This window comes from Erythrolamprus reginae, chromosome 1 (genome assembly GCF_031021105.1).
Source record: "Erythrolamprus reginae isolate rEryReg1 chromosome 1, rEryReg1.hap1, whole genome shotgun sequence".
Lineage (NCBI taxonomy): Eukaryota > Metazoa > Chordata > Lepidosauria > Squamata > Dipsadidae > Erythrolamprus > Erythrolamprus reginae.
This window is the reverse complement of record NC_091950.1, coordinates 202,014,666-202,158,844: the sequence shown is the minus strand read 5'-3', so window position 1 is coordinate 202,158,844 and position 144,179 is coordinate 202,014,666. Positions and strand designations below refer to the sequence as shown.

At 40.4% G+C, this 144,179-nt stretch overlaps 2 protein-coding genes across 3 annotated transcripts; one reads left to right on the top strand and one right to left on the bottom strand.

The window, feature by feature from the left end:
- Window positions 1-45,850: 45,850 nt before the first annotated feature.
- On the bottom strand, window positions 45,851-111,820 carry NAB1 (NGFI-A binding protein 1). Of its 2 annotated transcripts, none has more exons than XM_070731947.1 (8): window positions 111,155-111,820; window positions 99,645-100,478; window positions 88,593-88,726; window positions 80,579-80,630; window positions 66,579-66,695; window positions 53,509-53,650; window positions 51,586-51,735; window positions 45,851-48,895 (listed from the first exon to the last, which is right to left on the bottom strand). In XM_070731947.1, the coding sequence occupies exons 2-8, from the start codon at window positions 100,461-100,463 to the stop codon at window positions 48,804-48,806; spliced, it is 1,506 nt and encodes a 501-aa protein (XP_070588048.1). In that variant the 5' UTR covers window positions 100,464-100,478; window positions 111,155-111,820; the 3' UTR covers window positions 45,851-48,803. The 2 variants fall into 2 exon arrangements, with proteins under 2 accessions (XP_070588048.1, XP_070588049.1); XM_070731948.1 differs by lacking the exon at window positions 111,155-111,820 and adding an exon at window positions 104,301-104,319.
- A 7,125-nt stretch (window positions 111,821-118,945) lies between these two features.
- On the top strand, window positions 118,946-121,124 carry LOC139157554 (ribosome biogenesis regulatory protein homolog). The gene is made up of 2 exons (XM_070734429.1): window positions 118,946-118,954; window positions 120,501-121,124. Exons 1-2 carry the CDS (start codon window positions 118,946-118,948, stop codon window positions 121,122-121,124), a joined length of 633 nt encoding a protein of 210 aa, XP_070590530.1.
- The last annotated feature ends 23,055 nt before the right edge of the window (window positions 121,125-144,179 follow it).

Sequence of the window (144,179 nt, the reverse complement as noted above, 5' to 3'; positions counted from 1 at the left end):
AGCATATTGGGATGACTCAAGGCTTAGAATCCATCCAATAAAATAATAGGATCTAAAGCTTTTAACAAAGATGGTGGAGATAGTCCCCTGCCACAGTCAAAATATTATTTTCACAAAGAGAATGCATCCCAGGCCAATCCAAGAAAAGTAACTCCTTCTATTCTAGGCTGAATATGCAGTGTGGGCTTGTATCCATCTAAGTGCACATACATAGATGGTGCAAAGATATTCCTTTCCCCCTAGGCCTATACAATTTATTCAGGGTATGCTTGTGTGTATGTTTGGTTTTTTAAATAAGGGTTTTAAAAATTATTTTAAATATTAGATTTGTTATGTGTTGTTTCATTATTGTTGTTAGCCGCCCCAAGTCTATGGAGAGGGGCGGCATACAAATCTAATAAATACATAAACAAACAAACAAACAAACAAGGAAAGAAGGAAAGAAGGAAATTAAAAAAGAAAGAAAGAAAGAAAGAAAGAAAGAAAGAAAGAAAGATGGTTCCCAAAGAAAGATGATGATTCAGTGTGACCAGGCAGTGGTGTTAGCTGTGAGAAGGACTTTCTGCACACAAGTGGAAGTAGGTGGTTATTATGGCTGAGTATCACCAGAGAACAGCAAATTAAATTTACATTCAGAGCAAAGCAGAGGAGGAAGAAATGGGATGTTATTCAGCAGCTGTGGATCGCTTTGAAACTAATGCTTGAATTACTTGAATAAATGCAATCTTTTTTCTGCTTAGAATAAAGTCTAGATCATTGCTGCTATCACTGTTATTATTATTATTTTCTGCTTCAATTATTACCTATTTTGAAAGGGTCTACATCTTTTCCAAGCACTGCTAAGTTTAAATATATTAAATGCTCACCTTGGGGAGGCCTTATGAAAAGCTTATTAGGACAATCAACTCCAACTCTTCAGAATTCGCCCTCAGTTTCTAGTCTCTGAATCTCAGGACAGGGAAAATGGGATATTAGTCACTTTTTGGTGACTAAGTTAAATCCCAATAGTTTCTACTACGTATGATTAAGTATCAAGCCCACATCTTCTCTCTCTAGTTACATGTGCTTATAAATATCTCTATGCAAAACTGAAACTGCTGTAAACATTCCCCTATAAATATAAATACACAGCCTAGTATTTTAAATAATGCAACAACAGAGGTTTATTTTAAGTAACATGTTGGCAAATCCCCCTTTTTGTTCATATATTAAGGCAGGCAACTTTTTGGATCCCTGCTGGTGCCATATTGAGGCCTCCCTTTCTGTGTGGTGTGACAGGGCATATCTCTCCATGTCAGTTAACATAAGCAGAGTTAACTATTTAATTACTGAATGTCTCTGAATGTCTCTGGGGATGGCAATACACAGCGTGACACTCCATGCATCGCAGCAACTCTGCTCAAGGGCAGGAGAAAAGAAAAACAGTGAAAACCCGCTCCTTTTTGTCCTCTTCCTAAAAAATGCTACTAGCCTGCGACCATTAGCTGTTACCCATTAACCATCAGCTTCATCAACCCATTAGCCACAGATAAGCAAACTGAAATTTGTAACCAATGAACAGAGGTCAGAAATTGATCAAAACGACATAAAATGGAAAAGAGAGAGAGAGAGATCCCTTTGGAAATAGATACAGTTCCAAGTTGTTAAGAGAGCTAAGACATGCCATAGAAGTGTCATCAGAGACCAAGAGAAGCTGGGTTAGAAGGCAAGGCAACCTCAATCACATTGGCAGCTACTGAATTTGCAAATCAACGATCAAGTCTTTTTAGCGATTAAAAAAGGGCCCTAGGGAACACTTACACATTACGACATGTAGAGTCCAGACTTGATGACATCCTTCTAGCTAGGACTTGGCAAACCTAGTTGAGTAGAATGTTGGATATGTGGGAACATGAATGAGAAAGGAATGAGTTAGTAGGCAATTATATACAGTACTTTAAATCAATAAAGCTACATTTTGGCTTTAGATTAGCAGGATCTTGGGTGACCTAAGGAACCTTAATTGCCCAGGTGTTCTTCCAGTTCTTTTCCCCAAGGTTAACCAGGGCTGTGTGTTCCACACGTAATTGTTTGGACTATACAGGTAGAAAACAAGGGGGCAGGAGTGACGGCTAGGCATCCATGTGCCTCAACAGGCTGGAATGAGTGAATACATGCTGAGCCTAGGTACTTTGCAATACTTGCAGCTAACTACTGATAGGATAGTTATTGGGGAAAGGCGGATAAGATACAGCAACTTTAGAAAGATGACCAGCGTTTCAGGGAGATTATGATTTAGCTATCTTCATTGTGTATCTTTGTTCCAAATAATAATGGACATCACAAAGGTCATAGCTGCTTTAAGATGAGATGTCAAGTGATATAGTTGATTTGCCTCATACATGGACATTTAACAGGGTTCTGGGCTCAGTTTAGCTCAGAGGTCTTCAAACTTGGCAACTTTAAGACTTGTGGATTTCAATTCCCACAATTCTCCAGCCAGGTGAGAGTTCAAGTCCACAAGTCTTAAAGTTGCCAATTTTTGGGACCCCTGATTTAGCTGAAAGTCTGGATTTCTAAGGCCTTCATGGCTACTTCTACCTAATGCTAATGTGTGGTGTATATTTAAGATGCTTGTTCCTTTACTACTGATGGTTGATCGTAAATGGTTTACTCCATACTGTTTACTCCAAGGTCCGCTTTGCAAGCAGGAAAAAGGAGACCGCTGATTGGTTGAGCCATCTGACATCTATCTTTTGATGTATCCTACTATTGTAAAATAAAGAGCTGTTGTTACTAATCCTGCTTCCAACCTTTTCAGTACCAGAACTTAAGAAGAATCATGAGATATTTTGTCATTCGTATTCCTTGAAACATTCCATAGTTTGAAATGATCCACACAATGGAAGGCCTTCCTATAATTGATGAAACAAATATTTGGCTTTCTCCATTATTCATCCTACCTCAGCAATAATTAGATAGCAGTAAAGAAACATAGCTTATAAAATGCTTCTATAGCAATATATATTTACAGTAGTTTAGCACTATAATTGTGGTTATAGCCTTTAACAATGTCTCGTGGGCTGCTATAAATCCAGTCATTCAACAGTGTGATTTGATTTAAATTATTAGTTATTAACAATATTTAGGTTGTGGAGGTTTTAAGAAAGAGAATGCAATAAAGTCACAATTTAAAGCATAGTTTTGAATGGCCAACAAAACTGTGCATGTCAAGCAAGGTAAAAGAACTAAACCATTACAAGCATGAGTGAACATTCAATTTCACAATATTCTGTTCTGTACTCACAAGATGCTTCACAACCCAGAGTGATCAGATGCTGGAAACACAGCTCCTGTCACATTTTAATAGCTCCGTTCCAGATTGAATGATCATTGTAATTAAAGAAAACTAAGTGTCACCTGAAAAGAAGCTTCTAAATTATAGGCATGGGAGGTGATGCAGAACCAGGTATCTAAACACTTGGCAGTCCAGAGAAAGACATGGAACTCAGAGCTTTCACTGTGGATAGCTTATTCAAATACAACTGTCTAACAGAAAGAAGAGTAGAAATGTTCTGATTAACCTGACATAGCTTTGTTCTTTGCATGATTTAAAGTAACCAGCGTTCACGGCTGTAATTCATTTACCAAAAAGACAACTTTACAATTTTGCATCTTTTCAAAAATCCAGTTAAGCTGAAAAATAATAAAAACTAGACAAAGCATGATCCATGGGCCATTCTTCTTTCCATGTACAGTGGTACATCTACCTAAGAACGCCCCTACTTATGAACTTTTCTAGATAAGAACTGGGTGTTCAATATTTTTTTGCCTCTTTCCACTTACAAACCCGAGCCTCCGAAACTGTAACTGGAAAAGGGAGGAAGAAGCCTCTGTGGGTCCTCTCTAGGAATCTCCTGGGAGGAAACAGGGCCGGAAAGGTGGGGAGAAGCCTCCATGGGGCCTCTCTAGGAATCTCGTGGGAGGAAACAGGGCCTCCACCCTCCCTGTGGTTTCCCCAATCGTACGCATTATTTGCTTTTACATTAAAAAATTGCTTTTTCTTAAAAGCTTTTCTACTTAAGAACCTGGTCATGAACGAATTAAGTTTGTAAGTAGAGGTACCACTGTATTGTATAATATAAGATGCTGCTGTTTCCTCTCTCCTTGCAACCCTTATTAGAGCTCCAGCGAAGCCCCCTTTTCCTCCTTCACTGCTTGTTTGGCAAGTTAATGGTCCTTTGGCTCAATGTTTTCTGTGGTGCAAAGAAACCCCACTTTCTGATCCCCAGTGACATACCTGACAACATCTCGTTGCCAGTTCACTGCACAGCTAGTCCAAGGTGTTCTGGCAGGAAGAGAGTATTTTCCTGTATATTAGAACAGAAGATTACTCATCTTGACATGATTACTCTTCTTGAGGAGTGGCTATTGTAGCCAGGGAGAGCCTTTGCCTGCGTAGACTCATTGCTCCGGAAATTGCGGGTTGCGAGTCTCTCTTGATGAAGTTGGACTTAGGGGTTCAGGTGGGCTTATTTCTCACGTACCTGCCTCCCAGCTGCGTGTCAAAAGCCCTGCCTGTGCTACTCGAGGAGGTAGCCGGGTTGGCGGTGGAGTTCCCCGGACTCATCGTCCTGGGGGACTTCAACCTGCCGTCACTCGGCGAAACCTCTGGGTTGGCACAGGAGTTCATGGCCACCATGACAGCCGTGGACCTGACTCAAGTAGTACAGGGTCCGACTCATGAGGGAGGGCACGCACCTGACATGGTATTCCTTTCCGAGCAATTGAGTAATGGTCTGAGACTAAGGGGCTTAGAAGCATTGCCTTTGTCATGGTCAGACCATTTTCTACTACGGCTTGACTTCCTGGCTCCAATCCTTCCCTGCAGGGAGGCGGAACCAATGAAGATGTTCCGCCCCAGACGCCTGATGGACCCAGAGGGCTTTCAGACGGCGCTTGGGGTTATTCCAGAGGCACTCGTCCACAGTTCGGCGGAGTCTCTCGCGGAGGCCTGGAACACGGCTGCAGTGGGGGCTCTTGACCGGATTGCGCCTTTGCGACCTCTCCGAGGCGTTAGACCCCGTAGAGCCCCATGGTTCAACCAGGAGCTCCGGGAGTTGAAACGCCAAAAGAGACGTCTAGAGAAGCGATGGAGGAAGAGTAGGTCTGAATCCGATCGAACACTTGTAAGAGCTTTTATTAAGACTTACAAAGTGGCGCTCAAGGCGGCAAGATGCGCGTACCATGCCGCCTTGATTGCATCAGCGGAATCCCGCCCGGCCGCTCTGTTTAGGGTGACCCGCTCCCTTCTTAATCAGGGGGGAGTTGGGGAGCCCTTGCAGAGTAGTGCCGAGGATTTTAACATGTTTTTCGCTGATAAAGCCGCTCGGATTCGGGCCGACCTCGACTCCAATTGTACAACAGAGTCGACTGACAACGAGTCAGTCGAGGTGACTGGGGCACGTACTTGTCCACCTGTCTGGGAAGAGTTTGATCTGGTGACACCTGATGAAGTGGACAAGGCCATTGGAGCTGTGAGTTCCGCCACCTGTTTACTGGATCCGTGTCCCTCCTGGTTGGTTTCGGCCAGCAGGGAGGTGACACGGAGCTGGGCCCAGGAGATTACCAACGCTTCCTTGGGGAGGGGAGTTTTTCCATCACTCTATAAAGAAGCGCTTGTGCGCCCCTTCCTCAAGAAGCCCTCCCTGGACCCAGCTGTCCTTAATAACTATCGTCCAGTCTCCAACCTTCCCTTTATGGGGAAGGTTGTTGAGAAGGTGGTGGCACTCCAGCTCCAGCGGTCCTTGGAAGAAGCCGATTATCTAGGTCCCCGGCAGTCGGGTTTCAGGCCCGGTTACAGCACGGAAACCGCTTTGGTCGCGTTGATGGATGATCTTTGGCGGGCCCGGGACAGGGGTTTATCCTCTGTCCTGGTGCTCCTTGACCTCTCAGCGGCTTTCGATACCATCGACCATGGTATCCTTCTGCACCGGCTGGAGGGGCTGTGGGTGGGAGGCACTGTTCTGCAGTGGTTCTCCTCCTACCTCTCTGGCCGGTCGCAGTCGGTGTTAGTGGGGGGTCAGAGGTCGACTCCTAGGTCTCTCCCTTGTGGGGTGCCTCAGGGGTCGGTCCTCTCCCCCCTGCTATTTAACATCTACATGAAACCGCTGGGCGAGATCATCCAAGGACATGGGGTGAGGTATCATCAATATGCGGATGATACCCAGCTTTACATCTCCACCCCATGCCCAGTCAACGAAGCGGTGGAAGTGATGTGCCGGTGCCTGGAGGCTGTTGGGGCCTGGATGGGTGTCAACAGACTCAAGCTTAACCCGGATAAGACGGAGTGGCTGTGGGTTTTGCCTCCCAAGGACAATTCCATCTGTCCGTCCATTACCCTGGGGGGGGAATCATTGACCCCCTCAGAGAGGGTCCGCAACTTGGGCGTCCTCCTCGATCCACAGCTCACATTAGAACAACATCTTTCAGCTGTGGCAAGGGGGGCGTTTGCCCAGGTTCGCCTGGTGCACCAGTTGCGGCCCTATCTGGACCGGGACTCATTGCTCACAGTCACTCATGCCCTCATCACCTCGAGGTTCGACTACTGTAATGCTCTCTACATGGGGCTACCTTTGAAAAGTGTTCGTGCAAAATGCAGCTGCGAGAGCAGTCATGGGCCTACCTAGATATGCCCATGTTTCACCATCACTCCGCAGTCTGCATTGGCTGCCGATCAATTTCCGGTCACAATTCAAAGTGTTGGTTATGACCTTTAAAGCCCTTCATGGCATCGGACCAGAATATCTCCGAGACCGCCTCCTGCCACACGAATCCCAGCGACCGATTAGGTCCCAAAGAGTGGGCCTTCTCCGGGTTCCGTCAACTAAACAATGTCAGTTGGCGGGCCCCAGGGGAAGAGCCTTCTCTGTGGCGACACCGGCCCTCTGGAACCAACTCCCCCCGGAGATTAGGACTGCCCCTGCTCTTCCTGCCTTCCGTAAACTCCTTAAAACCCACCTTTGCCGTCAGGCATGGGGGAACTGAAACATCTCCCCCTGGGCACGTTTAATTTATGCATGGTATGTCTGTGTGTTTGTCTGTTAGCATATGGGGTTTTTAATATTTAAACATTTTAAACTTGTCTGATTACCCATGATTTGTTTCTACATGTTGTGAGCCGCCCCGAGTCTTCGGAGAGGGGCGGCATACAAATCTAAGTAATAAATAAATAAATAAATAAAATGAAACTCTGAAGGCTGCTAACCTTCTGGAGTCTCTTCCATTTCCTTCCATTCCTTCCTTCCTTCCTTTCTTTCTCTCCCTCTCTCCCCCTTCCCTCCTTTCCTTCCCTTCTGACTTAACTAGCTTTGCAAAATGGCATCAGGCCAGACTACTTGTGGGACCGCCTTCTGCCGCAGGTCCCGTCAACTAGACAATGTTGCTTGGCAAGGCCTAGGGAAAGAGCCTTCTCTGGGGGGGGGGGGGCTGGCCCTCTGGAATCAGCTCCCCCCAGACATTCACACTACCTCCATCCTCCTTGCCTTCTGCAAGAGTCTTAAGACTCACTTATGCCTCCAGGCTTGGGGCAATTAGATCTCAGCCCCCTGGCCAACAAATGTTTGCATGATGGCTGTTTGAATGAGCATGGTTGATTTTTAACACAGCTGGGGTTTATAGATTGTTTAATTTTAAATTTAATTGGATTTAGCTATTGTAATTATTGTTTTATATGTTGTAAGCTGACCCGAGTCCTCGGAAGAGGTGGCATATAAATCATACAAAATAAAATAAAATAAAATAAAATAAAATAAAATAAAATAAAATAAAATAAATAAAATAAAATAAAATAAAATAAAATAATAAAATAATAAAATAATAAAATAATAAAATAATAAAATAATAAAATAATAAAATAAAATAAAATAAAATAAAATAAAATAAAACAAAACAAAACAAAACAAAACATAAAATAAAATAAAATAAAATAAAATAAAATAAAATAAAATAAAATAAATAAAATACATTGCCTTTCTATCCACCTTTCATGGGACTGAAGTTCTGTCCCAGGAAAGCAACAATTCATGGCTTATTACTGAGGGACAATAAATAATAAACTGGGAGCCAAGACCCAATATTGGCATCATTTCCTCTTAATGATGAGAGAAAAACACATGACTCCTGTCACATGAATGTTAATTACATTAAACATTAATTCAATTATGTTGCTTGCCTTATTTCTTTGTGTGTGTGTGGGAGGGGTTTGGGCACAGACCAGAGATGGAATAATTGAGGCAACATACAAATAAAATAAAATAACAGCGGAGTTAACATTACGCACAAACTGGCAAGAGGGTGCCGGCAGAAGTAAGGGTGTTGGGCGAGGCAGTGTTTTAAGCCAACCAATGTAGGAAGATTACTCACATATAAACAAGAGGAAAGGCTATTCCCTGTGCAATGCTTTGCCCAGCTGGAATTCAAATCCTTGCCGCTATGAAGCAGCTTGGAGAGGGAATTATTTATTTATTTATCTCCTTGGACTCCTTGGACTCCTTGGACTCAGGGCGGATCATGAAGTGTTAAACACTTCATAAAAATCACCATGTCAATCCTTCTAATAATTATGATTACACCAACCAATCAGATCACTGAAACATAATCACCCAATCTATTTGCTACATTCAAAACAAATCTCCACCCCCACACTATATACTAGGAAGAAATGACAGTTGCAAACATTCCATTTTACAACAGCACGAAGCTTGGAAACTTCAGCCTGATGATGGTGAATGTGATTTCACCGAAACATCGCATAAACATGCAAAATATTACACAGGGCAAAACCCGAACTCAGAACAATCTACATATATATATGTAAGGCAGAGAATTATCCTCTAGGCTACAGTATCCAATCCTATATATATATATATATATAGGATTGGATACTGTAGCCTATATATATATATAGGATTGGCTACAGTATCCATATATATATATATATATAGGATTGGATACTGTAGCCTAGAGGATAATTCGCTGATGAGGCCAAAATAAGGCCGAAATAGATCTATCCTAGTCTCCCTTAATTTTCAAATTCAGCAAAAAAAAAAACACATTTGACATATATATATATATGTGTGTGTGTGTGTGTGTGTGTGTGTGTTAAATGTTTTTAGCTATATATATATATGTATGTATGTTTGTTTGTTTGTTTGTTTGTTTGTTTATTTATTTAGTCCAATACACAATGAGGGTTTTAGTGGGTATGTATATACACATAGTAAAATACATGATGAAGGTTGTAGAGGAGATACTCATATCTAAGAAAGAATAGAAAAAAAGATATAGTAATAGAACCTATCAATGAAAGAATAGAAGAAGAGATATAGGAATAGAAGAAAGGTATAGGAGATATAGGAGAGCAATAGGATAGGGGACGGAAGGCACTCTAGTGCACTTGTTCTCACCCTTTACTGACCTCTTAGGAATCTGGATAGGTCAACCGTAGATAATCTAAGGGTAAAGTGTTGGGGGTTGGGGATGACACTATGGAGTCCGGTAATGAGTTCCACGCTTCAACAACTCGGTTACTGAAGTCATATTTTTTACAGTCAAGTTTGGCACGGTTAATATTAAGTTTAAATCTGTTGTGTGCTCTTGTGTTGTTGTGGTTGAAGCTGAAGTAGTCGCCGAAAGGCAGGACGTTGCAGCATATGATCTTGTGGGCAATACTTAGATCTTGTTTAAGGCATCTTAGTTCTAAACTTTCTAGGCCCAGGATTGAAAGTCTAGTCTTGTAGGGTATTCTATTTCGAGTGGAGGAGCGAAGGGCTCTTCTGGTGAAGTATCTTTAGACATTTTCAAGGGTGTTAATGTATGAGATGCGATATGGGTTTCAAACAGATGAGCTGTATTCGAGGATGGGTCTGGCAAAAGTTTTGTAAGCACTGGTAAGTAGTGTGAGATTGCCAGAGCAGAAGCTACGAAGGATTAGGTTTACAACTCTTGAAGCCTTCTTGGCTATATTGTTGCAGTGGGCTTTGGCACTTAAATCTTTTGTTATTAGTATACCAAGGTCTTTAACCGAGTGGGGATTATCTGTGATGATTTGATTATGCAGTTCGTATTTGGAGTTCAGATTCTTCTTCCCAATGTGTAGGACAGAGCATTTGCTAGTTGAGATTTGGAGTTGCCATGTGTTAGACCACTCAGAAACAGCGTCAAGGTCTTTTTGGAGGGTAGTTGTGTTATCGTTGGTGTTGAAGAGTTTTACATTGTCGGCGAAGAGGACACAGTTGCTTGTGATGTAATCGCAAAGGTCATTGATGTAGAGAATGAAGAGCGTTGGTCCCAGTACACTACCTTGGGGAACATGGCTTATAACTGGGACGGGGGTGGATATGGTGCTTCCTATTTTGACCACTTGTTGTCTGTTTGACAGGAATGTTGTAATCCAGCTATGGAGGGATCCTGAGATGCCATAGGATTTTCGATACAGTGCATTGAACTGGCTGGGAGAAGAGAGTAAAAATTGAAGAGCTGCGGAAGGATGGGGAGAACAAAGGAGGGATGACGTAGTCGGGAAGAGTAGTAGTTGGGTGGCTTAATATTGTAATATTCTAAGCCCGTGTGATTAGATCGGTACCCAATAAATTCAATAAACAAATAAAGAGCATGAGAGAAACCACTACATATGATTTTTATAGGTATTATAGTAGGCATGACAGAGAGACAATCGCATAACTTATACAAATGTACTCCGTCTTTGAGGAGCAAGCTTTGACTGTTGTGTATGAATTGTCAATGTCAAACAAACCTCTTTGCAGGACACACAGAAATAAATCATTGCTTAGTGTTATTTAAAATTTGGGTATCGGTGTGATCCACAGCGATACAGTCTGTCGATTGGTATGGTTGTTGCTTTTGTAATACAGGTAATAAAGTTGTTCTTATCTGTTCCAAATTAGAAGCTGACTATTTTGTTCTTATTGAATGCTCCAGGAAAGGTTGAAGATTCAACTTTACAAAGTGGAAAATGTATAGCCCACCTTCCCACTAGTTGAAGATTTGGCTACAGGCTTTGTTTAAAGTGAATTGGATAATAGCTGCAAGGCTCCTACTTAGAATATTGAAAGAGTCAGATCCAGGACAGCTTCTATTTGAGACATACGAGTATTTGTGTATGCATAGGGCCACATAAAAGCTGCAGGTCAGTAGTGTGTGTGTGTGTATGATATTGTCATTTCATCAAACTACAACAATAGAAACATGTGGAGGAGGAATAATGAAGCTAACTGAGTCAGAATGATAGCTGCAAGTTATGTCTATTGTTCAGAAAGCAATTCTACATAAATCATTCAAAGCCTGTGCTTTTAAAAATAGCGCCGGTGGTCCTTACCTACCGGCGCCTTTTGCTGGAGGCTCGGGGGAGACACAGGTCACATGGCGTAGCCGCCATCTTGGTTTTCAGCCGAGATTTCGCGAGATTTCACGAGATTTCGCGAGATTTCGCGAGATTTCGCGAGATCTCGGTCGAGGATCAGGCCAGAGTGGCCTGATCGATGACGTGTCCAGGCGGGGCCTGCCAGCCCTATAAAAGGGTGTGCAGGCCCGAGGCTCTTCCTTTTCGCCCGGACTCGCATCCAAAGCAGACGCTCGGCTGGGTGTCTGCTTTCGGCTGCCATTTTGGGTGGCCTCGTGGACGGCCATCATTTTAGGAGCCTCATCGGAGGCCTTCGGGGGCTTGCTGCTGCATTCGGAGCTGCTTGGGTCCGGCGGAAAGACCCCTCTTTGGTTACTTCTCTGCCTGGCAAGGCAGAGTTCGTTGGAGCACGTCCTCCTCGGGACCGAGGGGGACTGCTCCATGGGCCTTGAGGGGGGGGGTGGTCTTGCAGGGCACGAGGGCCCATTAGCCTTTGGTTGGCGAGGCTATCGTGGGGGTGACTGGCATTACATCTCCTCGGGACCGAGGAGGGCACCGCTGCTTTTGGTATAGCCCCTTTGTTAATAGCAGCTCCACTGCTACTTATCTGCCTTCCTAGGCAGAGTCCACCAGCTCCCCCTTTCGGGCTTGGGCCATTCGGCTCCAGCTTTCTTTGTCGAATAATACTGTTGAGTGGCTTGATGGCCCCAAAGAGGCAGAAGGCTCCAGCTCCACCGGCCCAGCCGGTAGTAAGACCTAGGAGGGTGCTGAGGCCCTCGGCCCGAGCTCGGGCGAGCCAGGAAGAGGCTTCGGGGGGAGCCCTGATGGAGGGGATGGGGTTCGTGCCCCCTGGGTCTAATCAAGATATGTCTTCTCTCTTTTGGGCCAGGGTCCTCAAGCGGCTGGATGACCTCGAGCGCTGGTGGTCTGGATCTGGCACAGGAGGGGCTTCCACATTGGCGCCTGCGGCCCTTGGAAGAGCTCCAGAGGAGGCAGCGGCCCAGTCCGGGCAGGGGGCCCAGCCCGGGCAGATGGCGGCGTTGCCGGGCCCTGGGGGACCGGGGCTCCCTTGGATGGCTTCTACCTCTTTCGGGGCAGGTGAGGTCGCACTACACTTGACATCCACTCCGCTCCTCCCTCTGCCCGGACAGGCCTTTGTCCCACCGGGTTTGGGGAGTGGGGTCAATTTCTTAGGGTCTCCTGCAGGCACCTGTAGCCAGGTTTGTGCCCCACCAGCTCCGGCTGCACTTGCTCAGGCCCCGGTGACAGCTTTTCCATCGGGGCCAGGGGTTTTAGGGGCGGGGGGTTGGACCCCGCCGGCTCCGACTGCGATGGCTCAGGCCCCTGTGACGGCTTTTCCGTCGGGGCCAGGGGTGTTGGGGGCCGGGGCCGCCATGGTTTGGGACCCTTTTGCCACTATCAGGGCGGGGGCCATCCAGTGTGGGCTGCCCGCTACGCCCCTGGGGTTTCATTTGCATCCCTCGGTTAAGGAGACTATCTGGCGAGGGGAGTACGTAGACCTTTTTTCCATTCTGAATAGGGAGGTCCCAAAGAAGGATAAGGAAGGGGAGGTACAGGGTGAGAAGCCCAAGAAGGCGAAGGTCAGTAAGTGTTTCAGCTTTTGGCTGTACGCTTATTTGACTTATGCCACCATAGTGCTCCAGAGGCAGCCGGCTAGGGCTGCCTCGATGCTTAAGTACATCGATCTCATAGCCCGTGCTCATTTCGAGTACAAGGGCTCAATTTGGAGGCACTACGATAAGGCATTTAGGATGCGGGAGGCATTCGATCCCACTCTCCCCGGGACATGGTAGTTCCCGACTTGTGGTTCCAAGCAACCTACATGTCTGGGAAAGAGGGCTGTGATAGAACAGACAGTGGGCACTTTATGGAGGAGGAGTCCCCGGCTTCCACCCCAGCTAAGGCTGCCACGGGGGGTGCGGCAAAGGCAACCCTTCCCCCATGTCTTGAATTCTCTGCAAAGGGGGCTTGTTTTCACCCCTTTTGCAAGTTCAGGCATGCTTACGGGAACTGTGGGGGTACCCACGCCGCTTCTGTGTGTCCCAGGCCTAAAAAGGGGAAGGATAAGAAGGGAGGGGGTCAGGCTAAGCAACCCCCGCCCGCTGGGGGAAAAGGGGCCCAGCCCAATTAATCTTCCAGTGCTTAAGGGTTGGTTAAAAAATTACCACCCTCGCTCGAGAGCGGATGCTCTCCTGCAAGGTTTTTCTGTGGGATTTAGGATCCCTTATGTGGGGGTTAGGAAAGCCTTCATGTCCGACAATCTTAGATCGGTTGTGGGACATGAGGACATAGTTAGGGCGAAGATAAAGAAGGAGGTGGCCGAGGGTAGGGTTCTGGGGCCTTTCCCAGAGCCGCCCTCTCCAACTCTAAGGGTGTCCCCGTTAGGGGTGGTCCCCAAAAAGGCGAGTGGTGAATTTAGGTTGATTCACCATTTGTCTTTTCCGAAAGGGGAGTCAGTGAATGATTTCATTCCTGACGAACTTTGTTCAGTCCGGTTATGCATCTTTTGATGCGGCCGTGGCCATGGTTAGGAAGTGTGGGGTTGGAGCCCTTATGGGAAAATGCGACATTAAGTCGGCATTCCAGCTCCTCCCCATACACCCAGACGACTTCGAGCTCTTGGGCTTCCACTTTGAAGGTGGTTTTTATGTGGACAGAGCTTTGCCTATGGGTTGCTCTGTCTCGTGCTCTCTTTTTGAGAGCTTTAGCACCTTCTTGGAGTGGGCGCTCAGGAGGCGCAGTGGTCTGGGTTCGGTCGTTCACTACCTTGACGATTTCTTGATGGCAGGGCCTGCGTGTTCAGAGCAATGTTTTGCTCTAATGCGGGACTTCGAAGCCCTTTGTGCTCAGTTGGGGGTGCCTTTAGCCCCTGAGAAGACCGAGGGCCCTGCTACCAAGATTACCTTTCTTGGTATTGAATTGGACTCAGAGGACCAATCTTCTAGATTGCCCCTAGACAAATTAGTAAAGATTCGGGGTAAACTCGATCTAGTGTTGGGCTGCAGGAAGGTCACCCTTCGGCAGCTGCAAGAATTAGCGGGGATTCTTAATTTTGCCTGCCGGGTCATTGTTCCTGGCCGGGCCTTTTCACGGAGGCTGTACAGTGCGATGAAGGGGCTCCGTTTGCCCCATCACCGTACCCGCTTATGCACAGGGATCAAGGGTGACCTACGTGTATGGCGGGCATTTTTGGACCAGTTTAATGGGTTGTCCTTTTGGAGGCATGAGTTTCTTTTGGAAGCTGAGTTGCAGTTGTGTTCAGATGCTGCAGGGACCTGTGGTTTTGGGGTTGTGTTGGGTGACCAGTGGTGCTGGTCTGCTTGGCCTCCAGAGTGGAGGGCCTCTCCCCTGGTTAAGGACTTGATGCTCTTCCCCTTAGTGGTGGCCTTAGAGCTTTGGGGAGAGCAGTTTAGGGACAAGACTGTGCACTTTTGGTGCAACAACCTGGCTGTTGTCCATGTTGTGAATGCCCTGTCCTCCAAGAGCGACAGGGTCATGTGGCTTGTCTGCCATTTTGTGCACAGGTCTTTGTCCCTAAACGCCTTATTTTTGGCTAGACATGTCCCTGGGTTAGACAACAGGATTGCTGACGCCTTGTCCCGTGGTCAGTTGTCCAGGTTTCGGACCCAGGCCCCGTGGGCCCGAGCATCACCAGAGGCTTTTCCCGACCACCTTTGGAGCCTGGGCGGGCTCCCGAGCAGTGGAGAACAGAGGCCTGCAGGGCTATGGCCCTCTCAGTGGCACCAGGGACCCTGAGGGCTTACCAGCATGCAGGTAAGGAGTTTGGGGATTTCAGGCAGGATAGGGGTTACCCCCATAGTTGGCCTGCCCCAGTAGAACACCTGATGGAATTTTGTGTCCAGCTTAGGCAGTGTGGCCTTTCAGTTAGGACAATTAGGTCCAAGTTAGCCGGTCTCGCCTTTCTGTCCAAGGCGGGTGGGTTTATGGACTTCTCTGGTGACTTCCGCATTCGGAAGATGCTGGAAGCGACAGGGGTGAGGGAGCGACAGGGGACCCCTGTAGATAGTCGCCAGGCTCTGACGGTGCAGCAGCTGTCGCTTATTAATCAAGCTTTGGACAGTCTGTGTGCCTCTCTGTACGAGGCCCGTCTTTTTAGGGCAGCGACTTGTGTCATGTTTTTTGGGGCCCTACGGGTCAGTGAGGCTATGGCCTCCTCGCAGGCTGACAGGTCGCTCCGTGCCTTCCAGTTTGCTGATTTAGAGTTCAGGGACGGGGGTGTCTCCCTTTTGGTGAGATATTCCAAGACGGATCAGTTGCATAGAGGGGTTAGGATAGAGCTTAGTGCGGCCACCGACCAGTCTGTGTGCCTGGTGGCTGCTCTGCAGCACTTTTGTAGCTTGAGAGGGTCGGGGCAGGGGTACCTTTTTAAACACCAGGACAGTACCCCTCTGACCCGATATCAATTCTGGGTTCTAGTGTCCAGGGCTATGGTCAAGATAGGCATTGATCCCACTGGCTATGGAACACATTCATTCCGTATCGGCGCCGCCACTAGCGTGGCACTTTCAGGTTTCCCGAGCCAGAGGATTCGGGAGATCGGCCGCTGGCGGTCAGCAGCATATTTGGGTTATGTAAGGCCTGCTGAGGGTCTAGGGCAGGGTCTTAGGCTAGGTAACCTCTCTGTGTCCTCTTCCAGGTAGCCATGCCAGTACGAGACCAACGGCGTTGCTTTGCAGCCACAGTATGATATTTTGGGCCGGCCGCTCAGCAGCAAGAAATGCCATGGGGATCCAGCTGTCTTTGGGCCGATGGGTCAACGTCGTCTGGATGGGGAGAAGAGGCATGTGGTGGGAAGGTCTTCTACCGCTGTTGCTGGGAGGGCGGCATCCCATTGCTGCGCCCAGATGGCTGGTCTTGCACCTCGGTGGCAATGACCTGTGTATGCTTGGAGGTCTGCCCTTGATCTGCCAGGCTCATGAGGACCTGCGGTGGCTTCGCACTGTGTGGCCCACCACGCAAGTGGTGTGGTCTGAGATCCTCCCGAGGATCACTTGGAGGGACACCATTTCCCTTAGGGCCATTCACCGGGTTAGGCGGAGAGTTAATAAGGCCCTGGGAAGGATAGTTAGAGAGTTAGGTGGGGTTGTAGTGGCCCATCCCCACATCACAATAGATCAGCCATGGCTTTACTGGGATGACGGTGTTCACCTGTCAGAACTAGGGAACACCATCTTCTTACAGGACCTGCAGCGGTCACTGCGTGAGCTGGTGCAGTTAGAGGGGGGAGTCGGGGGGCCAAGATAGAGATCTGACCCCCGCTCCATGGCAGGTTAGGGGCGGAAAACTGGGTGGTGGTTTAGCAACTGCGTGTTCTCCGTTGGGCATCTTTGGGGATGATTGACAGGTTCTCTCCAAAGGCTTGTGGTATTGGCGACCTGAGCAGTTGGAGGGAACCTGTCTTTGGGTCCCACCCATTTAATTCCCCTTTTAGGGGTTAGCCGGCGGGACCTCCCACATGCAAGTGCATGGCATGGTCTCAGGTGAGGGAGGGGTCCCTCACCTGGACTAGCATGGAGCTACGCCCAGAAGTTGCCCCGGAAGTTTATTCTACGTCATTTTCCACCCCGGAAGCAATTGTTTGACCCTGCGGGTCCTTGTTAGGGTCATAGTTAATTATGCTAATTATGCTGATTTATTTAAATAAATTATGCAAATTTATTTTAATAAAATGACCCAGTTTTAAATCCAGCTCTTGTGTCCGTGTCGTTACTCCGCCTCTCCTGCAAAAGCATCCTTTGCTGGAGTTATACAAAGTGTACAATTTTTATCAAATGGCCCCTTTACCTTTTCATACAAATGGTTGTGTAATAATTGGTTATAACAGTACATCTGAAATGTCTTATTCATTGCAGGAAAGGATCTTTGCATTTTTACCTTTGGCAAGAATGACCAGAACTATGCCACAATATGCTATGAAATTGGAACAAGAAACTAGACAAGATGACATCGTTATTGTCCATCCCTCAGATTTATAACGTAAAGATCATCCACATTTTATCCCATTAAAAGACAGATTTTTAGAACCCAAATAACTGAAAGTTTAAACTTACTTTAATGTCTCTTTCAGTTATTTGGGCTTCTAAAAATCTCTGCAAGTCATAGGCTTGCTTGCTTGCTTGCTTGCTTGTTTTCTTTCTATCTATCTGTCTGTCTATCTGTCTGTCTGTCTGTCTGTCTGTCTGTCTGTCTATCTATCATCTATCTATTTCAATTACGGTAATAATATTTGCAATATCACGTTTGAACAAAAACTCTTTTTAAAACTTTTTAAAATCCCGAATTCTGCTTAGTCAGTGTTTCAAAGTTTTGAGTACTTCAAAACAGCATTCTGACTTGATAGCGATGCCAAATTCAAGGAAATCCATATGAATGACACCGTCTGTGGGCCCCAAAAAGGGCAAGAGAGAGGTGAAGCCTTGAATTCCACCTCCCACCCCCACAAGTGAAGCTTTGTGATAATATTTTATGGATTGAATACAGTGAACCCATATTTTATCACTTGTCACAGGACTATGACGCAATTGCTCACCTTCATTCTAGTAGCATGACAAGAATTTCAACTCCTGAAGTTTTGTCCTCTGCCATCAGCATGTAAGGAACCCACTTTGCACAATTTTTTCAATATTGAAGAAGCTCAATAATGTGACCCACTTGTTACTGTGACATCCATTTGAATGATCCACCAATTGTTCTTAATTTCTTCATCAACCTTTCTCATGGGAGATGTTCCAGTCCCGGTCCACTTTGTTATTGATCACCTGAATTAGCTCTTCTCAGTTCATCATCTTAATAGTTTTGGTGGCCCAGGGATACACAGGAATCATATTTACACCATCACCACCATCAACAAAATGCATTGGGGAGTGAATTTCAATTGGAGGAACTCATTTGGCAGTCAAAAATTGACAAGAGTGCATTGCTGAAAATGCACAGGCAAATACAGGTAGTCCGTGACTTACGACCACAATTGAGCCCAACTTTCTGTTGCTAAGTAAGACATTTGTTAAGTGAGTTTTGCCCCATTCTACAACTTTCTTGTAACAGTTGTTAAATGAATTACTGTCACCATTTAGTTTGCTTGTCAGGAGGTCTCAAAAGGTGATCACATGATTCCCGGAACACTGCCCACAATCATAGATATGAGACAGTTGCCAAGATTTGACATGACCAAAAGTGGTCTTAAATGGGGGGGAAAGGGTTGTGAGTCATTTTTCTCAGTGCCGTTGTAATTTTGAACAGTCATTAAATGAACTGCTGTAATTCAAGAGCTACCTATATTTAACTGCAGGCTTCCATTTGACATAGAGGAGCATCAGCGCCTTTTCTGACAGAACTTCCTGCCAACTGAACCAAAGGAACAAAGCTTCCAGCACAGCAGTACTGCCATCTGTTGGTGACTTCGAGGCTTTACATTATTGTACATTCAACCCATACAGCAAGCCTCCATAAAGTGCACCGACTTTGTGAGCTGATAAACACTTGCAGAACATGAGTGTACATAAGTACACTGGTGTGCCTTTCATCCCCTGTCCAATTGTCTTTCCTTTCTCTCACTTATCATATATATTTTCTTTCTTTCATATATCCTCTCCTATAAGTTCACTTTACCCTTATATATATTACTACATGTCTATTTTTCTTCCTATGTATTTGTGTATTGGACAAATGAATAAATAAAATAAAATAAGAACGGTAAAGCTGAAAGTTTAATTATGAATGTAAGGGCTAATGTGATATGATTTAAGACCCATGGTAGCACAGTGGTTAGAATGCTGTATTGCAGGCTAATTTTGATGACTGCTCCAATCCTCCCCAGCTGAAGGTTGACTCAGGCTTCCATCCTTCCAAGATCTGTAATATAAGGACCCAGATCGTTGGGGGCAATAGACTGACTGATTATACTGTTTACAAAGAATTATAAAGCACTATAAAGCTATATATAAATCTAAGTGCTATTGCTATTATCACAAACTGTGAACAGGTGTTGCCAAAATTCTGACCGAAATAATGGAAAAAGGGATAAGTAACCCATGCACTGCGGCATTATGTTAGCTAGGGGCTCTATAGAACATATTATGTCTTCTTCAGCAGGTTGTTAAAAGATGAATGAACTCAAGAATGATGACTGAGTCTGAGAAAGTTTTGTATATGTTTATATAATGATAAAAACACTTTATGGATTTATTTTGTACAAATACGAAGATTTGGTTATTGAATGAAAAAAGGGTGGTATATGAGGGAATACAATCTCACCTTGATCATATTATTAATACTTTTTCAGATTTTTATTATTTTTTGTCAAGCAATTTGCTAAGCAATTCTTGCTTCCACCAGGTCTATACACCAATTCATACACCACTTTTGTTATTTAAACTTCTCAACTTTCTCCTTTTGAGGAGCGCATCCATTCCATTCACCTACCACTTTTCCTTCCTTTTCACAAGCCTTTATTGATTCTATCTATATAACCAAATCACTTCAACATACTTCTTCTGTCCATTTTTTCTATCCAAGCCGTATTTAATCTGAAATCTTGCAATTTTGAAAAGCATGTTTTGAGATAGGAAGCCCCAAAAAGTCAAAGTTGCATTTATGATGGGTGATTGAAACCCTACCCTTCTTGTATATATCATTTCACTTTTGGAAACACACACTCTCTGCAGTTGCCTCTTTCCTCCTCTCTATTGCTTCTTTACTTTACCACAATTTTTTTTAAAAAGAAGCTTAAGTAAGTAACCTTTTTGCATTACATTTTATGGAGAGACTAATGAATGATTCAGCAATGAGCACAGAATAATATAAGGATTTTGCATTTTACTGCAGATAAATGTTTTACAGATAAATACTTTAGAACATCATATTTTGGCTGTGGAGAGGGGGGCGTTTGCCCAGGTTCGTCTGGTGCACCAGTTGCGGCCGTACCTAGACAGGAAGTCTCTGCTCACAGTCGCTCATGTCCTTATTACCTTGAGGTTCGACTACTGCAATGCTCTCTACATGGGGCTACCTTTGAAAAGTGTTCGGAAACTACAAATTGTGCAAAATGTAGCCGTGCGAGAAGTCATGGGCTTGCCCAGACATGTGCATATCTCTCCAACACTCTGTGGTCTGCATTGGCTGCCAACTGGTTTCTGGACTCAATTCAAAGTGTTGGTTATGACCTATAAAGCCCTACATGGCATGGGACCATAATACCTCCAAGACCACCTTCTGCCGTATGAATCCCAGCGACCAGTCAGGTCCCACAGAGTCGGCCTTCTCCATATCACATCAACTAGACAATGTCATCTGGCAGGGCCTAGGGGGAGAGCCTATGGGGGCCCTGGCCCTCTGGAATCAATTCCCCCCAGATATCCGTACTGCCCCCACCCTCCTTGCCTTCCATAAGAGTCTGAAGACTCATTTATGCCGCCAGTCCTGGGGCCATTTGATCTTGCCCGCTGGTCAATGAATGTGTTGAGAGAATATGGAATGAATGGAATGATTGTTTTTTATAGGTTTTTAGGGGGGGTGTTAGATTTTTAATGTTAATTGGATTCAAGATATTGTATCCTGTGTATTTTATATGTTGCGAGCCGCCCCGAGTCCTCAGAGAGGGGCGGCATAGAAATCCAATTAATAAATAATAAATAAATAAGGAATGTTTGTGAATATATAACTATAATATTTGAAATCATAAGTAAAATAAAGAAGCATTGATTGGGGACATGAATGACAATATATTTATGATGCACAATGCCATGTTGTGAGGTGAGACCCCAAATTATTTGCAGCAAATATTACTTAAACTGTAATATACAACAAGGAATGTGTTCTGAATATTAGTAGAATGTGTTTGATAGGGAAAATTGAGTGACTGCAAATTATGCTTAAATGACATAAAATCTGAGCAAATAGTTAAATTTGCATAACTTGTAGGTTTGCGAAAGATGGGAACATGGATAGACAATTTTTAACACAAAGAACTGCTTGTGAAGAGATAATGAATAGTCTGTTGTGAAGTATAAACACTTGTCAAAGCAGCAAGAGTGTCTATGTATAAGACTTCTGTCCATTTTATTATATGAAAATAAGCTTGATTTCAAGGCTGAACACCATAAATCTATCAATTACACATTTACTGAGATGAAACCAACCAAAGGTTATTTGCATAGTGAATAATCTAGGTCAGGGCTGTCAAACTCACTGCCCACAGCCCAGATGCATCATGTCCTGGCCATGCCCATGGTCCTCACTTAACAATGAATTTCCATTGCTAAACGATCATAAAGTTTGATGTCATCTGATTGCATCGCTTAGCAATGGCAATCCCAGCATTCCCATTGCCATCACTAAGCACGAAACACGAGGCTTGACTACTGTAATGCTCTCTACATGGGGCTACCTTTGAAAAGTGTTCGGAAACTTCAGATCGTGCAGAATGCAGCTGGGAGAGCAATCATGGGCTTCCCCAAATATGCCCATGTTACACCAACACTCCGCAGTCTGCATTGGTTGCTGATCAGCTTCCAGTCACAATTCAAAGTGTTGGTTATGACCTATAAAGCCCTTCATGGCACCGGACCAGATTATCTCAGGGACCGCCTTCTGCTGCACGAATCCCAGCGACCAGTTAGGTCCCACAGAGTTGGCCTTCTCCAGGTCCCATCAACTAAATAATGTCGTTTGGCGGGACCCAGGGGAAGAGCCTTCTCTGTGGCGGCCCTGGCCCTCTGGAACCAACTCCCCCCAGAGATTAGAATTGCCCCCACCCTCCTTGCCTTTCGTAAGCTCCTTAAAACCCACCTCTGTCGTCAGGCATGGGGGAATTGAGATATTCCTTCCCCCTAGGCCTTTACAATTTATGCATGGTATGTTTGTATGTATGTTTGGTTTTATAATAAAGGTTTTTTAGTTGTTTCAGTATTGGATTGTTACATGCTGTTTTTTATCACTGTTGTTAGCCGCCCCGAGTCTACGGAGAGGGGCGGCATACAAATCAAACAAACAAACAAACAAACAAACAAACAAACACACACAGGTTGTTAAGCAAGGAACTCCTTCCAACATCCTGCTGGCTTTTAACAACTTTTAACTGGCTTTTAACTGGCTTTTAATCAGTGGGAAAGCCGGCAGGAAGTTGCAGGTTCCAGATAGCTCACAAGCAGGCAGGCAGGCAGCTAAGCAACTGCTGCTGGATAGTGTGTGTGTGCTTGTGTGATTGCAGTTGCATGTGTCCAAATGATTTCAATCTGACGGAGGGCTGCGTGCAGTAGTCTTATCCAAGCAATCTGTGACCTTCTCTCCCGGTTTTTGCATTGATTTTGCTTATGGAAAGCCAACAAAGCCACAAAATTGCAATTCTATGACAGCAAGGCACTGCAACTCTTGTAGGTGTGAACCATTTGCCAGATGCCCAGATCATGATCACGTGACTGTGGGATGGTATTATGGCTGGAACTTTGAAAACCCGTCATAAGTACAACTTGTTCAGTGTTGCTGCAACAGTCACTGAATGAGTGACTGATAATAATAATAATAATAATAATAATAATAATAATAATAATAATAATTTATTAGATTTGTATGCCCCACTCTGAGGACTCGGAGCAGCTCACAACAGCAAAACACAATGTACAAATCTAATGCTAAAAGCAATTTAAAACCCTTGTTATAAAAAACAATCACACAACCTAACGAACCATACATTAAAAAATAATCGTAGCTAAGGGGTGTATCAGTTTCCCCATGCCTGGAGACATAGGTGGGTTTTTAGGAGCTTTCGAAAGACAAGGAGGGTGGGGGCAGTCCTAATCTCTGGGGGGAGTTGATTCCAGAGGGCTGGGGCCCCAAACAGAGAAGGCTCTTCCCCTGGGTCCCACCAGATGGCATTGTTTAGTCGACGGGATCCAGAGAAGGCCAACTCTGTGGGACCTAATCTGTTTAGATTAGCTTTAGATTTCAGTTTTTTAAATTTTTCCTTTAATTCCTGTCTTTATTTTCTTTTGCTTATTATTTTCTCTTCTTTTTCTGCACTTTGCATAATGTTGCCTACTCCAGAAGAGTATAGTTTGATCAGTATGTATGTATATGTAGGTTAGCTTAAAATGATTTCTTAATATCAGTGTTGGGTTGCTGCTGGTTCGGATCATTTCTTTAGAATTGATAGCGGAAATTTACCATCGCTCGCCGAACCAGCAGTGATGACCGGCAGTCCATGCTACCGAAACTAGTCCTCTGGTTGCTGTGACTTGCAAAAACCCCCTCTGTGCATGCTCAAAGGCTTCTGCGCATGCGCAGAGGGTCATTTCCAGGTGTTTTGTGTGACTGTGATGCGAACCGGTAGGGAAAGTAAGTGGAACCCACCCCTGCTTAATATGTGTTCATTAAGCTTGTGAACTCTCTTTTTTCACCTTTAAAATTTACAATCTCTCCATATATTTCGGAGATCCCTTACCAGTGTCTGATTAAAACACTGGGAATATTTTGTACTCCCACAGAATATTGTATTCTGCATTGGGTGGGTTTGGCATATTTATTTTTCAAAAGGTATACAAATTTAATAATGCTTTGAAAAATGCAAAATATTTGCTTTATTAATTTCTTTGCTGTTTGTTTACCAGTAAGGCCATCTGTCATGCATTTGTTTATGATGATGGGAATGTATGTATATAATTAATGAAGCAAACAGATGTAACTATATTTAGTACTGTCAAGTAATTTTTTGCCTGACTTGTCATTTTCCCAGAAATATTTATTCCCCAACTTTCAAACCAATTTAAAAAAAAAGAATCCTTGAATACTTGTCCAGTTTTGCAAATCCACAAATCCAAAGCATACAACAATGATTTTGTTGTTGTTGTTTAGATATTTCAGGGAAAAACAGGCATCAATGTGGCATCACTTTGTAGGAACTGTTCTCCGTTCTTCTTCCCAATGTTCTTATGCAAAAGTGATCTGTTGTTCCCACTCAATCCACTGATTTAAGTGGATGAAGAGAACATAGCAATCTCTATAGGACAATATGAATGAGGAAAGCTCACAGAGCACCTTCTGCGAAAGGACTCAAAAATCTTGTTCTGTCTCAGTGTCAAACCCCCAAAATAAGATGCAGACTACTGGATTTAGTACTAAAAGTTTATTACGAATAAAAGATTTAGCAGTTTGAGTCTCTTCTAAGGAAAGTAAAATCTAATAAAGTCTTCACCACACTCCTAATAATGTCTTAGTAGCTGGCCAGAGTCCCAAGAATAGGTAAACACAACAGTAATTACTAAATTGTAACTGAGCTCCTTATCTTAGACTTACAGAGCTAATTAAAGCAGACAAGAATGTGGTTCTTTTAAAATCACAAACCAAATACAAGAGATGCAGCAAGAGTCTGTGACTCTGCCTTAAATAGCATGAGGGCATGGCACAGTAGCAAGCGGTGCTACTCATGAGGAAGCCTACTCCAGAGTAACCACTCTTGCCTTCTATAGGCCCTGCGAGTCCTAGCATCAAGAAGAGGCTCCTCCTCTTCTCCTGAGTCATTCATCTCAAGAGGTGCAGAAGGCCCTGGTTTCTCTTCAGCCTCTGACACCATGTCCTATTCGCTTTCAGGTTCAGATGCCAGGAACACAGGTTGCTTGTACCTCCACTGTCTCTGAGTCCTCTGGATCCATTGCTAATTATGAAGGACTGAATGGGCCACAACAAATATATTCCATGTGTTCTGTTGTCATGGAATAAAGATCTTCATTTCTTCTCAATTTAGCAGGTTAGAACCGGATATTAATAATTAAATGAAATATCCTGATTGATGAAGACATTTCTAAAAATAGGAAAGTACAGTTGGCTGAGGTATCTGTTCATTATAAGCTCTGCTCTAAACAACCATAACTTTCTAGAAAAAAAATTGATTTTGAAAAATCCTGTTATTCTTGCATTACTATTGACTGCTTTTAGCAATCTTATGTGTGGTGGTCCTTTATTGTTCAGACATCATGAGCTCTTGCTTTTTTTAATAAAAGAAGGGGTTTTTATGTTTCCTTGAGCATGAAGGAGAAGTGCATGACTGGATAAGACTATGATCCAACTAGAGATTTTTCAAGTGAAATATCTCTGCAAGGAGAGATTGTTTCATTGTCCTACCCACCCACTCAATCCCACATTCACAGGACTAAACCCAGGCAGAATTTTCTGGAAACCAGGGATAAAAAAACTCAAGATGTATCACCTTACCAAATCTACATACCTCTTTTCAAATTCCTTGTGTGTCTGATCACCCTTGGCCAAATAAACTCCTGTTCTGTTCTGTTCTGTTCCATTCTGTTCTGTTCCGTTCTATTCTATTCTAATTTTTTTTCTTTCCTAACCAGATTATGGGGCCAAAGGAGAACATTCCCAAATTACAGGGCCATTGATCGGTGTCCCTTTCTCCTGCCCCCCCCCAAATAAGAACAGTAAGAAAGAAACTAAAATGAATTCAGAGTGAGTCTTCTTCAGCCAGTTGATTCAAACAAAATGGAACCAGTCTTTGATGCATTGGAAATAAATACCTCAAGATTTGTTGAAAAATCTGCTTTATTTTTATAAAATCTGCTTTATTTTTATAGTGCACCGTTTGAAATTTGTATCTTTACATTCATTTGATTACTACAGTCATTTCACCAGCTACTTAATTACAGCCATCTATCCATGTCTCTCTCACTCTGACACCCACAGATGTAGTCACCCACAGAAAGCCATCCACACTAACCTCCATTCTGACTCATATGCCAAATAATTGTCAGAAAAATTCCCCACTCCCCTGCCTCATGCAAATACAGTTCTCAGACATATGGGTTTTTTTCTTCTTTTTATCTCCTTCCATGTTTTGCTGTGAGTCATCTGATCTGTCTCTGGTCTAAATCCAGAGGGTCAGAAGGTTTTGTATGATGTTTTGCACAAATCACTGCGGGACACAAACCGCAAAGTACGTAAGAATACTTTTATCAGTCTTCATCTAAAGTAGCACTGTCCCACCCTGCAGCATCATTTGTATTCTAGAAAAAAAAACCTCAAAATTCTCTGTCCTTTGCAATCACCAACATTGTGCTGGTTATTTATATGTCTCCCTCCAATTTTAAAACCATGCCAATTGTCTTCTATGTAATGAATCTTCTCTCAATATACACATTCCAGCATAAAAGTTGAATAGATAAAGAATATATAATCTTGTCTCCTTCCTTTGCCAACGTGGAGCCAATCTGTTTGACCATGTTCTGTCCGTGCTTCCTGTCATGTAAATAACTTCCTCATAAGGACAATGAGATGTTCTGTGATTCCCATTTTCCTAATGATCTTCTACAGTTTACCATGATAGACACCATGAAAGGCCTTCCAAATTGTGCTTCAAACAGTGAAGTATAAATCACTTCTTTTTGAGGTGGGTTGTTGTTTGGCTGCCTTTCTCATTATCCAGGGTGCATCAGCAATAAAGAAATTGACGCAGTAGCAACATTTTTGGTCCCAGATGAACCACACTACTAACAACCACATTTTGGAGCAGTTGCAATTTCTGGGTTCTTCTCAAAATTAATCAAAACTAAAGAACATTATCATAATCACTGAATGTAGTTGTCACTATATTTTGGATATGTGGACAGTATTTTGGACATGTGACGTGACACCCAGAAAAATACAGCATACTTCACTTAATCCTTCAACGAAAGATTGAAGGCAAACGAGGTCCAGGCAGAAAAATAACATCATGGCTTCAAAATCTAAGGGACTGATTTGGATGGAACTCAGCAGCACTTTTCATGTGGCTGTTGATAAATATAGGATTGCCAAAATGATATGGAAGAAGAAAATGAAGGAGAGGAGGAGGAGGAGGAGGAGGAGGAGGAGGAGGAGGAGGAGGAGGAGGAGGAGGAGGAAGGAGTCGTTAAAATCTTACAGTGGGCAGGCCTCAATGCAGTAGTGTTTTTCCATTATATACTAAATCTCAGTAAAACTGCAACAGAAATGTAGATGACTTGAGGTGCACATACATAGTTCTATCACAAATACTACAGTTTGCTGTAAAGGAAATTTTGCATCGATATCCAGAAAATATTGTTGGGAGGAGTTCTCATTGCAATAAAGAATTATCTCCAATATTATCCCTGATAAACTGGCATAGGAAAACAGCACCCTTTCCCCACAACAACTAATATCTAGAAATTTGTTGGCTTAGCAAGAACATAAAGTAAAAATGCTGTCAAAAAAAATAGGAAGGAGGGAAGGAAGGAAGGAGGGAGGGAGGGAGGGAGGGAGGGAGGGAGGGAGGGAGGGAGGGAGGAAGGAAGGAAGGAAGGAAGGAGAGATTGGAGCAAGCAATCATTTGTGTGAGCTTATGATTTTTTATGAATACATTCACAAAGGAGAAATATTTTTTTTATAGGTCAGAAACTTTTGGGGCTGCATTTTGGGGTTGCAGCATAAATAATGCAGTATAAATAATCTTTCAGTATGTCTTACCAACATGTTCCATCTCTTAATAGGTAATTATTTCAAATGTTGCTTTTACTAAAACAAAAAGAGAAAGGAAGCATTGTTGCAAACATACTTGCCAATAAAAACACAAGCTGTCACTTCTTAGCCAGGGTAATGCACAACACATCACAGACACGGAGCAGAGTGGGATGATGATTATTTTAAAATCCCATTGTAGTCAATGATGCTTGAATTTGAATTTCATCATAGTATATTAGACAGACTATCACTGCTAATTAAAATGATGACTTCTAGCAGCAAGAAAATGAAGAAGCAATTACCATAAAGCATTGCGGCTTTTAGATAGAGTGGGGTAATGTGTAACAGACATATGTTGACATGTGCTCATTTAGGCAATTTGTTTGAACTTGTCAGTGGTCCTTTATGGGCAACTCCCACTTATCAATAGGATGTGCACACATAAATTGATAAGGTGCCTAATGGTAGTGATAGCTCCTGAAAGAGCTTCTGGGATAAATTTGCTAAGTACTTTGAGAAAAAAGCCACACATAACAGTGTGGAACTTTCCATTATTTTATCAGTATCTGGGGGAAAATCTGGAATACTAATTGTTCATATTTGCTGGGACCAATTTCACTTTCTGACTCTTAGGTTGCATCTGCCTGGCATATCATACTAACCACCAATCCTTATATATCTTAACTATTAATATCTAGATTATTTGGTCTGAAACTGTCTTGGTTATATTCCTATTCCACAGTAGAAATTGAGAGAATATATTTCCGTTGACTCTCCTATTGATAGATAGTCAGTGTCTTTTAAAATCATTTATCATGCTGAATTAACTATTTGGAGCTGGAATAAGCACTATGTCAAGTGAACAAAAAAAGCATCTGAGAAAATAAATGAACTTCCACGTCTTATTTCTTTAGCGTAGAGTCATACTTATTAACAAAGCTAATTTGGATTCAGCATGCTTCATTCCAACTTAAGGTCCCTTAAGATTACATCCAGGTCAAAAGCTCATCTCCCATCCCCACACCAACAAGGGCAATCATGTGAACAAATCCAATGCAGGGATTTCTAATTCCTTTCTGTGTTCAGTTACTTTGGATTTTGTGTGAAGGAATGTGTGCTACGTGGCATATTCTCTCACTCTCTCACTTTAATTTTTTTTTCTCATACTGTGTCAGGCCAGCCTTTGAATTTACATATTAACCTTGGGCCCGACACACTATTTTTAATGGTTTAATTCCTATCTCCAGGATTTTGCTGACAGTATGGGAGCAGAACTGTGGCTTTCCAAGGAATATCTTTTAATATTTATATAAAATAATCAGAGGGATTAGTATGTTGGTGGTATCCAACTTGCATGTCTCTACCACTACAGTCAATGTAGGTGATGGGCCTATGTCTAAACTTTAATAAATGGATGAAAACTAGTAAATTGAAGCTGAATCCCAGTAAAATTAAAGCACTGTAGATTGTTGCAGAAGTTGAATAGATCTCTGATTCTGGAGTAGCAGATTCCAAGCTCAGGTTGATGTTTCTCATTTATTTATATATCAAACCACTCATCTTACTCATAGAGTGATTTGACTCATACCACTGGACATCCAGAGTGCATTTGACCAATTACAATTTCTTCCTGGACTGAAATATCCTGGCCATAATAGTCCATGCTTTGATAATCTTTAACTTGGCTTGATGTTTTGAGGGTATGTCTACCACTGAATGCAATATGGATAACTCATCTAATGCAGAATGCAAGAATAATGCTATTGCAAAGAATATTGTTATGCTATTGCAAAGAATAACACTGGTGCTATACGTAAAACAATCCTCATTAGATTATAAAGTTCTTATACCCAACAGTTTAAGATACTTGAGAAGGCACGTCTCCTACTTGTACCTGTTGGAATATTAAGATATGCAGAGACAGGAAGGATGTTCAGAGTCCCATAGTATTGGGACACTTGGCCATTGGGAACCTACTGGGTAGTTGGAATTTTCTCACTCCGACCTAGTTGTTATTGGGATAAAATGAAGGGAAATCTTAAACTGCTTTGAGCTCTTTAATGTAAATCTACAGTAATCAAATCCTTTCTTTGATCATAGCTTGGCAGACCACAAATATCAGGAATCCATTTCTGCCAATCAAGTAAAGATTTATCATTTGAATATTCTAAAATCATTGTTTTGTTTATTCCCTCTGGTGGTCGTCTTTTACAGATTCTGAGAACTAGATGTAACCATGAAGAGTTTAAATTGAGTGATTGGTCTGTAATAATGGTAACCATATGGTGGAATTCAGTTCCTAATGTAGCTATAATAGAATGAGTCCAGAACATGTGAACTAATATTATACTGTACATAAATATGAATACATAAATGAACATAGTTGCAAAGAACATCAGGTATCAGAACCTAGAAATCCTGTTGTAAGTATTTGAATAAGAATTAAAGGAGAGGGAAGAAAAGTGATACCTTAGTGAGAGTTTATTCTAGGTCACCTTGGCAGGCAGGCAAAAGACACAGATGAGGTCTTTCCAAATCAGATGACCTTAAGCTATCAAAACAGCATGTAATGGACATAATGGGAGAGTTCAATCTCTCAGACATCTTCTGGGAATTTCTCTGTCAAGTCACAGGTCCCACAAATTCTTGTCTTCTCGTGCTAATAACCTTATTGGTCAGAAACTAGAAATAGAAAATGGAACCAAAAAAAGAGAAAAGAACAAGAAGGTCCAACTTTCCTCCAGTATCCTCCAGCCTTCCATCCTATGGGCTCAGCAATTCAACTAGTATGTGTCCTTCTGTAATAAAGCTATTTCAGCTCTCATTTTAAAACTCAGGCAATATTTGCTTGCACTTAGATGGAGAGCAATCTCTTTCCTATTATGATGTGTTACAAAAGAAAATATGATAAAATCTTAATCTTAGGAAAGGTTTACATCATATCCACTTTGGGTGTATAGAATAATTACAAATATAAGCATTCAAAGTGAAATTCAAGTTATATGCAAAATATACTAATCCCACTCCAATAGATACTGGGGAACAATCCTCAGTATAATTCAACCAAAAATAAAGTCATATTAATATAAAGCTCCAAATCAAAATGATGGTGACAATTATATATAAAATGCCATTCAGAAAAGTGTGTTTACTGGAATGCCAACAAGGAACAAGCACCATTCCTTGGAATGGACAAAACAGTTTCGTATGACACAATAGGAAAACCATGTCTCTTGCAACATGAATGTATTATACATTCATATACTGATAGCCTTATTTGAGTTTTATGGCATCAGCATAGCACTTTGACTTTGAAAGAAAAAGCCTCTATGCAGACTTAAAACATTTTCTTCCACATGGTCCATTTCTGGCCAAAAATCCACGTAAAAAATTGAAGAGTCCAAAGAGGGAAAGAAGGGTTGCTTTTCTAACCTCCTTTTCTTTCTTAACTGTTATGGTTCCTTTCTGTGCAACTTGCCTGATTGCAGGAGGTGTCTGTCTCTCCCTCTGTGTCTATAATGCTAGATATTATAGGTTATCTCATGATGTATATCTGTGTATAGTGAAGATTAACTATTTCCCATAGGCAGAGTGACTTTCCACAAGATAGAACAAACACGCCATATGTGTGTGGGTGGCCGTATGGCTGTGAGCATGGGTGGGCAGGCGAGTGGGAGGATTTGCAATGGTGCCAAGAAGCATGTGGGAGCAGAGGTTTGCAGTAAGAATGTATCATAAATGCTTGTGCCCTTGCACAACAGTTTTGTTGTGTTCCGGGCCATTAATTATTACTTAGCAGAGAAAGGAGGCCAACACCAGAAGAAGAAGGAAAAATAGAAGTTGCTGAAATGTTGTGGTACATAAATAAGTTATGATAGTTATCTAATCCAACCAACATTCCTCCTACTGTCCTACCCCACTATTCCAGATTGTTGCCAAGAAATTACTACTTCCAAAATTTCAAGCAGCTTGTTTCCATTGCTGAAGGCAACTGCCATACTATGGCCTCTCTTTCCATCCCATCCCACCCACTCCTACATTTTGGAAGAAGCCTCCTATGGATGGCACCAAATTCAAGTTGCCCCAATGTTCTCCAAAGGTTTACATTACTTTGAAGTAGCTATGTAGCACTTCAGTTAGGAACTTTTCCCAACCCTACTTGGAGAAGCTGGAATTTGAACTCAGGATATACCTAAGGTATACCTGAAGTACTTCCTGCACTTTATTATTGAGCCACATCTCTGAAGCATTATTCATTACTAATTTCCTTTCCATAGGGAGGGAGGGAGGGGGGGAATTATTCTTTTTTTTTTTTTTTTTTTTTTAAATCTCTTTATTAATTTTTCTTATGTCATTCCCATCACATATTATTTTGAATTACAGATTATACATATTCTCAGTTAACATTCTGACAGTAAGTTTTGACCGGTTTTCTTTCATTATATACATTGTTAAATTCTAAAATCTATTACGTTCATTAATTATACACGGTAACTGTAGGTCGTTTCAATTGTACTGTTGTTTCATATTATGTTGCTTTTATGTTCTCTTTTGAACCCATTCGTGCCATTTTTGCCATGTTCTTTTTGATTCTATTAATTTATTTCCCTTAATTGAGTTCGTGAATTCGTCCATCTCTACACATGCATATATCTTATCTATAATTAAATCTTCCGTTGGTATCTGATCACTTTTCCAGAGTTGTGCTATCGCAATTCTCGTGGCGGTGTTAATATGTGTTGTGAGGAGCATTGTTTGTTTTGAATAATGTTTTCTCCAAACTCCTAAAAGCATAGCTTCCGGTGTGAGTTCTATTTCCTCTTTCGTGATCTCTGTGAGCCAAGTATGAGTTATTGTCCAAATTTTTTGTATCATGGGGCAGGACCACCACATATGGAAAAACGTACCTCTTTCCTTTTTACACTTCCAACATGAGTCTGATAACGTTGGGTGGATCTTTGCTAATCTCGCCGGTGGGAGGTACCATCTGTAGAATAATTTGTAATAGTTTTCCTTATATGCTGCCGAAAGGGTTATTTTGGATATTGTGGTCCATGTTCTTTCCCAGTCGGCAATATGGATGGCGTGTTGCAGATTTTTTTCCCACGCTATCATTGGTGTTTTGGTCGTATCTTTTATTCTTTCCTGTTCTAAAAGTATTTGGTATATTCTGCTTATTTGTTTGTTTTCATTTCCTATCAGAATCTTATCTAATGGGTTCATAGATTTTTGAATACCGGGTGTTTGATTGTCTTTTTTAAATCTGGATTCTATTTGGGCGTATGTCCACCAATCCATTTTATGATTTAATCTTTCCAGTTCTTGTCTAGATTTGAGTTCCCCGTTTGGGTGTAATATGTCTCTGTACTGGATGGTTTTGGCTATGTCGATCAAATTTGGGTAGATGATGGCTTCCATAGTGGAAAGCCATCTTGGAATTTTGTCGTAGTGTTTATTTTTAATTTCGTACCAGGTTTTTAGTAGTGATTTACGGATCAAGTGCCTGTCAAATATAGTTTGTTTTTGCAATTTATCTTTCCATAAATGCGCATGCCAGCCTGTTTGTAAGTCATGACCTTCTAATACAAGTATTCTCTTATTTTTTAAGTTAATCCACTCTTTTATCCAAATTAGGCTTGCCGCTTTGGGGAATTATTCTATTGTAGTCATAATTAATGCTATCTACATCTATTGGAACTTTCAGGTACGGTAATGATAACAACATCTGCTGCTCCTTCTTGAATCTAAACAGCAGTATCAATGTTGGCGGTATATAGTAGCTTGTTATGTAGTAGCTATCCATCAATAGGCTGGTGTATTTGTGTCAATCAAAGCATCATGTAGTTTTCAAAAGCAGGCTCATATGTTGAACCAGGAAGTTGGTAGAATATGGTATACTGTTACCAGGGCTTTCTTCTCCAGAAAAGATGACACAGACAGTCCTCAACTTACAACCAGAACTGGGACCAGAATTTATGTTGTTAAGCAAGGCAGTTGTTAGGTGAGTCTGGATTTTGCAAGCTTTTCTTTTCTTGTTAAATGAATCTCTGTAGTTGTTAAATCAGATTCCCCTTCTGTAGTTGTTAAGCTTCCCCTTCACTTATAGAATATAGAACAACAAAGCTGGATAGGACCTTGGAGGTCTTCTAGTCCAATCCCCTTCACAATCCCCTATAACAATGATGGCAAACATTTTTTTCCTCAGGTGCTGAAAGAGTGGGCAGGCATGCTATCATGCATGTGCAACTACCCATATCCATAATTCAATGCCTGGGGAGACTGAAAACAGCTTCCCCCACCTCCTAGAGGCCCTCTGAAGGCCAGAAACAACCTGTTTCCCAACTTCTGGTGGGCCCTGTAGGCTCATGTTTCACCCTCCCCAAGCTCCAAAGGCTTACCTGAAACTGAAAGGAGGTAAAAACGCCCTTCCCCATCCCCCTGGAGGCTCTCTGAAAGGCAAAAGCACCCTCCCAGCGACTGTGCAAGCGAAAAATCACCTGGCCAGCACACACATGCATGTTGGAGCTAAGTTAGGGCAATGGCCCGCGTGCCAGCAGATATGGCTCCACGTGCCACCTGTGGCACCTGTGCCATAGGTTCACCATCACTGCCCTATACCATTTCAGACAGATGGTTGTCCAGTCTTGTCTTAAAAACTTCCAGTGTTGGAACATTCACAACTTCTGGAGAAAAGTTGTTCCACTAATTAATTGTTTTAACAGTTGGGAAAGTTCTCCTAGCTTCTAGATTCCTTCTCTCCTTGATTAGTTTCCATCCATTAGTTCAGTCTATTGGTTGTCAGAAGCCAGCAAGTTGCAAATTTATTTATTTATTTATTGGATTTCTATGGCTAGGGATTCTGCAACCACTGTAAATACATGCTCAAGCACCTGACTTTTGATCGTTGGGATGCTATGAAGGTTGTAAGGGCAAGGACTTTTATCTAAGTTATATTTTTCAGTGTGTTCTAACTTTGAATACTCACTAAACAAATGGTTGTAAGTAGAGGACTACCTGTAACCAGCCAAAGTTAGATAAAGATCTCACAGAACAACTCCTTCAGAGGAAGTGCTATCTTCCTTCAGAATAGGAGAAATGGAAGAAAGTCAAAGTTTCTGGACAAATAACAACTCTGTATTGCAAGGATTATGCTTGATTCAGAATTCTTTGCCCATAGAGAAGCCAGAGGTAAGGAATGAATAGTTAAAGGTAAATTTATTTATTTATTTATTTATTATTTATTATTTAGATTTGTATGCCGCCCCTCTCCGAAGACTTGGGGCGGCTCACAACAAGATAGAACAAATCATAAATAATCCAAATAACATTAAAATATTTAAAGATTTAAAAGAACCCATATACTTACAGACACACACACAAGCATACCATGTATAAATTAAACATGCCCAGGGGGAGATGTTTCAATTCCCCCATGCCTGACGGCAAAGGTGGGTTTTAAGGAGTTTACGGAAGGCAGGAAGAGTAGGGGCAGTTCTAATCTCTGGGGGGAGTTGGTTCCAGAGAGTCGGTGCCGCCACAGAGAAGGCTCTTCCCCTGGGGCCCGCCAATCGACATTGTTTAGTTGACGGGACCCGGAGAAGGCCCACTCTGTGGGACCTAATCGGTCGCTGGGATTCGTGCGGCATAGAAACATAGAAACATAGAAGTCTGACGGCAGAAAAAGACCTCCTGGTCCATCTAGTCTGCCCTTATACTATTTTCTGTATTTTATCTTAGGATGGATATATGTTTATCCCAGGCATGTTTAAATTCAGTTACTGTGGATTTATCTACAACGTCTGCTGGAAGTTTGTTCCAAGGATCTACTACTCTTTCAGTAAAATAATATTTTCTCATGTTGCTTTTGATCTTTCCCCCAACTAACTTCAGATTGTGTCCTCTTGTTCTTGTGTTCACTTTCCTTTTAAAAACACTTCCCTCCTGGACCTTATTTAACCCTTTAATATATTTAAATGTTTCGATCATGTCCCCCCTTTTCCTTCTGTCCTCCAGACTATACTGATTGAGTTCATTAAGTCTTTCCTGATATGTAATGAACTCAATCTGTATAGTCTGGAGGAGGCGGTCTCGGAGATATTCTGGTCCAGTGCCATGAAGGGCTTTATAGGTCATAACCAACACTTTGAATTGTGACCGGAAACTGATCGGCAGCCAATGCAGACTGCGGAGTGATGGTGAAACATGGGCATATTTGGGAAAGCCCATGATTGCTCTCGCAGCTGCATTCTGCACGATCTGAAGTTTCCGAAGACTTTTCAAAGGTAGCCCCATGTAGAGAGCATTACAGTAGTCGAACCTCGAGGTGATGAGGGCATGAGTGACTGTGAGCAATGAGTCCCGGTCCAGATAGGGCCGCAACTGGTGCACCAGGCGAACCTGGGCAAACGCCCCCCTCGCCACAGCTGAAAGATGGTTCTCTAATGTGAGCTGTGGGTCGAGGAGGACGCCCAAGTTAAATACAAAAACTACAACATGAATTCATGTTGACCCTAGTTTTTCCATATGGCCTATACAGTATATTTATATTTTGATTTCCCCTTTTTTATTTTCCCCTTCCCCTTTTTTATTTCCCCTTCCCCTTTTTTATTTCCCCTTCCCCTTTTTTATTTCCCCTTCCCCTTTTTTATTTCCCCTTCCCCTTTTTATTTCCCCTTCCCCTTTTTTTATTTCCCCTTCCCCTTTTTTATTTCCCCTTCCCCTTTTTTGATGTTTTATTTATTTATTTATTTATTTATTTATTTATTTATTTATTTATTTATTTATTCATTCATTCATTCATTCATTCATTCATTCATTCATTCATTCATGAACCTGATTAGATTTATGTGAGATGCAGGTATCAGCATTAAAGTGGGATGGTGGTCATATGTTTATTGTTAATATTTTATTTTTGTATACACTTTTATCTCTTTTTTTGTATTTTGTTTGTAATTCTTGTTTTGTTTTTTTAAAAAAATTCTTTATAAAATAAAAAAAAATAACAAAAAGAAGGTGAAGAGAGCTTTATCCTTAATAAACTCCTCAGTCTGGAGCCCTGGTTCCTAACATGGGACCCAAGCCCCATAGGGGGCAACTTCATTTTTAATGAGAGCAATTGGAACCTTTTTTAAACCTAGTTAATGGCCTTTTAGGCTTCCTCCACATGTGTATTTCACTTTTTGAATAATCAGAATCATATGTCATGGGGGGCAGGTCTCAGGATTTTAGAGATGATTAGGTGGGGCATGGCCAAAAAAAGGTTGGGAACCACTGGTCTGGACCCACAGTGTTCTTTCTTTTCTTCTTTCTGTCTATGAGAATTTAAGTGAATTTTTTCTCATGGCATTAAAATGATAAGTTTTCTTACGAAAACAAGCCAATTTGTATCCTGTGTGCTTAGATTCTCCTATAGACTTCCTCACAGTATTATTTATATCATCAGTGAATAAGAAAATATAAAGGCAAAATAAATTTAATTATTTTCCACACTGGCCTAATCTGGCTCGATATGTCAAAGCAGACATTCGAACAGACATATCTGTCTTTTGAAAGAAAACTGATTTGAACAGGTACCGGTATAGTCACTAAGAAAAAAAACATTTATATGTGTATTAATTATATGTTGCTGCATCCTGATGTGTCCAGACTTGTAGGACACATCAGGAGTAGTTCAAGGAAAAATATTATGAAACACCAAGGAAAAGCTAGGCATATCCTGACTTAAATTATTATCTTTCCCTTCACCACACCTTTCAGCCCCAAGAAATATTTGGAGCACGTGTATGTACGTGCATGAGTAAACAATGTAGCTGCCCCTTTTATCAGTTAAGAAAATTCTACTGATAAATGTCACTGGGAGACATTTAATAAAACAATTTGGGGACACAATCTGAAGTTACTTGGGGGAAAGATCAAAAGCAACATGAGAAAATATTATTTTACTGAAAGAGTAGTAGATCCTTGGAACAAACTTCCAGCAGACGTGGTAGATAAATCCACAGTAACTGAATTTTAAAATGCCTGGGATAAACATATATCCATCCTAAGATAAAATACAGTAAATAGTATAAGGGCAGACTAGATGGACCATGAGGTCTTTTTCTGCCGTCAGTCTTCTATGTTTCAATGTTTCTAATTTGGGTTCATGTTTCCTTTAAATCCTTAGATATATTCAAATGTGTTGGAAAAGATTCCAGCCAAAAAAGAAAAAAAAATTCACATTGGAAGATTGATTGCCTCTCTTGACCTTTGTAGAAACCTCTCATTTCTGAAGGTTGTTACCGTGTTCATATCTGAATCAAAGTACTTTGTGTTAAGTATGAATCAATTTCATAGAGAAGAGAAGGGATATAATCATGTGACTACATAAGCAAAACTGATTTAAATATGCACCTGAAATGAAGACTGCATAAAAAATGAAGATGAGAACACAATTGGTACAATATTACTATAAAAGAATTTGCTGCTAAATATTTTCAAGCTAAAACATTATTTGTACAATATTTATGAATTAAATCACAATTGCCTGGATTGCGTGAATTCAGATCAAATAAATTATAGAGCACCTTTGCCTGCACACCAGTGTCAAGAATGGAGTCTGTTTCTAAAGTTCATTAATTGTATATTCTTTCTCTTATGCTTTGAGATTTCTTTTGCCACTTTGTTGTAGTATTCTAGAAAAGGAAATAAATTAAAAATAAAAAGCAAAAAAAATCATCTAAAATTGAGCAAACACCCCAAGTTTTAAATACATCATTGAACATTGATTTCCTGCTTTTTCCTGGTTTTAATAATGCTTTTATCAATTCGTTCATAAAAAATTTGCATATTGTGTATCATAAATTCAGTTTGTAAGCACTGCCCTTCCAATAGTATAGGAAAATCTTTTTTGTCTCACTCCTTGCTCAGTAAATCGACATTTTTTTGTACAATGATACAATTCTTTTGTACAATGATACTTTGGTATATCATTCAAAAATATATCTGCATCTTTAATTCATAATAAGTATTGTAATTTTTAATTAATATATTTATGAATATTAAATGAAAATGGGGCAACGGTGGACTAAATCACATCATATAATTGTTTCTTTAGTCAGTCTATACTTTAGCATAATGAAGTTGACACCAAACACTTTTAAAGCGTTCTCTGGGGTGACTGGTAAACATAAAAGAAAACCTTTCTGGAATTAATATTTTATGTCCTTTAAAACCTATTTTACATCACTACAGGGAATTTATCTTCATCCAGAACATTTTAGAGGCCACTGAAGGCTACGTCATGGGCACATACACACAGACAGGGCTGCCATCAGGAATTTTGGGGCCCCATACAGCCTAAGTGTCTAGGGGCCCCCCTCCCCGCCATTTTTAAACTACTTTATTTTGCGACATACCAATTATGTATTAAATTTACCTTTCACAAAAAAAAAATTAAACCCTGCCACTACAAAAAGGTACACTTGATTGACAGGTTAATAATATGAGTCATTTTGTTAAATCTTTTGGTCAAGTATGTTTATTACTATAGTGCAAATATGACATCATAAAGGAAAGCACCATGAACTGTAAACATATACAAATATTCACTAGACAACACAACATATAACAAATTATACTCTTGCAAAGTAAAAGGTAGTAATGGCAGGTGCTTTTTGTTCTCCATACATATTTAAGCATGATGCCAGCAACTTCATGAGAGTTTAGGGATAACCCACTGTATTTTAATTCATTTATTAATTATTATTTAGCATATAGCAATAGCTTTGGGGATGGTGTGATTATCCACTGACTGAGCTACTTTGTTAGGCAGGTATATGTATACACATTTATCACATGAATACAAATGCAAAACTTGACTACTTCCCAATTAGATCATTTTGGTTGAACAAATAAAGTCATCAGCTTTTAATTAAAATCAATATGCCTCTGTCTTCTATTTTAAACAAAGATTTCCACAAGCAAACTTTTAAGGAGCTCAAGGAAGGAACGAAGGAAGGGAGCGAGGGAAGGAGGGAGGGAGAGAGGGAAAGAAGGAAGGAAGGGAAGGAGGGAGAGAGAAGGAAGGAAGGAAGAAGGGAGGGAGGGAAAGAAGGGAGGAAAGGAGGGAGGGAAGGAGGGAGGGAGAGAGGGAGAAGAAAAGAAAGAAGGAAAGAAGGAAGGAAGGAGGGAAGGAAGGAAGGAGCCTCCCTTTCTTTCTTTCTTTCTCTCTCTCTCTCCCTCCCTTCCTTCCTCTCTTTTTTTCTCTTTCTGCAACTTTTCCACTCCTTCCCCTTCTAGCTACTGTGAGGTTGGCGGCCCTGAAACTGCTACCTTTCGGCTTCGGCCTCCTTGCAAAAGAAACGTCCCGCGCCGCGCGCCTATCCCCGCGCATGTCTTCAGCCTCAACAAAATTGGTGGCCGTCACCCTCGTCCTCCCACTGCCCCTCCCCCCCCCCCGCCGTTTCCTTCCCTCACTGAAAATGAAATCTGGGGGAAGGGGGGGGAGAGGCAAGCTATGAGAGACCGACCGTTGTAGAAAGTTCCCTCGAGCCACCCAAACGGAGCAACAGAGCGCAAGCACAGGGCAGGTGGGGGCGGGGGGGAAGAGAGGCTCGAGGCCATGAAGGGGGACGGCTTCAAGACTTTCGAGAACAGCCGAGGCTGAGGTGGGAGGGGGGCGAGGTTGAGCAAAGGCTAAAGAGGAGCCAGGTTTCCTCAGACTGGCCATCCATCCCCTTCCCTCCCCCGCCTTGAGAGGGTGGGAGGAAACGCAGGCAGACCAAAAGCCAAAGGAGAAAAACAATTGCCCTTTCCTGGTTACCTCAGGAAAACATACCGGTACCGATCTTCTTCAATCGCCGGGCCCCCCTCATGGCCAGGCCCCTGACGCCACTACCGGTAGTACTGCCCTATCGGCGGCCCTGCACACACATCGTTTGGGATTGTGCGAATCACAGTGTCGGGATTCCAAGTAATTGACACAAAGATCAGTACAGTTAAATTAGGATTTTTGACACACATCCAATATGAAGAATTCTACTTGCAACAGGAGAGTTATCATCCCTTTTCATGTAGTCACTTAATTGTCACCCAGGCTTCCAGATTAGCAGATGATTCTAGAACTAGTCTTCCAAAATATTATCTGAAATATCCAAATGTTTTTTCCTCATAAATGCTTCTAGTTTAAACTCCATGAATGAAAATCTAAGCATTGTTTTATGCTACATGTACATATTCCTCAAAACAGAAAGACACAACGCCCAGTACTATATAATGCTTAGAATTCTGTATTAGGCCAAAACAATGGTTCACACTTCTTATTTTCTGTTTAAATTCTCTTTACATCTTAGAATAAGTGTGAGGGGAGGTTGTTACCTAATGGTAGTGTTAATTCAAAAAAGATTTCCCAGTTGATGTGCAATCCCCTTAGCATACTAACTCTTTGCAGATGGATACTAGCATACATGGAGCTGGCATCTTCTGTTGTAATCTTATGGTACTGTGATCTTAACATGAAAAGAAAAGTAACAAAATGTTCAAAGCCACTGTTAACGAAATGCTTCTTTGATGGGATGCTTACAATCAATGCATAAGGAAGATATATAAGGAGGGTGTTGAGACTCGAGAAAGAGTGCAGAGAGGAGCAAGAGGATTAGGGGACTGGAGGCTAAAACATATGAAGAACGGTTGCAGGAACTGGGTATGTCTATTTTAATGAAAAGAAGGACTAGGGAGACAGTGTTCCAATATCTGAAGGGTTGCCACAAAGAAGAAAGAGTCAGGCTGTTCTCCAAAGCACCTGAGAGTAGAACAAAAAACAATGGGTGGAAACTAAAGGAGAGATGTAATTTAGAACTAAGGAGAAATTTCCTGACAGTTAGAACAATTAATCAGTGAAACAAGTTGCCTCCAGAAGTTGTGAATGCTCCAACACTGGAAGTTTTTAAAAAGATGTTAGATAACCATTTGCCTGAAGCTGTGTAGGGTTTCCTGCCTAAGCAGGGGGTTGGACTAGAACAGTGTTTCCCAATCTTGGCAACTTGAAGATATTTGGACTTCAACTCCCAGAATTCCCCAGCCAGCGGATGCTGGCTGGGGAATTCTGGGAGTTGAAGTCCAAATATCTTCGAGTTGCCAAGATTGGGAAACACTGGACTAGAAGGTCTCTTCCAAGTCTATTTTATTCTGTTCTATTCTATAACTAGTTATAATCCTATAAGTGTAGCAGAGTGGTGAACAGCGGAAAGGTGTATTTTTTTGAAAAACAAGCAAACATACATTTCTTAAAATTCTTGTCCTTTGAAAGGCACATATATGCAGCACAGAAAACAGGGTGCTGCAACTTTTCCTACCACTAACACAAGACAGCTTTTATCCATTCCTTTTCTGGCTGTTCTCCTGGGTTTTTAACAGCTGTCTGAGAAGTAAAAATCTGGCAATGGAATCATTCCCCACCTGTATGGAAGAAGCTGCTTCCACATCTGATGTTCAGTAGCTGTTAGACACTCACTGGAGAAGCTGAAATCCTATTGGAAGAATGAAGCTGCTGTAAACAAAAGGTCTCAGACGGTCTTTCACAAGAGAGTAATCGCAATTGTGCTCTCTCCTCCTCTCTCTCCCTTCCTTAGTGTGTTATGGTCCCAGTACACTTTTAAAAACAAAGTAACAGCCTGTGTCAATGGAAATATTTTATCCCTGTCTTTACAAGGAAAGCTTATCTTTGTCCCAGCAGTGGGCTATGAGCCGAAACGCTAAATAGCGCTCGCCGCCACGGCTCGTACGTTCCTGCGGGGCCAGCGCGATTTTGCTGCTACACCTGTGGAGGTAGCAAAATCATGCATGGAGCCACAGGTGCGCCCGTGTCTTGGCATGCACAGAAGCAAAAAAACCTTGCTGAAACACAGACGCACCTGCAGCTCCGTGTGCACCTCCACAGGTGTAGCAGCAAAATTGTGCTGGCCCTGCAAGAACTTATGAGACATTGTGGCGAGCGCAATTTGGCATTCCAGCTCGTAGCCCACTGCTGCTTTGTCCACCCGCAGAAAAAACCTTAACCTTAGATTGTCTACAGTTGACTTCTCCAAGTTTCTAAATAAGGGGCATGTATAAGCGCACCATTGTGCCTACCGTCCCTGTCCAAATGTCCTATTATCCTTTTTTATCATTACTTTTTACTTATGTTTATACAAGCTACTATCTTATACATGTTTGATAAATAAATTAAATGAATGAATGAATGAATGAATCAATAAATAAATAAATAAAAATAGCAAAAAGGAGATGCATATCTATGCCTAAGCAGACAAAACTAAACACTAATTCATGGGCAGTCGTACAATCATCCTTTAGTCCTGTCCTGGTGAGTCCTTTATGTGAAGTTCTCCAAAGGTAAAAGTTATTGCACCCATCTTCTCTAAATCATATCAATCATGCTACTGGACTGTCAATCTTCCTGACGACAGTGAAGAGCTTTAAGTGGGAAGTTTTTGCAGATCATCTATCACAGATGATCTCTTTGCTTTCGTTCTTCGTTGACATCCCTGTATGTTTTTGAGACAGGAGAGAAGATACCCAATGAAACTAGAACCTGGAGAACTACTTGCAAAAGGGATGGCCTCCACAGAACTTGGACCTGGGGAAATGCTTCTTCTTCTAGCTCTTCAGATATTCCTGACATCAAAGGTTTGTTGTCGCATCATGTCAAAACATGCAGTCAGTCTTGATTTTTGATGGCTGCCTGTTCAACAAGAAAGAAAAAAAGAAAGAAGAAATAGAGCAGAAATAGAAGAAACAGATTTTGGTTTCTATTAAGAATGCTAAAGAAATGGCTATGAAATAAAATTGAACTCTAACAAAGGACATAACAAAGGACATAATCAGGTTTTCATTATAAGATGTTGACAGGCAACAGCGATAGCAGAAAGGCTTATGAAACCAATTAATTTATTATCATAATATATGAATGCATGATGTAATGCATTATCACACATTGGATTAACCTAGGGCCAGGCATCGTTTCAGACATCAGACACTATTTTTTTAATGACACCATGGTTTTCATTTGTCTGTGCATGTAGTCTTGTGCACTATTTGCGTCACTGTACAAAGCTTTGTGAAAGTGAAAAATATTTTAAATTTGTTTTCATTTTATTCTGAAGTTCTGGGGATTTTGACGGTTTTTTTTAGTCCCTTCTATGCCTGTTGTTTTCCCACTGCAGACTCTTCCTTCTTGAAATGCTTCTCATTCTACACTTCTTTTATAGAGTTTAAAGGCAAAAGTTTGGGAAACTTGAATTCAGTAAAGAGAAAATATCAGTTATTTCGGAACTTGGGATCAGACTGGACAAAATGACAGAATTCAGCCCCAAATGTAGTTATAGTTATGGTGTGTTGCTTAGAAAGCTGAAGCTTGCTTTGTAGCTTAATGTCCACCTATTAACCTTCAATAATGTTGGGTTGCAAGCAATTCCTATCACTACTGCCAACATTTTGGACATGGTCCCTAGTGCGATTGTGATTGCAGCAGAAAACAGATTGACAAAAGCATCGCTTAATTTTTTTTATTGTGGTTAGCAGCTCCGTTGGCCCCATAAATCAATGGTGGGTAGCAGTGAGATTCCGCCTACAGGTCTATTACTCAGCTTGGTCCTACGCACTTATTCCTGAGTGAGCAATCAGTTGGGACAATACAAAGAAAGAATACAAGACTGGGCCTGCCTTCCTAGGAACTCGTGGGTGTAACATGGCATTTCTGAAGAAGTTAAAACTCCAAACGTAAGAAATGCACACTTTTTTAAGGCATATAAATTAGTCATTGCAGGCTTTTTAAATGTGTCAATATGATGCACATATTCACTCAACTTGCCTTGGATGCTTCAATGCTAATTGTTGGAAGGCCTTCCGAGTGTGAAGTCCACAAAGGCCTTTAATAAGAATGTAGTACTGTAGAATCTCTTGCATTTTTAAAAACCAAAGTTTCTCTGTCTGCCTGAAGTGGCAAAGTTAAGAGATTTGGAAAGCTGACCATTTACTACTAAAATGAGGACTTTTGCTGAGGAAAAGGGAGAAATTAACTGAATACATCTGCTCTCTCCCTCACCACATTCTTTCAGTGAGGCAATTATCTCTAATTTTTTAAGTAGCAGGAAGAATGAAGCTTCTCTGAAATTGCATTACTTAAGAAAATTAAAACATACACTTTGAAGACATAATAGTCTAAGAAATAAATGTTTTATATCAGCTACCACAATTCAATTAGGGACGTGAGAAAAAAAGTTTGAATGCTGAGTTTGGTTGGTTAAATTGGCTTTAGTTTCCAGCCTGGCTCAGATAATGGACTATAGAAGGTGGGCAATTCTCAATCTACTAATATTTTGGCTGAGTAATTTGAATGGCTGGAACATTTTTCTTACTGAACTATTTCAAGAGGCTATAAAAAAGCCTGATGTGGATGTACAGATTATTATCTCTATTGTGCAGCCAAGGAACTGAGGCTGGGAGAGAGAGGCCTTACAAGGCTTTCATGGTGATTTGAACTTCCTTTTCTTAATCGCTACCATATCATTATAGTCCCTCTAGAATCCATTGGTTTTGGGCAGCTAATGGATTTAAATAAATAAGCAATATAGAAATGATACTTATACCGTATATGTGCATGTTATGAGATAGCCAGGGAAATCTAGTAACGTGTTCTTAATTTTTCTGTTTCATTCTAAGCTACATTATAATACCAATATTGAAACAAACAGTTCCATTTACCAGAAAATGGAACTTCCAAGATTCATCAATCTGGGTATTATAAACAAATTCCTGTTCATTGGCAATTTAAATAAGCACACCCATGAAATAGTGTTGAAAACTCTGCTGTTTGATGAAGGACATCACTTGTCTTCTATGATAATCTGCAATTCCTGAAACATATGCTAATTGGTTCGTTTAACCATAAAAAAAAAAGAATAGACAAAAAAATTAACCCAAGCAATTTTTATTTTATAATCAACAAGGCACAAAAAAAATCAGAAAAGAATACAAATGCAGACAAACATAGATCACACTTCCTTTATCCCCCTCCCCTTAGATCTCTTTAATACTACACCATTACCCACCACAACCATCACTACCACCACCATCACCACCACTAAAAAGTTTAGAAACAAGACATTTGGCTCTATTGCCATCAACTGATCTCTTCATTTTTATTTTTTACAAAGTACCTATCAACTGACTTCAAAGGGTGAAAGTGTTATTTTGGAAAAAAGAATACAATCAAGTGGTTTCTGCAAGGCGGGATGATCATTCTCATCAACTCCAATCAGTTTGCTCAGGTGAAAAAATAACTTTAGCCCAACTCATCTAGAAGGCATTAGGTTGGGGAAGGCTGACTCAAGAGTCTTTTCATAGATGCATTCAAAAAAGTGCATGTTGAACTTATAACACACCCTTCTTCCTCGAAGATAAATTTGGGGTTGAGAGAAGTGAGCTTGCAAACAGGTCTCCATGTGTTTTCTGACTTTATAGACTTGAGTGGAGGGTTCTGAGTATTATAATCAAGTTCTTATTTCTATAATAGTATACATCAAATAGTAAAGAGTTGAGTGTTGGATTCCTACATTGCACTAATCCACAATATTGTTAGCTATGATTGGTTGAATAAACTAAAAATGTCTGGTTTCACAGATCACACTTTAGCCATAATACAAAATACAATGGCTGTTCTCACAAACCACACAGAGACATAAATATGCAAATCATGTAATAATGAAAAACAATGTGTGAATACAGTTACCATACTAAGTTGCTTAGGCCTGCTTTCATAAAAATAAACATGGCTCTATTCAATTTACTGCAAATTTAAAACAAAACAAAAAAGCAAAGTAAACAGTCTGTATTTGGGGCATGAAATGATTTGCTCAACTATTTAAAAAAAGCAAATACCTCATTTTAAAAAATATCATAACTACATTAGGTCAATACAACTAAAAAGAAAATTCTCTATTACATCACATTATATTGGCTTTTATTGAACAAATGTCCTATTGATAGTTACATGTGCTTATTTTCCTGTTATTACTGCTATACCTTGTGATATCACTAATATCGAGGAGTACATTTGGAAACAATAGATATTAATGTTATTAATTCACGCAATAATGAACTGGCCATCTGAAGTCAAATGTAGTGTTCTGATCCATTAAATACACATTCTTATTGGAATATATTTTGTTATCAAATGGTACAACGCAATTCAAACAACATTTGCTTTTTTAAAAAAAGTTTTCTTGCTGCAAAATAGGAACGTGTGCTGATGTTTCTACCATGAAGTCTTTCCCAACAAATCAAATTAGATAATTATTAAAACATGTTTTACATTGAGCCCAATTGAAGAATGACAAGGTTCACCTCACACAACACTAACAACTTCAACATGGTATTTGGAATGATTGTGTAATTGCTAATATGTAGATCACAAACTTCACCTATGAGGAGCAATATGCCTTATGGAAGATTAACAAGAATATATAGCACTTCCATGACCAACCCCCAACACCCTCTACACAATAAATTTACTGTAGGCAATGTCAGCTTTTTATAAGCCTAAGTAATCTTTCCAACTCCGTGCCCCCCAGAAATACTGCATTGTGACTGCTATCACACACTAGGTTGGGGAAGATTGAACAAACTCTTATTTAATTGCATTAATATAACTACAGAATTTATGTAGTTTTTATAGACAGATCTTCTTATGCAAATCCAGATGTCCTACTTGTAGCATATTTAATGGGTAGGAGCCTGGAATATAAATGGATGTCTCTTCATTACTGGGGCACCATCATTCATACAAGTGAAGTCCTCCTTAAATAAATAATTACTCCAATTCTTCATTCATACAAAACAAAATGTATTGTTTGTGACAGGCAGAATATGATATATGAATGAAATCAACAAGAGTGGTAAAGCTGATCCTATATCCTCCTCTACTAGTGGAATATCGATCCATTACTCCTCTTTCACTGATTATTGCATGGCATGCAAATTCAATGGGTTGCTTTTCTGATATTATATTTATCGGAAGTATTCCAACTTTTAAAAGGAAATTTTTTTTTAAGGAATGTTCAAAAACTGGTGACAACACTTCAAGTGCGCCGCCAGTCTTAATCTAAATGTCTACTCAAGCAATTTCCACAGAATGAATTTTTGTTTGTTTCTTCATTCCCTGCTTAATTTATAGTATGAAACAATATTGTGTTTCTTCATCTCCCTAAATAGCAGACAAGCATACAGTGTAAATAAATACATTACAGACAGACGTTCCTGAAATCTCTGAGAATGTTATACACCAAACATAAAAATGCCTGTTATAATACAGTCAGCTCTTTTAAATGATATATTCCTATAACATTTTATGGAATTTTTTCTTCTTTTTTTTTCACTTTGAAAAATAAAGATGTCAAACCTGTGGTTTAAATGTCTTACATTTTATTTCCTCCCAGCATCTTTCTCTACCCATGATCCAAACTAAGCTTGGTTTTTATTTTAATTGGACTTGTTACTATTGAAAGTAGATACTGACATTTCAAGTAAAAATAATGGCAGCCACCTTTACTCGACATAATACATATTGTGACACATTTGTTTAAAAACATTACATTACTCAAACGTATAATACATTCTTAAATAACAAGGCCCCACAGTATTACTTTGTGAGCCTTTCCCACTTAGAAATCCCCTTTCTCGGGTTTGCGCCCACTGCTTGTGCTGCAGTTTTCCTTGTCTTTCAGCTCCTCACTTACGACTTTTCCAGTTCTTAGGCTTTGGCTATGAAATCCCTTTTTTTCAATGAGGCAACGCTGGTTATTAAGGCTTGATTTGTTTTCCATTCAAAGCTTTATTTGGAAAGAACTCTTTTTCAAAAGCAGTAGGTCTATCTTGTATCTTCTGGTTCGGTTTTTATGACCTTCCGATCAAAGTTGTTGAAAGCCGAGTGAGGAAAATCTTTCAAAATACCAAGACCTTCTGCAATAACAACAAAAAGAAAATTAGTACTGCTGGAAAGCAGTGCAAATGGGCAATGTAATCAATGGCTAGCATATAAAACCATGGTAGCATCTTACTTACTACACTGTAGTAGCAAACAAAAATGGGAGCATATTAAAACCATCATGGTGGAGAAACTAGGAGAGAAAAGGAGCAGACACCTCTATGAGCAAAGGGGTCATAGCACATTGTTGGAATTAGTGACCCTCAGAACTTAGGCTTCAGGTCTTTGGAGGAACGAGTCCTGGTAGTGAAAACTGCAAACATCCAAACTTTTAACTTGGAGTCTTAAAATGGTTGGAAAGATTACAAAGATTACAATGAGGTTTAAAGATGACAACTCCAGATTCCTTCATAACCAAAAGGCATCTTAAGTTGCCTCATTTTAAGATTTAAGATTTAATTGGATCTGTATGCCGCCCCTCTCTGAGGACTCGGGACGGCTCACAGGCATGTAAAAAACAGAAAACAGTAATAACAATCCAATTAATAATACATTAAAACAATCTTTAAAATTCTAATTAGAAATTCTAATTTTGTATAAAAACCAACAATTTTTATTTATTTATCCATTCAGTTGAGTTTTATAATTGCTCATCTCATATAGATGATAAGCAAATTAAAATCACTATAATCTGAAGCCAAGATAAAAATAATGCTATAAACCAAGTTTTTCTGAACTCTAAGCCAAGCTCCAAAAGCATCAACTGAAGCAACATTTTAACAACTATTCAGAATAAAGTAAATCTTTCTACTCTCCATTAAGAGTAACTAACCCTGTCTTGCTGATGCTAATTTTCAAGAGTTATTTTGTTGAGTTCATTTTTAATGCATGTAATGCTAGAAAAGGCAATATTTTGAAAACAGTAGCATTGGTATTGGATTTTAAGGTATGAAGCACCAGCTGATATGGAAATATATAATCTGTGTTGTCTAGCACAGCTGTCTACTGGGCATAAAGTTGTGATGGTGAATCTGTGGCATGCAGAGCCATATCTGAGGGCAGCTTCTGCTCTGGCAAGCTCACATTACTCAGCAGAGCTTACAAAACTTTCGCCAGACCCATCCTCGAATACAGCTCATCTGTATGGAACCCACACCGCATTTCAGACATCAACACCCCTGAAAATGTCCAACGATACTTCACCAGAAGAGCCCTTTACTCTCCCACTCGAAACAGAATACCCTACGAAACTAGACTTACAATCCTGGGTCTAGAAAGCCTAGAACTACAATGCCTTAAACATGATCTAAGTATTGCCCACAAGATCATATGCTGCAACATCCTGCCTGTCAACTACTAGTTCAGCTTCAACCGCAATAATACAAGAGCACGCAACAGGTTCAAACTTAATATCAACTGCTCCAAACTTGACTGTAAAAAATATGACTATCGAGTTGTCGAAGCATGGAATTCATTACCGGACTCCGTGGTGTCAACCCCCAACATTTTTCCCTTAGACTATCCACGATTGACCTCACCAGGTTCCTTAGAGGTCAGTAAGGGGCGAGCATAAGTACCTTCCGTCTCCTGTCCAATTGTCTCTCTTATATTTTATATATCTTTTCTTCCATTCATATATCCTTTCCTCTATTCTTCATTGATGTTTTCTAGTCTCATCTTTTCTTCTATCCTTTCCCTGATATTTACTACTAAATGATTTTATTCTCTTTAACTTTCAATTTGTATTAGACAAAATAAATAAATAAATAAAAATATAATGCCAGCTGATTTTCGGGGGGGGGGGTGTTTTTATCTTCCCCAGGCTTTAGGAAAGTCTCTGGAGCCTGTGGATGGTGAAAACTGGATACAATGGGCCTAGCGGAAGTTCAGAAAAGAACTTCCATTTGGGTCATTAGGCCGTTTTGCACCCTCTGCGGGCTTCAGGAAAGCCTCCTGAAGCCTGGGGAGGGTGAAAAATGGCCCAACGGGAAGTTCGTTTCTGAACTTGGGTCCATTTTTTGCCATCCACAGGCTCAGGACGCTTCACTGAGTCCTGCGCACATGCGCGTGGAGGTTTGTGTGCACATGTGCGGAGGGAGGACATTGTATTATGGTGTGGCCGTGCACACATGTGCTATTGTGCGTGCACCCTTTTGTCTCACAAGCAAAAAAAAGTTCGCCATCACTGGCATAAAGGAATTCAGGGACGCTTCCTTCTACATTCAGATAACATGGTCATCTGATGCTAAGCATACAGTAGCTCTTATATTTAAGGATTTGAAATGCTTTCCTACACCTTCCAACATTTACTTAAACAAACCTGCTGAATGATGAGAATGTCAGGTTATAATATGCACTGATGCAATTATAGGATGGCATCTTAATAGTTCTGGAATTCCACACATTTTCCTGTTAAAAGGCTGACTCCTTGCATCCTAAACATCAGTGGGTATGATATTACTTAGGTAGTATCAATCAAGTACAAACCTTAATTAATTAATCCTCGGAGAGTGGCGGCATACAAATCTAATAAATTATTATTAATTATTATTACATAACATTGTCAGAAGGAGACCTCTCTCGCCAACATGGATGGCAGTTATGGGAGTGGCATCCCAATCGAAACAAATCTCTCTATTTGTAGGTGAATTAATTATAGACTATTTCTAACATACATTTCCCAGAATATTCCAGACAGTGTGAAGGAGGTGGGGGTGATCCTTACCTGGCAATTGTGATTTTGCTTCACTACCAGCATATTGCCGGCTCAGATCACTGCAAAGGGGTTTCACTCCAGGAACTTCTCCATCTAATGAAATGTGTGGCATGTGTCTGTTTGAGAGTCCTGATATACGGAGATTTAAAGGCCTTTCACCTAAAAGAGTTCAGCACAGGTGTAAACCACGTGTGTATTATAAAATAAATGGAACAACTCTACTTTCCAAAAGACAAGCTCACTGTAAATAGCATCACATGGATGTTATTTACACAAGTCATTATTTTCTGCTTGCTTTTTCACAATATAAACCTTTCATCCAAAGCAGATTTTCAACTATTTCTTGATTCCATGGTCATCAAAAGCATGGAACCCACAAATCACCTGAAGCACTTGGGAATAAACACACAAAATAGGAACAATTGTAATGACTTTGCCTCTAGAGCATTTTGAATAAATTAATCATAAACTAATTAATAAATAAACTAAATCATAAACTAAGGTCAACAGTGGACCTTAGACTGTCTACTGTTGACCTCACCCGATTCCTAAGAGGTCAATAAGGGGCGTGCATAAGTGCACCAGTGTGCCTACTGTTGTACATACTCCTGGTCAGTTGGAGGATGATGAAGAGCTTGAGGACTCTGATAAAAATAGTGTTTATGAATTAGTGGTAGGCCCTGGGTTACAGGTATTAGAACAGGTGGGAGGCCAGCAACAGGATGTTGCTATGAGTCCAGAATCTAGTGAGGAAGAAACAGACATTTGCTGGGTTAATCCTCAATTCAGAAGGGTCCAAAAATGCAAGGAACAGGTGTTAGGAAAATGATATTAAGGGGAAGAATGGGTTAAATACTGGAGTGATGTATTAGTTACGTCAGGAGGCCAGTGGGGAAGAAGGGTGGAGTTTCAATGTTGTAGTTCTAAGATGAAATGTGTTTCAGTTTGGCTCTGGAGCGAGTAAGTTTATTCTATGTTATATTGCAGTCATTTTTTGAACCATGCTGTAAATTCATGAATTTCCGGAGACGGGAGGAGGCATGAAGGAATGCATGTGGAATGTAATTAAGAGAGATAACGGGAGAAAAGAATGTGCCAGTCTGTATTGCATTTTTGAATACGGAAGCGAAGAGAATAAAAATGGAGTTTCTTTGTTTATGAAATACTGCATTCAGTAAGCGTTATTTTCAATAACTAAAGTTCTACCAGAAACCAGAACACCTACTGTCCCTGTCCTAAGTTTCTTTCTCATTAGTACCAATATCATGTACATAAACAGTGTTATTTCTTTGTACACTAGCAATACGTACTTGACAAATAAATAAATAAATAAATAAAATATAAATTTTAAAAAACTGCAGATAACTTGTATTTCCTAAGGCAAAGTTTGGATATTGGAAAATAATTTGTGACCTCTAAATCACTCTTTAAACTTCAAGAAATTCCATTCTATATACAGAGGTATTTCTATACTGTATGATATAACAGGGCTTTATTGTGGGGGAAAATAGGAGGTAGGAATATTAGGCATGTCTGTTATCTTGCATTATAAACAAACAAACAAACAAATAAACAAATAGGATAATAATAATAGTACCAATAGTAATAAGCACAAAACATCTAAAGCACTACCTGAATACCATTCATTGGCATTGACAAAAATCTTTATCAATTAATTGCAAAGGGCAGCTTTATTTGGAGCAGCTTACATTCTGGGACAATATCTTTCAGACATCAAATAACACCTGCCAATCCCAAGTCCTTAGGAAGGACTTGACAGGTGGATTAAAATGCCAAATCCACTCTAAACATTTGATTAATTCTTCAATCAACCGTAATAATAGTAATAGTATCACTACCAGATCAACCTCAAAATGCTAACTGTAAAAGAAATGTATTATGGCAAACATATGCCTGGAAAAGCAATAGTACCTTGTCCATTCAGAGGATCTGGCGTCAATCCATTGGGACTGCTTTCTTCTGAACTTTGCCTGTAAAGACCTGTAGAGAGTCGTCTTTCCAAGCCAGCTTGGTTGCAAAGGAACTCCATTTGTTTGGCCATCATCTTTTCAGGCTGAAATGAACCAGAGATATATGCACACAGCAGAATTACTATACTGGACCACCAGCCACTTGCCAAACAGAAATAGCAAGCCTAAAAAAACAGCACAGTCATGGCCAAACACTAACATTGACAAGTAGCAGAGGATGCAGAATCTCTGCTGAGGATCTTCAAAAGCAAGAGGAATCAAAGAGTAAGCTCCAAAGGTTAGAATACTCAACTACTTTCAAACCTCCCCTCTGGTGTCTCATAAACTTGTTAAAACAATGCTGCTGTTTCAACAGGCTTTTAACCAGGATTAAATGCTTCTAGTGACCACCTGCAGTGAATTGGTTCAATATTAGTTGAATCTCTTTTCTGTTTTTATTCTCCATTTTTCCCAGTTGGGGGGAGGGAAAGTGATTAGGCCAAAGCCACACAGCTGACTTTGTGGAACTGGCATTAACAATTTCCTGGTTTCTAGCCAAAATTGCTTTAGTTTTTAGTTTTATTATTGTGTCAACCCCTAACCCCCAACACTTCTCCCTTAGACTCTCCACGATTGACTCTCCACGATTGACCTCTCCAGGTTCCTAAGAGGCCAGTAAGGGGCGTACGGAAGTGCACTGGTGTGCCTTTCGTCCCCTGTCCAATTGTCTTTCCTTTCTTTCACCTATCTTATACACAGTAGTCCCTCACCTATCGCTGGTGTTACGTTCCAGACCTGGCCGCGATAGGTGAAATCCGCGATGGGGAATTTATCGACTGATAGTACTTATTTAAGTATTTATATTGTAATTGTTTGGTAAGTTTTCATTGTTTTAAGTGTTTATAAACCCTTCCCACACAGTATTTATTTTAGATACAGTATTTAAATACAGTATTTACAATTTTAGATTTTATTTTTTTTTAAAAACCTGCCGATCGAGTTTGGCGGGCTGTTTAAATCTGCCGATCGACTTCCTCAGAAACCCGCGATGAAGTGAAGCCGCAGTAGGTGAAGCGCGGTATAGCGAGGGACTACTGTATTCTCTTCCTTTCATATATCCTCTCCTCTAAGTTCACTTTCACCCTCATATATATTACCACATGTCTATTTTTCTTCCTATGTATTTGTGTATTGGAGAAATGGACAAATAAAATAAACAAATAAATAAATAAATAAATAAGTTTGTCGCATATTCATTAAACTCTTCAGATAGGGGCAGGACAGAAAACCTGTGAGTTTAAGAAATAGCCGTATGATAACTCTAAATATATGCTAATGCACTAAAAAGATGCAATGAATTTAATAATCATCATCATAAGAATAACTAAGCATCTAGAACAGCACAAAAATAATAAATTTGCTTGCACTAAATCTTGTTACCAAAACAAAAAACACCCCCCCTCAGATCCTATGAATATTTTTAAAAGCCCATAAAGCTAGTCCTCAATTTAATAGCCCAATTGTGCCTAAAATTTATGTTGCTAAGTGAGAAATATATTAAATGAGTTTTGCCCCATTTTATGACTTTCCTTGCCACATTTGTTAAGTGAATCATTGCAGTTGTTGAGTTAGTAACACAGTTGTTAAGCAAATCTACTTTTCTCTTTGACTTTGCTTGCCAGGTCACAAAAGGTGTTCATGTGACCCTGGAACACTGCTATTGTGAACAATGTGAGTCAGTTATCAAGCATAAATCATATGACCATGGAGAATGGAAAATGGACGTAAAGCCATTTTTCCCCCAGTGCTGGTGTAACTTCAAACACTCACTAACTGAACTCTTGTTAAGTCAAGGACTGCTTGTATTGTAGTATTAAATAAAAGCATAAGCACATTGCAAGAAACAAGCCAATTAATGTGATAGCATGACCATAGTTGTAAATGAATACTTTGGATGCAAAATCAAAAATGGGGGGGGGGGGGGGAATCACACTTAAAAAAGATCAGGTTGGAAAATATAATCAACATGCTAAGGATCAGATACAAGCAAGCTGGAACAGATAAAAGAAAAACTGATAACAGAATGAAAGATTATCCAATCAAGAAATATTACCAGAGACAAGCAAGATCAAGGTAGCCCCAGAAATAATAAAGCAGCAAACAACAGGCATAGCCAAGAAAACCAGCCGATTACGCAGTACAGGCAGAATCTCTATTTCAGTTGAATCAGAAATGTTTCTACTAATTCAACAACGGAGTGTGTGCAATAAATCAACCAACACCTGACAAAGAAGAAACAATGCTACTCTTTTTGCAGTTAAGCCCAAACAGCAGAGATGTTAGATAGGGAAATTCTTGCACTGACAGAACTTAGCCGAGGCTTGACTTTTTAAACTTTCATTCTGGTATTTTCAGCACCACTCCAGCTCAGCTTAAATAGAACAGCTACCAGACTTCTGAAAGCTCCTTTTATAGTATGGCTGCCAGACAGCCAACCAATCACAATGCTTTAACTTCCTGTTCAAAAGACCTCTTGTGCTTAGCTAATCAGGCTTTAGCATCAGCCTTCCTGGCCGATTGTAAGTCGAGGACATTGCATTTCTGGCGGGGTTTTAAATTGAAGACTTAACAAGAGGGATAAAATATCAACTCATAATTGACAATGGTTTTGGAAAACTTTAACAGACAAAAGGCCAACTTCCTTCTGTTAGAGTTGGATCGATTACAAGAAGACATTCGACTCCCTGCCACAAGCCTGGATAATCACAGTCATCACACTTAGAAGTTAACAGGAGTCAGCAGAAACTTCAGAAGCTTTGTGCAAAGTTCAAGAGTACCATGGAAGACACAGTTGCTGATCATTGATGATAGACTGGGAGAGGTTAACATCAATAAAGAAAATATCACCACTATTGTTTGTACTCATACTGATTCCTCTGTCAACAATTCTGAACAATTCTTGGCCTGGCTAGGCTATCTCCCCACCTTTACCCAGAAGATCTGAAGCTGTATTGAAAAACAGTACCTGAAATTGAATTGCTGCTTAAAACCATCCACTTATATAGCCAATATACCAGTGGATTTTGGACTATAGAAATGTTCCACCCTTCCCATCAATAGAGGAAATTGGTGAAAACAGAAGGAATAAGGATATCCTATGGAAATAACATTAATAATGTGGATGAAGAAGATCACTACAAATATTTTGGTGTTCTTCAAGCTAGCAACTGGGAGACTATGAGTTCTAGTGTTGCCTGACGCATGAAGACAGCTGGGTGACTTTGAGCTAATCCTTTTATCTCAGTTCTAGGAAGCAGGCAATGACAAACCACTTCTGAAAAACTTTGCTAAGAAAATTGCAAAGACTTGTGTAGGCAGTTGCCAGGAGTTAACAATGATTTGACAGCTCAAAATAAATTAATATGGTAATAATAATAACACCCCAGACTTAACAAGTTGAAAAGAAAGACAAATAGTCTGGATGTTGTATGCTGGAGCACCGAAAGACAGCAGAGGAGGAAAAAAAAGAGAGAAAATATTGAGAAAATCACAAAATATGAAGATGTGCAAATAAAAAGACTGTGGCAAGAAAAATCAAAGACAGTACTAATAGCAATAGGAACTTTGAGTGCAATCCCCCAATATCTGGAGCACCACCTGAACACCCATTATTGTCCACATTTCAAGCCCTACCCAAAGTGGACAATAATGCCCAATCCAATCAAAACATCTAGCTGGCTATGTGACCATCATCATCACCATAAGAACAATAATAAGGATGTAAAATAAGATGCAACATTAAATCCCACATAAATGGCAAACAAAACCGAAGAGATAAAATTAATTCTTGGAAAATTAAATTAATTTGGTGGCACTGAAGAAAGGTTGGGAACCTTTCCTTGGAGTTGTCTTAGACTTAATTATAAAAATAATAAAGGCAGGTTTAAAAAATAATTAAATAAATACATAAATAAATAAAATTCCACAACAGAGAGGTTTATACCAAAAGGAACTTTCATTACTAGCACCCGTTCAGCATCACCTAGAGGCATTTGAAACAGTGCCTTCATGTGATCTAGCTATAAATGGGAGGAAAAGAATCATTTAAGCACAAAGCTCTGAGGATCAGAGCAGCCCTCTGATTACAGCAAGACAACCTATCTGCGGTGGCTTTCTGCAGTATCACACACAGTAGTTCTTCCAAGTAGAAATGACCAGGGCATGTATTTTTTGAAGCAAACTATACCTTTAATTTAGGGAATTACGAATTTGTCAAAGGTGCTAAAATGTCATTCAATCCCCAGAAGCCATTTAAGATCAATGAGCAAGCATCCCATCAAATAACAACTTGATTCTTTAGGGTTTTGTATGTGCGTGTGCACATGCATGCACTTTCAAGTCAATTTTGACCCTTGGCAAATGCCTTGCAGTTTTCTTGGCATTATTTTTCAGAAGTGGTTTGCTATTGCATCCTTTCTAGGATTGAGATAAAGTGAATGGCCCAAAGTCACCTGGCTGACACTATTCCCAAGACAGAACCAAAACTCATGGTCTCTGGCCTATTGCCTTAACTACTACAACAAACTGGCCATCTTGGGGAAATTATGAAAGCTAAAAGTCAAAATATATTGAAGACATCAAGTACTGTAATCCGATAAAAATTGTTAACTGTAATTGTTGACTACTTTCTCAGTACTGGTCAGATTGTCTCTTTGTCCCTCCTGAAAGTACTTCCCTCTCTTTAAATTTAATTTAATTTAATTTATTAGATTTGTATGCCACCCCTCTCCAGAGACTCGGACCTGAGTATTGCTTAGAAATAAGATAAGGTAACCTTTATTGTCATTTTTTACTGTGGGCACAAATGGCACACATTAAAAATGAAATTGTTGCCTGTTCTCAAAAGTGTATACATACATACACACAACCTGATGATATCCATCCTCAAACTTCTGAAAATCCATCAATAAGCATCATTATTTTTTAAAATAAAATATATCACATTAGCATAACATAAGGTTTATTTAAACTTAGTTTTGTTTCTAAAAATATGGCTGATATGACATAATTTTTCTGTTCTTTAAATAATTATTTTAATCAGATGTTGTTACTGCTATTGAAATATTCTCTCTCTGTGTATATATACAAATGATCATTTCAAAAGGATCATTGGATTTTAATAATTTATGTTTAAAATTCACCACCATAGGAAAAATGACAACACTTCACTCATACTTTATTTTTGGATGCAGTACTATCCACGTTATTTTATTTTTTTTAAAAACCCTAACAATCTGTCATTCTGAAAAGTGTAGGACAACAGTTTACTTGTGAATAATAAAAAAGCACAAAATTTGCCCTAATAAAGAAACAGGCCTTATGGACTACATGGAAAATATAATTAAGAGGGCACAGAACCTGTTAGATAGTCTAAATGAACAGAGCTGAGAGAATACTATATTCTAAATAGTGTTATTTTGAATTACAGGAACAGTTTGAAAAAACCCCAACCAACATGTGCCTATTTAAATGAGACATACAATGTTGGAAGGAAAATGGATAGAAAACAAATATACAGTAATGGGATGGGGGGGGGGGGAATCCACTTTCACATTAAACGAAACAGGATAAATCAACACATCTCTGGCACCATGGAGTTTTTGCAATTCTGCTAATAGCATTAAATGTGGAACTCTTCACCCGAGGTATTTTATTGTGTTGGAAAGCAACAGCTCTTGAATTGCTCCCTGCCAGATGCTGTGAACAACGCTAATAAGACTATGAGCGCTATCCTTCATGTGATCTGGAAACTGTAAGCCATATATCTGGAAAGCAACAGTTTTATTCCTGATTTGAAGAATGTGAAAAACATATGTTTGAACTAAAGAGTCAGAGCAATTTGATTTCATGACCACATTTGTATAACTCTGGGTATATTAGATATATATCCTTTATCAAGATGTGTTAGAAATGTATCTTTAATATAAACTCTTCTATAATGGACACTAATACTACTTAATAGAATAGAACAGAATAGAATTTTTAATTGGCCAAGTGTGATTGGACATACAAGGAATTTTTCTTGGTTCATATATTCTCAGTGTACATAAAAGATAAGATACGTTTCTCAAGAATCATGACAGTCCGGGTACAAATAAGCAATCAAATCATATTAGGAACCAGTCAATATAGGTTGTAAGGATACAAGCAACAAAGTTACAGTCATACAGATAATGGGAGGAGATGGGTGATGGGAACAATGAGAAGATTAATAATAGGAGACTTAGTAGATAGTTTGACAGTGTTGTGGGAATTAGTTGTTTAGCACAGTGATGGCGTTCGAGAAAAAAACTGTTGTTGTGTCTAATTGTTCTAGTTTGCAGTGCTCTATAGTGTTGTTTTGAGGGTAGGTGTTGAAACAGTTTGTGTTCAGGATGTGATGTCTATGTAAATATTTTCACAGCCCTCTTTTTGACTTGTGCAGTAAACAGGTCCTCAATGGAAGGCAGGTTGATAACAATTGTTTTTTCTGCAGTTCTAATTATTCTCTGAATGTAAATATTCCTTATATAGTCATATTCTGTACCAGTGTGTAAACCATCTTCGTTGTCTCTGCTCACTTTATGTAAAAGAACAAAGTGTACAAAACAGGATTAAGGACAGAAACTGAATTTTTAATAAGATTCAGGATAATAGGATAATGTTTCTAATTCATTAGTAATAAATAAATTAGAATAAAAGGAATAAATAAAGTATAGGATAGGAAGAATAATACCCCTTTTAATACTCCTTAGATTACCTCAAGCAGTCAACAAAGCAAGCCATGGATTATTGAACAAACAACCCTAGAGTTCATACTGGTGGCACAAATGAGCAGGCTCAAATTATCCTACTTCAGACATATTCCAGCTCTCTGGAAAATAATAATAATAATTTATTAGATTTGTATGCCGCCCCTCTCCAAGGACTCTAATGCTGGCAAGGAAAGAGAAGAAGAGGACAATCAGAAGAAAAGTAGATGGACTCAATTATAGTGGCACTACTGAAGATCAAGTTGGAGACAGATTGTCATGGAGAAAATCTTTCTATGTGGTTGCTAGGAGTCCAACCCCCCACCAAAACAATTCCCCACCTTGAAGGTAAATAATCAGAATAATATAAAACCAAGAGGTGGGTTTCAGCAGGTTGCAAAGAACTAGTAGTGGAAATTTTGAGTAGTTTGGAGAACTAGTAAATACCATTTCTGACTGCCCCGGACCCCATCTAGTCTCTGCCTCCTGAGTCCCAGCTGATCGTGAGGAAATGGGGATTTTGCAGTAATCTTCTCCTGGAGTGGGGAGGGAATGGAGATTTTGCAGTATCCTTCCCCTGCCATGCCCACCAAGCCACATCACCCCCACCAAGCCATGCCCACAGAACCGGTAGTAAAAAAAATTGAATCCCACTACAATACAACAGCAAATTTCCTCCAATTTTGCTTATTCTACTGAATTCAACCTCTCTAAGATCCTCTTTCACCTACAATGCAGAAAAGTCAAGCTTTAACAACACAGCCTGTGAGCAAACACCCACATTAGGTCAAAATCTCTCAAACTTCATGCTGGCTGAAAGACTTGGCATGCTTTTCTTCTTTACAAAAGCAGCAGCTCTAAGATACTGTCATGTATCTGGTACTGTCATGGACAAGTCCATAGATTTAGGCAACAGCACAGTAATTTGCAGTTATCTTTTCCAGTAGTTTTATTTTTTCCTTAAAATTGCCAATCTAGCTTGCAGCCCTGTCATTTTTTTAAAACGGTCTCCCATTCTAGTACAAACCAAGTCCAATCTTGCTTAGCTTTTCAAGATCAGGTTGGCTAAATGCCATCACATAGCTAGTTATTAAATGTAGTGGCTAGTTATTTCTTGTTTCCATCATTTCTTCTTACTTTATACCAGTGTGTCAAACTGGTGTCCCATGGGCCAGATGTGTCATGGGCAGGTCACACCCACCCCAGCTCCGCGAAAACGGCATGTGATGGCAACATGAGGCGGTGAATTTGACACTTGTGCTCTATAGCAGTGTTTCCCAACCTTGGCAACTTGAAGACATTTGAACTTCAACTCCCAGAATTCCCCAGCCAGCGAATGCTGGCTGGGGAATTCTGGGAGTTGAAGTCCAGATATCTCCAAGTTGCCAAGGTTGGGAAACACTGCTCTATAGGATTCCAGATTATCTAACCACTGTATCTTTTGAGGGCCATGGAATGCAATGTTTCAAAATAATTGTTTTTTCATGGGCCTTCCCCTCTCCCCACCCCAGATAAGAAGATTAAGAGCTGCTATGTAATTTTCTTTGCCTGCTTATGCTGTTTTAATTGTTTAATTATTTCACATGCCACCCCCCGAAAAAAATAACCTGGAGTGGCATATTCACATTATAAATAAACAAATACACCAAGAATAGCATTAAACTCCTTCCCAATTTTTGCAATTTAAACAATATATGTAATAAAAACTGTACATCAGAAATAGGTTGTACATATGGTCACCCCACAATTAAATTGCAATTGATTCATCCGAGATTGTTAGATTTGAATGGCTGAAAGAATGTGGAGTAGCAATACAGTGAAAGATTACACGGAGCACTTTAATAATTTGATATTAAATCAGACAGATCAGCTATATCTTTAAGTATCTTGTTTCACAATTCAAAAATCCAGAAAGGAGCAGCAACAGGATCAGTTCTTTCTCTTTCAAAGTATTTTCATCAGACTGCAGTGAGTACAAATGTAACCAAGAAAGCAAAAGCAATTTTCTCTATATAATTTATTCAGGTATACACCCCATTGTATTAACTATGTGTTAATAGACATATTAGGTTCTAATTATATGCAAACAGTAACGCATATCTTGGATTGCACTTTATTTAATGTTTTGTATTTCTGAAAAATCAAGGCTGTGTTCACTTGAAAAATGAATAGGGTATAAGTGGAAAGGGCAGAGGGGGAAACGGCACGCTCTAATAGTTTAATAAATTAATGTATGAAGAAATCAAAATAGATGCTTCACGAAGGTGCAGAAAAGTAGTATGAAAGGCTTCAACAATTCAGCCCTACTCTTATTTGTTACAGTTACTCTTCAAAAGTTACAGCTAAATAAAAACATTTAATCCACTTTGTCATCAAATGAGGAAAGGGGGGGAGGGGGAAGAAAAGTCAGGAACTTTACAAATGCAAACAACTTCAATGTTATTAAGGCATTTTATGTGAAGTTTTATCTATTTCTCATTTAATGTTTTTCTAATCGTGCTATCGTCACCTGGTACAAATAGTTTGCCATAACATTTGGAGGTGGTGGCGTTGACAAATTAAGGTGATAAAAAGAGATGTAAAACAGGCAGAAAAACAGCCAAAGAGATGTCCCCAAATTAGAAGACTGGATCTCAAGTGTATATCTCCAATCTTCTCCAGCTCCCTCCTATCTAGAGTTGTTATTTTCAGCTATACTGGTTTTCAGAGAATCCCCAAAGCTCCAAATTAACTAATTTCCCAACTACACCTCACTGCAGCTCCATACCTGATTAATCAGAAGAAAACAGAGGCTTCTTACAGTATTTGGTAACCAAGGAATGGTCCTCCTTTCAACCTGGCTAATCGGATAGATTGTCCAGATATTGCAGAGTTGTTTACTTGTTTTGTGTTTGATCACTTTACATCAACTCTGACTTTACTGAAGTCTTATGCTGCCCCGCTCCCCAACTCTGGAGGGTTCATGAAGCTGGAACGAAGGGGAAGAAGGAGGTGAAAATTAATGGCACCAGACAGGACAGGAAATTTGGAGTTGGGGAGTCCATGCTTTCAACTATGAGTGTAGGTATCATAGAACAGATGTATGATAGTATTAAATCATTGGGACAGGCAGAACGTCTGGCAGCTGGGAATTTGGTCCGTTTCCCAACTCTGAATTCCTTAAGTAAGGATAAACTTAAATCTCTGCAAGAATTTGTAGGACTCATTTCTGATTTAGAATTATGCAATCATAGAGTGGGAAGGAACCTTTGAGGCCTTATAGACTAGCCTCCGGTTCACGGCAGAATACACAGAAAGAGTTTGATTTTATAGTACTTAAATCACATTTTTAGTTTAGGCAACAGTATGCACTATGAAAATTGACAATGCTGGACAGGAATGAAAAGTTTCAGTATGACACAGTTTTGAAGTTGAGCTTCGTCTGTGGGTGTTAGAACTCCAGAATTCCAGTTTTTCAAAAGTTTCCTCCCCTCTAAAGTTACTCACTGCTTCTCACTGCTGGCAATTCACTTGCCAGCAAGTAAATTATTTTTATTCAGTTAAGATTATACTTAATGGTATACTGCAATAGTGATTACAGGTAGTTTTATGTTAACAACAGTAATTGGGACTGCCAAATCCACCGCTAAGTGACACAGTAATAAAACATGACATCAGGTGGCCATGCCAACTTCTGACAGCAGTTCCAGTTGTGGTGGTTGGGCCCAACATTACACAATTGCTATTCGCAATCTCCTGCTAGTTTCTTCATTGACTTGCTTCTCAGAAGCCAGCAGCGGTCATAAAGGATGATCATGTAATTGTGGGACTACTATAATTGCGAGCCAGTTGTTAAAATGCTTGAATTTTAACAACTGGAATCCACAGGAATGCTACATTGGCTGCAATTTTAAGGAGTCTCCTCGTAAGTCTCCTCATTCACTGCCATCATGACTTCAAATGGTCATTGAATGAGGATTGCCTGTATTTTTTTCCCCCTTTTTGATCACCCTGCAGACTTTTTCATCATGACAAGAAAAGCTAATAAGCGAGTTTTCATTTGCACATTTTACAGAGACTCATTTTAATAAATCAGAAAAATCTGGTTATAGCCAACTTCTTCAGATGCACTATGAGCTGCAGTGCATGAAAGCTTCTGCCTTTTAACTAAATGTATTCGTTGGAAAAAGTCATACTAAACTCCTCCAGATTTTTTGGCCACTGCAGACTAAAATGGTTCATCTCCTACTACGTCTGTTTTAATAGGTTTCTTTTTTCTCCAAATGTAACATGAAAGTTATTTAAACATTCCCTCGGCTTCAGAGGATAGGATTCCTCCCCCCATCTTTCAACTTAGAAGTTATAATCGATCATCTTTCTAAAAAGATATAATAATCGTATGAGTTATATGCCTACACTGGGAATAATAGCCGCCCTGAGTCTGCGGAGAGGGGCAGCATACAAATCAGATAGATAGATAGATAGATAGATAGATAGATAGATAGATAGATAGATAGATAGATAGATAGATAGATAGATGTTAGATAGATAGATAGATAGATAGATAGATAGATGTTAGATAGATAGATGTATGATAGGTAGGTAGGTAGGTAGATAGATAGATAAATATAGATAAGTAAGTAAGTAAGTAAGTAAGTAAGTAAGTAAGTAAGTAAGTAAGTAAGTAAGTAAGTAAGTAAGTAAGTAAGTAAGAGCCCCTAGGCTAGTGATAGCGAACCTTTTTTCCCTAGGTGCTGAAAGAGTGTGCATAAGCGCTATCGCACAGGCACAAGTGCCCACACCCATAATTCAATGCCTGGGGAGGGCGAAAACAGCTTCCCTTGCCCCCCAAAGGCCGGAAATGGCCTGTTTCCCAACTTTTGGTGGGCCCTGTAGGCTCGTGTTTGGCCCTCCCCAGGCTCCCAAGGTTTCCCTGGAGCCAGGGGAGAATAAAAACGCCCATGCCCATGGAGGCTCTCAGGAAGCCAAAAACACCCTCTCAGAGCCAGTGTACAAGCCAAAAACCAGCCGGTCGGCACACACGTGCACGTTGGAGCTGAGCTAGGGCAACAGCTCATGTGCCAGCAGATATGGCTCCACATGCCGTAGATTTGCCATCACTGCCCTAGGCCGACCTTAACGATTTTTTCTAAAAAAAATCTGTAGGATTAGGGAATAATATGGATGTGCAATAACAGAGATGTGCAAAGATCAAACTCTTCTGTTTTAAGTTGAAAGCCGCTGTTAGCAGAAACACACCGATGCCATTATGACCACATTGAAGATGTTTTGAATTATTTTGGATTTCAATTACTTTGAATTTGAAATCTTTTGTACAGCACTACGACAGAATATCCTGTTAAAGAAAGAAGTGTCCTGGAATCATCAACTTACAACCATTCATGTAGTGACCAAAGTTATAAAGGCACTGGAAATAATTAATTATGACACATGACCACTACAGCATCCCTATGGTCACATGACCATTGGTGGCCGATCAATTTCCGGTCACAATTCAAAGTGTTGGTTATGACCTATAAAGCCCTTCATGGCATCGGACCAGAATATCTCCGGGACCGCCTTCTGCCGCACGAATCCCAGCGACCGGTTAGGTCCCACAGAGTTGGCCTTCTCCAGGTCACGTTGACTAAACAATGTCGTTTGGCGGGACCCAGGAGAAAAGCCTTCTCTGTGGTGGCCCCGGCCCTCTGGAACCAGCTCCCCCCAGATATCAGAGTTGCCCCCACCCTCCTTGCCTTTCGCAAGCTCCTTAAAACCCACCTCTGTCGTCAGGCATGGGGGAATTGAAATTTTCCCTTCCCCCTAGGCTTATAGAATTTATACATGGTATGATCATTGGTTCTTTAAATTGGGGTTTTTTAGATTATTTTTAATATTAGATTTGTTTACATTGTCTTTTTTATTGTTGTTAGCCGCCCCGAGTCTTCGGAGGGGTGGCATACAAGTCTAATAAATACAAATACAAATACAAACACAAATACAAATGGCATGTATTTATGATCATGTGATCACTCTGTATAAATAACCCTTGCAGCTTGGTTCTGACAAACAAAGTCAATGGGAGAAGCTGGATTCGCTTAACAATCGCAAAATTCGTTTAAGAACTGCAGTGATTTACTTAATAACTGTGGCAGAAAAGGTCATAAAATGGTGCGCAACTGACTTAACAATGAAAACTTTGGACTCCTAGGTTTGCCAGATTACTTACAATCAGACTCCCTATGGAACATCATTTGTTTACCTGGGAACCAAGCGCCGCTAGTTCTTCACACTTCCCTTTTGACAATGCTTGCTGTAGTTTCACTGGATCTTCTTGATAAAAACTCTGGATGGCATCTTGGAAATCAGGAAAGCCAACCTATCAACATGGAAGATGGAGAAAAGAAGCATTTAGTACAGCAGACGTTTTCTACCTGTAACACAGAAAAAACTAGTTACCTACATTAGCTCTAGAATAGAATTCTTAACAGCCAAGTATGACTACTAGACATCAAGGAATTTGTCACTGTGTATGTCAGTGTTCTCTCTAAAAAATTTTTGGGGTGGGCGGAAAAGTATAGTGTCTGAGCGGCAGTCCCTTCGGGACTGGACGGCACAGAAATAATAATAAAATTTCCCTCTCGGCTTCTGGGCAGGTTTGGAAAACTCTGAGTTGATGATGATTTTTAAGTGAGCGATTGCTCACTGCTCAGCTTAGAGGGAACTATGGTGTACGTACAACCAATGAGTGATAAATTGTGATCATAGTCATCATAAAAATACATTCATTGCAAATCACAAGATACAACACTTAGTGATAGTCATAGGATACTAAATAAGCAATCCACATAAATCACACTAGGCTACTAAATAAATGGTAAGGTTTCACATAATCTGGCAATTGACTCATATTTATGACTGTTGCTGTGTCCCAGGGTCACATTATTCCCTTTTGCAACATTCTTTCTGACAAGCAAAGTCAATAAGCAAACAAGATTGCTTAACAACAGTTTGGCTACCAACTACTGTGATCCTCTTAACTGTGGCAAGAGAGGTAGTAAAATGGAGGGAAACTCACAGCAACAAAAAAAAATTGGCCTAAATTGTGGTCATAAGTCAAGGACTACCTGTACCAACCAATTACCACAAAGGTTAAAAAAAGAAAATGATGTCTTATCTTTTTGAAAAGCACACAATAGCCATACAGATATACCTTTATATCTGAGCAATGCTGAAAGAGAACATTTCTGAAAACACCAAGGAAGCTACAAAAGGTGAAACAAGCATTCCAATTAAGCTAAAAGCAAAAGAATTAAACTTCTTTAGGGCTATAACTAACTAAGTGAGAACCTAGAAAGGAGGTGGGGGAGGAAGTGGCTTCCTTCTACCAGCCAAGCAGCCTTTCAAAAATTGAGCTGATTGTTGGAATTTGAAGAAAGGCCTTGAAGCAGCTATAATGAGCCTCTTTAAATGATAGCCAGTATGACTCTCAAGTGAATATTATGCTGATTATCTCTTGTAGTACTGCAGTTGTGGTGATAATGTCATTGACACCAACTGGTATAAAACCCAATATGTTCTCAGCTAGGAGAATGGCAAGCTTTCCACCTTTGGAGACAAGCAGGGGTGGCCTACTGCTCAGACGGGGGTGGGTGGGAAGGGGGGCGCAATGGGATAGCGAAAATGGAGCTCCATCCCAGAGCACCCAATTTGTATTGAAAGATGTTGAAAGAAAATGCAGGGCATCCTGCATAAGCCACGCCCAGTGTGGTAGTTAAATTTTTGGTAGCCCTTCACTGGAGACAAGAAGATATCTATTTTGGAGGAGGGGGGGGGGATAGAAAATTGCTAGAACTAAAACTGCAATACTTTTAAAGTGGTACGGAAGAGAAATTCTGTTAGGCTCTATTTTACTCTCGCTGAATCCAGTTCAAAAACTTTGTAACTTAAAGCAATGTTTCAAACATTGCCCCCAACCCATCAATCCTAAAAGGGGCCATTGTGTATTTTGCACATTAATCTAAACTAACCACACCAAAACATAGGTTTCCAAATTGGCTCCAAAATACATTTGGCTCAACTTAATTCATAAAAGCCACTGCAATTTCCCCTCTTAATTAAATAATGATTAAAAAAAGAAAAGTAAACATAGTTTTAATATCAAATGATTACAGGCATCATTCTAAAATGTGGACTACATGGAACTCCTGTTCTCAACTATTTTCTTAAAGCTTTTAAGGTCAAAATACATCTGTAAACTTTGGTCTTAATCTGTAAATTTTTCTGTTCAAAATAACAAATGCCTAAAGCAGACATTTTTCTGAATGCTATGCCTGTTTGTCTTTGTTTCAAATTGCCCCAACCCAACAGAAATGGTGACTGTACACAACAAAGATTAATTGCACTAAATTATAAATATGGTTTGTTTGTTTGTTTTGAACAGTGTATGTATGCATCACAATTTAAGATCCATTATCATATGTGGTGGACCTGTCCAAAATCAAAGAAGTGTTGGTGCAAAATAAAGAACTGGATGGAAGAAATAACAGGACAAAAAATATAATTTAAACCGGAATTATTCCTTCTTGGTATCCTAGAAGCAAAAATGGATAAGGAAATGCAATATATAATAATGCACGTACTGACAGCTGCTAGGATTATCTTAGCACAACACTAGAAACAGTCCGACTGCCTGTTGGATGTAAAAATTATTAGTAAAATGTTGGAATTTTAAAATGTTGACAATGAAGCTAAATGAAAGACATGAATCAGAATATTACAAAGTTTGGAGTTAGATGGTATATCTGGTAATAAAAGAGAAATAAAATTTAGGCAACAACATATGAATATCTAAACGTATGTATATAAAAGAATGTAAAAAACAGGGATATGTATGTAAATAGTAATGACGTAAATAAAAATGTAATAAAATTACTTAAAAAAATTAGAATTTAGAAGTAACTGTTATTAGTGATATTGGTACAAACTCACTGTAATGAGGAAAACTGTGTGTTTTATGGGTTTTTTGTGTGTTTTGTATTTAATCTTTAAAATGCTCAATAAAATTATTTTTTTTTAAAAAGAAATATGTACAGCTAGAGAAGTACAGCAATGAATAAAAACTGCTGATTGATTAAGGAACATCACTGTTAACTATTAGCTATAGCACCACGTCTGCTCTCTTGACTTCCCTGGGATACAGGTGCAAATATCTGGGCTTCTCCCTCAGAAATAAAATCGAGGCAGGCCTAGCTGTCAGTAGAAACTATCAGGCTTTTGCTGCACACCAACTTCTTCTTGAGATGCTAACTAAAATAAACAAAGGTTATTTTAAAAAAAACCAAGAGAGAGAGAGAGAGAGCCTCCATGAACCTATCATTCCTTTCTCCTTATTGGTGCTTATGGTCTGGCCTGTGAAAATGCACACAGAATGCCATACTTCCTTCCAACTTGGCTGTTCTAACAGTGATTTCTTCGAGCAGATGTTCTCAGTAGCACAGGCACTTTTCTTCCCCCTCCGCTAGCCCTGCTCCCACTACAAACACACCAGACTGCAGGGCTTCTGGATTGTTGCTTTTTTAAAAAAAATCTTCAGGGAGCAAATGAAATCCCACACTCTCCCTTTGCAACCTCGCTTGACAGTGGTGTGGGCGGGCTCGTACCTTTTTTTCTTCCCTCTCTCTCCCACCCTATCTAAGGCTGACATTAATGCTGAACTTCTCTCCTGCTCCCCCCCCCCCCAAGCTTTTCCATTTCCCTATAGGCCTCTTATTCCCACTGAGCTTTTCAGGCGCTGAAGTTTGCATCAGATTTCCCCTCCCCCTCCAAAGCAGCTAGCTGTTTTCACAGTGCCTTTGTACCTCTAGTCCATAGGAGGGCAAGCATGCCAAAGTCCCCACCCCCGCAAAGCATGCTTTCACACACATACACACACACACACACCTTTCCATTTCTTCCCAGCTGCCAACGCTAATTTTGGAAAGGAAACCTCTGCCCACACAGCAGATAAACAAACAAAGCAGATCACAGTAACCCTGCCTTCGTTGCCCGGCCAATAACTGCCTCTGCTTTCTCCTAATGTCTCCTTCCCAACAGCCTGCACACAGGTCAGGAAGTTGTGGGAAGTGTTCCCTATTCATGCGTGCCGAGAACAGGGGACAACTCCGAAAGACAAGCAGCCCCCTTCCCCCCCCCTTAAGAAAGTAGCTGCTTGGAGGAAAAGAGTTTTTGTGTGGAATGGAAACTCCGACAGTGACTCCCACTCATCGAGTCCAAATCTCCTTCCTTGTATTTCTTCAACCACCCTCTCTGCTCCCAGGGACTGTTTTTTTACTAGATTCCCACACCCTCTTGTCTCCCTGGATGCCTACCTCCTACGACCCAGCTCCCTCTACCCTACCCACCCTTCCACCCACCAACAAAAAGGGAGGCATCTCAAGCAGGAAGTAGGCGAGCCTTACAGGAGTAATTGGATGTAATCGGTGAGCTCCCACTGCATTTATTGAGCTTTTGCCAGGTTTATGGCTGAAGAGAAGCATTGGGAGGTTTACCTACAGTTCTGCTAAGCCACCTCTCTCTCTCTCTCTCTGTATGTGTGTGTGTTTGTAGGTTATTATAGTGAAAAATAATTTCACATTGTGCCTCAGGCATTCGTTTCCAACAGGTATTAAAATGCCCTGGCAAGATCAAAACGGCAATGTTTTACACCCACCAATGTGGAAATGACAGAGAGAAGAATAAAAAATGGCAAGAGCCTCGATTCCGAGTTCACACTCCTTACCTAAAGAAAAGATTCCCTGAAGGCAGAGAAAAACAGCTCAGGACATATCAAGCAGCTATTTAAACTTCCCAGAACATAAGTGTTTAAAAAGACACATGCCACAAAACGGCTGAAATGTCCAAGGTGCTAGTTCTCAGTGAGAAATGTGTCCCTTTTCTTTTCTAGGTTCTCCTTAAAAACAGAAAATAAAGCACTTAGTTTTAATTGCCGCTGCTCTATCAGAAAGAGGAAAACAAAAGCTAAAATGAACATAGACTTTAAACATCTTCATGTTAGACAATTATGCTTAAGAGTATGGAATAAATATAAAATATTTTTTGCCCCAAAACACTTTGTGGCTTTCAGTGCAAGAAGCTTTTGATGGAGATAAATGGATAATTCACCATGATGTACTATCATTTTCTCAGCAGGACTGAAAAATGAAATAAGGAAGATCTGATAACAGAAGAATGCCAATGGTTTTCTAATGTACAATTTGGAAAGATTTAATGTGGGTAACAAATGTTACAATTTTAAACAAATAATAAGACTGAGTTTGAAATAGAATTATGTACCAGAGAGATATTCACCTTGTTTCTAAACTGTATACTTTTAAAAAAAACGATGGGACAAAAGTGAAACAAATGTACAGTATAATCTTTGGCTATAATGTACAAATGGATAAATGGTTGGAAGGCTTGAAATGTTGGTATTTTTCACCAGAAAATCTGTCTAGAATATATAAAAATATTTCAAATCTTTGCTGGAAATGCAAACAATATGAAGGGACATTTTACTATGCTTGGTGTACATGCGAAAAAGCTTTAAAAATTGGATACAAATATACACATTAATCCAGACTATTTTGAAGGTTAAAATGCTACTGAAACTAGAGATTTTTCTCTTGGGGCCATTGTAGAAAAAAGTCAGGTAACTTTGTTTTTATATATGATAATCATAGTGAGACTGATGCACGCTCAAATGAAGAGAAGTTCAACAATACCCACAATGGAGAAATAATTAGTGAACATGGCAGAACTTGCAGATATGTCTACATTATTTTAGATTTATTATCTGGCTGTAAAACACTTGAAGACTTTTTGCATGAAACAGAAAAAAATGCACTCATGATTTGTTTTTGATGATTAGAAAAAAAATGGAATAGAAAACCTGAGCTTTTTTTGCAATCATAGAATAATTGTACTATATTTACTGCAGAAGAAATAGGAAATAGGATTTACTGCAGAGGAAATAGGAAGAAATAGGAAGAATAATTTACTGCAGAAGAAATATGAAATAAGAAGTTCTGTATTTTCTTCTTTATTTCTTTCTTCGTTTATTTCTGTGCTTCTTTTATTCTGTGTTAATTTTTATGTTCCGTGTAAAGCTTTTAATAAAATGTATCTTAAAGAAGTAGAAGAAATGGGAATTGTGCATCAGAATCCTACTTAAAGGGAGCCCATTTATGGGTAAGATGAATGCATGATGTTGCCAATACAGCAAAAGTAGAAATAGATTTACTATTAAAATTGGCAAAGCTCAAGAAGTTCTTTGTAGTGTATGAGTGGGAAATCCTTCACTAAGAGAAGAGACTGCACTTGAACTGAAAACATTTGAGCCCAAATAGACCAATATGGTCAGATAAAAGGCATATTTCTTTAGCTTAGCCTACAGCCGTGATGATGAACCTATGGCACACGTGTCACAGGTGGCACGCGGAGCCATATTGGAGGGCATGCAAGGTGTTGCCCTATGTCAGCTCCAGCATGAATGCACCTGTTGGCCAGCTAATCTTCGGCTTTGGGAAAGACCGTTTTGCCCTCCAGATGCTTCCCCGGAGACAAATAAATCATCCAACGGGTGGCAGGAGCTATCTCCATTCACCCCACCCCCACCTTAGCAGTTCCGAACGTGCAGCAAGTTTTCCAGGCATTTTCGCACATTCCGGGCTTTTCGGATTGCTGAGTGGGTGAAAAACGGGGATAACTCCTGCTGCCCGTTTCCTCAGCAATCCGAGAAGCTCCGAACGTACAGCAAGCTTTCCAAGCATCCTTGAACATTCAGAGCTTCTCGGAGTGCTAAAGGGGGGAAGGAATGGGCTGCAGGAGCTATCTCTGTTCCCTCCCCCCCGCCCCTCAGCAGCCCGAGAAGCGCTGAATGTGCAGCAAGCTTTCCAAGGTGAAAAGTCAAGTGAGGCGGAGCAGGGGCTGGGCGGGGACTCTGTGGGCCGCAAGATGGGTGTCCTACCTAACACCTGTCACCCTCAAACTGCATCCCTGAACCCTACAGAGTGGAAAAGACAGCACAATGGCAAACTGGAAGTGTGTTTTTTCAAACTTCCGGTTTGTAAGTTAGGCGATTTTTTCACCTACCTGGATTCAGAAAGGCCTGTGCGCATGCGTGGGGGGCAGCACAGGGGTGTGTGCATGCGGTGGGGGAGGGAAGGGGTGTGGGCACATGCACACATGCTAGCACACACACACCTCTTTTGGCACACGAACCAAAAAATGTTTGCCCTCCCTGGCCTAGAGAGTGTAGTCACAAAGACACACAAGGAGTGCCCTAAGTTGTTTACTGCAGAGATCAGCTTAGAATTAATGAAAAATAATAAATTAAAGTTTCATAAATTGAAGGACTAATTCCTGATCTGAATAACATTACCATATATCGAAACGTTTGTTACCAAAGCCACCCAATATATAATGCAATCCAATATAGTACACATGCCCTTCCTTGTATGAATCAGATTGTAATATTCCTTGAGATTTAATTAGTTAAATATGTATGCCTTCTGCAGCATCATTGCAAGAACTCCGAAACCAGGGGTACAGATTCCTAATTAGACAAGAATAATTAAATACTTTTCTCCCCCCCCCAAAGGCAACACAAGATAGAAACACGGGTCAAGGACAGAGAGAGAAATTTATGGGAGTCTGCATGTCTCCTTCTCCAAAGACATTGCGATATTACTTGTAGAGTAATATGAATCATATTGCAGGGGAGATGGGCAACCAAAAAAATTAATTAAAAGGTCATATATTTCGCATCCAAGTAGCATGGTAAATCTTAAGGCCCTAGAGCTGGATTGAATTGTCAGTTTAAATTTATTTATTTATTTATTTATTGGATTTGTATGCCGCCCCTCTCCGTAGACTCGGGGCGGCTAACAACAGTAATAAAAAACATCATGAAAATCCAATACTAAAAACAACTAAAAACCCCTTATTATAAAACTAAACATCCATACAACAAACATACCATGCATAAATTATAAAGGCTTAGAGGGAAAGAATGTCTCAATTCCCCCATGCCTGACGACAGAGGTGGGTTTTAAGGAGCTTACAAAAGGCAAGGAGGGTGGGGGCAATTCTGATCTCTGGGGGGAGCTGGTTCCAGAGGGTCGGGGCCGCCACAGAGAAGGCTTTTCCCCTGGACCCCGCCAAGCAACATTGTTTTGTTGACGGGACCCGGAGAAGGCCCACTCTGTGGGACCTAACCCGTCGCTGGGATTCGTGCGGCAGAAGGCAGTCCCGGAGATACCCTGGTCCGGTGCCATGAAGGGCTTTATAGGTAATGACCAACACTTTGAATTGTGACCGGAAACTGATCGGCAACCATCATCCCAGATTGTGAATGTGAACCCTAGTCCACTCCCAAGAATAAATGACAAAGAAAAGCTAATTAAATATCTTAGGATTCTGGACAGTTGCTGGTAGTAAGAGAGAAAGATTCACAGTAGTCTCAAATTAAAAGAGAAGTTTGGATGAGGCAAGAGAAGGAAGCATGTCTGATTATCTTAAGAGGTAAAAGGTGCCAGACTCTAGTTGGACTGCAGTTGTATTTTCAAGCATACCATGATCTATGGAACAGGAATGACATGACACTCTGAATAGCTGGGGTCTACTTAATTTTTGAGTATCTTTGAACCCCTGGAAGCTGGGACAAACTTCTTTTATCAATTGGCCGGATCAGGAGCATATGAGGCGCTTGCTTTCAAAATGTCCCCCTTTCTGTCAGCTCCGCTCAGTAGACTGGATCCAGGAAATCAGCTCCTCAGGAGGCTAAAACTACTTGTCCAATCTTATTGTGTTGCACCTCCTCATGACACTCAATATTACCTGTCCTTGGTGGACTGAAGATGTGTTTCACCTGCTTTGGTAACAAATCTTGCTTATTTCCATCAAGATCACGTTCCTTACTTTCTGCACTTCCCCAGAAGTATGTCATTTAACGCAGTGTTTCCCAACCTTGGCAACTTGAAGGTATCTGGACTTCAACTCCCAGAATTCCCCAGCCAGCATTTGCTGGCTGGGGGATTCTGGGAGTTGAAGTCCAAATAGCTTCAAGTTGCCAAGGTGGGAAACAGTGATTTAATGCATATTTCAGAAAAGGAATGTCACAGTTCAGTATTACTCTGAAGAAGTACTCTCCAGGTGAACCTGTTGATAATCAGTTTCAGGAGACACAAGCCAGGAATCACCAGAGACTGCTCAAACAGAGGCAGTGTCAGAGTAGCTGGAGAGTCTACACATCATAAGAGTGGAGAGCAAAACAAAGATGTTCAATGAGGCTTCTTGCCAAGCAAGGAATAACTAACAATGAAAGTTAGCTGTTTGCAGACTGATTTAAGAGGCAACATTTCTCTGTTCGAAATAACAGTATGACGACCTCCTGTTCTGGCATATCATTCCTGTGAATTCAGTTTACAAACCCTGAAATTGTGACCCTCGGACTGTGTGATAATCTTGGCTTGGTTCTTTGAAATTCAGACAGGATTTTGACTTCATGTCTGCCTGTTCTTGTTGAAGGCAAAGCTACTGAGGGAAGACTGTTTTGATTTATACATTTCTTTCCCTGACTGTCACTTATCTATTCAATCTTGAGTAAATTGCTATTCTCACCTTGCAACTGGTGTGTGTTTGTGGACACACGTGCATGAAGTTTGCAACAGGACAGGGAAGGTTGAACCTGGCACTGATCTACAGTAGCCAAATTCTTAATATATATTTTTATTTATTTGTTTATTTATTTATTTATTTTGTCCAATACACAATGAAGGTTTTAGTGGGTATACACACACACACACACACACAGAGAGAGAGAGAGAGTAAAATACATGATGAATGTTATAGAGGAGATACTCATAGTAAAATATATATAAGAAATAATAGAAAAGAAGATATAGTAATAGAACATATCAATGAAAGAATAGAAGAAGAGATATAGGAATAGAAGAAAGGTATAGGAGATATAGGAGAGCAATAGGACAGGGGACGGAAGGCACTCTAGTGCACTGGTACTCGCCCCTTATAAAGACAGGCTTTATGCACACTGTTGTAACTTTTCTCTAACAAATATGTAGGCTCAACTTTTTGATGAGCAACTGAAAAAGGCAATGATATTGCTGGTATCTTCCCTTCCCACCCATATTCTGGTACAATTCTTCCACTGATATCTGAACAGACCTGAAATCAAAATCTCTGGGAGACCTGACAAACCAATTTGTTTCGTATTTCAGCTGATGTCCTGCTTTAAATTGAAGCGAATTCCACAGTCATTATGGAAATCTATTTTCCTCAATAGTTATTTATTGCTGGAACCCAGAATTTTTTTATTTTTTATATTTTGCAAAATGTAGTCATGTCCACTGCAAATGTCTGTAAAGTTGAGCCAATTGCCAGGCATCCAAAATGCGATTAATTGTGTTTCTGTGTATTGGTATATATATGACAACTATCGTATTGCCAAAAGGGATTATAGCAGCTCTGGAGAAGTCTCTTTTAACTTTGAACAGTTATTAAGCAACTAATTGGAGGTTGAAAACTACCAGTATTTATCCTATGTTTGTGTGGCAATTCTCCCTGGCCTGAGAATTAAGTGATTCCCGCCTTTCTAGTTTCAATCCTTATATTAATAAATTTAGTAGTAGGGATGTAATGCATTTAAAGCATATTAAACTCTGCAAAATTCAAATAATAGAGGGGAGGAGAGGCAGGATATATCTGAATTAACACATGTGGACAGTTGCCAAGCATCAGAAGCCTGAAAAATTGAAGCATGTCTACTTGGATCTATTTCAGGCTTGTATAAATAATTATAAACTGTTAAAAACATGAGTCAAAATACATCCAGCAAAACTAAAATCAAATATATGTGAGGTGATATACTGATGTTACTGGAAACATTTGTTATTTGTGACTGTAAAAAGATATAAAAAGGACCACTGGAAATATATTTGGAAAGCAACGTGGTACACATCACTACTGAATACTTTACTTAGATACAATGTTCCCTCTAATTTTTTTTTTTATGTGGGCGGAAAAGTATAGTGTCTGAGCGGCAGTACCCTTGCGGCTGGGCGGCATAGAAGTATGTATGTATGTATGTATGTATGTATGTATGTATGTATGTATGTATGTATGAATGAATAAATAAATAAATAAATAATACATGAACATAAACAGACCCACTATCTTGATGTTTGCGACACCCCACTTTTTACCATACATTTGGTCCATATTATCTGATATATGACACAGGGACAAAAGTTCAACACTTTGAAGTTTTACAGAAAATAAAAGATTCTTCTCTATATTTGTGCACTCCAGTTTCTAAAACTTAACATCAACAGTGTTATTTAAAAGTAAATCTTAAAGGAGAAATATTGACTAAAGCTCCTTTGGCTTGCTATGTTTAGTCAATATCCCACAGAGAATAAAAGTATATTTTCAGTGACTCAGGAAATACTCTCTCCAAAATGTTTCCTAAAATGAAGAATGAGGAAATACAGCTTTGGATTATCTGAACAAAATATAGGTTGTTTTATTTACCCTGAAAAATAAACAACTGTAATTCCATTTATGCCATATGAGTATAGTACAATACTTCAACTCAGTCCATGATCAGTCCAAATCAGTCACCCTCTAGGAATTACAGCCCCAAGATGGGATTGCCTACATGAGGGAAAGCCAATTTAGTAATAGCAATTAGACTTATAAACTGCTTCACAGTGCTTTACAGCCCTCTCTAAACAGTTTAGAGTCAGCCTATTGCCCCCAACAATCCGAGGCCTCATTTTACCGACCAGGTAAGGATGGAAGGCCAAGTCAACCTTGAGCCTGGTGAGATTGGCAATGCCAAATTATCGAAACTATTGCTGGTAATTGGCAATGAGCAGAATTAGCCTGCAGTAGTTTAGCAGTCCTTTTCATAAATACTGGTAAGTCACAAATGTCAATTTAATCACCATTAATTAAAGCTTAATTGCAAACTGTGGCTGGATGGTCTTAGCAGTTGACTAGAGTCCCAAGAATAGGTAAACACAACAGTAATTACTAGATTGCAGCAGAGTTTCGTATCATAGACTTACAGAGGTTGGCTGGAAACCTGGAGCTAATTAATGAAGACAAGAATGTGGTTCTATTAACAAGCTGGAGACAATAGACACAGCAAAAGTCTGGAACAAAATGGCATTGTCTTCTGCACCAAAGCGGCATGTGACTCCGCCTTAAATAACCTGAGAGCGTGGCCCAGTAGTCAGCAGTACTACTCACGAGTAAGCCTTCGCCTAAGTAACCACTCTTGCCTCTTATAGGCCCTACAAGTTCTAGCATCAAGTAAAGGCTCCTCTTCTTCTCCCTAGTCACTCATCTCAGGAGGTGCAGAAGACCCCGATTGCTCTGCTCTTCAGACTCTGACACCACAATCCTTTTCGCTCTCAGTCTCAGGTACCAAGAACACAGGCTGTTTGTACCGCGCCACCACTGCCTCTGGGTCCATTGCTAATTGTGCAGGACATGAACAGGCCATAACAATATCCCTCACTGCAGACCCCTTCCCCTTGGTCTGTCGGTCAGGATGCGGTTTGGACGGAAAGTGCTTGTGGAATGACTGAACCAGATCAGGACCATGAAAAGAGATCACATCCTCCCACGTGAACTCTTCCGACTCATGCGCTTTCCATTCCACTAGGTACTGGAAGCAGCCCTTCAGCCATAAGAAGTCCAGAATGCTGGCAACTTCAGACGCTGCAGAGCATCCCAGACGCTGGGCACAGATGGGAGTCAAGCAGAAGAACAGACGGGCTGGGACAAGACGGAGCATGGGATGAATCCAGAGTGTGCGGGACAAGGTTAGACGATATGCCACTGGATTAATGACTACTTCCACTGGGAATGGGCCCAAGAACTGACTGTTGAGCTTACGGCGTGAGTGGAAAGAATTGGGAGTGGTAGCCCAAGTTGGTGCAAAATGGAGTGGTTTGGGTGGAGGTATTATTATTATTTACTAGATTTGTATGCCGCCCTTCTCCGCAGACTCGGGGCGGCTCACAGCAGTGACAAAAACAATATACATTGACAAATCTAATAATTCAAAATCTAAAATAACACTTGTACATTTATAAATCTAAAAGCAAAGAACCCCAATAAAAAACATACATACAGTCATATCATGCACTAAAACTACATAGGCAGGGGGAGATGTCTCAGTTCCCCCACGTTCCCCCACGCAAATACCTCCGAGTCCTCGGAGAGGAGCGGCATACAAATCCAACAAATGAATGAATGAATAATTATTAAAGGTGAATTCCGTGACGGCTAGATACTCAGCCCAGTTGTTCTGCTGCTGGTTAACCAAAGAGCTGACCAAAGCTTCTCCATCAGTTCCAGAATGAGTGGCAAAGGGTATACGTTACACATCGTTATGGCGTTGAATTTTCTATAGTCGCAAGTCTCACTTTTTTTCTTAACAAAAAGGACCAGGGCTGACAGGAGTGACTGGGAAGACCAGATAAAGCCGCGAGCCAAATTCTTGTTGACAAAATCTTTTCATGCCGCCAGTTCAAGGGCATTAAAATCACAAGATTTTTAAAGTGCTATTTTCCTAGCTGGCTTTCCTGCTTCAGGCGTGAAATGTACAGTCTCTTTTTTTCTAGGCCAGCACTTTAACCACCACATCAAACTGATTGTTATAATAAAAACAGTCAAGAGGCATTTTAAACTACCACATTTTTTTTATATTATTGAAAAGTGACTTGAATTGATTTTCATTTTAAATATCTTACACCACTTACAAGTTCATTTCTATAAATAGACCAAAACGTAATGCCATCGTACTCAATTTTCTTTCTCCAATGGACTTCCCAAACTTCTTCCCATTATTTGTGATGATATTCACAATCTACAGCAGTGTTTCCCAACCTTGGCAACTTGAAGATATTTGGACTTCAACTCCCAGAATTCCCCAGCCAGCGAATGGCTGGGGAATTCTGGGAGTTGAAGTCCAAATATCTTCAAGTTGCCAAGGTTGGGAAACACTGATCTACAGAACCCAGCCTTGGGAAAATTGGATTCTATTTACTTCAGAATATTTTTGTGGACATTTCAGTGAAACAGTTATCTTGCTAAAGTGACTTGTTTGACTGTTAGGTATTTGTTCGTTTCCTCTTACAAAAATCAGTTTTAGTAGCCACAGCTAGACAGAACAAGTTAAAAGTACAATACCTCTATCTTAATTCTCTTTGGTGACAGTTCATCCCTTTCTCCACATTTAGACCTAGAAGATGAAAATATATATATATGTATAACAGGAATGTGTAAAGAAAAAATATTGCAAAACACCAGCTTTGGAAATTATGTTTCTCTGAATTTATCTTCATTTAATGTATTCACATGCTTGTCTATTCATTTGCAGAAATTTTATACTGTCTCAATCTGGGACTCTTGATTTTGAGGCAACTTCATAGGCAATTTATTATTATTATTATTATTATTATTATTATTATTATTATTATTATTATTATTATTTCATTTGTATGCCACCCTTCTCCGAAGACATGTAGTTGCCTCAAAAGACAAGAGGAAGAGCTGCTACCAAGACAATGGCCAGATAAACAAACTTTGGTGTATGTTGTACATACTTCTGGTCAGTTGGAGGAGGATGAAGATATTGAGGACTCGGATTCAGATAGTGTTTATGAATTAGTGGGGGGCCCGGGGTTACAGGTAGTAGAACAGGTGGGAGGCCAACCACAGGATGGGGCTATGAGTTCAAGATCTAGTGAGGGAGAATCAGACGTTCGCTGGGTTAACCCTAAATTCAGAAGGGCCCAAAAATGTAGAGAACAGATGTCTGGAAGAAGATATTAAGGAGAGGAATGGGTTAAATACTGTAGTGATGTATTTTGCACGTCAGGGGGTCAGTGGGGAAGAAGGGTGGAGTTTCAACGTTGCCGAAGGGAAAAATGGATGTTTTTCTTGCCGTTCTCAAGTAAGCAAAAGTATTCTGTGTTGATTAACAGTCAGTTCTGCTGTTTTTAGAAATCATACTGTTAGGAAAATAAATCTTGTTAAGTGGAGAAGGAGAAAGAATGTGAGAAATGCAGTCAAGGGAGATAAGGGACCTGTATGGAATGTGTTTGAATTCCAGAAGAGCAGAGAAATAAATGGAGTTTCTTTATTCATGATATAATGCATTTAATAAGAGTTATTTGTAATTGCTAAATATCTACCAGAAACCAGAACAGTGTATAACTCTAACTTGAGAATACATCTCAGACAAAACTCTTCCTAGTTTTTATGAAAATAAAGGGGAGGAGGAATGGAGGAAGGGAGGGAACACATCGAGACTTCAAGATAGGGCAGACTAGGGAAGGTCCTGTCAATATTTTTTCAGGTTACAATTCTACTCTGGACTCAGGTTTATTTTAACTGAACCCCGTCTTGGTTAGAACTCTTCTTCCTGTCTTTTAAAGCCATTCTGCTCACTGAAGTACATGGTTCAGTATGTTCACTAACACTGAATTGCACCATCTATGGCAAGGGGAGAGAATAGGCGTTGATTGCTTACCTGAACGCCTCTTCTCGTACGGTGAGCGGGTACAGCAGTCACATGGGTTGCTCATGTCCAATCCGGTGGAACTGAGCCTAGTGTTAAAAAAGCTTGCCGGATCCGCCCCTTCCCCAGAATTCGCGAATCCATAGACTAGGCTCAGCTGTGAAGCTCTGTAGTGTTCAACTCTTATTGTTAGAGGAAAAAGGATTATAGAAAGGTAAGGAAGACACATACAAGGGCGGGAAGTGACTGCTGTACCCGCTCACCGTACGAGAAGAGGCGTTCAGGTAAGCAATCAACGCCTATTCTCCGTACTGAAGGAGCGGGTCCAGCAGTCACATGGGACATACCCAATAGATGGTCCCTAGGGTGGGATTAGCTTGCTATCGTGTGAGATAACGGATTGGAGTACCCTTCTGCCGAAGGCAGCGTCCGCTGAAGCGTAAGCATCAATCTTGTAGTGCCTGATGAAGGAATTTGGCGAGGCCCAAGTGGCTGCTTTGCAGACCTCCTCCAACGGGGCTTGAGTCGCCCAAGCGGCCGAGGTGGCTGCGCTCCTGGTGGAATGCGCAGTGATGTTCCTGGGAACTGAGAGGGAGGCCGATTCATAGGCCCTAGCTATAGTCCCTCTGATCCAACGGCCTATTACTGTTGAAGACACCTTGGTCCCCATGACTCTGGGGTGATAGGCTATAAACAGTGCTTCTGACCTCCGAAAGGGTCCTGTGCGTTGGATATAGATTCTCAGCGCTCTAATAAGATCCAGAGTGTGCCATCTAATTGCCAAGGGATGGTCTCGTTGGAGGCAGAAGGAAGGTAGGACAATATCCTGAGTTCTGTGGAACATGGAACTGACCTTGGGTAAGAAGGTAGGGTCCAGTCGCAAGACTACCTTGTCCTGATGAAATTGACAAAGGTCTTGTCTGATTGAGAGGGCAGCCAGCTCCGAAATGCGTCGTGCAGAGGTAATAGCCACCAGGAATGCTACCTTAAAGGATAAGTACCTGAGGGACGCTGATTTTAGGGGTTCGTATGGTGCCTGCGTGAGGGAATGGAGAACCCGTGGCAAATCCCAAGAGGGATACCTGTGGACCTTGGAAGGTCTGAGGTTGGCTAAGCCCTTGAGGAATTCCTGAACCTCTGGAAAGGATCGGAGAGGCTGTCTGCGGGGGCCCCCTAGGACAGATGAAATGGCTGCCAGATGACGCCGGAGGGTGCTGGTAGAAAGTCCTTTATGGAAGCCTTGCATAAGGAAGGAAATGATTCTGTGTATGGGGATGCACAGAGGAGAGAGGCCTTCCTGTAGACACCACTGGTGGAACTTGGACCACGTGTGGTCGTAGATTCGATTGGTCGAACTCCTTCTGGCCTTTAAAATGACCTCCGCTGTATCGGGGTCATGACCACGCAGTTCTAAGTCTCTCCTGATAACAGCCAGGCGGTGAGGTGGAACCACTCCGGGTCTGGATGGAATGAGGCCCCCTGCCGCAGCATATCCCCCAAAACGGGGAGTCGCCAGGGGTCCTGGACGGACAACTGTTGGAGATCCGCGAACCAGGGCCGGCGGGGCCAATGAGGGGCGATTAAGATTACTCGGGCCCTCTCGGTGAGGACCTTGTGAATCACGTCCGGGAGAATTGGAATTGGAGGAAATGCGTAAAGTAGGCCTGGAGGCCATGGGCTCCGGAGGGCATTGATTGCTTCCGCTCCCGGGGATGGAAATCTGGAAAAGAAGCGAGGGAGTTGGGCGTTCGCATTGGTCGCGAAGAGATCCAGAGTAGGTAGGCCGAATCTGAGGCAGATTTGATGGAACAGGTCCTGATGGAGGTTCCACTCTCCTGGATCTATCGTTGCTCGAGATAGCCAATCCGCCTGGACGTTGAGGCTCCCCGAGATGTGGTCGGCTAGGAGCGACCGAAGATGTCTTTCCGCCCAAAGGCCTAACTTGAGAGCCTCCCTCATGAGTGCCTTGGATCTCGTGCCCCCCTGTCTGCAGATATGGCTTTTTGTGGCAATGTTGTCGGTGAGAATGAGAACGTGCCGGTTGGGAATGCGAGGAGAGAAATGTTTCAGAGCCAGGGAAACGGCTCTTAATTCTAGCCAATTGATTGGCTTGGAGGCTTCCTCCGGGGACCACGTGCCCTGGGCTATCATCCCCTGGGCGTGGGCGCCCCATCCCGATAGGCTGGCATCTGTGGTGATGACAAATTGATCCGGGCACCTGAACGGGGATCCTTTGTCCATGGCCGGAGACTTCCACCACTTGAAGGATCTGCGAACACTTAGTGGGATGACAATGCGACGATTTGAGTTGCTGTGCCCCGATCTCTGAAAGGGTAATAGGAGCCACTGAAGTTCCCTAGCATGAAGGCGAGCCCAGGGAATGATGCCTATGCATGACACCATCTTCCCCAAAAGGGAAGACAGAGTTACTATGGATACTGAAGGTTTGGATAAAATGTTGGAAATTAACTCCCCTATACTGAGTTTTCTCTCGGGAGAGAGAAAAACCTGGGAGGATTCTGAATTAATAATGGAACCCAGGTGTAAGATGGATGTGGAAGGTTGGAGATGACTTTTATCAAAGTTGATGGAAAATCCATGGTCCTGAAGGACTGACATGGTGACAGACAGGTCTGTTTTCACTTTCTCTAGGGAGTTCCCATGAATCAAAATATCGTCAAGATAACATAAAATATGGATGGGAGACGCCCGGATATAGGCCGCCAGGGACCCCAAGAGCTTTGTAAAGACCCGAGGGGCCGAGGAAAGGCCAAATGGCATTGCCCTATACTGGAAATGCCTGCCTTGAAAGGAAAAACGTAAAAATTTTCTGTGGCATTTGGCTATAGGAATGTGGAGATAGGCCTCAGTGAGGTCTAAGGAGACCATGAAATCTCCCGTGTGGATGGCGGCCAAAATAGAAGATAAGGAGTGCATCTTAAACTTCCTATATTTGATGAATAGGTTTAGCTTCTTTAAATCCAAAATAGCTCTCCAACCTCCGGAGGACTTTGGCACCATAAATAGGATGGAGTAAAATCCTAGACCCTTCTGCCCGGACGGAACCGGTTGAATGGCTCTGATGGACAATAAATGAGAAATGGCCTCCTCCATACGGTTACAATCTGAGGAGGACCTGGGAGAAGGGCAGGAAATAAAACGTTTCGGGGGAGGAGAAACAAATTCTAACAGAAGGCCTGTTTGAACAGTGTCAATGACCCAGGGGTCCTTGGAGGTGAGACGCCAATTAGAGGCGAAATGGGCTAGGCGACCCCCTATGGGAATAGAGGAAAAATTACCATCTAGGTTTTTTTGAAGCCCTGTTAGAGGACGCTCCCCTTTGGAAGCGAAAACCTCTGCCCCTGGAGTTCCTACCTTGGGAACGAAAGCGGGGGGAATACTGACCTGGAGATCTCTGATAGGAAGCCGCTTGATCTGGCTGGCGCCCTGGGCGACGAAAGGACTGCGTTTTGGTAGCCTTTTTGGTGGTTGGGCCCAAGACTTTCTTCTTGTCCGTGGTTTCCGTGAGGAGTGGATCCAGAAGATCACCGAAAAGAAGGTCGCGCTTTAAGGGACCCTGGGATAACTGCCATTTCTGGCGTACTCCCGCTTGCCAAGGGCGAATCCATAGGAGTCTTCTTGCCGTTGTAGAAGCTGCAATAGACTTGGCAGAAAATCTAGTAGATTGCAAGGTGGCATCAGCCACGTACTGGGCAGCTGCAAAGACTTTGTTGAAGACTTGTTGACCTCTCAAGTCATCGGGAGGAATATGCTGTTGTAGTTGGCGAAGCCACAGAAGCATGGCTCTGGAGAAAAAGGAAGCTGCTGCAGAACTTTTAATGGCCCAGGAATCTGCGGTGAATCCTCTTTTGAGCATTTGTTCAATCCGCTTGTCCTCTGGGCGGAGGACTTCCTCCGCTTCGCCTGGCACAGCCGCTGCCGAGTGAAGGATCTTGACAGGTTCATCCGGTTTAGGAAAGGATAGGAGCTCTTCATAGGAAGAGGAAAGTTTGTACAATTTTCTGTCCTTGGTGGAGGGATTAAGGCCAGAGGCTGGGAAATCCCACTGTTTAAGTAAGGCATCTTTAAACAATTTAGGCATAGGAATTACCTCGTTATCCTCCTGTTCCTCTGTGAAGTAAGGTAAATTCTCCTCCGGGGGATCAGTGGAAGTGGAGGCTTGTTTCTCCTGGGCCGCTAATCCCGTAGAAATTCTAGCTTTGAGGAGAAGAGATTTGAATAATTGAGAAGGAAAAATAGTAATTGGAGAAGGAACCTTTATTTGGGATTCCTCATCATCTGAAAGGCCTTGAAAAGGATCCTCATCATCCTCCAAATCCTCATATTCATCCTGAGAGGAATCTGAATCCTCCTGAATAGGAGCTCTAACCGCTGGGGAGGAACCCAAGGGGCGGGAGGGACGAGGAGGAGGAGGAGGTAAGGAAAGCTCATTGATGGTGGAGAGTTTGGCATCAATGGCCTTGGACAACACAGAAAAAATAGATTGGAACTCAGGAGGTAAACTAGAAATATCAGCAGGAATGGCAGAAGAATCCCTAAAGGCCTGGGAGGATCCTGGCTGGGGGGAATCTTCAATAATATCTGGTTCCTCTGGACCTATGCCCCATAGGTTAGGTTGGGGTCTGTCTAGGTTAGGCTCATCCAGAGATAACACAGGGACCCCAGAAGGAGGTAGACTAGAAGCCTCTGGGGGGTCTTGACTACTGAGCACTTGGGCCTGTACTTTCAAACGTTTTGCTGATTTATCATGGATTCTTTGTAGGGCTAGGTCCCTTCTCTTCTCGGCCCTGGTGACCTTGGTCGAGGGGCGGGCCCCTGGAGAAGAGGAGGAAGAGGCCTGGGGGATACTAGTAATTTCATCGCCTGTAGGCCTGGCCTCTCTGGGACCTTTAGTTGTGCCTCTCTTGGGAAAGGTAGCCATAGTCTGACAATTAACAGAAGACAAGGCTGAGCCAATAACTGAATAATTAAGGAGAAGAATTTCAAGTACTTCCCAAGAGGAATGGATCCTGCTTCGAGGCCTCGAAGCTGCTGAGACTTGAGGGCAATCTGGGCAAACCCAGAGTTCGTGTCCCCAGATCCAGCGGGGCCCAGCCTCCCTAAACTTTTCAATTAAGTAAACCAAGGCACTCTGGTTGGAGGCTTAGCCGGTGGAGAATTAAGCCTGGGCGTCCCAAGGCCCGCTCCGGGATCCACGCGGTGGACTGAGGCCTACGCGGCTGGCAGAAGGCCAACACAAGAGGCCTAAATTTAAAAAGGGCGCGAAGGCCTTCGCGCCAAAAAATCGCTCCGAAATAGGATTTTTAAAAGGGAAAGCGATCGACTAAGTCCAGGAGACTAGAAGGCGTCTCACTCCGCAGGAGGAATATTAAAGCCCTTTAATCATATACAATAATAATCAATAAATCAATACTTGCACCGAGTCCTCCAGGCCAAGGGATTAAAGGAATCCACAATCGGCGGCGGGAATCGTACACGGCAAAACCGCCGGGGGGAAACGAAACCGCAACTTCTCCAAAAGAAAAAAGCCGAGCCTCAAACGGCTGGCGCTATTCGTGCAAGTAAATAATAATGGTAAAACAATTCTTACTACTTTTGAAGGAAAGGATCGAAGGGAAGGTGTTAGAATGTTGAACGAGCTATCACAATACAACCGCAGGATATGCGAACTGAGCGAATTCTGGGGAAGGGGCGGATCCGGCAAGCTTTTTTAACACTAGGCTCAGTTCCACCGGATTGGACATGAGCAACCCATGTGACTGCTGGACCCGCTCCTTCAGTACGGAGAAAGTGAGTTCCTATAAGCCAGAGGTCTTCAAACATGGCAACTTTAAGACTTATAGACTTCAACTCCCAGAATTCTTCAGACAGCATAGCTGACTGGAGAATTCTGGGAGTTGAAGTCCACAAGTCTTAAAGTTGCCAAGTTTGGGAACCCCTGCTATAAGCAATACTCCCTAAACCAGTGATGGCAAACCTTTTTTTTCCTCTGGTACCGAAATAGTGCATGTGCACACCCATATTCAATGCCCCCCACGCACCCATGCTCCCCCATTTCCTGAGTTTCAGTGGGACTGGTAGGCCCATTTTTCACCGTCCCCAGGCTCCAGAAGCTTTCTTGGATCTTGGGGAAGGAAAAATGCCCTCCCCTCCCCCTCTGGAGGCCCTCTGGAGGCTGAAACGGCTAGCGGTCGCACACATGTCCGCTGGGGCTGAGCTAGGGGAACGGCTCGTGTCTCAGCAGATATGACTCTGCATGCCACTTGTGGCACGCGTGCTGTAGGTTCGCCATCACAATACTAAACATATGACAGATGAAAAAGATTTTTACCCTGTCTGGGAACACCCCAAGTAGTCTTCTAATGAAAAAAACAACAACTCTGTACATATGTGAAGGTTTCCATGTTCCCAACAGAGAAATATGTTGCAGTTTTCTACAGTTAAATTGTCTAATCCTCTGTGCTCAAAACAAGGCACAGAATGATGCCAAACATGTAAGATTCTCAGTGAAGCAAGAATGCACTGGCATTCACGTTTTCCATCTGGTTCATATATTTGTATTCTGCCTGTGGGACTGTAGGGCAGAAAGATTGCAAACTGATTTCTAATTCTTTATAATGTACCCAATCCAAGTTAATTTTTTTTTTTAATGTAGCTTACTTGGTGGTCCGGTAAGTGTACTTGTATGTAACTTCTCGAGAGATCTGCCGTGCCAGAGCAAAGAGTTCATCCCTCCTGGTTAATAGTGCAATATCCTTGACACATAACTGAGCAGCTGCTTCATTTACTGTGAGCTATAAAAACATACAAAAAAAATTTGACTCATTAGCACATCAGTCCTGGAAAAACTATCTAAGCCTGTAATACCTGTGGCACTTGCTCAAAACATTAGTAATATCCATAGGAAGGTGGATTTTGTCCAGCTCTGTTACAATTTTCTAATAACTTTTTTCACGGAAAAAGATCAGTATTTATAATAACTAGGTACTTACTGAAACAATTTAATATCAACAAAAGATACTTTTCACTGAGACAGGCTGTTTTTTAAAGAAAATCCAGACTTTCTTGATTTAATTATGTGCTAATGTGTGAGTAAGCAGTGATGGGAAGTAATCAGATTTTCGAGATGCAATTTTTGTTAGAATTGTGCCCACCACTGTACCCAAGTACAAAATAATCTTACATGCAAATATATATATGTATATATATAATATGCTGCTCAAAAAAATAAAGGAACACTTAAACAACAGAATATAACTCCAACACTGATTGACAATCAATTTCACATGCTGTTGTGCACATTCAACTTTGTACAGAACAAAGTATTCAATGAGAATATTTCATTCATTCAGATTTAGGATGTGTTATTTGAGTGTTCCCTTTATATTTTTGAGCAGTGTGTGTGTGTACACACACACACACACACACACACATATATATAGTCCTCCTACACACACACATATATGAAGGAGGATAATTATAATTGTATTGTGCCTGCTTACAGTGGAGCTGAAAATACTTTACAAGGTTATCATTGTACCCTAGCAATTACTGAGGGCCAGAACTATTCCCTGGAACTTTATTTCCAACAAAACAACATTTTTCACATTAAAAACACTCTAAAACTCTTCCGTTGCTTGAAAATAAATCAAAATAAATCAAATTTATGTGTGATTGTGAATGAATTGGCTGACTGATTTTAAATATATATGGGATTTTAGTAGTAATTTTTATTAATTAGATTTGTTGTTGTGCTGTTTTTGTATCCTATGAGCTGCCCCAAGTCTTCGGAGAAGGGTGGCATACAAATCTAATAAATAATAATAGTAATAATCTTACAGTGAAGATACTTGTGTGATCAGCACTAGGAAATATACAAAGGTTTTCTGCACTTCAAATCCGGATGCTAATATATATGGCTTGTAATACAGAATTACTTAATTAATGCTATTTTTAAAGTAAACATGTACAAACTTCCCAGAATAAACAAAACCAATAAGATACAATAAGATTTGTTTCAGTCAACTTTCCTCTTCCACCATGGTACATAGCCTTTGTAAATACTGACTGGTAAGCAGAAATTCACATACAGTACTTTGGGTGTGATTCAAGTAGCCTAGAACAAATGATTATGTTGCCAAGGATGAGGGAAACAGAAGTAAGGATAAAGTAAAAGGATGGAATCAAGATTACAGGACTGTCTTTCAAAGAATGACAAGCTTATTAGCAAAGACAGGATGCTATTATGAACAATCTGTTTTGTTAACATCAAAGAACCCAGAAATATGTAATATTTTTGAACAAATCCAAGTACAGTACAATTCATTTTAATTTTTTATCTTTATTCCAACATGTTCAAGTACTCATTCCTTTTCAAAACCAGTATTTCAATAGAACACTAATTTATATAAAAGAAGAGATGAAGCAACTGGAAGCAATGACATCTATCTTAAACCTAATTATGTCATCAGAAATAGTCTACGGAATTTCAGCGCGGCCAAAAATGTATAAAATAAACATGAACAAAAGAATTATTCCAACTGCAGATTTGACAAACTATTAAGAGCTAATAAAATGACACCCCTGTTAATTTATTATTTTAAAAAATAAAGTTTTAGTAAATTTAAATGTTTAAGGTTAACTGATGCATATAACCAGCAATAGAAATGACAGTAAGACTAGACTACCAATTTAATTTTGTTATAAACAAACAATTTAGGAAAGTTTTTTCCCCCTAAATAGAATGCGGACAAGCTATATTAATTTTATTGATCCTAGGAAGAAAAAAAATTGTCTCATAACTGAATAACAAAGAAATGGCTCATTTTTTAAAAATGCTGTGGGGACATTTAGAAAATAATTTCCCAATCAGAAAATGCTTTTCACCTTGGTGCTATGTGAGTATGATTATTCCATTTGGTTGTGAGCCGCCTAGAATCCCTAGGGAGTTGGGCTGCATACAAACTGAATTAAATAAAACAATAAATAAATTACCTGACTAGGTAACATTGTCAATATACCAAGAGTGGAGTTTGCTCTATTTATATACAGTGATCCCCCGATTATCGCGAGGGTTCCGTTCCAAGACCTCTCGCGATAATCGATTTTTCGCGATGTAGTGGTGCGGAAGTAAAAACACCATCTGCGCATGCGCGCCCCTTTTTCCATGGCCGCGCATGCGCAGATGGTGTTTTTATTTCTGCACCTGGGAAGACCCAGCAGCTGAGGAGCCGCCTGCCTGCCCGCTTGTCCGCCGCTTTTCAGCGTGTCCGCCGCTTGTCTGCTTGTCCGGCCGCCGCTTTTCCGGCCGCCGCTTGTCTGCCGCTTTTCCGCTTGTCCGGCCGCTTGTCCAGCCGCCGCTTGTCCGCCCCTCTGGGAGTTGAAGACCCAGGGAAGGTTCCTTCAGCCGCCCACCAGCTGATCTGCTCGGCAGCACAGTAGCAGCGAGGAGCTGAAGATGGGGTTTCCCCGTTGCCCACGCAAAGGGGAAACCCCATCTTCGGCTCCTCGCTGCTACTGCGCTGCCGAGCAGATCAGCTGGTGGGCGGCCGAAGGAACCTTCCCTGGGTGCCGCCCGCCGCTCGAGAGCAAGAGGGGGAGAGATATAGAAAGAGAGAGAAGGAAAGAAAGATGAGAGAGGGAGGAAGAGAGTGTGAGAGAGGAAGAAGCAAGATAGAGAAAGAGAGAGAGAAAGAAAGATGAGAAAGGAAGGGAGTGACGTCATCGGGTGGAAAAATCGCGATATAGCGTTTCGCAAAGCTCGAGATCGCGAAACTCGGGGGATCACTGTATAGTAGCATGCCTGGCCAGCAACAACAATCTGATAATCAGGGATTAACAACAGACAAATAGGCAGAAAACAATACCCTAATCAAAGAGCTATGGAGAAGAAAACTACATACACATACCCACACACATACCCACATACAATAGCATTGAAGATGTTAATGAAATGTCTGCAAGTAAACAACCAAGCTCGGAGAGAACCAAGGAGTCCATAGTTCAACATTGAGCTATATATATTCTCCATTCTATTGATACCTTTCCATAGAATAAACAAATAGAATGTAACTCTGCTTGGTTCTAAATAGACTCTCACACACACAAATCTCGTGTAATTCAAGTGTTTCAGATCTAACTTATTTAGTAAAGCATAATTCAACAAATCTCAACTTAGCATGGTTTGTGAACCTAATTGTACATCTGATACCAAGAGTTTGTGACAGTCTGGATGGGGAGCAACAGCTTTCAGCTGAACCCTGGCAAGATTGAGTAGGTTTGGATCTGGGAGCTTGACGATTCTAAGACTATTACCTTTAGTGTTAGATGGGGTTATTCAACTCCATACTGGCCCAGTGCATAATTTTGGTCCTCCTGGACTCACACCTCCTGCTTGATGAGCAAATGGCAATTATAACTAGAAGGCCCTTTGAGCAGCTTCAAGTTGTGCATCGGTTATAACCATTCCTACTGTGTTTCCCCGAAAATAAATCCTCCTCTGAAGATATCATTTCCTCTGATTAAGGTTGGGGGACAGAGCTGGAAATCAGGTAAGACGGCAAGAGGAACCCTGTTTTGCTCCACACGCCTCTAAATAATGTATGTATTTGTATTCATTATGTATTTATTAGATTTGTATGCCGCCCTCTCCGAAGACTCGGGGAGGCTCACAACAACAACAATACAATATACAGAGTACAAATCCAATATAAATTAAAAACGAAATTTAAAACCCATAGATATTAAAAACAATCATACCATTCTCATGTATTACAGTCAGGAAAAAAAGGTGGTGGTGGAGGGAAGAGGTAGTTATTTCTCCCATGCCTGGCGACATAGATAGGTCTTCAACATCTTGCGGAAGGCGGGAAGAGTAGGGGCAATTCGAATCTCCGGGGGGAGTTGGTTCCAGAGGGCTGGGGCTGCCACAGAGAAGGCTGTACCCCTGGTCCCGCCAGACGGCACTGTTTAGTCGACGGGACCCGGAGAAGGCCAACTCTGTGGGACCTGATTGGCCGCTGGGATTCGTGCGGCAGAAGGCGGTCCTGGAGGTATTCTGGTCCGATGCCATATAGGGCTTTAAGACCTCCCTGAAAATAAGACCAAGCACTTATTTCGAGGTTCAAAAAAATATAAGACAGGGTCTTATTTTCGGGGAAACACAGTAGATCAGTAGGATCACCTTATACTTCTGTATGTTCTAGTCACCTGCTGATTGGATTACTATAATGCCCTTCAAAGGTATCCAAAAGTTTCAGTTGGTTTAAGCAGTTATGTGTGCTTATAAAACAGCGTGTCTTGTCTGTGAGCTGCATTAGTTGCTAGTGTGCTTCCCGATCCAATTCAAGGTGGTGGGTTGACCTTTAAAGGCTTTCATGGCATGTGAATGGGCTATCTGAGGAGCTCTCTCTCTTTTGATTACATTGGCTTAGCCCAGTGGTTCTCAAATAGTGGGGCGGGGCCCCCCGGGGGGCATGGAGTAAAACAGGGGGGGATACGTGGTCCCTCTCAATTGATTCCCCTAACCCAGGGGTAGGAAAAGTTGGCTCTTCTATGACTTGTGGACTTCAACTCCCAGAATTCCTGAGCCAATCATGCTAACTCAGGAATTCTGGGAATTGAAGTCCACATGTTATAGAACAGCCAACTTTGCCTACCCCTGCCCTAACTGAAAACAGGCTCCACTGAATTCTGTGGGACTTACTCTGAGGTAAGTGGGTAGGGCAGCCTTTCCCATCCAATAGTTTGCTTGCAGCTTATGTTAAGTGAAATAATAAATATTAACACTAAAATTCCATTGGGGCCCAGATCGGGGGTGGGTGGGTTGGAGAGGGGGGGCAAAATGTTTACTTCTTCCTGGGGAGGCGTAACAGAAAATAATTAAGAACTGGCTTAGCCCATCAGATTTAGCAAGGGAAGCATGCTACAGCTCTTGTCCCTCAGGGACTACACTTGGCATCTCCCAACGGAGGAGGCTTCTTTGTCCTGTGCCCACCTTATGGGACATTATCCCCCACTCGCCATCCCAAAATAAGGTCAGCTCGACCACTTATTTTCTCATAGATAAAACCTGCTGCCTCAGGCTGCCAGGTCTCAGTGGAGCAGTAAGATCTTGAGGTAGCTCCATTACTGATCAAATATCATATGTGCTCTTTACTTCAACTTTTCTTAATGAGTATGTTTAACATGTTTACTGTTTTATACTTTTTTGCTTTCCGCTGCCTGGAGTCACTTCTTGTGAAAGGAACAGCCACATAAACTTGATAAATAAATGTGATATATAAATACATAAAGTAACAGAGGTGTTTGTGTAAATCATTTAAGAGTGAGTTTTGCAAATTTTTACCAGCACAAGAAACAGAATGTTTATTTCACAATCAATTAAATTTCCAATAAGCTGAAATTTTAAACTGAAGCCTGAAGTCAGTTAATCACTGAAATGCATTCCAAGTCAGCCAATTCCTTCTAAAACTCTAAAACTGTCAATAATTGACCAAATGAGCACCATTACTCCAACCGTCATTTCATCCTCCCATACTAAAACAGATGCTGTGGTCCTCATGAAGATGGAAATAATTACTGTGACTTAACTCACTTAATTCACTTGCAAATGAGAAAGAAGTATTTTAAGACAACACTTCCCATTTACATTCTACCTATTTTAATATGATGGATTGAAATGTATATTAAAATTCAGGTTAAAAATATTGTTCCATTTTCCCCAAAATAAAACTTAATACAATATTTTTATTATTAAACATTTAATGTTCCATTGGTATAAAATTCAGAAATGGATTGGCTTGTATGTCACATTCTTCAGTGAAGAATTTCTATGGTAATTAACAAAATTTGTGGCAGCTAACTTTTTTGGAGCTCCTTTTTTTCCACATGCCCTACATTTAGAATGAGACAGATTTTTTCCTAACAGTCAAATGGACAGAAATTTATATCAGCTCAAAAATATCTACATGTTCAAATCAACCTAGTTTACCAATATTGGACAATGATATGTTTATAAAGAGAGGTAATCTGGATTGTAAAAACTGTGTTGCATACAGCCTGGAATCTGCTTAAATAGATTTTGGTTACATATGCACACATAATAAACTGCTTTCCATAATAGCAGAAATTTGTTCTTCTGAATAAGCAAATACACGATGGTGGAGGAAGAAGTTCCTTTCTCATCCTAAAAGTAAAAACCAGCTAAAATATGCATGGTACGGTACTAGAAATTAAAAAAATATTTCTCCAGTGTCTATTTGAGATATCCCAACCTTTGTCTCTAAAGACAAAAGTTAGGCAAGAAGTCTTAACAACCAGTATCTGAAGACATGAGCTCTGTTTCTAGCACACAATAACCCTAAACTGCAGAAAGATGGGGTTCTCTTCAACTATCTAGAGAGAAGCCATCGCTAGTGGGACAAACCAAATAATGGTTGGAAATCAGAGAAACTGTAAGAGGAAAGTTTGTGAGAAGCCACTTGGAGAAATTTAATGCAAGATGAAGTCCTCATTCTCTATATAGATTCATACTAAATTACTGTGTCAAGTCACGAGATTCAGGCTTGACACAATAGGGCGGACAGGAGCCAGGGTGATGGGGAGGAGGGGAAAATGCACAGAGCGTGAATCGGATGAGGACAAAAATTTGGGAGGATGAGTTCTTGAGCATGATGAAACCAAATGTTGATCCTTGGCACAAATGACAGGTCCAGTCGGAGAATGATCCTGTCCTGATGGAAGACACACAAGGCCTGTCTGACCGAGAGGACTGACAATTTGGAGATCCTCCTGGCCGAGATGATGGCCACCAGGAAGACTGTCTTGTAAGTCAGGTATCTCAGATTAACCAAGCGTAAAGGCTCATAGAGCGGCTGGGCGAGAGAATTCAGTACTTTGGCGAGGTCCCAGGTTGGGAACTGATGCACCGGGAGTCGCAGATTGGTAGCACCCTTGATGAAATGCCAGATGGTAAGAAGCTACACTAGAGATGCCGCTTCACCCAGTCAGGACAGAAGACAATGCCACAACCTATCTCCGGATGGTATTTGGAGACAAGCCCGTGTCCAAGGCCTCCTGGAGGAAGTCCAGGATTTGGAGGACTGAGACCTGCACAGGAGAACAACTCTCCCTGGTGCACCTGGAGCAAAATGCCTTCCATGTTGTGGTGTAAATATGTTCCGTGGAAGGCTTTCTAGAGGCCTGCATTGTATTGATAACTTTGGCAGAGAACTGCTGATGCCTTAGAGTGCCAGGCGATCAGCTGGAACCACCCAAGATCCGGATGAACTGTCCCTGGTTGAGTGAGGCTTCCAATAAGGGGATCAGCCAATGCGGAGCTACCAACAGTGCCTTCAAGTTGGCAAACCAACATCGTCTGGGACAATGAAAGGCCAACAATATAATCTTCGCCCATTCGTCCAGAATTTTCCGAATGACCTTAGGGGGAACAGATTAGGGGGGAGAAGGCATATAACAGGTCCTTGGGCCAGGGGGCATGAAAGGCATTGACTGCCTCTGCTCCTGGGAGGTTCCATTGACTGGAACCTCAAGAAAAGTCATAGCAGCTGGGCATTCTCTGGGATTGCGAAGAGGTTGACTGCTGGAAGATGTTGGTCAGGCCCTTGAAGAGTGACGGATGCATTCGTCACTCTGCTGGACCGACAGTTGTCCAACTGAGCCAATCCACCTGGGTGTTTGTCACCCTGGAGACGTGGTCCACTGAGAGGAACAGAAGGTGTTGCTCCACCCAGAGGCCCAGTCTCATTGTTTCCCGCATTAGAGTATGTGAGTGGATCCTTCCCTGCCTGTTCACATGGGCTTTAGCTGACACATTATGAGCACAAGGACATGCTGCCTGGCAGCCAGGTGAGAGAAAAGCTTGAGGGCCAAAAAAATAACGTTGAGTTCCAGCCTATTGATGGCACATTTGGCTTCCGCTGGGGTCCAAATAGATATGGTGGGCACAGCATCTTCAATGCTTTCAGTTCACGCTGAAATACATCCCGGGGGAAAGAATTTCCTGGTGGACACATTCTCCTTAGACTCAGGGCGGCATAAAAATCGAATAAAATAAATAAAAATAAATAAGTTCAGATGGCCTGACATGTCAATTTGCAAACTGAACTTGTAACGGACTCTTGGTTCTTAAAACACAAAACCCTGCTCACCCGCCAGGATGGAGCTGCATGAAAAGGTAACAAGCCATATGTATCCCAATTCCTGAGACATATGTCATGATGTGAAACAGCCCAAATATTTCAGATTTCTCAGAACTTCACATTTAGCCAAACAGCAGTTCAGGTGGCCCAGGGTGCCACATGACATGGAGGGTTAAGTAAAAATCTGTCGCATCTGTGCGAACCTGCATTGGGAAACTCCCTAGCCTCTGACAGTCCATGGCCAACCCCACCTGACTTTGAGAGGAGATAGTCATGGACTTCATTGTGGAGTTACCAAAGGGCAACGGCCAAACTGTCATATGGATAGTCATCAATCTGTTCTCAAGAGAGGGTCATTTCATACCCTGGCCTGGCCTGGCAGCGGCACGCAAAGTGACCAAACTGTTCCTGGTACACATATATCAACCCCACGGTGCACTGCAGAGGATCATCTTGGATCGAGAGGTCCAGTTTATTTTGGCGGGTAAAATAGGGCACATTTTCAAGCGTCATGATCCATAAAAAAATATAGACCACAAAAACAAATGTTTGTTGGCTCTGAATTGTTATTTTACTGCTATATTAAGCTATATTTGTTATGGAGATCAAATGAAAGAAATAGAAGGGCCTTTGGTTCAGCCCATCAACTTGAAACTACTATTTGCTAGCAATGACATAACTGCAAGAAACAACCCTTTGACAAAGCAGACAATCCAAGGGGGTTCAGCTGATGGCCTTTCCTTAATACTGATCATTTATTACAAACCCAAAAATAAAGTTTCCAACATTCAAATGCCCTATATATGCAAATCACAGGTTTCATGCATATAAAATATGCATTGTCTAGCATCTATATCAACTTATCCATATCATTTTTTTAAACAAAAAGAACTGTTACAACAGCCTGCCAGTGGAGGTTGTGAACTCCCCAACTTTGGACATTTTGAAGAGGAGATGGACTGTCATTTGGCTGGGGTGCTGTAGGATTTCCTGCTGAAGCAGGAGGTTGGACTTGATGACCTGCAAGGTCCCTTTCAACTCTAATAAATAAATAAATTTAATTAAGATTGGGCACAGAATCATCAAAAGAGCTAGTAAACTGGTCTGACATTTACCCAAAATTGACAAAATACTCTTAATTGTTCCATGCTATATATGCCAAGTCAGAAGTTAAGCTACGCTGAGTTTAGTGAATGCAACTCCCCGGAAAATGCATAGGAAATTGTATCTTTAACTAGTAAATGTTACAACTGAGAATAATATATTTTAGGCCAATTAATAAATGAATGTACTGCTAATGAAAAATAATCAAAGTAATTATCTACAACTGTATACCACAATCTATGAAAAAATGAATAAAAGCAGCTTTTGAAAGTTAATTAAACTAAGTAGACACAGACAAATTATCAAAATCTCAAGGGCTTTAACATACACTACATGGTGCTGGTAAAGATAATGACCAAGGCTGAAAGAGAAACATTTTTATATAAAAGAATTTATAATTTTGTTCACAAATCCAAAAAGTCTTGAACATATCCAAAATCATCACTATCACTAGATATATTTAACTCTTACATACAGCTACAATTGTTTATTTTCTTGCTTTTTCCAAAGGAAATATTTTGTTTTTATCCTCAATGGGAAATAAAATGCATTAATTGTTAAGATTGGACTTATACAATTGGACAATATACATTCACTCAATTGTTTTACTACTGTTCAGTAACATCCAATACAAATGAGTACTTCAAAGCGTAACTATCTTGAACTTGGCTTTAAATGCTACAATATATCATAAAGACCTTTGGTTTCAAAGAAATGCAGCTGAAATGAATGAAAACTTTAAAAATATACAGTGTGTCCCTGAGTAGCTGACCATCTCCTTGGGAATACAACAGTTCTGTTTGGAGAGAAATCAAAACTCTTGAAGACCCTTTCATCATTTACCAACATTTTTTTTAAAATCTAAATGCATGAAAAAACTAACTTCAGAGTACATGTCAAAACAGATAATTACTAATCAAGCTCCTTTTATTAAGATCTCTTTAAAGCAGGAGTATCAAACTAGCGGCCCGCATGCTGGATGTGTCATGCGCAGGCTACGGCCACCAGAGCTCCACGAAGAAACATCACAATGACACGTAATGGCAACGTGATGCTCTGAGTTTGACACCTGTGCTTTAAAGGAGGATATTTAAAATAAGCTAAATGTGAAATTACTGTAGAAGTTTCCGAGAGGAGCCAGCAAAACATGGATTTAAAAAGGTGTCAGTTTATTTAGCAATTCCAAGTTCTGGAATGACAAAGAACAGTCAATTTTCATTTCAACCACTATTTTCTTTAATCCTTCTTTTAAAAGACTTAATATATTACATTTTGTTAAAACATTTTACAATACATTTATAAAAGTAATTTATTAAAAGTGCTTCCTGCCTATAAAATTCTGCTTAGTATCAATGTTCCCCTAGCAAATTTGATTGGGGTGGAGTGGTGAAAAAAAACCTGAGGTATTTGAAAAAGAGCCAGCAGAGAATATCGGTGCCCAATTTACCTCATGAAGGGTGAGATGTTTGCCATCTTTTCTCTTCGAGTCAAACCTGCCATATATTGCACTGTACTTTCTAATCTCTTCTTCTTTGTGAGGATCCTCGTCATTCATTTCAAAGATATGACCAACCATCTTAGCCAGTTTTTTATTAATTTTCAGCATTTCTCTCACTTCATTCAAGTCACTTTTGGGGAGAGTGGAAGCCATGCGTTCCACGCACTCGGTGACTGACAGAGCTGCAGCTGCATCCAAAGTTTCTGTGTTATCCTTTGGTGACGGTGGAGAACCAATGTCAGCAGGGGAAAGGCTGGGCTCGCTCTCGGTTCCATGGTGCCCTTGCCAGAGTCTCTGCTCACTACTGTTTGGCAGCACTAAATTCCCCACTCCGTCAGATTTGCCAGGACTCGCACTCTGAACACAGGTTGTGGCGGCACATTTTGGAATCTTTACATGAGGCTCCCGGGTACTATTATTCCGTTCATAACTATTGCAGGATATTCCCAGCCAAGTTGGTGATCCTTCCGGTAGCTTATATATTGGAATGCTACTCACCGGTAAGGAAGTGAGAGGCTGGTTAAAAAGGCCTGGATTTGTGACCCAGTCTCTCAAAGATTTCTGCAGCCTTCGGACGTGAAGAGGTTTGCTGGCCATGCCAACCAAGGCCATGATCTCAAGGAACTCTTCTTCACCTGCCTCACACAACTGCTGAACGTCGTCCCCTCCCTGCTGAATGAAGGCATCAAAGTAGAACAAGAGATTGGATTTCTGCAGGATGCGATAAAGCTGCAATTCACCAAGGGTTCTGGGCAAAGCTGTGGCCATTGTGGACCCAGTGCCCTGCAAAAGAAGCAGAAGAGCAATCAAATTAATATCAATTTCCAGATAGGCTTTTTTATTCTACACCAGTGGTCTCAACCTAGGGGTCCAGGACCCCTTTGGGGTTGAACGGCCGTTTCATAGGGGTTGCCTAAGACCATGGGAAAAGACAAATTTCCCATGATGTTAGGATCTAAAGCTTCTATTCTGGCACCTTGGAACATATTTTTACAATCCGACTCAGGCGTTTACAGTAGGGGTGTCCCTCTGACCTTCCTGCCCATCAGCTAGACTTATGGTTGCGGGAGTCACCACAACATGATGAACTGTATTAAGGGGTCGTAGCATTAGAAAGTTTGAGAACCACTGTTCTACATAAATGCACTCCTTATGGGTGGGCATAGTAAAAGGAGGATTGGGAGCTAGTTAAAATTGTGCTGAACTGACCAAGTAGTATTTGGCAAATCAATGTCTCCATTTTTCATCTATGGAGGGAATTCTTACCAGAGCAGTTCTAAGAAAAACAGGATAAAGCAAATACTGTATAAGTTTTTCAAAAATAGTGAAGTGTTTCATTAAAGCAGACTTGTCTTTTTTCAGACTCCTACAGCCACTTCACAAATTGTTCTCAGCTGTTATATGCATAGTTGTTCATGTCGTGGCTATATGTTTACCCACCCGCAGAGCCAGCTAACAATAACTTATGAAAGAACCACACAAACCTGGAAAAAAACGTAACTGCTTTACTTACGGTATTCGAAGAGAGAATCAATGCTATTATGCATTGCAAAGCATCTCTTTCAATGGATTTCCACAGCCCTAATATCTAACATAGGTATGGCTCCTAAATATAAGGAAAAGAACCGCTCTTTGACTAAGACATAGAGGTTTTTCCCCCCCACTTATATCTCTGACTTATTGTTTGTGAAATATAAATAACTTACTAAATTACATTAGTTAAAAGTAATGTGTAAACTGTAACTTCAAGGCTTATTGTGATCTTCTAAGATGGCTCCACTGTAACTAATATCTAACACTTTCGCTTAGCCTTAGCTTTTGCTATTATTGATGTTAATAATAACATTTATACTTTAATGGAATTGCTTTAGTATTATTTTATGGTTTTATTGTACACTGCCCAGAGTCTATGAGATGGGACATCTATACAAGTATGATTTATAAATCAAATAAACAAACATTCTAGAAGCCAAAAGGATCTTTCCCTTACATTCACTATATCTATATCTACCAGCATGATACAGCTCCACTAGCTTATAACCATATAAAAACCACTGCAGAAAAGAATTCTCAATAATCTCAAATATTAATTCCAGCTTTCCAAAGAGCTATTCCACTAACTGTAACTAGTGTTTGAAAAGATGTATTTAAACTTCTATGAGGGAGATAGATATGATATAAATATAAATAAATAAATGCTCAATATTTTTAATTAATAGTAAATGTTCTTCTTGCATACCTACAGTTCTGTATGCTACAGTGAAATATTACTTCAAGTACTTTCCCCTCTAAACTTGTTGAAGAATTAAAATTTATTATTTTATAAAGTGAAGAGAAAAAGTTATAAAAGTTTAGCTTTTTCCAATCCATTCCTCCTAATCAGCTAATTAAATAAAGACTCATCTAAATATAGAAAATGAAGAATTCCAAAAAGATTTCAAAACCGGTAAAACAATTAATGCAATCGAATAAATTTATAATACATTAAAACCAGATTCAACTTGTGTCTGATGGATTAAGAACATAGGTCTAAGTGTCACATGACATAATTTAAATCCTGGTAGATTAAATCTAAATATACTTTACATATAAAAATAAAGCTTTAATCTGGTAACAAATTCCATTTAATTAAATAGGCTTTGATGTAAGTTTTAATATGTATTCAATTGTATTACAGTATTTTAAACACAGAGGAATTGCTCAGATTATGAAAGAGCAAAGAATATATTTTCATTCTAACTTTCATCCCTGAATTTTGTAAACAGAAATAATCTAATACAGTATTAAAGATATAACCTGGAGAACTTTATCATTAGAGGAAATTAGCTTTTTGCAGACATTCATTTAAAGTGGATCAAAATATCTCATTCCATATGTTCTACTGCTGAAAAGAACTGTCATCCACATTCATGGATCCTCCTTTACAAATATGAATTAAGGTAGAGGCTTAAATCTGGTCAAATCTAAAACCATTTACATGAGACTTAATGTAACGTCACCCATCTTCCTACTTCATGTCCCTATTTGATTCTGTTCTTTCTTTACACAAGACAAACCCATCTACAGAAGAGAACATTTGGCTTTTTACAGATGTATTCTTAAAAGTGTGCAACAATATCTGCACGTATCTCATGGCTGGAGGATATGATTAACCACCAAGGGCCCTCTTTTCTTATTTATCACATCAAGTAATCATTTACCTAATTTCATGACACTACAGCCTACCTCCGTGATTCACCCAAAGTTTATTGATGGTAAAAGAAGGTGGTATATAATAAGTGGGGAGGGATGACTCCAAAAATGTCAAGCTGTGTCACATCCAGACCTGGGGACCAAATCTCTACCAGTGGCTGACTCAGAGCAGATGGAACTCCCAAAACACCAAGGAAGAAGCTATGCCAAGACGCCTCGCATAACTATTGATAGCTGCATTGAAGATTGTGCATAGCATCATCTTTGTCAGATATAGGCCTGACAGTGGAAACCCCACGGTGAGCCACTCATTGCCTGCTCAGAAGCACAAAGCATTCCTTATTCGAACCTAAGTGTTATTCTACAGTTGTGTTCTAAAACCGCAAAGTGCTGCAAAGAAATCTACATCTATACCAACTCAGTAGACATACACTTTCATCTCTAGAGCAACAGCCTGTCAACCAAAGACAATGACAGGATTCAATGATAATCAACAATCAAAGTATCTTACATGTATGTGTGAATTAGCTGTCATCCAAAAAATTTTCACACATCTTTGCATGAAGGGAAAAAGCACATTCAAAAGAGCAACAGGCTCCTATCTTTAGCTGCTGCCCTGATGCTGAATGGTTTCTGCTGGTCCAAAAGAAGGCCATTACATTAAAATTTCCAGGCATAAAGATTTTGTCTGGCACTAAAAAACAATTATACAGATTCCCAAATTCCTAATAAGGGACCGCATGCAAAAGTCTACACTCAATGCTTTCCCATTTAGGACAGTCCTGTAGAATAAATGTAGGAGGGATCCAGGGAAAAACTGTCACACAAGAGGGGCATAGGTAAAAACTTGCCCTTGCAGCTTTTATGAACATTTTCTGAGTCATCACAATAGGCATAAAACAAAAACCTCACCTCTTTTATCAGTTATACACTCACAGAACCTCAAGTACCATTTTACACCTCTGTAACCTAGCTTTTAAAAAATTGCTTGAACCCTTAGAGACGCTAAAACTGATCAACTCTGCTACATGCATACTTGCCATACTGTCAAATCACCCTTTTGGAGAGGGGGACTCTCTCTCTCTCTCTCTTGTTGTAATCATAGATTCATAGGCACTAAACATTGGAATAGAATATTGCTGAAGGGTGATGTTTTAGCCTAATGGGTGCTGTATATACAATAAAAGGAGTGATCTTAATACAATCGAGGTCGTCTCATTGATAAAATTTTCTCCATTGCTTCATTTTGATGTGGCAATTATGGCACCCTGTGCCTCCCCAGAAGTCGGCCCACTGGGGGAGGGCTGTTTGCCTTCTCTCTCTCTCTCTCTCTCACACACACACACACAGAGGAAGAACAAGTTTTTGAGTTACTTTCAGTAGATAGTTTCCTCCAGATGAAAAGATACATACCAGGCCCCACTTCTACCCAGAGAAGATAACTCCTTCTTGCTTAAAAGATTGTGCTGACCAACTGGCCTTCATCTTCTCCCGCATCTTTAATGAATCCCTAAATATCTGCTATGTTCCTTCTTGTTTCAAATGCTCTATTGTCATTCTAGTGCCAAAGAAACCCTCCATCAAGGAACTGAACACTTCAAACCAGTTGCTCTAACATCTGTAGTTATGAAGACCTTTGAAAGGCTAGTGCTGGCCACCTGAAAACCATCACGGATCCACTATTAGACCCCTTACAATTTGCCTAATGAATAAATAGATTGACAGATGATGCTGTTAATATGACTCTGCAATACATCCTACAACATCTTGAATCTCCAAAGATCTATGCAAGGGCCCTCTCTATAGTCTTCAACTCAGCATTCAATACCATCATTCCAGATATTCTTCTAACTAAACTAAATCAGCTAACTGTACCTAACCATACTTGTAAATGGATCATAAGCTTCCTAATAGACAAGAAGCAGCAGGTGAAGCTAGGCAGAATCACATCTGAAATCTGTACAATTAGCACAGGAACCCCCAAAGGCTTCGTGCTCTCTTCACTTCTCTCTCTATATATATACCGTGTTTTCCCCCCAAATAAGACCCTGTCTTATATTTTTCTGAACCCTGAAATAAAAGCTTGGTTTTATTGCCATGCACTCCAAAGCCCAATTGGGCTTATTATCAGGGCATGTGTTATTCTGGGGAAAACAGAGTACCAATAAATGCATCTCAAAAGATCCATGTGTTAAAGTACTGAAGTTTGCAGATGATACAACAGTGATTGGTCGCTTTCGAAACAACAATGAATCTGGATACAGACAGAAGTTGAACAACAAGCCTTGTTGTTCAACCAGAACAATCTTTCTTTCTTTCTTTCTTTCTTTCTTTCTTTCTTTCTTTCTTTCTTTCTCACTTACTTACTTACGTATTTATTTATTTGACTTCTATGTCGCCCAATCCAGAAGGACTCAGGGCGGCTTACAAACAATATAAAAAAGTAGTTAACAATAAAAAGAAGCCAAGTAAAAATTAAAACAATAACCCCAGTTAAAACCCACAATTCAGCAATCCAATCAATACGATTTGGCCATGAAAGATGTACAATTCATGGCCACCAGACCTGAACTAAATACACTCAAAACCGTAGAAACAGTGGTAGATTTTATGAGAAACCTTCCTATGCTATCACGTCTTACAATTCTAAAACAACACAGTATCAACAGTAGAGTTCTTCAGGTTTCTAGGTTCTATCTTATCGCAAATGGACACCCAGCATCAAAAATATCATCAAAAAAGCACAACAAAGAATGTTCTCTCTGCACCAATTCAGAAAGCTCAAACTGCCCAAAGAGCTGTTGATTCAGTTCTACAGAGGAATTACTGAGTCTGTCATCTGCACCTCTATAACTGTCTGGTTTGTTTCTGCTACCAAACAAGACAGACACAGACTTCAGCAGATAATTAAAACTGCAGAAAGAAGAATCACTACCAACCTGCCTTCCACTGAGGACCTGTATACTGCACGAGTCAAAAAGAGGGCTGTGAAAATATCTACAGACCCCCTCATTTCCTGGACATACCATATTTTGGGAATATAAGACACACCTCCCCCCCCCCTTTAAAAGAGGGTGGAAATGTTGCTGTATCTTATACACTGAATACAGCCATTTTGAACTGTAAAATGGCTTATACAGCCGTGTCCCATTTTTGCAAAAATTGGGTGCACGGAGGGTTTGGGAGGCCTGCAGAGTGCTCCTGGGGGCTGGGGGGGGGGGGGCAAAAACATCCTCATTTTTTGTGAGGAAAAAAAAGCCGAAAACCAGGCCATTTTTTGCAAAAAGCAGGCGGTTTTGCCTTCTCCTAGCCCTTAGAAGAACTCTGAAGGCCTCCCAAACCCTCTGTGCACCCCATTTTTGCAAAGAATGGGTGAAAAAGTAGTCATTTTTTGCAAAAAAAATGGGACATTTTTGCCTTCCCTCAGTCCCCAGGAGCACTCTGAAGGCTTTCCAAACACTGCATGCCCCCTTTCCCCCCTGCAAAAATGGGAGAAAAATGGGTCCTCTACAACCTATATTGTTTTTATTGTTTCCTAGTATAATTTGATTGCTTATTAATATCCTATATGACTATCACTAATTATTGTATCTTATTATTTTTGATGAATATATAGTATATTTTTTCTTTATATAAACTGAGAGCATATGCACTAAAGACAAATTCCTTGTGTGTCCAATTACATTTGGGCAATAAAGCAGTTTATTCTATTGTTGTTCTGATTTTGAGAGGCAACAGCAAAAATAAGGCTATGAGCAAAAATGTGAAATTATTAGTCTAAATCAGACTGTCAAGTGCAAAGATCAATCAGAGGCTTGTAAACTACCTTACAAGACAATTATTAGTAAAACAAAATAACATGCACACTCTCAAAACATACTGACAGATCTGTCCTACAAGTGGCTATTCCAAAGTTAAAAGAGTTAAATCGGAACTCCTCAGGTTCTGTAAGTAGATGATTTAAGAAAGAGAGATAGGAGTTATGTAACCAATAGGTGGTAGAAACACTTGGGTGTTATCGAATGAATAGAAGAGATCTTCCCACAATTCTTTCTCAAGACCTTTAGCATGACCATTTTAAATAATAATAATAATAATAATAATAATAATAATAATAATAATAATAATAATAATAATATTTTTCAGCCAAAGATGACTGTGGGAAATAAAGGTACTTGCATGTTGTGTGTGAAAATTGAAGTGAGGGAGGCTTTTCTGCTGCGATGTGGCTCATGTGGGCGAATTACAGAGAAGGAGAACTATTGGTGTGGGTGGCTAATAGTGGGATGAATGTACATTAATCAGCCTTCTAAGTCTTTCATGGTGGCAAAAGATGCTGTTTGAAATTATAGAAAATTCGCCATCAAAATTCAGAAAGAAAATACTACTAAAAGGACTTTTTTTTCTTTCAAACGGTAAAGTCTGACCCCAAATTCCACAAAAAGAAGCTAACATTAAAGCATCAGTCTTCAGTGTGTCCTAGCAGCAATTATTTTGGATCGTTAAGATTTTTTCAGATCAGATTCTCCTCTGATTCATCTGTAATAGGAATGACCAAGGACAGAAGAAACTGGAAGAAAACAAAAAAAGATAAATGTTTTGTATTCCCCCACCCCAAGATCTGTACAGGTGTTAGCTGACACACTAAAGTTGCACTTCCATTTTAATTTGGCTCCCTTCTCCCTCTTTAGTTAGGAAACTTAAGTTATATGGAAGACAAGCAAAACTTAACAGCAATAGCTTTCTATAATTGGTTAGAAAACAAAAGTGGAAACAAATCACAAGCTTTAATAATGAATAATCCTACTAGCCGACTGCTTTCCTAATCCAATACCAATGAGGTTCTATCCAAATGAATAATTTCTCCATAAAATGAGCTGAACCTATTTCAGAAGGAAAAGATGCAAAGAAAAGTAGAGTAATATTTTCCCAGAGCCATTTAGTTTTACAACCCTGGCACAAACTCAGATACCTTTATTAAAAGAGTAATTATCTGCAATGAGAACTTTAGAAAAATATTGATTTCAGCAGGTGCGTATTTATTTATTTATTTAAATTGGACTTGTATGCCGCCCCTCTCCATGGACTCGGGGCGGCTCACAACATATACCAAAATACATAACAATAATTTGTCCAATTAATATACTGTACTAAAAAAAAGAGAATTCTTAAAATTCTAATTTTAAAACACTCATTCACATTCACAGAATAATCACGCTAACAGCATTCGTTGGACAGGGAAAGATCTAATGTCCCCAGGCCTGATGGCAAAGATGTGTTTTTAGATTCTTTCCGAAGGCAACGAGGGTGGGGGCAGTGTGAATCTCCAGGGGGAGCTGATTCCAGAGGGCCGGGGTCCCCACAGAGAAGGCCCTTCCCCTAGGTCCCGCCAGCGGATATTGTTTGGTTGACAGGACCCTAAGGAGACCAATTCTGTGGGACCTCACCAGTCGCTGGGATTCGTATCTCCAAAAGGTCTCTTTAAAGTGACTATGCTTTGGACAGCTGTTTGTTTTCCACTATAGTTAGTGGCTACATATTTTAACAACCTTTCTGCAGCCTCATATTTTTGTATGAAATATTACAAGTGGATGGTTGTTAATGTAAGGACTTTTGGCCCTGAAACTGACAAGAATCAGTTTTATATAACACTGGCATCTTGTTGCTAAATTCATGCCCTTTCATTTAGCCTCAAGATGTAAAGAACAGTGCATATTCTTCTTCCAAACTTATAAATACAGTACTAAAATCAATCAGATTTATTTCCAAATGCAGGGTCAGAATGACATCTTCTCCATTCATTCTCATTCATTCTCTCTCTCTCTCTCACATGCAAATAGCCACCTATTTAGACCAGGGTTCCACCAGTGTTCCCCCTCCCCACATACTAGCAAGCTACTCTATAGAAAAATAAGAGTCTTTCAACAAATGAAATCAATATGAAAAGAGAAGAGAAGGAAGCATTTTTAAGATTTACTGACAATTGTACAGAGAGCTTTAAAATTAATTATACTGTTTCAACTGCCTACCAAGTTTGTATTATAGTTTTTGTATACTGCACTTTTTGCAATATTATTTTTGTAGCAGAATATAGTAATAATCTTTCTATATTTGTGCCTGAATGTGCACATGAGATACAGCTCAAATACCCATTATCTACCAATTTCCTCAAATAAGAGACTATGGATGTAATTTGGTCATATGTCCAAGAGTTCCTATCCTAAATATTTCAAATACTCAAAGGTATTCAAATACTGTAAATAAGACCTCCTAAATTGAAAAACTGAACTGTGTATAACATTTTCTCTCACACCTTTGGTTGTGCTACATCCCCAGACACTTAAGGGAGATGGAGAAAAAAACCAACCCAGAATCTTCTCAAGAAAGCATTTTATATTGGTTTTGATTTGCAAGTGGACAGCATGTGTTACTATGCATATTAAAACGTGTCTGAGTACCATACTGATAGTGGAACTGAAGTTTTAAAACTGAATTGAAGATGTCTATGAATGTCTGTATGTGTAACATATTTTTGCTGATAATGAAAAGTATTATACATATACAGTATAAACGTCGCATAGACATGCAAAATATTACACTGGGCAAAACCCGAACTCAGAACAATCTACATATAGATTTTCACGGGTACAGGTATGACGGTCTTGGGATATTCGGGTTTCTTCCCGTGTAGGATTTGGAAATTTCCAAATCCTACACGAGAAGAAACCAATCTGAGTGTCTATGCGGACGTTTCGGTGAAATCACATTCACTATCATCAGGCTTAAGTTGTTAGCTTCATGCTGCTTTGAATATAGTTATACAGTATTTGAATATAGTTATATAGTTCAAAGCTATATTCAAAGCAGCACAAATCTAAAAACTACATACATACATACATACATACATACGATAGCCTCAAAAACAATCCCAGCCCAAGTTTTAAATATATAAAAACGTACACCAAAGGTACGTTTCCTAATTCTGAAGATGCTCAAAGCTTATTAAAACAAATGTTAAGCTGATGGGCAACTACCTAATGTTAGCTCTCCATATCAAATCAAATGTTTATTGCGATCACAGACAAGCACAACCTTATCTATACCTTTATCTACATCATGTGGTAAAGCATTCCTTCTTTTGCAATGTTTGGGTTTTATACCACCTCTCCCAACTTTTAGCGAAGACAATGCAATGATGTTTCAGTACTTTCCACCCACGCCCTCCTTCCCTCCCCCCCCTCTCTGCACTGGATTTCTCTGGGAATTATCCACACGCCACCCACCCACCCACGCATCCTCGCTCTCCTTCCGGCAATCTACAGCGGCAAGGAACCAACCGCAGCGCCGGAGTGGTGCAAAGAGCCTGCTAGGCGAAAAAGGGGGCAGGGCACTTCTATATCCCGTACGCCCCCACCCCAAATTCCTCTTACAAGCGCAACTCAGGTAAATGCACAGAGGCACCGCGGCCTCATTTCAGACAAGAGCGCTGTCCCCGCCATCAGTTTCGCTGAACGCGAGAGCACGGCTCAACGAAACACGCACGGATGTTACCGGTGCGTGTCACCACCCGCGAGTGTTTATTTAGAAATGTTTCATCCCGCCTGCCGGCCAAGCTGGTTTTGGGTGCCTTTTCAACCGGACGTTGCCTTTCGGAGCGAGTTAGTTTAGAAGCACGCGCGCAAGTTTGCAAAGCCGCGCAGATCGGGCTGCAGGAGGAGACGCCGAATTAAAAAGACAGCCCGTTTCTGCTTTAAAAAAAAAACAAACCCGAAGCGCGCACACACCTATTCCACGTTGCAGCCATCAACACAATGCCTAGCCTAAAAGTAAGGACCGCGGCTGAGAAAAACGATTTTCATACTATTTCTGCCGAAGTATTAATAAGCCCACCGGCAGCAATTTCACTACTCCCAGCAACTTGCAAAGAGGAAACGCGGCCTGGCTTCAAAGAGCTTTTTTTTCTCTTTTTCCACGATCCTAGCAATGCTCCTTTCGCAAGATGCCCGCCGAAACCTCCCGCGCAACGCCGCGATCCCCAACGCATTTCTGCGTTTTAGCGGGTGCCGAAAGCCTCCGAAAGGCGCGCGAACGCAAGCGACCAAAAAAAGCGCACGCGGCGCAAAAGAAGGGCGCGCCGCGCGGAGCCTCCGGACCGCGCCCCCCCCTCCCCACGCCTTCGGAGTTGGAGCGAAGCGAAGCCGCCGCTCCGCCTGGGAAACTCCCGTGCGATCGCCAACCCCAAGGTGAGAGTTCCCGCCCTTCCTTACTTGTCTCCAGGACGTCCTCGCAGCCGCCGCAGCCGCCAGTGTCGCTGCCTGACCGCCCGGCTCTTGGGCTAGCCGTGGAGGCTTGTCGATCCGAAGTTACGGCCGAAGTCCCCCTCGCCTGCGGCCAAGCTTTTCCCCCCTTTCCATCAGTGGCTGTGCTGCTTCCGCCGTCTTTCAGGCTCCGCTCTGACCGGCAAGCCTGAAGTGCGGGAATGGCTGCCGCTCTGGCGGCGGCGGGAGCAGGAGCAGCAGCCTCCACCTCCTCCACCGCCGCCGCCTCCTCCTTTCCTTCTCCTCTGCCTGCGCATCCGCGGCCCCCTCCCGCGCTGTCACATGGGGAGATTCCGTTCTTGCTCCCGGCTGCTCCTCCCTCCCACTCGTGGCCGCGTGACGCAGATCCTGGCGTGGGCCGCGCGAGGCCGGGGGAGGTGGCGGCGGCGGCGGCTGCTCCTCCTTGGCTCGGCGGCCCTTGCCTGGAACAGAAGGCGGACCGCCTCGAAGGAAGAAGCGCTTTGGCAACCGAGCGAGGGAGGAGGCGGCCTAGGGGCGCGCCACTGAGGAGAGAGAAAGGCGGCGGGTGGCTGTAGTTTCAGCGCAGGAGCGAGGTTGAAAGGACACCCTGCTTCTGAGGAGAGGCGTTGGCTCCTCTTCCCCCGAGGGAGATGTAGAATGTGTGTGTGTGTGTGTGTGTGTGAGTCAGTCAGTCTCATTCACCCTCCCCCTTTGTAGGAGGGGGACGATTCTAAAGTTTGGCCACGCTTGAATGCCCGCGTTGCCTCACCGCCCCAGCAGAACCGCAGCTTCCTAAATGGGTTTTATTTTCAGGGCTGTTATTATTTTTAATCTATAGTTAGATTCGCAATCTAAGACTGGTGGAAAACTTAATAATTCAAGTCCAAACCAACGGCATTAGAAATTAGTAAGGTAGTGTCTAAGAATCCAGGCAGTTCCAAGCAAGATTTTTTTTTTTAAAAAAAGGGGTCTGATAAATTCAATATGCCCAGATATCAGTTGCTCTCCATTGGTTATACCAATGGATTTCTTTTTCCATAAGTGATCAATTTCAGTCTGCAAGCCCTGGTATTTCATCAATGTTTCCAAATATCTTTTTCATCAATCCTAGTATCACCTGGAAGAGCATCATTAATGAACCAGACATTCTTCTATTCAATAAATGATATGAGGCATATTATGAATAGGATGCCTGTGTGGAGCTTAATGTCCCATAAGAGTTTTACTCACTCTTTAAAACTTTTCTCAACTTGATGTGGTCCCTGTAGTTTTTACTACATTCAGATTCAAACCTCAGACAAAGTTTTCAGTTAACAATTAATGGCAACTCAGTCATAATGCTGCTTGTGGTCAGTTGATGAAATTTTGCTGCAGCCACTGATCAAATACTCAGTAGCTTTATCCTTTTTACTATAAAGTTTACATTTGCTGTTGTTTGTTACACCTTTATGAATTTTCACCTTCATGCAGTTGGCAAAGCTTGCTCTTGAGCTGCTAAAATAACACCTTCAATTTCTTTCTTAACACTCCTTATCTTAACCAACTCCCTGGTGGGTTGTTGGGGTTCTTTTGTCAGTTTTTCCTGCTGTATTTTTCAATTATTGACACTTCATTAGCTTGTTCTTCCAATGAGCAAATCTGTATTCAAAAGCTTTTCTATAGTCATTGTTGTTTTTAAGAGCTTTCCTTAAACTGCTGGCTTGGCATTCATACACTATTCTGAGCATTTGTTCATGCAAACAGTAAATATTAAGTTGAGTTCTTCTTAAAGATCTTAGTTGCCACTATTCTGAGCATATGTTCATGCAAGCAGTAAATATTAATAGTATTTATTCCCAGAAAATAGACATAAGGGGGTGAATTATTGGAGTAGTCCTGTCCAAGGCTGTTCAGAAGTGAATTCTTAAGTCCTGTCTAAAATGGGTCCCCAACCCCTTTGCGGTGTGCATTGCAACTTGGCCTCACAAGCAAGAGAAACTCCATCCAGGAAAGCAGGCAGCACGTGAAACCACGCCCTCTCTGGTCCACACCCCCTCTAGTCTGTGGAAAAACCTCTCCATGGAACTGGTCCCTTGTACCTGAAAGGCTGGGCACAACTGGGGTAAGATGAGTAGAGAATTGCAGCACCTTTTTCCTTTCCCCTGTATTCCTCTGCTTCTCGTCTTTTGAAGGCTTTCAGAGAAAGAATTCACACACTTTACCCAACAATGCATACTTTTGTAGCACATGCTTGATTTCACAGTGAGATTTCATCTTATAGGTCAGATTTTAACAGCAAACTAAAGGCTTTATGCTTACAGGTGAAACTTGAAAAATTAGAATATCCTGCAAAAGTTCATTTATTTCAGTAATGCAACTTAAAAGAGAAGTCAGCATTCCCATAAAGCTTGGCTGCAGAAGAAAGCATTAAGTGCTCCAAAATCTCCCCATAATCGGCTGCATTCATCCTGGACTTAATGAAGCACAGTGGACCAACCCAGCAGATGATATGGCTCCCCAAATCAACACATACTGGAAACTTGCATCTCATTTGGAAACCAAGGACCCTGAGTATGGAAGAAGAATGGAGAGGCACACACAGCAAGACACTTGAGGTCTAGTGTGAAGTTTCCACAGTCTGTTTATTTGGGCAGCCATGTCATCTGCTGGGGTTGGTCCACTGTGCTTCATTAAGTCCAGGGTCAACGCAGCCATCTACTTGGAGATTTTGGAAAACTTCATGCTTCCTTCCGCAGCCGAGCTTTATGGGGATGTTGACTTCAATTTTCCAGCAGAACGTGGCACCTGCCCACACTGCCAAAAACACCAAAACCTGGTTCAATGATCATAGAATTACTGTGCTTGATTGGCCAGAAAACCTGCCTGACCTGAACCCCATAGAGAATCTCGGGCATTGCTGAGAGAAAGATGAGAGACATGAGACCAAACAATGCAGAAGAGCTAATGGGTGCTATTGAAGCATCCTGATCTTCTATAACACCTCAGCAGTGCCACAGACTGATAGCTTCCATGCCACGCTGTATTGAGACAGTAATTGCTGCAAAAAGGACCCAAACCAAGAACTAAGTACATATGCATGCTTATACTTTTCAGAGGTCCAATATTATTCTATGTACAATTCTTGTTTTATTGATCACATTTAATATTCTAATTTTCTGAGATTTGGGGTTTTCATGAGCTGTGCCCCATAATCATCACAATTATGACAAATCAGGGCTTGGGCTATCTTGCCTTGCATGTAATGAGTCTCATATACTGTATTACATTTCACCTTTTAAGTTGTATTACTGAAATAAATGAACTTTTGCACAATATTCTGATTTTTCAAGTTTCACCTGTATATTAACCCCAGATAATATATTATTTGATCTTTTCAAGTTTGTGCCTATTTCTGCACTGTATCCTTCAGGTATTTGTCTAGCTGCCAGTTTCTTTTTTTAACTACTATTGCTTCTTTCAGTTCTTTATTGGATTTCTATGCCGCTCCTCTCCGAGGACTCGGGGCGGCTCACAACATATAAAATATGCAATACGTAATCTTTCTAATTTTGTTTCTGAATATTCTATCATATTTTAGCAAAAATTCATAAAGCCACCACCTTTCAATTAAAACACATGTTTATGAGACAGTAAAGTTGCAATATTTGAAAAACCATCCCTTTTGAAAAGAGAAAATGATGATTTTTCATTAACTCTGTTTAAAATAAGATTATAATCTGTCATTTATAGAACAGCCCATGAAACAATGGGTTTGTTAACAAAACTGTTCACATCGATCTGCTAATTTTCACTGTTCTTCCAAATATATTTTCAAAATGATTTCATTTGGTTCCATTGAGACTGTTCCAAACCATATACGGTAGAACCTCTGATCACAAATGCTTCTGGCCATGATCAAATCTGGTTCCGACCAAAAAATTATCAATTTTTTCCTCCCCGGCCAGTTTCCCCTTCTGTGACATTTGTTGTATGCACCAAATTTCCAAAATTAGGTTCGAGTCATGACCAAATTGATTTGCAACCAAAGTTATGGAACAAATTATGGTTATGACCAGAGGTTCTACTTTATTAGATTGTTGTGAAAGTCATAATGAAAGTCATAGTTAAATCAATTGGCAATTTTCTGAATATTGTATCACAGTAGATGACAGCACTTAGCAAAGTGGATTTATTTTATTTTTATTTTATTTATTTATTTATTTATTTATTTATTTATTTATTTGTTTGTTTGTTTATTTATCTTGACCACCCACAGATCCAGTCCAAAGCAGGTGGCCATCAGAGCTTCAGTTGAACTAGGTAGCAGATTCTTGGGAACAACCCCAAGTTCCCTCTGGAACCCAATTAGGTCTGCTGGTCATCTTGGCCAGTTTGATGAGTCTGATCTCCCGGCAATAAAGAGCAGCACCAGAGAACTAGAGCACCACCAGGAAATAAAAGTCTCTCCGAATTCTATATCATAGTACTACTACTCTTGACACCCAGTTCATGTGCATGGGTCAGGCCTTGGATGACCTGAGACAAGTTTATAGTCAGAGTGACCATGAACATTCAAGTTTCCTTAGACCTTGCCCCCCGAAGAGGAAAATTGCAACCTAGAGCTTGGTACAATGGCAACAATAATCCCAACAGTATCCTAGAGTCCAGCCTAGCAAAGAAGGTCTTTCACCTGACAATCTGTTGAATTTCCTCTGGAAGAATTACAATGATCACTATTCTGTGAGAGTAACCTGACCACTTCTGTCTCCCCATTACTCCTTTTCCCCAGGAATAATTTTCTTAGTAATTTCACTGACCCCCCCAAAAAAGTGGCAAACCTTAAAGATGATATAGGTAATTATGTATTCTGTTCTTTAAAGCTCTCTAAAATACTGTTGTAAACTTAATACATCTAGAGAAATATTACATTAGAAACCATTGCATTTTTCTTGTCTTCTGAATGCTGCTTTTGTCAGCATCAAAGAAATGCATTATTATTCATTGTGGCTATACTTTATTTTAAAACATTTTAATGCTTTTAAGAAGAACATTTGCTGTACTTGAATTTCATCTTCATTTTTATTCTTGATTTTTAAAAAATGTCCTTAGTTTCCTATTTCTTCGCCACTATATCTTTCATCACTATGAAACTCCTAGCAAGTTTTCCCCAGTATTTTTAATCCTGGAATGCTAAATTCTCTTTCCAAGCATCATATGAAACAACATAAGCCTTGGCATATATTAGAAATTGGTTGGCTGCTATTCATAGTTTCCAGTCTCTTTTAATCAAGTTGAAGTCTTGGCAACAATATAGAAGTGCTTTTCCCCGGGGTCTTATCCTGCTTTCCCAGTCTAGTCTACTCTCATAATATTTCTTGGTACTCTTCTTTCCTAGTTTCCGTATAGCATACATCACAAAATACAACTCATAAGGGGTTTATGTCGGTCAATTCTCAGTTCTACTGTACTTGCACCTGTCCAATAAACTCAAAGTACTTTATAAAAAATCAGACTGGTATTCAGAACAGTTTACTATTGGATTGGCCCAGAAGAGAAATCAATTGAATGCCATTTGTTTCCTACAGATAAGACTTACCTGAAGGGATTTATAGCCTGTGGAGTTCGAGACAGAAGAGGGAGAGTCAACAGCATCAAAATGGTAAGTGCAAAAAAGCAAACAAAGCTCCATCCCCCTTTAAGGTACACTTCTTTGATTACCCCTGTTGTGACTACTATTTTGTTGACTACTGGTGCACGCCTCCAAACCAAACCACACCTAACTTTCCTACCAGCTCGCTAATGTGCATGCATGCCATCATCTGTGCATGCGCTTGCTCCATTGTCTGCACATGTGCAAAGTCTTCTGTGCATGCGCAAAGGGTCAAAACTAGGAAGTGGTGACGTTGCAGTTTGTGGAGTCATAGCCTCCTGTGCCGGTGCTATCGGCTCACAAAATCACCCACTGCTGGCGCTACCAGCACGCACTAACTGGATAGAGCTGGCTGCCCCAAACCCCTTGGGGATTTCTCTATTTCAAACATTAGAATAGTTCCTTCAATTCAGTAGTTCTGTCTAGTTCTATAAACAGCCTAAGATACTTGTAAATTACTAGGAACATCTGACAGCTGTTCATAGCATCTGTATCTGACACTTCTCAGACCTACACCCGAAACACTTTTTCTGGGCCGATGAGTACATTTTCAGCAAAATTGTGGATTAAGTCCTATATCCTAATGTGAATCCCAGAAACATTCCTGTAAATGAATATAGAAACATAGAAGATTGGTGGCAGAAAAAGACCTCATGGTCCATCTAGTCTGCCCTTATACTATTTCCTGTATTTTATCTTAGGATGGATATATGTTTATCCCAGGCATGTTTAAATTCAGTTACTATGGATTTACCAACCACGTCTGCTGGAAGTTTGTTCCAAGCATGTTCCAATATCATGGCAGAGGCTAGCGCTTGGCTTGGCAATAGGCTGGCTTTCCATTTAATTAACACTGCTTTAAACTAACTCTGCTGGAGATGATTTAGGTCCATCTCAGTCATGATGAAGACAATGTCAAGGGCCCATGACAGAAAAAAAATGTTATTGAGTATTGCTATGATTTAGTTAAATGGAAGTGGGGAGTGACTTGAGTTCACATCATATCTAAGGAATCTACTTTAAACTGAAAGAAGATAAGTTGTTAGAATTTCTACAAATGGAACACATGTGGATTGTAAAACTTGTTATTTCTAGGGGTATTCAAAATGTCGTTACACTGACCACAGAGAAAGTTGATTGTCCTGTAGCTTAAACTGTGAACCAGCCATGCTGTAAAGAACTCAAAACCATAATATATAACCTGATGGGCATATGTTTTTTTCCCCTCTTTTTGAGACACAGGCACAAATGCATAAATACAATTTCTCCTCTTTTCTATTGCAACTGAGCCTTCCTGGATGCCTAGAGACCACGAAGAACATTTTATTATTTCTTATGAGAGAGGAAGTTATCCTTTTTCCTGAAAGAGTAAAAATTATTGATTCTGCTTCAAACGAGCACATTGGTAGTAGTGTTCCTATTTCTCAGTGGTGCTGTTTAGCTCCTACCATGTTGGCTCTCAAGCACTTTAGTTTACTATAAGAATGCCCTAATTATTAGTAGGAGGGGGAGTTTGATCCCATTGCCGTCAGAGTTGATTGTTTTTTAAGCTGCAAACTGAACACATTTTTACATAGACCCGTGATTTGCTTTTGTTCATTTCATTTTTCTATTTTCCAGATTCAGTCATTTTCACCTGCAGATGATTATAGAGAGTCATATACAAAGTCACAGGTATTTTCTAATTGTTGTGAAGATTTTGTAAATTTGAAAATAAACAAGATGCCATGTGCATTTCTCCATCACCAAACATTTCTTTTAAATTTTGATGACCCCTTAAATGTTCATAAGCTAGAGGTTAATCGGGGGGGATCAGTTTTTGACAAATAACATCAAATTGTAAGCAGAGAATTTGGATATCCAAGGTCCTACCTTTAGCTCAAATCGGGTCTCCCAAATCCAAGGAAGATGCTTCCTTCCTCATCACTACAACACCCATATGTGCCAAAGTTTTGAAAGAGAAGAGATAGCAGTGGCATCAATGTGCTACCCTATATTGCATATACCTGTATTCCCTATGCTTGATTCTGTACTTTGCATACAACTCCCCTTAATCTGAACAAAATACCTCTGGTGGCTGTAGTTGTTTTTAAAATTTAAGCCTATGTCTAAAATCTGTAGAATTTATTCTGATTTAAAGAGAAGAGAAGATGATTAAAGTATAAGCAAGCCAAACATTGTAGTGGGATAAGAAACACACACGCACAAACACACACACACACAAACAAACAAACATATGTAATAACAAGAACCATGGTAGGAGTGAAGCTGTGCTGAATATATTTAAAGAGGCAACAGGATTCAAAGAGGTAGAAGAGGAATATTTGAATCTACCTAGTCACCTCTTGATCTCTGTGATATTCAAGATAATTCAAAAGAGCAATTTGCTTCTATTTTATGCATAAGTAATGTTCAACTAGAAGAAAGAATTTAAGAAAGTTGAATGTGGTACATTAAATGCAATATTGCCCCCCCCCCCCATAGACATAATATTTTTCCCTTAGTGAGCTCACTCAAATCTCATGTTAAATGAATGTATGAGACAGGGTCAGATTGTCTATTATTAATATTATAATTATTAACACTGCATACTATTATTATACATTTTAAATAAGAAAGAAGCCTACTCTATAATTATTAAAAATAGAAGTTAAAATAATAATCAGGAAATTTTCTAGTATATGTATATAGCACATTAAATTTATAGAACAATAGAAGAGAAGATAGATAGATAGATAGAGAGAGAGAGAGAGAGAGAGAGAGAGGAGATTTTTGTGCTTTCTGAGCTTGGTTGTTTGCTTGCAGATGTTTCATTACCTGACTAGGTAACATCATCAGTGCACTGATTTACATACAAATAGCCAAGCTCAGAGCATCAAGGACTCTCATTTATAAATAATTTTTGTAACAGACAAACCATTTGATTTTCTGATTTTTTTTTTTACAAAATTATATTAATACAGTTAAGCAAAACATGTTTTCCAGACTTTTGACTGAAATCTGACAGCTAGTTTGATCTAGTGTTTAAGGCACAGACTAGAAAGTAGGAGACTGTGAGTCGAAGTCTCACTTTAGCCATCATAGACACCTGTATAACTTTGGGCCAGTCACTCTCTCAGTTCAACAGGGTTGTTGTTGGGAAAATAGGAGGAAGGAGGTGTATTGGATATGTTTGCCATTTTGAGTTATTCATAAAAATAATAAAGCAATAAAAATAAAGGGATACATATAAATAAATAAAAAGAACAAAATAATAAAATGTGATATCAACATATTAAAAGGTGGCATATACAGTAGAACCTCGACATACGAGCTGCTCTATATACGAGCATTTCAAGATGCGAGCTAGGAGGGGAGGGATATTTCTGTTCTACTTACGAGCCCAAATTTGGGATACGAGCGCTCACCGCCTGTCCCTGTGAGCGGCCCAGCCACCTTCACCCGCCCGGACAACTGCCAGAGGGGCTCCTCCGGAGGGGTGCACGGGGAAGGGCTTGAGCCGCCACCTTCTCCCTTCCCCTTGGGAGTGCCGCACCTCTTGTCTGCCCGGCCCGAGAGGCACGAAAGCGCCACTTATGCCGGCCGGTCCGCCTGGAACGCCAGCAATGCTGCCGGGCCGATTGCCGAGCGGGGGCGGGGCGCGGGAGGAGGCAGCGCCGCACGGGACCCCTCAGGCTGCTCTGCCCGGGATGGGGCTCCTCCGAGCCCTCGACGCGCCTGCCCAGGGAGAAGCCGCTGCCCAAACCTCGGCCGCTCACCAAGTGGGAGCAGTTCCCGTGCCTCAAGGGCATCCAGCCGACTCGCAAGAAGCGCGGCACGCTTGTCTGGGACGAAGCTGCCCAAGAATGGAAGCGGCGCTGGGGTTACCGCCGAGCCGGCGGCGACCCCTCCCGTGAGTGGCTCATGGAAGTGCCCGACTCGGCGGACCCCATGGAGGACCAGTTTGCCAAGCGGCGCCACGAGAAGCGTGAGCGGGTGGCGCGCAACGAGCTCAACTGCCTGAAGAACCTGGCGCGCGCCCAGCGGGGCCGCCCGGCCGTCGACCTCCACCCAACGGGCCACCAAGACCGAGCCGAGATGAGCCGCATCGCCGCCCTGGCTCGCGTCTCCACCGCCTCCCGGGGCCGCTTCCAGCCTCGCCTGCCCAAGGAGCCTGCCGTCGCCCAGACCAACACGGCCCGTGGCAAGAAGCGGCGCTTCCAGCCGCTGCTGGGCGACCTTGAAGGGGAGAAGAAGCGGCACCGGGAGCTGGCCCGCAGCCTGAGTAGCAAGAAGCCCGCCCTGGACCTCACTCGCGCCGTCAACAAGCAGCTCCACGAAGACGGGTGAAGGTGGCTGGACCGCTGACAGGGACAGGCAGCGAGCGCTCGGAGGGGGCACAGCCCGGAGCGAGACTTGGCCTCCGCTGCGGCTGCTCTTTGGGCTTGCACGCATTAATCACTTTTCCATTGTTTCCTATAGGAAACAATGTTTCGTCATACGAGCTTTTCAACTTACGAGCCTCCTTCCGGCACCAATTAAATTCGTAAGTCGAGGTTCTACTGTAATTATGTTTTTCCCTGGCAGTGAAATCACTGCCAAATAAGAAACAGAGAAGGTCATATTACATGTATATATATAAGTTCATTGAAGACCTTCCTTTAACATTTAAAATGTAATTCCAAGAAAGACTTTCTAAAATACAGTGGTACCTCATCATACCAACTTAATTGGTTCCAGGAGGAGGTTCGTAAGGTGAAAAGTTCGTAAGATGAAATAATGTTTCCCATAGGAATCAATGTAAAAGCAAATAATGCGTGCAAATCCTTCAGGAAAATCCCAAACTTTAGAAGGGAGGCGAACAGAGGGCAGGGAGGAGCAGCTAAAGGGGGCGGGTGGAAGAAGCAAGACTAGGCTAAAGGGTGAGTGGGAAGGAAGAAAGGCAAGGGGGGCGCCCCTCGCTTTTTTTTCTTCAAAAGACACCGTTTCAGTGCCTTTGCCAGCATGCAAAATCTTTACTCCTCCAAGCTGCCCCTCCCTTTTCTTTCTGCCCCTCCCTTTTCTTTCTGCCCCTCCCTTTTCTTTCTGCCCCTCCCTTTTCTTTCTTCAAAAGACACCATTTCAGTGCCTTTGCAAGCATGCAAAATCTTTACTCCTCCAAGCTGCCCCTCCCTTTTCTTTCTTAAAAAGACACCGTTTCAGTGCCTTTGCAAGGATGCAAAATCTTTACTCCTCCAAGCTGCCCCTCCCTTTTCTTTCTTAAAAAGACACCCTTTCAGTGCCTTTGCAAGCATGCAAAATCTTTACTCCTCCAAGCTGCCCCTCCCTTTTCTTTCTTCAAAAAAGGGGGAAAAAAGAAACCCCTTCATCCCAGCAGCAGCTGCTTGGGTTCGTAAGGTGAAAATAGTTCAGAAGAAGAGGCAAAAAAATCTTAAACACCGGGTTCGTATCTTGAAAAGTTCGTTAGAAGAGGCGTTCGTAAGATGAGGTACCACTGTATTCCACTATGTGAAAGACCATCCATAGGCTCTCCCTAAGAGCGCTCATTTGGAAAAGACTTCTGAACAGAACATCTGAAGAAGATGTTCGAAGTTAGGAAGGCACATAAGGGAAAAATGAAAACAGAAGATCTGAAAAGATTAAAAAGCAATCCTTTAAATAGGGCCCAGAGGTGGAATAACAAAGGAAGACATGAAAAGGAATGAAGCTGGCAGGGTAAGTGTAGAAATAACTCTCGTGTTAGGCACTGAATGGATGTCAACCTTCAAGATTGGGGAAAGAAGGGCTAAAATCTCTTAAGCAAAAAAGATTGAAAAAAAAAGACTTAGCATTTAAACCCTTGGTCTAACACATATGCATAGATACCATATTTTTCAGACTATGACTCACTTTTTTGTCTTCCAAAAGGGGGTGAAAGTGTCTCTGCTTCTTATAGACTGAATGTGGCCTTTGCACTCCCCCTTTTCGGGCCTTTTTTCAGCCTATTTGGGGGGCCATTTTTGAGGCATTTGGGGGGGCTGTTTTTTAGACTTTTGTGGGGCCTTTTCTTTTTTAAAATGGGCCAGAAACAGGTTTTTAAAGCCTCAAAATGTCCTGGAAAAAGCCTCAAAAACAGACAAGAAAAAGCCTCAAAAACAGGTTGGGGAAAGCCTTAAAAATGCACTGAAATAAGACTCAAAATCAGGCTGAAAAAAGCCTCCAAAACAGGCTGAAAAAAGCCTCGAAAATGGGCAGAAAAAAGGCTGGGAAATGCTCCAAAATTGCTCCAAAATGGGACGCACAGAGGCCAATAACTTTTTGTTGTTGTTTTCCTCTTCAAAAGTTAGTTTCATCTTATAGTCAGGTATGTCTTATAATCCAAAAAGAACAGTTTATATTCCTCTTTGTAATAATAATTTTATTGTGATTATTAAAAATTACAATTACAATAAAAAACTCTAAAAATGAAAAAATAGATGCAGAAAAAAATAGAAAAGAAAGAATGTAATAAACAATAATAAAATAAAATAACTTTCACCTTCATCACATGTATAAACAATTTTAATAACTTACCACCTTTTGTTAAAATGCAACAAATGATCTTTTCTTTCTACAACACATCTCTTATTATAAAGCAAGCTGTAAAATATCATCATTTTAGTCCTGATTGGGAAAAATCTGTTACTAGATGATTTACTAGATGTAACAACATATCTATTTTAACCTTGATCAAATAAACCAACTTTATATTCCTTTCTTTTACTTTTAAAAGTTTTGATTTTTTTTGTCAAATAATGTCAAATCAAATCACAATTGATTTCATTTTTTCCTTTGTCCCTTTCACAACATTCTAAAAAACTTGTAACAATCTTTTTTGTAAATCAGTATAGAGAATTTATCCAGTTCACTTTCATAGTTATTTGTGTATTCCTTCTAAGTATGAAGACATTTGACCAATTTTTTATATGCCCATACATCATATTTTTCCATATCATTCTTATAACCTGTTGTTTTAAATTATTGATATCATCTTCGGTCTTCGGAGAGGGGCGGCATACAAATCTAATAAATTGAATTGAATTGAATCTATTCCATACTTCCACAATTTTGTGCCTTTCATATTGGTTGAACATATCTCCCATAGTCTGTAGTTATCACCCAATGTTGGACAAGGATTTGGGAAGCTGAAGTTAAACATTAACCAGACTGGGAAATTGATTTGATCTGTTTCTCAACAGCAAAGCTGATGCACTAATCAGATCAAGAGAATGCCTGGGAACAAAAGTCTTCTCCCACACAATCCCACTCATTCTGACCTTGCCTGCCCTTTTCGATCTGGCATAAACAATTGCTATCTGATTTATCTTGGCTGTAATTGTGCATGACATGAAAATCATCCCCACTTCTCTAGTACACTTCTATACACAAAAACCATTAGAATCCAATAGGCTTCACTTCTGAACATACATGTAGTGTAAAAGATAGCACTGTTCAGAATAGTAATGTTGGACATGTGATGGCAATACAAATTGATTCTGCACACATCTGGTGGGATTGTTTAAATAATGGTTGCTGGATGAGTTGAACAAGTTTAAAAGTTGTACAGCATTTGTTTCATTACGGCAAATATTCTGTTGGCAAATAAAACAAATTAGGAAATAAGTTGGTAAGTGCAGTTTGTGGCAACTAAGTAGAAATATGCATGTTTGTATTTTATAATAACTATCATTTTATCACTAAGTTATATTCATTTCAATGCTCTCAATTATTGAAATAAATCAGAAAATTTCTGATTTACACAGTATAACTTAAGTTGATTAACTACATACAAAAGAGACAAATTGTTACTAACAGCAATCCCATGGGGTCTTGCTTTGAAGGAGAATATGACTGAGTTGTCATATTTTTAAACAAAATAGACATCACATTCAATGTTGTTCCTTTTTATTTTAATTTTTAAAATATGTGCAGGCTAGAGATCACCTACACAGCATTGTCTGAATTTTTAATCACTACATCAAAAATGACATTGAAGGATTTAAGTTTTAAAGACTTATAGAAGCTGGCATTGCTGTGCATGGGTCTTTGAAATAATCAGGGTGGGCTCAACATAAGAAACAGGTGAGTTCTCAGAGCTCCCTGCAAGATGTATACAGTTTTTAAAATAAAAAAAAATGCTTAGGAATGCATTGATACTTTCTTGGTGTCAAGAAAGTTCCAGAGGCTGTTCTAAGACTGCAAACATAACAGCTGGTGTAGCTCCCTGTTGAGATTCTTCAAGCTCATCTCCCACGACTTGCTCCTCGGTGTCTTTGACAGACGCCAGAAGTGGAGGAGGAGGAAGAGGAGGAGGAGGAGGAGAAGGAGGAGGAGATGGCAAGTTGATGGTGCCTCATCCACTCAGTACAGTCTGTTTAATTGTGCAGGCTTTCGACTGCTACATAAGGTTGCAACACAAACAGAATTACTATTTAAAAATGTATGTTTAACCATATTTTCCAAAGATGCTACTGTCATTTGTGAAGAAAACATTCCAAACTGTTTGCTTTTTCATACAGAAGGTTGATGATTCTTTGCATATGTATACATTCTCTGTATACCACAGATTTCTTATAATAGTCCCAAGTTATTTTGCATTTTATGTAGTATAATGGAATGAAAGAAGCTACTCGCAGGGAAGGCAACCATCTGCACATTTTAGCTGCAAAACAGGCCTGGCATGCAAGATGCTTAAAATGACCTTCTTTAGGTACTTCCAGGGCTACAAAAGTGAAACTTAGCATTTGTAGGCCTGGCACTGTACGTTTCTGGGATAGAAGATTATTATCCCAAAGGGGGTTACAAGGATTGATATTACCGCCATCTTTTTTTAAAAGATGTTTTGTTTTTGGCAATGATATTCAGCTGCAGCCACTTAATTCTTAAGTCAAAATGCTTAAAGATGTATTCATTGGTGGGCTGTAAATAATTTTTTCGCATTCGTAAGCGCACATTTGTGAGTGGGTGTGTACAGCCGCCTGCTGCCGGCACTACCTTTTAGATTCACGCGCAAATGAAGAGGCGAGTTCAGCACCTTTATTATCTGCTAGTGAAGCAAATATGGAATGTCGGCAGACTGCAGGGAAGCCGCTTTTAAGGGCTTCCTTGAAGCCTGCTAGCCACTGACAGGGTTTAAAACTCCCACTGCTATATTAGCCAATCAATGGTGACTATGCAAATTATTACAATGTACGTCCATACGTGACACTAATGGTTCTACGAACTGGTCCAAACCGGGAGCAACTCCCCACTAAATGTATTTCAGAGTAATGAAGAAAGTGGACATGCCACCTATTTTCTGAGCTCTTCTCCACTTTAGCTAGCCCCTGCCTAGGAATATACAAAGTTGTTGCTTAGTAGAGAAAGGAATTGCCAAACAAAAAGCCTTTCACCATAAACTAGTTTTCCCAAAGTGCATTATCAACAGAACGGAAAAAGTGACTTATGACCATTTTTCACACAACTGTTTTAACATCCACGTGGTCAAAATTTGGATGCTTTCCAACTAGTTCATATTTATGACAGTTGCAGTGTCCAGGGTCATATGATCACCTTTTGTAACCTTTCAACAAGCAAAGTCAATGGGGAAGCCAGATTCACTTAACAACCGTGTTATTAACTTAACAGCTTCAGTGATTTGCTTAACAACTATAGCAGGAAAGGTTGTAATATGGAGCAAAATTCATTTAGCAACTGTCTCATCTAGCAACAGAAATTTTGAGCTCAATTGTCGTAAGTCAAGGATTACCTGTATTCAATTCCATGTCCTCACTTGCACTTATGGATGGTGCATGCATTCTATAGAACAGTGTTTCCCAACTTGGCAACTTGAAGATATTTGGACTTCAACTCCCAGAATTCCCCAGCCAGCAAATGCTGGCTGGGGAATTCTGGGAGTTGAAGTCCAGATATCTTCAAGTTGCCAAGGTTGGGAAACACTGCAATAGAAGTATCCCTTTTCTGACTTCATCCCAGAGGTGGGATTCAGCAGGTTCTGATAAGTTCTGAAGAACCGGTAGTGGACATTTTGAAGTTCAGAGAACTAGTACATACCACCTCTGACTGGACCCGCCCCCATCTATTCTCTGCCTCCCGAATCCCTGCTGATCAGGAGGAAATAGGGATTTTGCACTTTCCCCTGGAGTGTGGAGGGAATGGAGATCTTACTGTATCCTTCTCCTGCCACACCCACAGAACTGGCGAATTGGGAGCAGTGTAGCATGGTACTGGCGGAAGCAGAAAACAAAACCAGTTTGACTGACAGCAAGTATGACTTGGAGCCCAGAGGCTTAACATCCAGTCACTTAGATCTCATCAGCATCCCGAGGGGATTATTCCTTCCAGTTTAATCCTTTAATTGTTCTCTCCTCAGATGTGTGGGAGAGCAGGTTAAATTTCTGTATGCTTTCCCCTGCCTGTTCCTTGTGTTTGTGTGTGTTTGTGCGCATGCATGCAGAACACACAGTGCTGTAAACTGTTTAAAGATACTCCGTACAAGGCCTTATTGAAAATATAAAGCAAGTTTCATACCTTCTCATGGGCAAAAACTGTGAAATACTTTTGGATATTTAACATAAACTACAGGTAGTCTTGACTTACCACAGTTCATTTAGATACAACAGAATCAGAAAAAGTGACTTATGACTGTTTTTCACAGTCATGACCTTTGCAGCATCTCCATCATCTTGTGATCAAAATTCAAATGCTTGGCAATTGGTTCGTATTTATGACCGTTGCTGTGGCTCAGGGTCATGTGATCATCTTTTGTGACTTTCTAACAAGCAAGGTCAATGGGGAAACCAGATTCCCCTAACAACCAGGTTGCTAACCTATCAGCTGCATTGATTCACTTAACAACTGTGGCAAGGTCACAAAATGGAGCAAAACTCACTTAACAAATGCCTCACTTAACAACACAAATTTTGGGCTCCATTGTGATCATAAGTCGAGAAGTACCTGTAATCAAGACCCCCAGATAAATCAGTTGATGCAACTCTGTCTGGACACACAGATTCAGACACACAGATACAAATCCATTTATTTCCTTCTTTTTACTTGAGCTCTTATTTTAATGTGCTTGTGCCTGCTTGGAGCATAGGGAATTTGGAGTCACTCTGTGAATCAGATGGTACCTATTTTTGACAAATGAATAAACATACATCACAGTTCGTCAAAGTCGAATGTAATAAAAATAACCAAAAAACTTTCTGTATTTCAAGGACTTTTATACCTTCAAAAAGTTGCTGTTGCGAAGCTACTTGGTCTTATTTTAAGCCCCCTTTTTAAGCAAAGAGAAAGCATCTTGGATCCCAGCGTCTTCTCCCTTGGCAACATTTTCAGTTTAGGCTTTGGTCATGACTGGGAGGTGCCTCCTCCAGGTTACAGCTGGTAAGACCACCTGCCCACTTATTGGATTGCAGCCAAGACAGCCAACCCAGCAGGCTCACTTCAGAAAAGACTCAGGATCCTAAAATTATACTACCAGGCCAAAGGAAAACTGGCAAAGGCTGCAGGCTTATGTAGACATCTCTTGAAAATCAGGATGTTTCCAGATAGAGCTCTGGGAATCCTGCCAGTCAAAAAACATACAGTTCTTCCAACTTTTTCTCCCTAAAGTTTTGGTGTCAGGGTTCTGGGTGTATATAGAAAAACAACAACAACAACAGAACAGAAAAAATCATGTTGGTGACCACCACCATTTGATCAAAGGTCTACCCTTTTTCACATACATCCTAATGTATGAAGATGGAGAGCATGTGCCTGTAAAATCACCAAGAATCAGGACTGAATGGTTAAAATGACCACAATGTGTTACAGTATTGACTTCTTAATCTCTCCCTAAATATTACTCTTACAAAATAAAGTAAATGGAGTTATGCCTGTAATTTGGCATTTAAAATCTTGGTTGGAATGAGTGGATTAATATAAATGGCTGTATATAATCATCCAGACAGAAAGAATGTGACGGAATAAATGACCTTGAAGTGAAGCTCATTCCATTCTAGAGAAAGGTGGTGGCCAAAATTACAATAGCAATGAAAAAAGTGACTTTTTTTCCACACAATTGTTAAAATATCACCATGGTGAGTAATTTTTCGGGAAACCTCTTCATACTCCCCCACCGTTTAAAGGATGTTCATCCCAAAGTACACAGCTAAATGTCTATGGAGATTCTCAGTCATCCAGGTCATGGTTGTTCTTGGATGGCCTAGATGACTGAGAATCTCCATAGACTCTCCATGATCACTTGATCAAAATTAGGGTGCTTTGCAACTGGCAACTTAGGATGGTTGTAGTGTCTGAGGGTCACATGATTGTCTTTTGCAACCTTCTGACAAGCAAAATCAATGGGGAAGCCAGATTCACTTAACAACCTTGTTACTAATATGACAACTGCAGTGATTCACTTAAAAAACATTACAAGAAAGGTCATAAAATGGACCAAACTCAACTGTCTTGCTTAGCAATGGAAACTTTGGGCTCAATTGTGGTGGTAATTTGAGGGCTTTCTTATTGTTTATCTGTTTAAATATAAACACATATATTATGGTCTGTCATACATTTATTCCCATGTTTGTCAATAGTAAAGTACTTCCATGAAAAACCAAAATTTCTTCTTATGTTAGATGGACTCCTTTCTTCAGATTTCATGGACAATTTAAAGAAATTCAAATTGAAAGATTATAAATTAGTTGCATAGGGAAAGTTTGTACATTAATTATAGGAGATATAATAGGAAATTTACTTTTCCTGTATTATGTACTAGCTGCTAAATGGGCTTATTTGGCACAAACAAATTCATAGCACATATTACCAAAAGCTAGTCAAAAAACAATGTTAAAATTATACCAGTAGACAATATATTGAAAGAGTGGCCCAAAGAGAAATGCATTGACTATACAAGAATTCTGCACTCATGTATTTTTAAGCTAGCCTTATTTTCCTTCCCTTCTTTTCTAGGAAATGAAAGATTTTTAAAAATATTTTTAACTAGGTTATTAGTAGAACAGAAGTATTTAGGTAAATTAATTTTTATGAAAGACCAATGTCTTTTCCACTACATTATGAAATAGACTGTAAATCACATCCATAATTTCTTTTTTCAGCTAAATGAAAATTTTGATGAAGAAACAGATGTGCGTTTAGAATCTGTCAAACCAAGAACATTAATGAAAAACTGACATCTCTTTTTAGATATGGATTAATTAAAAAATCTTTTGAAGTGCAAGAAAATGAAAATGTTACAAGACTACATTGACGGATTTTTGCATCTAAAAAAAGAAATTAGACAACTAGTTTTGTATCTTTGCTATTATCTTTGCAATATTAATTAAAGAGGAATCCATCCTTTATTCTCATTGTCAATGAAATTTCCCACACATAAAACTGTCTAAAAAGACATTTCTATCCCTCTGGATTATAACCACAACTCAAGATGAAGTAGTGGTCAGAAAGTAAAAAAAGAGTTTATTGTTGTTAAGGCAAATTTATCATGTATACTATCCCATGACAGCCATATTCTAAGTCTGAAAAAAATTCACTATATTGTACATCAGATTGTTTTGCTCGGGAGGCTCACCAGCAGTTGGAAAAAATTAGTGATGTTATCCATTGTGGAGATTTGGAAATGGATCGTCTCAGCCAAGAACTTTCTCGCTGACTACACTCTTTAACTGTTTGAACTCTATTTCAAATAAACAAATAAGGAATTAGGGAATTTATCCAATTTCAGCACTGATGTGTAGTAGCAAAATGAAGGTGCTTGGATGTTTCAAATACATACTGGATGTCCCAGGGAGAGATTGACAGAGTGTCACTAATCATTCTTTTTTGGGGCTTAAAATAAGGCTGTGTTGTGTTACTTACATTTTAATGGTTGGTTTTGCCTTTTCTCTGTTTTTATTTTATCGGCCATCCAAAATCATGTCTATAAAGACATGGGTGGCCATGTAAATTTATTAATAAGTGTCCTCATTAATGTAAATTTATAAAGAGGCCAGAAAAAATAAAGAGAGTCCCAGAAAAAAATATTCTGGTTCTGCTTTTCATGCAATGACCTCAATTTTTTTTTTAAAAAAAATCACCTCTTTTAATTTTTAATTGAGTTTATTTAAATAAGAAATTATTTTGTAAGTTATTGTTGAACGAATAATTTGATGCTATTAACCAAATTTCAGACTGTTTTGTATGACAGGTTTTTTTCAAGGCTGAAAATAAAACGGTATATTTTATATTTATATTTGTTTTTCATATTTTTGAACCACCCATGTTACTTAGGTGAAAATATCAATACCACACCTTAAGTATTTCCCCAGCTTTGTTAATAACAGTCACCAAAACTGTGCAGCTTGAATCCAAATACCATAATCTAACCTTTGAGGGAGTATGAATGAGAATACAGTGTGTCATCATTCTATATTTACCAAGAGGTGGTATGGCCCAAATAGTCATTGTTAAAAATATCATGAGGAAAAGGTAACTGTGTGTTTTCGTAATCAGTGAAAAACTACTTGATCAGGCAAAGAACATAGCATGTATAAAATATTTTGAGGTTAACAAAATATTTCCAAGTTGTAATGGCAATTGGGGCTGTATGCCACCCCGAGTCTTCGAAGGAGGGCGGCATACAATTCTAATAAATAATAATAATAATAATAATAATAATAATAACAACAACAACAACAAAAACAACAATAACTTTCCATTCTTAAGAAATACAGTCATAAAACGCAACAGCAATTAGCAATTTTGGCAATCCTAATTGCCTTTATTAAGGGAAGACTATATGCTCATTAGGCAAGGACCTAACATGATCATGACTTTTGACTTCCTGCTGGCTTCCCCTTTTACTTTGCTTGTGGGAAACTGGCACAGAAGGTCAGAAATTGTAATTGTGAAATGACAGGAATGCTGCAATAGCTGGCACTCCAGATACCAATATTAAAACCATTCCCTCAGTGCCATTGCAATTTTGAATGGTTGCTAAATTAATGCTCGTAGCCCAAGAATTACCTTTACTTCAATTGAATTTGAAGTTCCAGAACAGTTTCCCCATCCTGACATCCTCCAGGGTGGGCTGAGTTGCAATTTCTCATATTCTTTGCTGATTCTGGATATTATGAGCATGTTAAGTCTTACTCTATTAGTCCAAAAGGAGGGTAGAGGTTTCATTTTTGATCCTGAGAGAAACTGCACTGTCCTCTTCTGGACTGATGGCAAATTGGGAGCTTTCTTGGGCTCATAAGTACAACTCAATCTTCAAATGACCGCTGTAACTAGGTTATATCAGGTGTTTGTACAAATTCATCTAACGTGCCTGTTGCACCTACGGAGAGGGGCGGCATACAAATCTAAATAATAATAATAATAATAATAATAACAACAACAACAACTTAGACCAGAAGCCTCTTAAGACAATCACTTGTTAAATGCCATGCATTTGGATTATTGAAAAGTGCTTTATATGAGGCTTTCCTTAAAGTCCACTTGAGCAGTGGCTTGGGCTGTGATGGGCATGCCATGGAATGCCCATGACACACTTTTGCTTGTGAATTGCGTTCGTTGCCTGTATGTTCTCAGGTGCAATTGGAGATGCTGGTTATCACCTATAAAGCCCCTCACAGCATAACACCAAATTATTTGAATAGTCATCTATATCCAGTATTTTCACTCCTTTTCACATATTCTGTCAGAGGCTCCAGTTCCCAATGTCACAACAGGATTCAGGAAGTAGGGCTCCTCTGTCAACATGGCACTTGCCCTCTAGAATTCTGGGAGTTGATGTCCACCAGTATTAAAATGGCCAGATTTGGAGACACCATCCCCCCTAAGATTCATATGACTTTCACCTCTGCTCTGTTTAGAGCAGCTTTTAAAACCTGACTGTATCCCCTAGCCCAGGATCAGCATGCATGATGGAGCTTTTTGTTTTGGTCTTTTGGATGGTTGTTGGTATTAGTCCAAATTTTATTTTTTTCAGAGATGTATTTCTTTTTATAAGCCACTAAAGTCATAACAGCACCCTATACATTTCATAAACAAATAATATGTGAAAGGACTGGGTTAGGAACATCTGGTTTGCATATATATACAGAGCGTACCAAAAATTGGTCCCATAGGCCAGGGGTGTCAAACCGTGGGCTGGATGCGTCATGTGCTGGCCCGGGAAAAAAGTCATGATATGTCATGTGATGATGCCATGACAACACAAGCTTGACACCCCTGCCCTAGGCCAATCATACTATGTTTTATTAATATTTTTTCATAGAAAATATTACTGTTCTTAAGAATGCTCAAGGGTCATGCATCAACCAAGTAAGATAATATTTAGAAGAAAATGGCAACTAACTGGAAAATTTAATGTAATTTATACAATAAATTGCATGAAGGGCCTGACTTTTAGTACACTATATTCCATAGAGAAAATGATCATTTTAGTCTCTCTGTAAAGAGTGGCTTTGGATGTTGAACTCAGATGAAATTCTCTCTCCAAACCAGCTTTCCATATTTAGCACATCCTTTATCATGACATGAGTCTGTGTTTCTAATTTTAGGCAAGATGAGACATTAATCATCATAACAGGAGATCCAAAATGAGTTTACCTGTGAACCCTGGTGTCAAATTAATGAGACTTCATGTCCTCTTCTTTCTATGACAACCTTTATGGCTTCAGAAACGATAGAAGAATTGAGAACAGAATCCAGGGCCCTGAGTTAGGTACGTCTTGTCCTCTGAATCACTCATTTCTATGCAATTTTCAAACAAGAATTACAGTTTTGATTTCATTTTGTGTGAGCCTAGTCCTTTCTCTCTTTGGGATTATAACCATATCCATGTATCCCAAAATATGGCTGGTTATCTGATGTTTCCCTGCTTTGCCATCACTTCTCTTTCTTCCTTCTAATTTCTGCTACTAGAGCAATATAAGAAATGATGACAACAGGCAAAGGGAAACTGATCTGGTAGCCAGAAGTCAAATTTTTTGCCGTCACTGTTAAAGCAAAGGGGCAGAGGGTAGAGCACAAAGGGGCAGCAAAGGAAAGATCACTCATTCCCTGTTCTGTTGGTAAACGCACTGTAGTCATCCATGGGGTTCTTTTTTAAGGTTGCATTTTAAATAGCAAGTTCTATCAGTGGACTGCTGGAATACTGGAACTTCAACATCTGCTTGGGGTTGCCAGATGGTATTGCTGACCTTGACCTGCGCAGATAATAATCAGTTTCTATCGTTGCACCTGCCAGGTAATTACTGTATTCTGCATCTTGCCTTTAGTTGTTATAAGGAGATTTAGGCAAAATGCTTAGCTTTTCATGCTGAAAATCCTCTAAAAGGTTTGAATGAAATCATGGGCTCTGTCTTCCAAAGCCTTATTTTAAAAAACGACATTGAATTCTATATGTGTTTATTCTGACTGAAGCTGAACATGATTAGTTCTTTTGTGATTCAGGCAAAGATTACCACACAGCTTGCTCCACACAGAGGAATTCAATAGCTTCCTCTTCGCTTATGATCTTCACATCCTCCGCCTACAGAATGAATGCCCCTTGGAAAATGTTCTTCAGCATTACTGTGTGTGTGTGCATGTATGAGAGGGGAGGGAGAGTGGGAGAGGGAGAGGGAGAGTGGGAAGGGAAGAGAACTTAGAAAGCCAATAATAACTTTACTTCAAGCAGGGTTGATTCCAAAAGCAGGAGTTTGCTGTACAAACAGTTCTTAAAAGAAATGGTGCTGACTGATTCAGCCACTTCACATATCTTAATCCTCCTGTGCAGAAGGTAACATTCATCTCTGTCAGATTTTAAATTGATCTCATCATCAGCATACTTTGAAAACCTAGCATATCAATATCAACAATTAAATAAACTACTTCTATGTGTAATCTGGCTGTACTCACGCATAAATCTCAAGCTCAACAACCACTGTCTCAATCACATACACAACCAGATACATCTACCAAACAATACACCTTTACTCATCAAAGACACCCTTGAGCATGAACAAAAACGTAACAACGCTATCTTATTTGGGCTGCATGTCACCAATGAACCTGATACTTTACAGGTTTGCAAAATTATAGAACCAACAATCTCCCCCGGTGTCATCATTGAAGTTTCTAGGGATGGCCCCGAGTTCAAGTATAGAGATGGTTTGGTGGCCTCATAGTTCTGTAGAGTAGTTTGCAAGGATGAATCCATCAAATGTAAATTTATTTATACTATAAACTCTATTAGCAGAAATGACACCAATCTCAGAAAACTTCACTCATGGCCTGACCTATCCATCCTACAACAAATCTGCTCCTGTGAACTCGGAGTAGAACTTAAAATATTTCAAGACCAAGGATATACTGGCCTATATATCAACTACTGTACTGTCCATCAAAACTAAGTCCCACAATCCACCATCCACCATCCAACCCCTCCATCACCCAAAACCAATCTCTCATCATCTAAAACCAATCCATCACCCCAAACTCGGTATGCATGTCCCTCACTTCCTCAATATCACCCACTGCTGATTTTAAATGCAAACTAATTAATGCAAGAAGCATCATAAACAAAATACCTGAACTCCTCCTCTTACTAAAAACTGCTAAATTTGACATGATATCCCCTGACTCCATTATTACAATAAGAGACTATCATGTTTACCAGTCCGATCGTGAAACCCATAGAGGAGATGGAGTGGCCATCTTCTACAAAAAGTAACTAAACCTTAAAAATATCCAAGTTAGATATGAACTCGATCTTCCAGAAATCATCATCTGCAAACTGACCTTAAATACCACACTTTGCTTCCTACTATACTACAGACCTCCTGATTACGACATCACACAAGTGAACAAGCTAACCTCACTACTGACGTGGGCAGCCTCCTACCCTTACCCTCTCATTTTTCTTGACAACTTCAACCTACCTCATATTAACTGGACCCTAAATTCATACTAAGTTCAACAACCCATATACTCAATCCTTTACAATGCTATTACCAATCTAGGGCTTGAACAGCTAGTAACAATACTGGACTTATCTTCTACAACAGTTTACACTCAAATTATGGACTACAAATAATAGAGCCCTTTTCCAGCAGTGACCATAACATGATTGACTTTTGTCTAAATATACGTCTTACAGAAATGACTAATGGCAAAGAAATGATGGAAGAAAAAGTACAAAAGGAGAGACAGAATGAATTTCCTTTTTAAAAAAAATATTTTAAATAATGAAATAGAATTGTTAAATTGTCCCGCAGCAAATTGGCCAGGGCAAATTATCCTTAGTGAGTTGGCCATGATGAGCAAGTTCACCGTGCCAAGCTGGGCCATGGTGAGTTGGCCATAGCAAATAGGCTGTGGCAAGTTGTCTCATTGCCCATCATCCTATCATACAGAATGGCCCTTATCACAAGGTTGTGTCAGGTCATAATTTCCTTTTTCTTGTTTTGTGTACTGTGAGAATCCAATCAACATGATTCATAGATTATGAATTCACAAATCTATGTTGTGTAAATCTAGTCATAGACAAGCTAATACAGGCAAGTCAATCCTCTGGGTACCTTCCTCCCAAAGCGTACATTGATTTGATTTCCATTGAAGTGTATTAGAATCAAACATAGGTCAATGTGATTACTCTCTAATTATGTGTTTAATTATTGTCATCTTCAAAGAATAGAATTTGATAATAGCTTTTTTAGATTCTTGGGAGCACTATTCAAGATTGACAATCTTTTTGCTGTAAATCAGTTAAGAAATGGGATGGGATGGTACAGAGGTTGACATGTTGGACTGGAATGAGAAGACCCAGGTTTTAGCCCATCTTCAAGCACAGAAGCTTCTCAGGAGACTTTTAAAGGCAAATAGGAGATGAAATCCAGTGCTGTGGTCCCTGAACATAAAAGGTGGAATAGAGAAATCTAATGAATAAAATAAACCAGTGTAGCTGCTTAAGTCACTGACCAGGCATATATTCAGTGCTTCATCCCATTCAAGGAGGTATGTCTTATAATTTGAAATAAACTTCAGTTCCCAGCCTGACTACAAAACTACTGTCAGCCCTGTAGACCATCTTTTCTTTTGGATCTTCAGGGCTGCCACACTTAGACTGTGGGAATTTGGAAGTGGGGTTTGCATGGAGTTGGTAGAAGTATTTAGCCATAACAACATTCTTTTCTCTGAGAGTCAAGGACGTTTAGCCTGTGCCTGAAGTGGTGTGACTGGGAGGCATCTCCAATTGGGACGGTGGATTGATTGGACCATGTGATGGATATGTGGGTTCAGGAGAAGAGATTTCGACTTTCCTTTAGGTAGGAAAAAACCTGAAAGCTTTCAGACTTGGATTTTCCCCAGATGGGCCAATATGACATCTCTAATAAAGTAGAACTTTAAGGAATCGCTGGCCTTGGAGCCTTCATTGGTTGGGGATGTTACTTGGAACCCTGACACCTACAGCACTAACTACAACTGATGAAGTAGAAGAGAGTTGTGCCAAAGAAGCTACTTAGTTCTCCAAAGATCAATATGAACAACCGAGCATCCCTTAGCTGCAAATGTCAACATTCGAGGGTTTTGTAATTTTTCTGAAACTGTACCTACCAAGATACATGAACCATTCTCTGACATTGCTATTTCCTTGGCAAATTTATTGAGTCTCAACCGGACTATTACCAAGCAAATATGTTATATTTATAATATGTTACACTCATGCTCTCATCACCTCGAGGTTCGACTACTGTAACGCTCTCTACTTGGGGTTACCTTTGAAGAGTGTTCGGAAACTTCAAATCGGGCAGAATGCAGCTGCGAGAGCAATCATGGGCTTTCCCAGATATGCCCATGTCACATCAACACTCCGCAGTCTGCAGTGGTTGCCGATCAGTTTCCAGTCGCAATTCAAAGTGTTGGTTATGACCTATAAAGCCCTTCGTGGCATCAGACCAGAATACCTTTGGGACTGCCTTCTGCCGCATGAATCCCAGCGACCGATTAGGTCTCACAGAGTTGGCCTTCTCTGGGTCAGCCCTGACCCTCTGGAATCAACTCCCCCTGGAGATCAGGACTGCCTCCTTGCCTTTCACAAACTCCTAAAAACCCACCTCTGCCGCCAGGCATGGGGAAATTAATTCCCTCCGGCCATCCCATTTTATGTATGGTTTGCTAAGTAGTATGATTGTTTTTATATTAAGGGTTTTAACTGTTCTTTTTTAATCATTGGATTTGTATTGTGTATTGTTGTTGTGAGCCGCTCCGAGTCTTCGGAGAGGGGCAGCATACAAATCTAATAAATAATAATAATAAAAAATATGTTATTTTGAAGATAAGATTCATCTGGTGTTTTACTGCATTGCAGATTGTATTATTATAAAAAAACAGAGAGGGAGGAACAATCTAATATGCTTATAAAATGTAAATATAGTTTCCAATTGACCAGATTGACTTAACACTGGCAGGAAAGACCTAGTTAAATGGGGTTTTAGAGATTTTGAAAAAGCCATTACCCATTGCAGCCTAATGCAAGACTAAGCTGCTAAACCAATTCATTCAAATTTGTAATGTAAAGCCAGAATTTGAGACAAAATGTGGTTAAGGTAATTTGGTTAATTTATGAATCAGTATGTTGTCTATACTGAAGCAAGTTAATTAAATTATTAAATTGTGAGTTACTTAACATTACAAAGAAGAAGGCTATTCTGAACAAAACTATTGCAATTTTTAAACGTATTAGTAATATTACCACTCTGTCCCTCAGGACTGAAACGAGTTGTTAAATAATTTTGCTTCTGTAACATCACAACAGAAAACACAGTTACAATTTCAGTGGATCCTATGCATGTTCATAACTACCAATATCTAAAAATAACTGCCCAAACTAATGAAGCCTGTTCCTATCTTAAATTGGGTTCACGAGTAGTGTTATACCATGATTTGGTTTGGTTTAGTATGATTTATGACTCCCAATTGCCACACGTATGAACTGTGATTTGTGGCCTATGCTGTAGGCCAGTACTGTATATTTCATAACCACTAAATGAAACAGACACTAGTTTACTTGATGTGCAAAGCAAGTAAGTAAGACTAACTTCTCAGTAAATCTACACAAGACTCTATTCTTAGTATTTTCAAATAGTGTTAACTCCATAGATAGAATCATAATATTGGCAGAATCAGTACATGCTGCAGAGAAGCTAAAGTACAGAAGGTTGTGTTCTCTAATGATTCTAGAGTGCTTTTCACCACAAATACATTACTTGCAAATGATGTTACCATGAGACAAAATGGAGGTGAAATTAATGATAATGGCGGCAATGACAGTCAGGGAATCAAAGCTCCTGATGATTTTCAAAGTAGTGAGAAAAAGGAATAGATTCTTGTATGAAGATATAAGCCAATAGCTTACCTGTTAATAATAGGGAGAATGTGTGCATAAAAAGGAAAAATATAGATGAATATATAATGACACAAACACAAGCTTAAGTGTCATTGGCAGGTTTTGAAAATCAAGTAGACATTCTAGTTAATTTAGGTGGTTCATTCCATTCACAGATGTAAAAAAAAATCATTTAAGCTCCCTTTATGAAAATGCTGTTAAGCTTTGGCAAACAATAAAATACGGCAATTAGAATCAGCAGCTACCCTGTAGTGTGCTACTAGCTGGGTTCAGCTATAATGCAAAAATGTTAAGTTTTTTTCCCTTAGGCTGCCTACAATGCTAGAGTTCATACTTTTCACTCAGTTACAACATATTTATTGGATTTTGGCATAGATATTTTGTGAAGATAGGCATCACACTTGTAAATCATGGCCAAAGGCTTAATAATTGTGTGATTTTTAGGTAGTGAATCTGCTCTCAGATTTGCATGAACCTCACCCATTATCTTGCCCAGCTTTTTAAAGCACAACAATAATCATCTGATGTTGAGCATTCAGTAATATCTGTTATCAAAGCTATGTTCTTCCTTTAATAACTAAAAAAGAAAAAAAGAAACCAAGCAAGATAGCAGTGGCGGATAGTTGGATAGTTCCCACACTGTTTTAAGCCATTTTAATTTATATTACATTCATATTGCCTCCAAACAAAATAAATCCATTTTGTTTTTGTATAATGAGTGAAGTCAACCACAATGAACTGTCCTCCTCACCTCTCCCTCCCTCCCTTTTTCTCTCTCTCCTTCCCCAAGTGTCTGTTGCCCTCTGCATAAACCTCCTTCTTTTCTACGCAAGCTAAAATATAAGGTTGGATTAACCAGTGTTGCTGGGCTCCTAGCAGTGTAGAAATGGAAAGATTTCAAAGAAGGCACCAGATATTCAGGGTTATTGCCGCCAAATAAAAGAATTCATTTCTGCCTATTATTGGCCTAGGCACAAAGGTCCTGCAGTAATCCCATCTAAGGTGGTAACACCTGCTGTAGACATTGCACACGGATCACCAAAAGGGTACATGGAAAACTTTCTGTGTCATAAACCATGAAATGCCAAAGATCTGTTGCTGAAAATGAAATTCAGCACTTCTTTCCACTTCAACTGGAAGACAGCCAGGTCTCACCAAGGAGGAAGGGAACGTTGCAAATGCCAACATTACTCCCACTCAAGCCTTTGCAATAAATCTTGTTTTGTCCCATTTTTAAAAATGATGCTGATGCTCTTGATAATTACAGATAGGATAAAGGTGGAATCAGATCAGGCAAAAGGCACACAGCCTTGCCAGTGCAGTAAACATATTTTCTCACTGGTCAATTTTTTAATGACATTTTTTTCCTAACAAGATAGCAGAAAAGAGAGCGCCACCTTCATATTCACATAAAAACAGGGAGCATACGGTGCTATTCTGTTGGGGCAGTGCTCTAAAATAGCATTAATTACAATCTTTAGACGCAGCAGTCTGAGCTGACTGGATATTCCATGACGAAGAAGAGCTGGAAGCATCAAAAGGCATAAATTCCACAGGGAGTCCAGAAAATGAATCCAGATTCCAAAGACTGGACAATCCTCATGAGCTTTCATTCAACTACACAGCCCCACAGCTGAAAGCCAAGCCTCCCTGTTTCTCCTAAGGATCAGTTAGTTAGATAACTTGTGACTCACCCCAGACAAAGGGAATTTTGTTTTCACCTGAAAAGTTAAATCTCCTATGCGTGTCTCAGTTGCAAACCTTGAACATTTAATAAAAGATCTTGAAAATTCTGTATTTGCACTGCAGAATAATTTTGGATACAAATCCTTATTTTCCTTATGGCTGAATTTCTGAGGCCTACCTGTTACACTTTCTTCTCTGGTAGCAGGGAAGGGTGGCTATTTGAGCAAGCCATCTGAACATACTTCAAAAGCTTCCAGGTGGCAATTGTGCCATGCCCAATTTCAAACAGCATCGCTTAATATCAGGAGAGCCAGGTTAGTGTAGTGGCTAATGTACCAGCCTGAAAAATGGGAGACTGTGAGTTCTAGTCCCACCCTAGATATGAAGCCAGTTGGGTGTCAGTCATTCTCTCTGAGCCCTAGAAAGCAGGCAAGGGAAAGCCACTTCTGAAATCTTGCCAAAAAACCTGCAGGGATTATCCAGATACTTGTCAGGAGTCAAACCTTACTCAAGCATTCGCAACGTGGAGAGGAGGGGGGAGGGAAAGGGAGGAAGAGATAGTGATTACTGTCTGATACTATAGCACAGCGGTCCCCAAACTACGGCCCGCGGGCCGAATGCGGCCCACTGAGGCCATTTATCCGGCCCATGGGTGAGTGACACAACACAGTGTTCCATCTAATTTTCTATGAATAAAATGTGGTATTTTGTTAGTAACTAATATCAATCATCAAAAAAGTTGCAAAAATCTTTTTTTTCTAATCTTGTCATCCAGTTACATTCATTTTCTTTTAATTAAATTCCCTCCTTAATGTTCCTTCAAAAAGTACACCAATTATATTTCTAACTTATTAACCATTATGCCAAAGTGCTTCCTTCTTTCTTTATACATTTTTCTATAAGCCAAGAAAACCTACAATTAGATGTCAACAAAATAAAATTAAAAACAAAACATAAACATATATGAATTTCAGACTTCTTCCCTCCCTCCCTCTAAATAGTATATTCCCATTTTGTTTTTTACTTTAAAATAAGATATGTACAGTGTGCATAGGGATTTGTTCATAGTTTTTTTAATAGTCCAGCCCTCCAACAGTCTGAGGGACAGTTAACTGGCCCCCTGTGTAAAAGGTTTGGGGACCCCTGCTATAGCATAACAACCCCAACAGAGCTTTCGAGTGTGGTAGGAAGCTTCCATGTCACTTGGCAAACCATGAGTTGACCCATTGTATGTTTCATAGACACCAAACTGGAGATTATCTGGCAACAGCCATCTGAAGTGGCTTTCCCAGAATGATGATGGTCAAAGAGGAAATTAGCTTGCCAGCATTGCCAGTTCTATTTCCCTCTTGAGGTAATCTTTCTTAATAGCCCTCAAAATGACCAGTGTGCAGATTAAACTGGCCTACAAGGATTGAGTGAGGCTGGCGAATCAAACCATTCAAAGGAAATTAAGGTGGCTCTTAGTAGATATACTGTATTTATTTGTGACTTGCCACAGATCTGATCAATAGGGATAGACAGAAGCTATGATATATTTTGTATGGAAGAAGGAGGTCTGTTTGTTATAATGCAGACTTAGTTTGTTTATCTTAGGCTAGACAACTGTTCAAATTGTTTTTGACAGCTTGTGTCTCGACTGGTATATTCCATATTCATTTTCAGAATAAATTGAAATAATTAGTTTGTTAATCAACAACAGAGTTTGGTTTACTACCAAACTTCTTTCCTTGTTTGTTGTCATATCTGGTCTTTCTCATTCTACATCTCTCGCTCCCTTTCCTTTGATTGCTGCTTTAAAAATGTCATAAAAATAAAATCATTTATCAGTCAGATATAATGAACAATTACTTCTTTCAAGCTCTTTAAGTGCAGATTCCCAAGGCTTCAGATTCTTTTTAGATACTTAACAACTTAATGCACTATACATAAAATATATGGTATCTTCTTTCTCAATAGCTTCCCTAAAGCAAATTTCCATTTTAATAAGCACCGTATTTTCAAATTCAGTCCCTCATCTTCCTATTTTTGTACAAGGTCAAAATTGGAGCCCACACAGAGTTCCAAATGTGAAGCTAGAAACACAAAATATTATTGCATACTAATAATGGAACGGCTTATTTCCCCCCACTGCTTCTGCTTGTCAGAGTGAGATGTGTCATTTCTTTCTGTCGATATGTCAGTGTGTTGATTAATAGAAGGTAGAGGAGATATTCTGAACCATCAACTAATCCTCATAGGGCGCATTTTCTAGGGCATACTAAGCTATAGATTAATCAATGATACTTAGGTTAGCGTTTTGTGCTACCCTAGCCAATTAGATGCTCACAAAAAGTCAGCTTGCTTTACTTTTCCATTTTATACTATGTTATAGTATTACAGCAGACACCCATCTGTCATTAAAATATATAATCTGTCTTTCTAATCCAAAATGTCACCAAAAATGGCTAACATATCTGAAAATAAAGTACTCAAACAAATTAAACTTAGAAGGAAAGAGTCATAATGTAAAAAAAAGATCACCAGAAGCCACTGGTGAAAAGTTTGACTGAAGGGGGATTATACTTTATGTTAAATGATACCGACCAATTTAATACATGTTTATTATCATGGTTTGATTGATTGTGATTAATGAGATGCCATCAAATCCATGTTAACTCTTGGCAGCCCATGTAGACTTCTCTGGATGATCTGTCCTCAACCTGGACATTATCTTAAGGTTATCTTATAAACTGAGCCTAAAAGTACAAACTACGAACTAGTTATACCCTTCTTTTCAAGAGAATTAGTCTTTCTGTTCTTATTAGTTGTGATATGTAACATTAACATAGGGATATTAATTAAATATACTTTATATATTTAAATATTCTTTGCATGTTTAATTATAAGTCTTCGGAGTCTTCAGAGAGGGGCGGCATACAAATCTAATAAATTATGAAATTATTATTATTATGCAGGACCGTTTTAAAGACAAATTCTATGCTAAGCCATAATGTCTATGGAAATTCTCAATCAGATTATGGTTGTCCCAAAGGAAGAAAAAGCTCCTGGGATGAGAAGTGAAAAATTTTCAAAGAAAAAAACGAAGAAAGTCCAGTTGCTTGTTGGAAAAAGCACTTTTAAGTTAAACAACAATATGGTCGTTTTGGACATGTGCTGCATTCATGGATATGTTCAGTCATACCAAGTCTGTCCACTGTTTCATCTAAAATGATTCTGTCTAAAAAGTCAAATCTCCTTTGAGCTTAGTAGTCTCAGGGGATTTTATGGACCTGGCCATGTAGTTTGCTTCTCAAATATGAAAGCAGCTTGCCATT

Bases quoted from the DNA above. Each gene is read 5' to 3' on its own strand.
- NAB1 (XM_070731947.1), bottom strand. From the start codon at position 100,463: ATGGCCACAGCTTTGCCCAGAACCCTTGGTGAATTGCAGCTTTATCGC. The intron at 80,631-88,592 runs GTAAGCTACATT...TTCATCTTCTAG, and splicing joins TACACTTACCGGACCACCAA to GTCTAAATGTGGAGAAAGGG. The intron at 53,651-66,578 runs GTAAACAAATGA...GGTTCATTTCAG, and splicing joins TAGCGGCGCTTGGTTCCCAG to CCTGAAAAGATGATGGCCAA.